At 51.8% G+C, this 142,881-nt stretch overlaps 2 protein-coding genes across 3 annotated transcripts; both read right to left on the reverse strand.

Moving 5' to 3' along the window:
• Positions 1–3,095: 3,095 nt before the first annotated feature.
• LOC128834350 (bifunctional epoxide hydrolase 2-like) lies at positions 3,096–105,213 on the reverse strand. 2 transcript variants are annotated; one of them, XM_054022982.1, is made up of 19 exons: positions 105,014–105,213; positions 83,607–83,691; positions 82,716–82,875; positions 78,107–78,297; positions 77,700–77,822; positions 75,511–75,585; positions 74,011–74,106; positions 70,495–70,573; positions 67,185–67,219; positions 66,378–66,404; positions 33,944–34,029; positions 32,151–32,262; positions 18,269–18,343; positions 15,869–15,914; positions 14,228–14,330; positions 13,744–13,813; positions 11,278–11,358; positions 10,703–10,761; positions 3,096–4,195 (listed from the first exon to the last, which is right to left on the reverse strand). In XM_054022982.1, exons 1-19 carry the CDS (start codon positions 105,193–105,195, stop codon positions 4,111–4,113), a joined length of 1,770 nt encoding a protein of 589 aa, XP_053878957.1. In that variant the 5' UTR covers positions 105,196–105,213; the 3' UTR covers positions 3,096–4,110. The 2 variants fall into 2 exon arrangements, with proteins under 2 accessions (XP_053878957.1, XP_053878958.1); XM_054022983.1 differs by lacking the exon at positions 105,014–105,213 and adding an exon at positions 94,268–94,406.
• A 2,363-nt stretch (positions 105,214–107,576) lies between these two features.
• Positions 107,577–132,367, reverse strand: LOC128834351 (L-gulonolactone oxidase). The gene is made up of 12 exons (XM_054022984.1): positions 132,133–132,367; positions 127,267–127,368; positions 126,270–126,395; positions 123,060–123,154; positions 121,018–121,108; positions 119,401–119,586; positions 115,285–115,392; positions 114,581–114,657; positions 111,928–112,077; positions 110,362–110,526; positions 109,182–109,272; positions 107,577–107,985 (listed from the first exon to the last, which is right to left on the reverse strand). Exons 1-12 carry the CDS (start codon positions 132,133–132,135, stop codon positions 107,857–107,859), a joined length of 1,323 nt encoding a protein of 440 aa, XP_053878959.1. The 5' UTR covers positions 132,136–132,367; the 3' UTR covers positions 107,577–107,856.
• Between the last annotated feature and the right edge of the window lie 10,514 nt (positions 132,368–142,881).

The raw sequence follows: 142,881 nt of genomic DNA on the forward strand, positions 1-142,881 counted from the left end.
TGGCACCATGGAATGGAAAAATGACTTCCCCTTGAGGAGAGGCCATCAGCAAACGCAGCCCCACAGCTCTGCGCCTCTGACTCCTTACATACCGGGTCACTTATCTCCACTGTCCTTTCGCCTCCTTAAGATCCCATTGCACCGAGGCTAGCGGACTGCAGGCTAAACGATCGCTGGGTTTGCCGTCGCTACCGAGCTGCAAGTGGAAGTGAAAAGCACAGTAATGAAGCTTGCAGATGACGCGAAACACAGCACAGTTAATACCGGCGCAGGCATTCACACAACAGAGACGCCGAGAGCACTTAGGAGCCTGGGCAGAAAAGAGAGAAATGTCTCTACCTGGTGGAACGTACCAGTCAATAGGGGACAGAGCTGGTGATCGGCAATGCTGACGGAGAACTACTGCAGAGGTGGACAGTGAATTTGTTTTGCTCTTGTATCCTACTGAAGACGGAGGTCTCTGGGTACGTCTACACTGCACTTAGCCATGTGCCTGCGAGAGCGGCGAGACAGACCTGCATTAGCTTTGCTCGAGCTAGCATGCTAAGAAATGGCAGAGTGGATGTAGCGGCTCTGGCAGAGGCTTGGGCTAGCCCAGGGGTAGGCAACCTTTCAGAAGCGGTGTGCCGAGTCTTCATTTATTCACTTTAATGTAAGGTTTCGCGTGCTGGTAATACATGTTAACATTTTTTTTAGAAGGGGTCTCTCTCTAAGTCTCTATTATATAACTAAACTATTGTTGTATGTAAAGTAAACAAGGTTTTCAACATGTTTAAGAAGCTTCTTTTAAAATTAAATTAAAATGCTGATCTTATGCCGCCAGCCTGCTCAGCCCGCTGGGTGGGGGGTTTCAGGGCAGAGGGCTGGGTGTTGGTGGGGGTTCAGGGCAGGGGGCTGGGTATTGGGGGGGGTTCAGGGCAGAGGGCTGGGGGGTATGTGGAGGTGCAGGGTAGAAGGCTGGGTGTTTGGGGGGACTCGAGGTCAGGGCAGAGGGCTGGGTGTGTGTGGAGGTGCAGGGCAGAGGGCTGCAGTGTGTGGGGGTGCAGGGCAGAGGGCTGGGAGTTGCGGGGACTCGAGGTCAGGGTAGAGGGCTGGGGTGTGTGTGGAGGTGCAAGGCAGAAGGCTGGGTGTGGGGGGGGTTCAGGGCAGAGGGCTGGGGGGTGTGTGGAGGTGAAGGGCAGAAGGCTGGGTGTTGGGGGGGGTGCAGGGCAGAGGGTTGGGGTGTGTGTGGAGCTGCAGGACAGAAGGCTGGGTGTTGGGGGCAACTCGAAGTCAGGGCAAAAGGCTAGGTGTGTGGGGGGGTGCAGGGCAGAGGGCCAGGAGGGATGTGGGGGGTGCAGGACAAAGGGATGGGTGTGTTTTGGGGTGGGGAGGTGCAGGGCAGAAGGCTGGGGTGTGTGTGGAGGTGCAGGGCAGAGGGCCGGGGGTGTGTGGGGGGTGCAGGGCAGAGGGCCAGGGGGGATGTGGGGGGTGCAGGACAAAGGGATGGGTGTGTGTTGGGGTGGGGAGGTGCAGGGCAGAGGACTGGGGTGCTCGGCTCATGCGGGTGCTCCCAGCCCCCTGCCCTGGGCGGCTCATGACAGGGGGCTGGGAGGGACATGCCCTGTTCCAGCCCCTTCCCCGAGGTCCGTCCCGCCCTCTCTCTGCCGGCTCTAGGGAGCTGTGTGCAGGCGGCCGCTTCCCCCCCCCCCCCCCCCCGCAAGGGCCATGTGGGCAGGGAGAGGGAGGAGGAGGGGCACAGGGGGCTGAAATGCACCAAGCTGTGGGAAGAAGCAGGGGAGGAGGGAAACTGGGCTGCCGCAGGACCAAGCTTCTGCCTCCTGCCCCTGCAGGGGAGAGCGGTGGGGGGGGGGGAGGCTGAGTGGGGCGTGGGGGCCGGAACCCCGCTCCCCACCGCTCTCCCCTGCAGGGGCAGGAGGCAGAACCTTGAGCCTGCGGCAGCCAAGCTTCCCCCCCTTCTTCCCCCAGCGTGGTGCATTCTGCCCCCTCCTCTCACCAGGCCGGCAGCGTGTCACTCAAAATTGGCTCACGTGCCGTGTTTGGCACACGTGCCGTAGGTTGCCAACCCCTGGGCTAGCCCCTGCCCCGAGTCCAAGCCCACCCCACCCAGCCCCGTTGGGCTGAGCTCGGCTGGCAAACCTGTCCCCACTGCTATCTTTAACACGCTAGTGCAAGTCTGTTTGCCAGGCTGGACGGCTCACTGGCAGCTGCAGTGTAGACACATCCGCCGCGACTATGCGGCGCCCACACGTGCAGGAATAGCAGGGGGCTGCAGTCAGGACTCAGGTGCGGCAGCACAGCGGTGAGTGTGGAGCAGGTGACCAGAGGTGTCGGGGTGTTTATGGGGCAGGTTGGAGATGGAAACAAACAAAAAGACAAATTTCTTCACACAGCGCACAGTCAGCTTGTGGAACTCCTTGCTAGAGGATGTTGTGAAGGCCAAGACTATAACAGGGTTCAAAAAGGAACTAGATAAATTCATGGAGGATGAGTCCATCAATGGTCTATTAGCCAGGATGGGCAGGGATGATGTCCCTAGCCTCTGTTTGCCAGAAGCTGCGAATGGGCGACAGGGGATGGATCACTTGATGATTCCCTGTTCTGTTCATTCCCTCTGGGGCACCTGGCATTGGCCACTGTCGGCAGACAGGATACTGGGCTAGATGGACCATTGGTCTGACCCAATATGGCCGTTCTTATGTTCTGGGAAGGAGAGCTGAGATCTAGATTCTAGTTGAAAGCTTTGTGTTATTAGTCCCTCCTTTTCAGAGCACACTTACTCACCTCAAGAGAACACCCCACCCCATTTTTGGTTCCTATTGTGGTATGTAAAGTAAACAAGGTTTTCAAAATGTTTAAGAAGCTTCTTTTAAAATTAAATTAAAATGCTGATCTTATGCCGCCAGCCTGCTCAGCCCGCTCCCTTCTAAAAAGGATGTCTCAGGATCTGTGGGGTTATCCATCTGGTTCCACTGCTAACCCCACTTCCAAAAGCACTCAGGGGTGACAATGCACCGCAAACATGCCTTACAAAGAATCTCCACCAGCATGAACATAACCAGGCGCCACCTGGAAGAACACTGGATGCCATGAGATCAATTCTGGGATTTATTTTGGTTGCTGGTTTACAAAAGATGCTTGAAATAACAAAAGCAGAAGCAAGTTTTCAAAGCAGCATAGAAGAGCTATTAGTATCCTGCAAACCCCGTATTAAACCCTCAATGTACAGCTTAAACTGACAACAAAAGCCTCAATCGCAATGAAAATAAACCCTGGTCACAAGCAAGGCAGTGCTTAGGGCTTGACTAGCTGCTGGCCAGGTTTAAGGTTTGGGCACGAGGCCAGGTCAGAACTGACATCACTGGTCTCCAATCTGAACAGTGGACAGCAGGGGGCACTAACTGCTTTCATGGGACAAAAACTCCTCCACTCACCTCTTATCGCAAAGTTATTGGCCGTGTCTGAACTAGAAAACAGGCCTTTCTGGTTTGGGGGCCGAGCCAAACCAAACCCAGAGCGGCGAGTTTGAATGCCAGAGGTGGACGCTTAACCCTACAAAATATTCACAGGGTTTCAGATGAGTGGCTCAGTATCATTAATAACGGAATCAGCTGTAGATGCAGGAGGCACTTGGGAAGTCACCCGTCCCCTCTAACCCCTGTATCCTAGCTTGAAATGTTCAGCCGCTTCCTAGCCAGGGAATTTTCCCCCCATTCTATTTTTCTGCAGTTTACATTATTTGCTAAGTAGACGACGACGCTCGGTTTACTGCTCCCTGCAGCTTTGAGACTTCGATTTGGCCTCCTCATTTCCTAGGAAACGTCGGTGTCTTGCATCACAACACATGCAGGAGAACTGCCCCAAATCAGAGCGTGATGCTACAATCCCTCGCTGAGACGCTTGCATTCCCACGCCAGTGCAAAGAAAGGCAGTTATCCGGCTTGATGTGGCTAGCTGAGCCCCGGCTACCCCCCCTTTCCCAGTGACTAGCTTGAAAACCAAAACCCAGAGGCAAAACCCAGCTTATCAGGTGTGTGATACTGGCAGGGCCCACACCGACACACAAGCAGCAAGCAGGAAGTTGGAGGCTGGAATCTTCCAAGGGCAAACTCAGAGTTTTGAAACCTTCTGCAGCAAAGAATTGTCATGAACATCCTCCAGCCAGTTGATGAGGATCTTATTCAGAGCAGCTGGCCTGAAACAAAACAAAACAACAACACACACACACTGCATTAAGCTCGGACTGCTCCTTACTGGGCTTTCTCCGGCCCAGCTTTCTCTGGCCCAAGGAATTAGGCTTCCATCCATTTCCTAGGGAGACTGCTCACAGCCTGTGCTGCTTTGCTGTTGGGCAATGTTATTTCCCACGAAAAGTTTAGAAGAAAATGATACATTTTATTATTAACTGGTGGTAACGAGGTGGCATTAACATGGGGAAAATGCAGGCTGCCAATTAGAAGAAGCTGAGAATTTGACCCCAAAATGCCTTTTTGACTAAATAGAATGTTAATTATTTTATTGTTCTAATTTTTCAATCAAAACATTGTCCCAAGTCCCATGCCCTATGAAGTCAATTACATCAACACTCCCACTTGTATCAACCAAACTTGTAATCTCGTCAAAAAATGAGTTGGACAAAATCATCCCGTTCACCCTTTTTAAATACCCGGGGAGTTATGACAACTTGTTAAAAAAAATCAACACTAATGGCCCAGACTGTAGGGACTCAGGCTAGAACCTAGAACTGCCGGGCTCTGGGTAACTGAAGCATCTATGTCACCACATGGCAGTCATGACAGAGCTGCAATCAATGCACTATAAACCCTGGGAGACTAAGGCCCACAGGAAGTGCCACCCACAGATGACCTGATTGGTAGCATCTCTCAACGACTTCTGATTGGTTCAGGTGCACTATTTAAGCATGGAGGGAGTTCCAGGAAGCTGTCTGTGCAAGTTGGTGGTACCCAGTCTTCTGCTACAACATAGTCCTCTCTTATTCCCTGCATTGGACCTGGCTCTAAACCTTGGCTTGATTCCTGATCCCCACCACCAGCTACGATCTCCAGCTAGACTCCTGATCCCTGACTCTGGTTCCAATCTTCAACTTGACTCTTGGTTTCTGATGCCAGCTCTGACCCCTGACTCCTGTTCCAACTATTAGGCCCTACTTCTGCTCCGACCACTAGCCCTGACCCCTGGTTCTAGCCGCTAGGCAGGCCACCCATATCCCAGTTGTGACACCAGATCACTCCTTGGCCAGCTCTTCTAAAACTCTTGGACGCAAGTTATCTGGAGCTGCTAATTTAAAATGTCTAATATTAGGGGCTGCTGTTTAACATCCTCCTGAGTTACTGCTGGCCTGGAAAGTATTTCCTCAGCCTGTGATATGAATCCATCAGCTGGCTTTTTCCCAGTAGAGAAATACAGGTCAGCATTAACTCACTGACCTTTGTTCCCACACATCCAAGTGGGAATGTTCCTGGGAGGGGGTCTGCATCAATCCACCAACAAATCCATAGCACGCCAATGGATCAGCCCACACAACCCTGCTAGACAGCTTCAAAGGGGAAGACCTACTTGTCAGCGCCTACTGTCGCCTTCTTGGTATGAGCCAATCTCGTTTTGTTCCCATCCACGCAGATACTTGATATTTTATCCAAGGGTGGGAAATGGACACATGCATTGACAGACACGAGGGTGGTGGGCTCGGCTCTGGCGATGCCTGGCAATGGGGCACAGTTACCTCAGCCGGTATGTGGGGGGAAGCTTGGGCTGTGATTTTTCTTCAAGGAGAAGAAAGGCCAGTAAGATGGTCACAGCCCCTGTGGTTGTCAAAAATAGGTCAGTGAACTGGGTGTTGAAGGCTCCTAGGTTCTGACCACCCCCTTTTGGAGACACCCATGATTCACGCAAAGAGAAGCAGAACATTTGCCTGAATGGGTTGGTGCCCAGATACCATGGTGAGAGGTGCTGCAGAAACACCCAAGACAGATCAAATCAGCCCACCTTGTCCAGCCGTGGCCAACATCAGAGGAAAGCAACAAATTCCAGTGTGGGTGATTCCCTTCTGCCTCCCTGAAATTCCCCTTGGATACAGGATTCTTCATTTCCCACCCTACAATGCTGCCTGGTATAGCAGCACTGCTGAGCAGCTACACCATCCCACTCCACCCCAGGGGGGCCTGATCAACAGAGGATGGCGAAGAAGGTGCCAGTGAGGGTTGACGAGCTAGTGTTGTAAAGCACATGGAGGTCTTTGGGTGAAAGGTGCCAAGTTCAGTAGCAGGACTGAGAAAGAGAGAAAGAAGGTGTCTAATTATCTGCTACATCCACAATTCAATAAGCAGCCCTCCCCCCCGGGACATGAACGAAGTTGAAACCGGCAGAAGCCACTAAACTGCAAACAGGTGGTAAGTTTGCCACATGAGGCACTTCTGCTAGAGCGAGAGAAAGAGACAAAATAAATCAGATGTAGTCACATTAAACAGCCATGGAACCATTTAAGTTTTGAAAACATCCATTCTGAGTTATTCGACCACTGAGGAAGAAGCGAGTTTTCACCCAAGGAGATGGTGCAGATGTTGGTTGGCCAGTGAATGACTCAAGCCCAGCTTTGTTTCAGAAGTTCATCAGGATCGGGGTGTCATCCTGAACGAGGAACTCAAACTTTGTCTTATGTGAGGAAACCTGGTTTTGCAATCAACCTGAACACTTGAAAAAAATCACGTTCCAGTGCAGCGCTTGGGCTTTGGTGAACTATACGAGCATACCGAGGTGTGATACTCCACATGGGTGCATGAGAGCCTATAGAACTGAAATCCATTGGTCTGAGCATAGGAGAAGGAGCCAGGAAACCTTGAGTTCTAACATGACTAGACCTCTGCCAGTGACCCGTGTGGGGCTCGACGCAAGCCAATTAATCTCTTTGCCTCCGCTGCCTTCTCTGTGGAATGAAGATGATAATGTCTATCACCCGGGGTGTTGGGAGCAGAGACTAATTAGTCTTTGAAAGAGAAAAACGCTGGGTGATGCTGTAACTCTTTAGCGATGCTCCATCACATAATACTTATGGGCCCAATTCTCTCCTGTATCCCAGTGGAACTGCCTTGACTTGAATGGAGTTACCCCAGCTTTCCACCAAACAGGGCTGAGAAGACAAATCAGGCCCAGTGAGACCAGCTGAGAAAATCAGATGGGATCCAAACTCTCCCCAAATGTAGGGAGTGTTTAGATCCCCTGGCACAATAATTCAAACCGCCGGGAGGGAGAGGGAAAGGGAAACGGAGGAAGTTCTTCAAGCCGTTCCAACAGCCATGCAGGCAGCTTACGAACCCTCTGCTGGTTCTTTTCAAGGTGATCTCTGCTTAACCTCCTTCCCCTGCACCATCAGTGCTCTCTGGGCCTGGCAATGGGAGGCGCTCCATTCGGCTTTGGATCAGGCCCTCTAACCTCACATACAAATGATTACACGGTTTAATACAAAATGCTACAGTGTAGTTCTGGCTGAGGAGCCGTTTCCATTACAAACCCGCTCCGCAGGCAGCCGGGGCCCGCCGAGAGAGATGTGAGTCTGTTCTGTTACTTTCTCTCAGCACCCGTAACATTATTCAGCACTGATCTCTCTCCAGCCTTTGGAGTGTAACGACTCCGTCCTTTACCGCACTCGGCACTCTTAACACTGGCATTCAGACCTGTAAAGCCAGGAGAATATTCCGCCTTGCAATGTAGTTGATGAGATTTTATATATCTTGTAAACCAGCAGAAATCGAGTCTGATTCAAGCAGCGCTGCAGAGATTCATCCATCAGCCGTTAGCATTGATCATATTACACATGCACTTTGCAGAGATCCAATTGCTCCTGCTGACTTAACTGCCTTTCCGTCTAGCTGCTGTTTTACACCTTCTCTGACATCCAGGCAGAGCCGTGAGTGAATTCCAGGAGTCATGGACGAGCCGTCCGTGGGGGGTTATTTCCCAAGAAGCCTCTCTGGAGATGATGAAGTGCTCTCTCTCTCTCTCAGGTGCAGAGGAGATTTGGGGGCATGAAGAAGGGGTATGTGGGTAATTTGGGAGGATGGATCCATTCTGTGGGGCTGAACTACAGGACCGAAATAGAACGGAGACTTGCAGAGACCTGGGGGGTGGTTTCACCCCCTGGCTGATGGGCAGGTGTAAAGGAATCTCAGCTGTGTCGTTTCCTTTCCAATGAGATGAAGAAGGTTTAATTTAAAGAAAGGGCGGAGCCTTCTTTCATTATCCCTCCCCCCACCCCATTGTGGGTCTCTATTTGCTTGGGCCAGGCCCTTTCAAATACCTGCATTGTCCTGCTAGAAGTCAGCGACAGCTAAGGGGAAGAAAGAACTCGCTGCTCTTGTGGAAGGGGAAGGGAGAGGTGGCGATAAGGTTGGCACTTCTTACAGTTCAGCTCAACTCTGACTGCCTGTGTGACCTTGGGCAAGTCACTTAGCCTTGCTGTGCCTCGGTTTCCCCATCTGTAAAATGGAGATACTAGTGACGCCCTCCCTCCCAGGGGTGTGTGAAGATAAACATGTGTGTGACAGAGTGAAGTGTCACATGGGGGGAGGGAGAGAAGAAAAAAAGCAGCTGACTCAAATTATCCAGACCTCTCAGAGACTGCTGGAACGGTGTGTTTGTGTGTGTGTGTGTGTGTGTATATATATATATATATATATATATATATCGGGGTGGGGGGTGTCTGGGCCTACATAAATCAGACCCAGTCCCTTGCCGGGGGGGAGAAGGATGCGGCTGGATGAGGAAGGATGCACTCTGAAGCAGAGCCTAGGGGAAAAGAGGGCCAGAAATGGGCAGGGGCAGAAGAAAAGACCAGCACCTGCTGGGGAAAATGTACTGGGTTTGGGGCGCAGGCTAGGACCTGCCTCCCCTGGAAACTGAGGCCTGGCCATAGAGGGAAGAGAACTAGAGACCCTGGGTGTAGATGAGGATACATTAAATAGTGACACAGCCCTTTTGATAAGCATTAGTACTTCAATGACTGTCTGAACTCCCTGGGGCCGGAGCATCCACCACTTCACAATGCTCCCGACTGGGGTGCTCAGACACTCCGGCAAAAGAGGCCCTATAAGGACCATATAGGTTGAACTTTGACTAACTTTGCCTTTTCCTAACTACCCCCCATGACTCCGGCTCAGGCCCGCTTGCCTCACCATCCACAGTTCCCTTCCCCCTCGAGTGCCCTGGAGATGCTGCCGGTAATGGCCTCTCAGCCGCGCACACTTAGCTGTTCTCCTCTGTTCTCGTGAGACGATCCCTCCCGGCCCAGCTCATCTTCGGCTCCTTTTCTCTGCTAATTCCTTGTGTTAAATAATGGCCAGCGGATGACATGGGCTAAGCGAATGAGGCTGGTTTAACAGAGCTCACACCCCCCAACGGGCTGGATCGCCCGGTTCTGTACACCATTGCCAGCTGCCGGAGGACAAGCTGGGAGGCTGCAGCGCAGTAACGCGGGGATGCTCGGACGGCACACGAGCTGCCGGGGATCCCGGGGATCTCCCCGTGCGGCACGACTGGGGCTGTAATTAACTCTCTCGTTAGCTGGTGGTGGGACAGGCGTTTGGGGTCGTATCCCAACAGTCCCCATGCAGACCGAATCTCCACTGACCCCACTGGGGGATTTTGCCTGAGCAAGCGCTGCAGCAGCTGGCTGGGAGGGGGTGGCCCAGGGGGTCTCAAACTGGGGGTCGGGACCCCTCAGGGGGGCGTGAGGTTATTACACGGGGGGGTCGCGAGCTGTCAGCCTCCACCCCAAACCCTGCTTTGCCTCCAGCATTTATACTGGTGCTAAATATATAAAAAAGTGGTTTTAATTTATAAAGGGGGGGTCGCACTCAGAGTCTTGCTGTGTGAAAGGGGGCACCAGTACAAACGTTTGAGAGCCACTGGGGTAGCCCCTCTGAATTCTTGGGCTGGGCTATGGGATGAAGACGAATCAGGAGCCGCGTCGTGGCCCCGGGCGGTAATGCTGCCATCCAGGTAGGCTGGGTTATGCGTATATGTATTGGCCCAATTCAGGGAGGTGCTGAGCCACCCTGGCTCCCTCTGAAGTCAATGGGAGCTGGGGGCGCTCGGCCCACTGAAAATCAGAGTCAAATGTGCAGTGATCTGCCATGAGCCATTCGGTCTGGTCCCTCCAGCACAGGCCAGTACTGGAGCTTCAGAGGAAGCGTTAAAAGTCACTAAGCCATTTAGACAGGTTCAGAGTAGCAGCCGTGTTAGTCTGTATCCGCAGAAAGAACAGGAGTACTTGTGGCACCTTAGAGACTAACACATTTATTTGAGCATAAGCTCTAAGGTGCCACAAGTACTCCTGTTCTTTAAGCCATGTAGCTAATTGCACAAGGCTTCAGCATCGGGCGGGGGCTGTGGGGGAGATAATCCGTGGTGATCCCTGTGGGCAAATCAGTTCCCGGCCCAGGCACAAGAGCTCCCTGCCCTTAGCAGCTTGGCTTGCAGTGCTGACCCAGCCGAGCCTTTAGCAAACGCCGGCCGCGGCGCCCCACTCCCTCGCCGCGCACATTTCGACTTGCTAAAAGCTCACTCCGTGCGGCCAGGGCACCGGAGCACGAGCTGGCTGCCAAGCAGCGCTTAGTCAGGTCCCCAGTGGCTGACGACGACAGGGCTTTCAACGCCAGCCAACCCGCCCCCGCGGTGCACGCGGTACCTTTCCATCTGAGTCCAGTGTCCGCACTCTTCAATGTGGCCCCGGCTCAGCTGGGGAATCTGGAGAGAGATGCACAAGAACAGTGAGACCCCGTTTCACTCCAAAGACGCTGCCGGGCCTCTCAAAGGTACAGAGGCCTTTAGAAAAGGTGGCTGCTTAGGACCTGCCATATGGGATCAGCCCCATCGAGCCTGGCACCATGAACCCGGCGCTGGACAATTCCTGACGCTTGAGAGGAAGGTCAGCTCCCCGGCCCGGGCGTGTGGTGCTATACCTGGCTAGAAGAGCATTTCACCCTGACCCCTGCACGTGGCCTAAAGCATGAGGTTTGATCGCCCTTCGGCAGGCACAGCTTGTGGGATTTACGTAGCTCGTTAGTCAAGGCGGCTGGTCCGAGACCCTCCTGCTACTGGGAACTCCCCACAGTTGCTTCACATGTGAAGCACGAGCCACTTACGAGGGATGCATTCAGTTGGGATGGAGTCCGAGGGAACCAACGTCAGCCCAATGACACTGGATATCCCTGGCCGCCGGGTAACCGGGACGCCATGGGGTGGATAATGCTGATCACTTACCCACTCCTCCATGCCTTTACTCAGATTAGGATGGAGAACAAAGTCCTTCCCAGCAGTAACCATCAAAGCCGGGACCAGGATCTGCAGGGGGATAAAGACAGGGCTAGGAAATGAGACCCCCCCCCAAGATCACATCCGCTCTGTAAACAGTCTCCTTGCCCAGCGGGGTAGCGATCACTAGCCGTTCCCATCGGTGCGGAGTGGAGCAGACTCATGTAGAATCCATGGGAGCGGGGTGGGCGGGGGCTGCGTAGACACCCCCACCAGGTGATGATGCGCTGCCCAAAGGCCACGCACAACAGTGCACATGACACCTCTGGAGACGGGGAGCCTCACGGCTTGTTGCAATTGCTCCTTGGCAGATAACCACACTTGAATTTCAACCCGTTTATCCAGTGTATGGACAGCATGGGCAGCACGAGATCCCCCCTTCGGGGAGGCTCGTCCCATAGCCCCACCCCTTCTGCCCGAGGCCCTGCCTCCTGCCTACCAGAGCCCCAACCGCCCGCACCCCTGTAGATGGAGGAGCCCCGGCCCACCTGCCCCGACCCCTTGGCCAGACCGAGCCCCGGCCTGACCCCAGCCCCGGCCCGACCCCCAGGCTACTGGCAGGTCGAAGCCCCGAGCTCTGGGCTGCCAGCTGGAGCTGAGCCCTCACTGGCTTCAGGGGAGAGAGGGAGCGTGGGTGGGGCCACAACCTGGGCTAGGGGAGGCTTAGACTCCCCTGACCTTCGATACCCACCGCCCACGATGGAGAGCTACAGGCTGAATCCCCTCGGCAGGCGTTTCTGCGTTTCTGTGCGGGAAATCACTCGGGGACGCTCGCCCATCCGGAGGTACAAGGGCACTCGAGAGGAGCCCTTTCGACCTGCCCCAGTTAGGACAACTTATGCCTGTCCGAGGACTGTGGCCGTCCCAGCCAGAGCACCAGCGAACAGACTGTAGAGAGCAATTCTGCACTGGCCCCAAACGATCATTCCTAGATCTGAGCCCAGGCTGACCAACCAGTCTGACCTCCTGCGTCAACCAGCCCTGAGAAAACAGCTGGACGGATGGAGTAGATGGGATCTAATGAGCCTTCTCTGTCCCTCTTCTCTGAATTCCCCAGGGTAGCCGCTGACCCAAAGAGAGCAGGGAGGGGACAGTGCAAGCGAGACCAGAGCCCCAGAGGGACGTGCCCTGGGGGCGAGAGAGAGCGGCTGCAACGTGACCGCTGTCTAATATCAATCAGGGCCCAGTCAATCAGTCCCCCAGCTCAGCTGCAGCGGAGGAAGTGCCCTAGGCTGGAGGCCACCCACTGGCCCAAGAGTTCTCGTTTATATTCGCCGAGACTGAAAGTGAAGCGAGGTCACAGAGCCAACGCACGTCTGAGCATCGCATTGATTGCTCCAGCCAGTTGGTTAACCGCTCAATGCCCTTTGGGGGGCGGTGCTGCCCTCTTGCGAAGGCAGCATGGTTCAGTGGTTAGAGCTCAGAACTGCTGTCCAGCCCACTGGCCTGCAGTGTGATCTTGGTCATGCCACCTCACTTCTCCGTGCCTCAGTTTCCCCAGCTCTGTAACGCAGTTTGAGATCTCCGGAGGCAGAGAACAGCGTGAGTGCCAATTCCTGTTCTTCTGAGCACAGCCGCACTGACCCCACGTTCCGGCATGGAGAATAAGGACAAGCAAGAAGGGGCAGGACAACACCAGGTACCATGGCAGGGCAGTTTGGCCACCGCTGAAAGCGAGTTGTGGGACTGTGTTCAAATCCTGCTGGGGTGGGCAGGCAGACTCTTAAAGGGATTTAGGCACCTAGAGCAGGCTGCACAATACCCGTACAAATCTGGCCCTAAGTCCGGAACCTTCCAAAGGTGCCGTTCTCCCACGGAAGACAGAGCTGAGGCAGACCTATTAGATCACCCCGCCCCGCCCCTGGCCAGCGGAGGGTGGTTGACTCCGGGTGACAGGGATTTCAGCCCTCCACAGCCCCATACTCCTGCCCTCCAGAAACTTTTCCTCTCTTGCGTGGAAAGGAGGCCCTGGGGGAATAGGCACAATGTTACTACAGGCTGAGAAGGGACCAGTTGCCAGTTCACTCCGTGGGATGTACTGAGTGGGTGTGTGTCAATCCCAACTGTGGGACAACCCACAGCCCCACAGGGTCCCCAGGCCAGGCTCCCACATGGGGGTACCACGAAGGACACCCTGCCCTTCGCCAACACGTTGCCTCTGGCAGAGAACAGACATTCCAGATGCCGGATCACGACGCGCCCGCGAGCCTAGGGGAGGACAGATGAGCCTAGTGCCTGTTCCCAAGCGACTGTTCCTTCTGCTCCAGGGAACGAAGGCACCGCGGGCTGCTCTCGGCACGTTCCCTCATCTGCGAGCGGCCCAGGGTTCGGGCTGGAGAACGCTAACCTAGCTCCTGCCCCTGCTCTGAGATCCGAGCCCAGAGACAGCTGCCGAGTGACAGGAGCCGCTCTCACCTTCCTGTCTTTTGCAGACAGGCTCCACAGCCAGTTGGCTCGCATGTTCCGGTACCAGTTCAATGGTCTCCTAAGGGCGAGACAGAGAGAGAAAGGGGGGAGGGGCTTAAATCGTCACTGGGATCCCCGAGAAGTTCTCGGGTGCTGCATTCCTTGGGGAGGTGCAGCTGAACCAGGGGCCGAGATTTTGGCTGAGTTGGTATTTCCTTGCGATCCCAGGGCAGACCCCCCCGCCCTCTTAGCTGGGCTTTCTATGGCTCATCTTAGGCTCCACATGGGCACCAGCACCGCACGCCTGCCTCCAAGCTGTGGGGAGAGTCTCAAGAGCCCCATGCCGGGGGGGGGGAGGGAAGGAGGGGGGAGTGGTTTGTTTGCAAATGAAACAGCCAAAGGCCTTGTAACAACATCTCTGGGAATATCCCAGGCAGAGCCGACGTTACCTCCAGCACCAGACTCTTGCTTCGTTCTTTAGCTTTGCTTTTACCTGAAGCCAGACTTTTTAAACTGCTGGATGAAGTACTGGAGATCCGCTCCCGCTAGGATCTGGCTTGGAGGTGGGTCTTCTGACATGCCAACCAGAAGCCCTCCTGCCGAGAGAGAGAGGGTGAGAACATCTGATAGGCAACATCGTGGGAAGGATCAGCTGCAAATGACCCCGAATCCATGGCCCCAACAAAGGACTAAGGGCTTGCAAAGGGCCTCTGCAGACTCCCTGCACCCACCCTCTCTCCCCGGGTGCTGCTCTGTGAATGGGATTTAGGCTGAGACGGGGGAGCCCGGTGATGATGGGTGGATGGCGTGTGAGTTTCATGCCGGCCCAGGAGTTCAGGCTCCTCATTTAAGCAGCTATGGGAGCGGCCTCCTCTCCAGAGGCGCTTGGCAGCGGCAGCTCCCACTGAGGGTGCTCAGTGCCCGTGACGGCAACACCGGTTATTTAGGCACTTAAATGTGGATTTAGGTGCCTCGACTTTATGCACCAGAGCTTGTGATGTTCAGTCCAACGGCTACAGGGGCAATGGGACAGAGGCCCAATGGTGCCGGCTGACAAAGGGTTCCCTGGGCTGTGACAGCAGCGCCTAACAGGCCTGACAAACTCACTCCACCCACCACCCCGCTTTCATAGAACGTATCCGTACCCAGGGTCACATGCAGCCCGGGCGTGTCTAGACGAGAACACGGCACTGGTAGAACTCACAGCGTGACGTTAAACCAATACAGTGAAACTGGTCCAGCTAAACCCAGATCAGCTGTTCACACTGAAATCCACACCAAGGTTCGCTCTAGGCTGGTTTCGAAGCCAACTTCAAGTCCTACCAGAGCATCTTTCTCCTTTGGACCGGCCCTCAGTGCCCGGAGTAGAACCCTGCAGCCCTGTGCATAGGCCACCCCTCCAGCTCTCCTGGAGGTTTTTGCAGGGTGCGTGCCTCCAGCTGGAGCTGCGCAACGAATGCTTATCGCTGCTGCTATTGACAGCGCCTTTCGGCAGCGTGCATCGGTGGGTGATTTGATTAGAACGCGCTGCGTAAGTGGATTTGCAAGAAAGGGAAGAAACCCAAGGAGGGAGACAGGAGTTTCAGGGGCTCTGGTTAACATGCAGCCGCTCCACGCCATCCCACTGGCCGAGGCGTCCCTCCTGCTGCCCAGCCTCTACTGAAAGGGACAGCATCAAGGATGTTTCTCAGAATGGCTCCTATTTCACTGCACCCACCCTCGCCTAGTGCATGATCTACCCAGAGCAGCTTGCAAAGAAAAGAGATTTCTTTCTTAATAGCAGCCTCTCTCCTCCCTGCAAGCACACGGACCAGTTTGTTATGGCAGGGTCTCTCCCAAGCCTTGGGCTGCACACGCTGGGGTGTTATTGTAGGGTTGCACTATTATGGGACAATTCAATGCTTCTTTCTATCCATCCCTTTTACACCCTTTCTCTCTCCTCCATCCCCTTCTGTCGTGGCCCGGGACTTCCTTTCGTCCAATGAACAACCCTACAATAACATACCTGTGTGCGCAGCCCAACCCTCGCGAGCAACCCGATCCTTTGTTATTGTAGGGTTGCTTGTGAAGTCGGGTCTGTTCACATTTGGAGAGCGACAAATCCCTTCCCATCTGGGCCATTTCGCACCCTTACCTCGCTCCCGGACGCTGGTGGCGTTGAGTGGAACAGGCAGCTGGTCCTGCAAGGGAAGCAGCTCTAATTAACGGGACGTGATTAACTCCCAGGGCAGCCGGCCAGAGGGGAACTCAGAGAAAAGCCATGGGAGCAATCACGTGGCACCGGGGACTGACGTAGGGGGTTGGATTAAAAACGCGACGCACATCTAGCTTGGCTGAGCAGTCATCAAGGTGCGAGGGAGAAGGGGGGGCACGAGAACAGGACAATAAATAGTTGAAGTGACCCAAGAGGCTACAGAGCAATGGGGTGAAATTCACGACAGTTGGGAAAAGCTCCGGGGACAGCGAGACGGATCTGCCTGTGGAATAGTCTCTCCGGGGAGGGGTGGGCGCCGCAGTGCTGGTATGCTCCATACTGGCCCTAGGGAACGTGGTGTAGGAACAATCCTGCCTCAGGACTCTGACCCCACATCTCTGGCTCCTGCAGTTCTACGGGCCAGACTGTGACTCATAGGTGAGCACGGGAGGCATGCTGGGAGTAGGCGGGGCCACAGGGAGGATGCAGGACTGCTCCGCCCCCCCCGACAGGCTGACATTAAATATGGGGCTCTGTTCAGCTTGTCTCGACATTTACTAGGGCAGAAAAATCCCAACAGCTCTTTTTCCAGCTCTTTTCCCCAGCGAAGGCACGATTCGATTCCATGACACATTCCACGCAGAGGCCAGAGTACGCAGCCTTGCTCCTCGTTAAAGCCGTTGGCTTCATCTCCTACCAGGACATGGACAGGAAGCTAACGAGCCTGGAAATGTACCGTTATTGGTTAACTGCCCAGCCGTTCAGGGAATGGCTCCCCTGGGCCGACTCGGCGTTGCGGGGTGGCTGCAGGGAAGGGGCAGGCCCGGCTGTGGAATGGTTCCCCAAAGCTCCATACGAAGGCGCTTTTGTGGCCCACAGCAGCACTGGGCCTCCTTTGTGCTCTGCTACCGAGCGCAGCCCCCAGAGCGCCCGGGGAAGGGGCTTGTTGGGGCCTTCCAAAGCCAGGAGCCGACAGACCAAAGCAGCGCAGGATTTGCACCGAGCACACGGGGGCTGGTGCTCTATGTAATGAGGCTGCTTGGATTTTAGGACCTGGCCCAGTCCTATCCAGACCATGCCCAGTCCTGCCCAGGGCTTTGCTCGCTCGCCCGGCTGGCTCAGAGCAGACACTGCAGAGAGCTCTAATCCAGCCAGCCCCAAGCAGCGTGAGACGCTGTGTCTGGGGCGAGGGAGAATCCCAGCCACTTGCGAGCAGGCCCCGAGTGCCCCACGCTGCTGCTGGAGCACTCGCTCTTCGCAGGGACAGCAAACATTCATTACTTGACGCCTGACCCCCGATGCCCCAGGGGCATGCAAGAGAGTTGGTTCAATTCCCAGGCTGATCTCACTCCCTGGACTCTCCCGGGACGGGACTAGTACTCCATTGGCTCTGCAAAGGCCTGGAAGCCAAGCCAAAGAACTGCAGCGATGGGCCAGACGTCCCTGCTTCCAGCATGTGGCTCCCCCTCGCCCCACCCCCCCCGGATTTACGCTAGATATTAGATCACTATCATTATTCCTGCGTTAATGATGGCAAAGGGCAAACTGCAGTCAGGTAACTCGCCTCAGGCTACACAGTGAGTTGTAGCTGGGCTGGGATTAAAAAAAGCCTAAACTATGAATCTTCTGCCTTCCAGACTTGGAGTTTGTTTAAATTACAACGCTCTCTTAAGGGTTTTTGCCCTGAAGCTGCTGATAAATATTTACTGCCTCTGTTCTAGGTTAATGACGCTATTTGTATTGTGCTCCGAGATAAAGAGACTCGATGTAACCCCTGGAGAGTGTTCAGGTTGTGCCGTATGCTTAAGGCCCCGTGCCCTCCACCGAGTCCACCCCAGCCACAACAGCCTGGGGCAGAATTGGAGCGAGTTTCCTTAAAGGACATCCCAAGCCCTTACTAGTGAGAACACGGTCCTCCGAATGTGAAATGGATGTAAGGCAGTGCCCTGGTTGAATCTGGAGACAGCCTAAATTATTGTCTCCAAGAAAGGTGTGAACTAACACCCTGTTCATCTCACCAGAGTGCGTTAACTCTGAAACCTACCGATGATCTAAATACCAACATTCTTCTCCAAGCATCCAGCGGGCCCATCACCGTTGGGTGGAGTGGCAGATAGCGGAGTCGGGGGTTGCAACAGTTGGCAAAACTTCCAGCTGAGTCTTGATGCCAAACCCTTCCCCCCGGAATTTCCGGCCTCCCCAGGTGAGAGAGATGGGAGCAGAGAGTTAATCCAGGCTGGGGCCGGATCATCAGCCTCTGCTTCTCCTCCTTCAGACCCCAGCTATGGGATAAAGATCACACAAAGCCCCGCCCTACCCAGCCGCATGCCCCGCCCCTACCTCCTTCCTGATGGATCGGATCATGATCCTAAACGTTCTGCTCAGGTCCTTCTCCAGCTCGAGCTCAGCAACACCCTGAAAGAGAAACAGCAGCAGCCGCTTTCAACAGCTCTCTCCAAAGAGGACCCAGAGTGCTGGCGGGCGGCTTGGCGGGAAGAGGCCTGTGGGGTAACACGGCACCGGTTTCCCGGGAATGGGGCGTTTCGTTCGTTATCAGCACAGCTAAGATGGTGACATTTCAAAAGGCAACAAAACGCTACGTTAGGAGAATCCCGATCTCCCATGTCAGGGGGCTGGAGAGCTCAGGGGCCTTTTATCTCTAGTCCCGCAGCTGGAACCCAGCCCAGACAGCTGTTCAGTGACCTATGTGAAATGGGTACATGGCACAGCGCAGCACAACAGTCCACAGTGTCGCTGGTCCAGGGACCTCCACCGCTCCCTACAAACGGTCTCACCCCCTCCTTCCCCCAGGGCAAAATAGGTGACGCGCCCACTTCACAGGGACTTCTCCTGAGAACGGATGGGGAGAGAAGTGAAGTCCCGCAGCAAATCAGAGGTCAAGTAGGAAACAGCACCCAGGAGTCCTGGCTCCGAGTCCTTTGCTTGGCCCACTGGAGGAGATCAGCGAGAATGCCAGCAACGGTGCCAGACATGACAGCAGTTTTGTAACATACACACCCAGCCGCTGGGGACTAGACTGAGACCCCCACCCCCCCGCCCCAACTCATTTAATGGGGGGGCTATTGAGCAGACGTCAGATGTGAAAACTTCTGGTGACCATCCAGGTGAGCTGCAACCCAGCTGGTGACCTAAAGAGTGAAAGGCTCCAATAACACATTAGCAATCCCCTTCCTGCCACCAACACAGGTGGGCTGTGAACTGGCACCCTAAAGATATGAGGCGCTGTGACATTTAAAGACACTTTATCTTAAGACCGTGCAGAAGCCAGTCAATAGTCCTGGTCACCGGCTTTCTGGGCTGGCTATTTGCTGACGAGCCCGAGCTGTCGGCCGGAACGAATTGAATGGCCCTGTTTGCATTTCAGTTCTGCTTTCACTCACTCCAGCTGTCAATTACAATGAAGCACCTATTAAAAGAAGAATTCATTTGGGGAAAAGCCAAATGCTCTTAGAAGAAGAGAGAAGGGGGAAGATTAATCAGCTTTGGGGCTGGGTGATTTTTTTTGCAGGTTCCCCACAGCTCCACCAGGGCTGATAATGCATCGGGCTGGCAGGCGTCTTGTCTACCAAGCCCAGTTTGGAGTCACATGTGCAGTGGCTTCACATCACTGAGAACAGGGGAGGAGAGGGTTAAACGCACCGAGGGGTTTGGTTCTGTCCTGCCCTGCAGGGACAAGCTGTGATGGGGGGAGGAGGAGACTGCAGTTGTGAGCGACTCCTGGGGAAAGACGAGAATGTTGCTTTTCATACCAAAAAACCCCCTAATTTTAAAGCCTCCCAGAGAGAGGGGGAAAGAGAGAAAGCTGCATGCGCAGGCCACACCCCACATTTCTCACCATATTTCGCAGAGCCGAGAGGCAGAGGTCCCGGAATGGGGGGGGCCAAGGGGCCATGGCCCTCCCACTTTTGAAAGTGTATAGGTGTGGCCCGTCCACTTTTCGCCAGGGGCCCCTCCTCTTCCCCCTGAGGCCCTGCCCCCCGGCCAGGCAGGAAGCTGGAGCCTAGCCCAGGTACGAGCGGCCCGGGGAGCCCGAGCAGCTGTGGGGAGTCGCAGACCCAGGGGCTGCTCTCGGGTCCCCCACCCTGGGCAGATGGAGGGGCCCGGGCTCCCCAGCCCAGCTCTGGCTTGGCCAAGGGGCAGGGCCTCAGGGAGGGGAAGCAACCGAAGTGTCGGATTCTTTCTGCTGTGCACTGAGCGGTGCTAAGCATGTCAGGGTTTTTTAGGCTGCAGGAGACACCGGCCAGGTTCAATTCTTGACGTTGTGGTCAGGGCCGGCTTTAGGCCGATTCCCCCAATTCCGGCCCTGGGACTAAGAGGGCCCCACGCCCAGTGGCCTTTTTAATTTTTACTCACCCGGCGGCGCACCGGATCTTCGGCGGCAGTTCGGCGGCGGGTCCGTCACTCGCTCCAGGTCTTCGGTGGTGGGTCCTTCAGTGCCATCGAAGACCCGGACCGAGTGAAGGACCCGCCGCCGAAGTGCTGCCAAAGACTCGGAGCGCCGCCCAGTGAATACAAGCCCCACGAATCGGGTCCCGCACTTGCTAAAGCCAGCCCTGGTTGTGGTACCCTGCAGCCTGGCGTTTCTGGATGTCATGTTCTTCTGACTCAATGTAACGGATGGACGGGGTCACGTTATTTCAGTGGGACTCAAGGTTTCATTATCTACCTCCCACAGGATGGACCATAGGGTAAAAAAATACAGTAACATCTACCTCACTGGGGGGATGGGGGTGGCGTGGATTGATGTTCATTCTGCGAGTCTAAGAGAGAGCCACTATCTAAGTGCTAACAACAAACGATAAATAGCAATACCAGCTCTTATAAAGGGGTTTTCATCAGTAGATCTCAAAGCACTTCACAATTTTACATCATGTGTCTCCAAACATGTATTACTCACCACTATGTACTTCTCTCTAGTGAGAGATTCGGGGGTGGCCTGGAGCATCCTCCACAGGCTGTCTACTACACTGAATTCCCACAAGAGGAACTTTACTGTTGTATAAGCCACTTGGATCGGAATCATTTCGCCCCGCACCGAAACGTAGCCAGCGCTGGGATGGAATGAGGCAGCACCAATGCACTGAATCGCGGTGGGACACGAAGAATCCGGAAATTCTGGGAGGCAGAACGCAATTACCCAGCGTGGAGTTTGCCCAGGGCAAACGGGTTAACTGCTTTGCTGTTGGGAAAAGCACTGTGAGATCTTTGATAACTACAAGTGCCTTGGGTTTACATCTAATCTGAGGGACGGTCCCTCCGCCAACAGGGCTTCATGGCGCCGTTTACACGCACGGAAACGCTCAGCTATCGGTTCCCATCTGCAAGAAAGCCATCCGCACCCTGGAACGGATTGGTTTTCTCAGAGCCAGTATCAGCTGTCGCCGATGGATCCCTCTTCCCATGTAACTCGGACATGCCCTGTCCACCGGGAGCCCAGCTACATCTGCCAACAGCCACATCTCCTATGAACCTCTGTGGCAGGCCTGGCACCACACCGGCCCTTTGTGGCAGGGGTGGGATGGGGTGTCGGAACCTCGCCACTCCCAAGTTCACGTGCCCACCCCTCTGTGGGTGGCCCAATCCCTCCATGAAATCACCCCTTGTTCGGGGTAGCGTGACCTAACGGCCAGAGTCCACATAAATTGCTCCCAGCATTGGAGGAGTGTGGCCCAATGGCCAGAGTCCATATAGCTCCCCACTCGCAGGTGGGGTAGTGCGGCCTAGCGGCCAGAGTCCATGTAACTCACCCCAAGTGTCAGGGCAGTACACAGGGATATGTGGCAGGTGTGTGGTGTATTTACAGATGTTGGTGCAGCAGTGCCCTCTACAGGGGACAATGTGCACAGCTAGCTTTGGGCAAAAGAGCCTTGGAGGAGAAGACAAAGGATTACAGGTTGGCTAAAACTTACTCTCTCTAGGGAGGGGGCTCTATTGTTTGAGGGAACAGACACCCGCTGGGGGGCTGCCTTCCAAGGCACACCTCAGCATGATAAGCCTCCAGGTGGTACAGACCATCAGTGCTTTACAATCCTTTTACACTTCCATTAGCTTTGCTCCTACTGTTAAGATTAAACGATTCTTTGGTTTAATCCCGGGTCTGGTCACTCTATTTGCTGTTGGTCACAGATGTCCTCAGGGAAGAAGTGCAGGGGCTGAACTTGCTGGCTAAGTACAGTGAACCACAGGGACTCTGTGCCCCAGGGCCTGGTCTGAGTGGAGAACTGCAGGATTCCATCCCAGGAGAGGTAAAGACCCAAGGCCTGGCAGCGGGGAGGTGCATTTGGAGAGACCAGAGAGGGGAGAGGGACAGCGAGCCCTGTAATTATGGCACCTGCATTCAGAAATCCTATTTACCCTGGATCTGGAGGGATTACCTCAATGGCCCTGAAGCCCTGGGCTGTTCTAGGGGTTTGTACTGCTACCCAGCCCCCTAGTATCTAGGTGCCTTTCACCTCCCAGAGACTGATACTAGTTGAACTGGGATATCGATAAAGCCCTGGCTGGGATGATTTAGTTGGGGTTGGTCCTGCTTTGAGCAGGGGTTGGACTAGATACCTCCGGAGGTCTCTTCTATGATTCTATGACATGCGCCACAGCCACCGGGCAGAAACGGCAGCACACACTGCCAGGCGATCCTGCACTTCCTTGAATATCCAGATGTTCAGCTCCTAGACCGCTGGGAGTTCTCTGGCCTGTGACAGCCAGGAGGGCAGACCAGACGGTCCCAACGGCCCCTTCTGGCCTTGCTACGAGTAAGAACGGAGCTAGAGAAAACCTCACTCTGCAATGACTTTGCCATGTGTCCTTCACTGCAAGCGTGGGGAGTCTAAATGAGCCTATCAGAGGGGAACAAGTAACATATGCGCATATTAATTTGAAGCGGAGAAGCTGACACTGCATTTCCTGAGGCTGCATCAGGCCCCTTTTGAGGTTTTGCTTTCTAGTTAAATGCCAGTTGCTCCCGCTCTCCCCCCTCAGCAGTCAGCCAAGCCCAGGGCGTGCAGCCACCCCGCAAAGCCCTGCTCAAGTTCCTGCCACCCACTGGGGCTGTGCTCCCCCACGTGTGTCGCTAGGACTTCTGGGGGCGCAGCCCATGTGTTTCTGTGCTGCAGCAAACTGCGCCGCTCTATGATTCTTCCCCACTGAACTGTGGGAGACCTCGCCTGGCCTGCTGGGCACACAGGGGGAATTGTGGGAAGGCCCTGGAGGACTATCAGCACCGAGTGGTTTAGCCTGCGCCCTGGGCTACCAGCCCAAGTGAAAGCGGGACATAGGTTCCACCCCACACCTCCAACGGGACCAGCTAGCCCGAGCAGAAAGAACCATAAAAAGAAGAACAGGAGTACTTGTGGCACCTTAGAGACTAACAAATTTATTAGAGCATAAGCTTTCGTGGACTACAGCCCACTTCTTCGGATGCATATAGAATGGAACATATAATGAGGAGATATATATACACACATACAGAGAGCATAAACAGGTGGGAGTTGTCTTACCAACTCTGAGAGGCCAATTAATTAAGAGAAAGAAAAAAAAAAGAAAAAAAAAAAAAAAACTTTTGAAGTGATAATCAAGCTAGCCGAGTACAGACAGTGTGATAAGAAGTGTGAGAGTACTTACAAGGGGAGATAGTCAACGTTTGTAATGGCTCAGCCATTCCCAGTCCTTATTCAAACCGGAGTTGATTGTGTCTAGTTTGCATATCAATTCTAGCTCTGTAGTCTCTCTTTGGAGTCTGTTTTTGAAGTTTTTCTGTTGTAATATAGCCACCCGCAGGTCTGTCACTGAATGACCAGACAGGTTAAAGTGTTCTCCCACTGGTTTTTGAGTATTTTGATTCCTGATGTCAGATTTGTGTCCATTAATTCTTTTGCGTAGAGACTGTCCGGTTTGGCCAATGTACATGGCAGAGGGGCATTGCTGGCACATGATGGCATAGATCACATTGGTAGATGTGCAGGTGAACGAGCCCCTGATGGTATGGCTGATGTGATTAGGTCCTATGATGATGTCACTTGAATAGATATGTGGACAGAGTTGGCATCGGGGTTTGTTACAAGGATAGGTTCCTGGGTTAGTGGTTTTGTTCAGTGATGTGTGGTTGCTGGTGAGTATTTGCTTTAGGTTGGGGGGTTGTCTGTAAGCGAGGACAGGTCTGTCTCCCAAGATCTGTGAGAGTAAAGGATCATCTTTCAGGATAGGTTGTAGATCTCTGATGATGCGCTGGAGAGGTTTTAGTTGGGGGCTGAAGGTGACAGCTAGTGGTGTTCTGTTATTTTCTTTGTTGGGCCTGTCTTGTAGGAGGTGACTTCTGGGTACTCGTCTGGCTCTGTCAATCTGTTTTTTCACTTCAGCAGGTGGGTATTGTAGTTTTAAGAATGCTTGATAGAGATCTTGTAGGTGCTTGTCTCTATCCGAGGGATTGGAGCAAATGCGGTTATATCTTAGAGCTTGGCTGTAGACAATGGATCGTGTGGTGTGTCCTGGATGGAAGCTGGAGGCATGTAGGTAAGTGTAGCGGTCAGTAGGTTTCCGGTATAGGGTGGTATTGATGTGACCATCGCTTATTAGCACAGTAGTGTCCAGGAAATGGACCGCTTGTGTGGATTGATCTAGGCTGAGGTTGATGGTGGGATGGAAATTATTGAAATCATGGTGAAATTCCTCAAGGGCTTCTTTTCCATGGGTCCAGATGATGAAGATGTCATCAATGTAGCGCAAGTAGAGTAGGGGCGTTAGGGGACGAGAGCTAAGGAAGCGTTGTTCTAAGTCAGCCATAAAAATGTTGGCATATTGTGGGGCCATGCGGGTACCCAAGCGATGGTCACATCAATACCACCCTATACCGGAAACCTACTGACCGCTACACTTACCTACATGCCTCCAGCTTCCATCCAGGACACACCACACGATCCATTGTCTACAGCCAAGCTCTAAGATATAACCGCATTTGCTCCAATCCCTCGGATAGAGACAAGCACCTACAAGATCTCTATCAAGCATTCTTAAAACTACAATACCCACCTGCTGAAGTGAAAAAACAGATTGACAGAGCCAGACGAGTACCCAGAAGTCACCTCCTACAAGACAGGCCCAACAAAGAAAATAACAGAACACCACTAGCTGTCACCTTCAGCCCCCAACTAAAACCTCTCCAGCGCATCATCAGAGATCTACAACCTATCCTGAAAGATGATCCTTTACTCTCACAGATCTTGGGAGACAGACCTGTCCTCGCTTACAGACAACCCCCCAACCTAAAGCAAATACTCACCAGCAACCACACATCACTGAACAAAACCACTAACCCAGGAACCTATCCTTGTAACAAACCCCGATGCCAACTCTGTCCACATATCTATTCAAGTGACATCATCATAGGACCTAATCACATCAGCCATACCATCAGGGGCTCGTTCACCTGCACATCTACCAATGTGATCTATGCCATCATGTGCCAGCAATGCCCCTCTGCCATGTACATTGGCCAAACCGGACAGTCTCTACGCAAAAGAATTAATGGACACAAATCTGACATCAGGAATCAAAATACTCAAAAACCAGTGGGAGAACACTTTAACCTGTCTGGTCATTCAGTGACAGACCTGCGGGTGGCTATATTACAACAGAAAAACTTCAAAAACAGACTCCAAAGAGAGACTACAGAGCTAGAATTGATATGCAAACTAGACACAATCAACTCCGGTTTGAATAAGGACTGGGAATGGCTGAGCCATTACAAACGTTGACTATCTCCCCTTGTAAGTACTCTCACACTTCTTATCACACTGTCTGTACTCGGCTAGCTTGATTATCACTTCAAAAGTTTTTTTTTTTTTTTTTTTTTTTTTTCTTTCTCTTAATTAATTGGCCTCTCAGAGTTGGTAAGACAACTCCCACCTGTTTATGCTCTCTGTATGTGTGTATATATATCTCCTCATTATATGTTCCATTCTATATGCATCCGAAGAAGTGGGCTGTAGTCCACGAAAGCTTATGCTCTAATAAATTTGTTAGTCTCTAAGGTGCCACAAGTACTCCTGTTCTTCTTTTTGCGGATACAGACTAACACGGCTGTTACTCAGAAAGAACCATGACACTCGCGGGAGAGGGATATGTGTGGGGAGGGGAAGGTGGTTAGGGGGCACCCCCGGGTAAGAGCCTGCACTCACTGCAGCGAAGACAGATCTCCCCGTCCTCACTTTTGTAACAAAGTTTTGCAGTGGGTGAGCCATGCTGAACACCCTCGAACCCCCAAACTTCCTTTCGTCCTCAGAACAGATCCCATACCAACCGCTTCCCACTCAACGTCTCCAGCTGCAATCGGGGCTTAACTCCCAGCAAATCAACATTTGGTGGAGCTCATTCCAGGCCCCAGCTACGCCCATTCAAACACACTGCAGTATGTAGCCTGACTGAATGCAGTGCTAGGCTCAGGACTGGAATGGAAAGGGGGGGGGGGGCGGGGGACAGGATTGGGGTGCACTAACCGAGCTGTGTAAAAGGTTTGTGCTACACCTGAGTCTGGCCAGCATCATCAATCTGTCTTTTTCATGAGCACTAATAAAACAAATTCACTCCCAACCATCTCAAAGGGAAAGCGCTGGTTCACCAGCCTCCTTGCATCGCTATTAATTCCGGTCACTGTCTGGCAGGAACAGACTTCAAAGTACGTTCTCTACCCATCCAGATTGGAAACTGCCTTCAAAAGAAATTGATGCTCTGACCCACCCACCCAGAAACCACATACAGAGGCTGAAGTGTAAATGCAATTCCCATTAGCTGGTGATCATCAACTCGCTCTCAGGACATGCCCTTCATGGTGTCCCTGCTCACCCCCTCCTAGGGTGACCAGATCCTAACAGTAAAATATCAGGACATGTAGTGGGGGATGGGGGGGGCATTGCACCACAGGATGCTGAACAGACTGCTCCCCCCCCCCATTTGAAAAAAAGCAGACGACAGAAATACTGCTGTGTCTGGATCCGCGGTGCCCTATCCAATTTGGCGTCACGCAGGTGAAAGGGCGGAGAAAGGAGCTGAGAAGATAAATGGGTTTCAGTGGGATATGGAGATTTAACTTCCAGATGAAGACAGCGTGTTGATGGAGTTTAATAAACTGGCGGTTAAGGCAAAGCTGTGATTTCCGCTCAAACCTGGGATTTGTCGGGCTAGAACAGCGCACGTTGAGAAAGATTACACCTTGCTAGCTGGCTCGGGGGGCTGTTCCCTGCCAGAGGGGTGAGCTTTAAAGATGAAGGTTTGTCTTGAATTATAAAGCCAGAGGATGCCTGACGCGGCTCCTAGAGCCAGGTACGGAACGCTTGTTTGGGCGTGTGGTTAAAGGCTGTTTCATTACACCACGCGTCCGTCCTGGGGTATTTACGACCATACCGTTCACTGCTGTTCCAAACTCCTGCCTGGGGAACGGCCTTCTATTTGTATGATCCGAAAAGCGCGCCTGTGTCCGTGCACGGAGTCAGGCCAGGTGCAAATGCGCATTCAGATGCTTCGTTACGCCTCTGCCTGTGCAGTTGTCCCGTTTGCTTGTGCAGAGGCAGCCGGGATGCAAGTTCCACACTCCGCTTGTGAATGTGGTCTCGGACATTTGGGCAAAGTGAAGAGAAGCTCCCAGACTCACCCGGAAGGAAACACCCACCATGTATAGCACACGGCTTCATTTGCCTAGCTCAGAAAGACGACTCAACCCCACAGCATTTAATAGGATTCGGGGGGGGGGGGGGGGTTGGGTTCAAACTGGGGGCCTACGCAGCCTGGCTGCTGCTTTGTGTAGATCTCACACTAGAAAGACCCAGTTTAAAACCCCTGGTCAGCAAAGCAGCTCCAAACTAATGACAGGTCAGTCACATCCCCGGACGGGAACTTCCAGGCCCAGCCATCACTCCGCTTCGGATTCAGAGCCTCCCCTTCTTCCCCCAACGTTTTCCCATAGCTCCTCACTCCTTATTTTCCTGGAGGTTGGACTATAATCTCCCCACCCAGCCACCGCGCTCTGCTGTGAGAATCAATACTATGCCTGCATCTAGCCCCTCTTAAAATCCATCCCTGGCTCCCTGGCCCCTTCAATTCCTTATTCTCCAAGGCCCTATGCAGCAGAGCTCAGAACATCCCCTTTCATTCCCTCTGCCAAGGCCTCTTTGCTCAAAGGGCAGGAGCGTCTTCCTATCTTGAAAGCACCAGAAAGTCCCTCTGTTCTTTCTTTATCTCCTCACCTGCCTGCCAAGCGTGACAAGCAAAGCCCAGCTCTGCCTCTTGGGCTGAAAACACATGGAGGGGCCATCTGCCTAATTATCATTTCAAAGACAAAGTGCGAAGGGAATATGCGAGGCCAGGGCGGAATTCACGCTGGAAAACTCGCCATGTACCACCAGTTCGAGTCAGCTAATCGGATTTCTAACGTGCTCTAAGGGACGCATGGCTCGGCCTTCTGCCTCCGACAGGCGGAAATACACTTCCCTTCGTCAGCGCAGCTCAGAGGCCCGGCCCCCAGCTACGCGATGAGCATGCTCATGGTTCATTAGCCACCTGCCCTCTGTCGAGAGAGGCTGTGTTCCACATTTAATTTTGCACAGAGAACAGGGACTAAGCAGGTGGAGTTCCCACCCTGCTCCAGACAGGGGGCGGGTCTACACGACCGCTTAAGTCGATCTAACTTACGTCGCTCAGGGGTGGGGGGGAAAGTGATGCAAGTTCCAGAGACCTAAGTGCTATCCACACTGGCGCTCTGTCGGCGGGGGACGCTCTCTCGGTGGCATACGGCGTCTTCGCCAGACGCGCTGCATCGGTGCAGCTGCGCCAATGTAGCGCTTCTAGTGTAGACATGCCCAGAGTAAAACCAAACCGCTTGTACTCCACCCTTTTCCCTCCCCGGGGCTTGTAACTCAAATCAAAGCCTCAACCTGAGTTCTCCCCCAAACGGATCTGTTCCTGGACTGTCCTTGCAGGACCTCTTCTGCCTCAGCCCTTCATTCCCACAGCCCCCAAGAGACACACCAATCCCTCTCGTACCTGGGGCTAGCTAACGGGATCCACCTGCCAGCATCAATCCGCTGCAATCACTCCACCCCCGCCTGTAATTACTCACATGCCTGGCTTTAACGCCAGAGACTTTCCCAGCAGGCTCTAGCACCCGACACTTATTAGGGCCCCCCCTCATCTCGATCCGCTCTAGACCTCTCTGGGAAGAGCCCATTTGGAACGGGTTTCGGTTCAGGCAGACATCTGCCAGCTGTGATGGGTTCTGCAGCCACGCGGCTGTGGGCGTCTCTCAGAGGGATACCGGGCTGCCCTGGAACTAACCCATTGCCCTTGAGGGCACCACACAAGAAACGTGAGTTCGAGTCTCCCCCCTTGATCCATAAGCTGTTGGGTCGGAGAGCCACACGGAAGCAGGATGTTCTGCCCCAGTGGGGAGACAGCGGAACATCCCTCGCCAGGAACGGGCCACGGTCCTGTCCGTTCTTCTCCTGACCAAAGGTTGGTGGGGACTGTGGAAAAATTGGGGGGATCCCAGGACACAAGGGGCACCCAGGGGACATAATAAGGGAGCAGACACAGGTTCCACAGCCGATGCCGAGCCAGGGGCTTTAATGTGGCCTCGGCAGCCTCCCTGCGAGTCGCTGCGGTGCGGACGTGTCACCTCAGCACTGCACAATAGCTCGGGGAGGAATGATCCCGCTGCCCCAGCCTGGCTCAGCAGCTGCTGATGGCACGTTGACCCAGCAGCCGGGGTTGCATCCCTAGCAGGGGGCAGGCAGCAAGGGAGAGTTCGGTTACATCTGATTGGAGCATGAGTCCCACTCACCCAGCCAGCCGTGCAGCAAAGACACTGGGACGCCCCCCGCTGCTGCATTAGTCCAGGTAGGTATGTGCTGGGATGCAATTCCCAGCGGGGGACTTGATGCGTGTGCGCCGGTTGTGATGCATAGTTCAAGCCGCAGGGTGCAGCTATCGGCCAGACCAGCCCGGCGCCACAGCGCGCATGGACGGGAGGCAGAGCTGTTTTGAGGAGACCTGCTGCACTCTGCTGACTCGGGGTCGCCTGTGCTAGCAGGGGGCTGGACTCAATGTCCCCTAGGACTTACCAGCTGGTCATGGCTGGAGAGCGTCAAGGTAGCTGTAGGTGGCAAGTGGCCAGATGAAGGCAATCCCGCCACGCCCTTTGCTGACCCATTTGCTGGGGGCAGCTTGTGAGATTTTCCATGCTTTGGCCGTGCTTGGAAAGCCCAATGGGAGCCTTGCCTAGTCCCGGCCAATGGCCTTTGCTCGTGAGCAGTTGTGATGTTATTGACATAAATTGGGACCGTATAGATCATTGTTGCAACCAAGGTCCTGTAGTGGCACCCAAACCTTGTGTAAAGGGGGTCAAATAGGGTGTCTAGGACAAGGTTATGGTTTACTGGTTATGATTATGCTGTCTATATGTGTGTATCAGTTTTGTAGTCGAAGTTATGAATATTGGCTCTATACTGTCTGTATGGCAAACTTATGCTATGCTTCTGGGTGACATCCCAGACAAGCTGAGATTAGCTCTGCCTAGCCTGCTTGATGGCCCATTAAGGACCATCAGCTATACAATGGACCCATTGAGAGAAGGCAGATACGCCTTGTACCTCAGCTAAGTATGCAGGGACTGGCCCATGTGACTCCAGACTCCATTTTGCTGTAATTTTCCACAGTAAGAACAAAGAGGTGATCTTACACCTGGAAAAGACTATATAAGGCTGATGCCTCATCTCCATCTTGTCTTCAATCCTGCTTCTTACCTCTGGAGGAACTTTGCTACAAACTGAAGCTTTGAACAAAGGACTGAGGACCCATCCCAGCTGGGGATGTATTCCAGAGACTTGATTTGAACCTGCAGTTTATTCCATCGCCGCTGCAAGCCTGAACCAAGAACTTTGCCATTACTGTATGTAATTGATTCCATTTAACCAATTCTAACTCTCATCTCTATCTTTTTCCCTTTTATGAATAAACCTTTAGATTTTAGATTCTAAAGGATTGGCAACAGCGTGATTTGTGGGCAAGATCTGATTTGTATATTGACCTGGGTCTGGGGCTTGGTCCTTTGGGATCAGGAGAACCTTTTTCTTTTACTGGGGTATTGGTTTTTATAACCATTTGTCCCCATAACGTGTGGCACTGGTGGTAATACTGGGAAACTGGAGTGTCTAAGGAGATTGCTTGTGAGACTTGCGGTTAGCCAGTGGGATGAGACCGAAGTCTTAGTCTGGCTGGTTTGGTTTGCCTTAGAGGTGGAAAAACCCCAGCCTTGGGCTGTAACTGCCCTGTTTTAGCAATTTGTCCTGAGTTGGCACTCTCAGTTGGGTTCCGCCAGAACCGCATTGTCACAGCAGTGCGCACGCCCATTAGCGTGGCATCGTCTACCATCCTTAAGCTGGCACTGCCCATGCCCAGCGCCTCTAACGCTCGGATAAGCCTCTTCAAACAAAGCTCTGAGGCGCCAAAGGCAAGAGCAGGAATTTGTTGCTCAGGGCTATTTAAAAAGGCGGGCAGGGGAGCTCATGAATCTTGCAGATCCTTGCGCAAACCCTGCAGCGGCTTCCTCGATTCCATGACCCTTTCTAGACACTTGGACGTTGGAACTGGTTTCCACAGTGGTTGAGATGTCCAAGGGTGGTAAGATGGGGAGAGCAGTGCCCAGGTGTCTGTCATTGTCTCTTAACACTTTTGGAATAGTGCGAGGGGGGATCTTTAACCCCCTGCCTGGACAGATACCAAATACAGGCAGAATCAGTCTCAGTTTAACATCTCATCTGATGGACAGAGCACCCCTGGTACACACTACATCATCAGTGAGGCATACGACCAAGGGCGGATGTCTTATCAGAAGGAGAGAGAGCGTTACCAATGGAACCATCTCTGTCAGGCAAACTTTCTCCGCTCCAACTGTTTTATTACCTTACGAGCTCTCCCTTTATGGCACTATGGGGCTAGATCTGGTGGAAGCCATCAGAGCTAGACTGAAGTCAATCCACTTATATGGATTTACAGCAGCTCTGAATCTGGCCCTCTAGCCAGAGCCATCCTTTATATTTCCTCAGGTAGAGTTCTCTGTTGATGCCTTACATCACGGGACTGGCAGGCAGGAGAACAGAACCCATGGAGCGCATGTACCCAGCACACTGGGAATAGAACATCTTTGGCTCGTACTCACCGGCTCCTGGAAATAAAGCTGATAGTCAAACACAGGACGGGCTTTGATCGTCTCCATGATATCCACTTTGGGGTCCGCTGGTCTGTAGGGCGTGTTCAGTGCAGCCACTGCCCTAAGACACCAGCAGCAGGAATCAGAGAGGGAGAAACCAAAAGACCCAGTTTATAACCAGGAGCGATACGCTCGGATTTAAACAGCAGACTCCGAATTCGCACACTGGCATTGGGCTGCGCGCACACACAGGGGCATTTACATGGGACAGGAAGTCACCCACGAGCAGGCTTCAGAGAGAAGTGAGATGTGGACCTTTTCAGGTGCTCCCTCGGAGCTTCAAGCACATGGAGCGCCTTCACTAGAACTCCACCGTGAAGGAGTCTGGGGGAAGCAGAGCCGTTGTTTCTGTGATGGGAGGGCAGTGAGAGCAGTAAATGGTGAACTGGGGCAGGGTAGATGGATAGCAGAGACCGTCACTCCTATTACACCCCAGGCCCCAGGAGTAACATCATGTGAAGGACCAGGTCCGCAGCAGGCATAATTCACCACAATCATATTGGCCTAAACAGATCACCAATTTACACCATCTAAGACTCTAGCCCCGAGTGCCCAGAGCCTTCTCCCGCGGTGAAGCATCACTTGTCAGTGGGGAAGGGCCCAACGAACGAGGTCACTGAATCCCAGATCCACTCGGTCCATATACTAAGGTTCTAGCCGCCGGCACCCCAGTTCTGCAGGCTGGTCTCAGATCCAGCTGAGTAATTCACCGGGAATTGGCTCAGGCTCCAGGACTCTTACCGTGGCAACACGTGTTACGGCCACACTGAGAGGTCAGAGTCTAAGACTAGAGAGGTTGGGGCAGCCTGGCAGGACGATGCGCAGAGAAAACTTACTGGGCTGCTACTCAGGCTGTACTTGTTCAGTGGCTAAACAGAGAAACTCTCGTCTCCCGGGCTGGGATCCTGGCAACTTTTCCCAGCACCAGCTTCAGCTAGTGAGGCTCTACTCTGAAAAGTGTCCCTACAAATGGTCTTGTGAGAGGTCACGTTTGTTACACCTCAGTGACTCCATCAAGCACGCTCAGTTTGAGTACAGAGGTTTTCCTCCACTAGCCAGCACTGGGAACTCAAGCTGGGCTCGGAGTCATGCTGGGATCTTTCCTTCTCACATGGGACCACATGTTCTAAAGGTCCTGTAGGGAAAATCAGGTGCTTGGTGACACCTGCGCAGCCCCAGTGCTCTCAGGTTATGACTTCAGTAACACCTGAGCAAGGCCAGCGGTTTGCACAGGTGTAACTGACCAGAACCTTGCTAATGGTGCAATTGACGATGCCCCCAGAGGAATAGAATCCAGCTCGCTTGCTCTCAGCTGTGTTGGCTCTCGAGGGCTAACAAGAGTCAAGAGCAGTAAAAAATCACCTTTTGCCTCTCAAATGAACAGTTCTGCCTCTGACACTCACAACAGGGAGTAGACCTGGTGAGTCGGCGGAGGCCTCTTTGTCCACGGTCACTTTTCAGAGTAGAACCTCGCTTCTAACAAAGCTCTGAGCAAATAAATATTTTCAAGAGTCAAGTTGGTGATTGTGGTGATATTTTATATGGTGAACAAAAAACCTTCTGGTCACATTAGTGGGAATCGGGAGCATTTTCTCAGCATTCTCTTTCCAAAATCATCTCATTTCAGGACAGATTGGAAAAAACAAAACAAAATCCACGACTAAGTCAGAAAGCTCATTGCGTGGTACCCCCCGCCCCCTTTGGAGATTGAACTATAGGGGAGACATCCGCCGGTGACTTACCTCACTCGCTCTGGGTAAAAGAGGGACATGTTCCACACCACAGCTCCGCCCCAGTCATGGCCGATGAACACTGCCTGGGAAATGCCCTAGGGGAGTACGGGAAACAAGGAAGGCGTCATTGCGAGTGTGTCAATGGGTTAGTGATTTTGGGGAGCAAATGGGGTTTCCAGGGCAGAAGGAACTCAAGTTACTCTGGCTGGGAACACAGGAGGGTGATCCAGCACTTACCAGTGGGCACGAAGGGGCTTTGGGACAAGGAGACATATGGAAGCTCTCCACCAGCCAGAGCGAGAGCGGAGTGCGGCTCAGTTTGCCAATGTGGCACCGTCTTTCTCCCCCCCACTGCTTCCCCCACGCATTCAGAGGGCTCTGCGCCAGTCCAGGGGTCTGTCCCCCGGGGAGGGGTGGGCCAGGGACTGCGGAACAGGCCAATGTTCATTGTTCCCCAGCCCTGGGAGGATGGGGAAAGAGACAGCCCGAGGAGGTGCCTTTCCACAGCCCCGCCTCTGGGGCGGGGACGGACTAGCTGCAGAAGCCCTGACAGCACGGCTCCAGTTGAGCCGCAAAGCTGCTTCGTCCCCTGGCCCCGCGGCAATCGTTGCTAGCAGAGAGTTCTTTGCTTGCACTTGGCTCCTAATCCAGCAGGCTGGGTAGCCCACCCCGAGTGAAAACCAGTCTACTAGCGACCTCGCAAACCCCTGGGCACGCGATCCAGCGTACCAGTCTGTTATCGCCCAGGACAAATTTCCATTCACAATGCCCCGCCGGGGCCGAGCACAGGAACCAAAGCCAACCTCCTGCCAACCTACAAGCGGGCTGTCAAGTGCAATTCAATGAGCTGCTGGCTGGAGTTTTGCTGGGCCTTTTACAGATGAATCAATTGCTCTCCTGCCTCCCGCTGGCTGGGAAGTTTAAGGCCAAAGGCTGGATGCAAAGGGGACATGGAATGTGGTGTCAGCTGGAGGCTGGGATGCTCTCACTCCCTTAGCCCTCCGGACACTGCTGTACCAGTGTGTAATGGAGCCTCTAGTGATGGAACGTGCAAAGGAGCTGGGAGGAGGGGTTTCTTCCAGTAGCGCAGGGGCTGCTTTAACTCAAGCCTTCTTCTGCCTCCTGCTCGTTGCGTTCCTTGGGTCTCTCGGCACGTGGCTTACAGGGATTAGCCTCCCTTACATTCACATCAGGCGGCCACGGTTGAAGCGGAGAGGTTAGCAGCAGGGTCAGTTACGTGTAGGCGAGTGGGTACAACTCCAAGGCAGGGCAAGAAAACGTGCAGCAGCCAAACGGATCAATTTAAGCAGGGCAAACCCTTAGCGTAACCACACTCGGACTCATTTAAACTGCTCTTAAGCTTCGTTCAGTCACGCCTGGTCTATACGCAGCGTTTCACAGTCTAACTAGGGCCTGGTCTACACTACGAGTTTAGGTCGACTTTAGCAGCGTTAAATCGAATTAAGCCTGGACACGTCCACACAACGAAGCCCTTTCTTTCGACTTAAAGGGCCCTTTAAACCGGTTTCTTTACACCACCTTCGACGAGGGGTTTAGCGATAAAATTGGCCTTTGCGGGTCGGAATTGGGGTAGTATGGACGGAATTCGACGTTATTGGCCTCCGGGAGCTATCCCACAGTGCTTCATTGTGACCGCTCTGGACAGCACTCTCAACTCAGATGCACTGACCAGGTAGACAGGAAAAGACCCGCGAACGTTTGAATTTCATTTCCTGTTTGCCCAGCGTGGAGAGCACAGGTGACCACGCAGAGCTCATCAGCACAGGTAACTGTGATGGAGTCCCAGGATCGCAAAAGAGCTCCAGCATGGACCGAACGGGAGGTACGGGATCTGCTCGCCATATGGGGAGATGAATCAGTGCTAGCTGAACTCCGTAGCAGTAAAAGAAATGGCAAAGTATTAGAAAAGGTCTCCAAGACCATGAAGGACCGGGGCCATAACAGGGACACACAGCAGTGCCGCGTGAAAGTTAAGGAGCTACGGCAAGCCTACCACAAAGCCAGAGAAGCAAATGGAAGGTCCGGGGCAGAGCCGCAAACTTGCCGCTTCTACGCGGAGCTGCATGCAATTCTAGGGGGTGCAGCCACCACTACCCCAACTGTGTGCTATGACTCTCTCAATGGAGAAACACACAGGGAAGAGGGTTCGGGGAACGAGGAAAATGAGGATGGAGGTACTGTAGGTAGCTCACAGCAGCAAGGAAGCGGAGAAACCGGTTTCCCCAACAGCCAGGATATGTTTGTGACCCTGGACCTGGAACCAGTAACCCCCGAACTCACCCAAGACCCTGAGGGCACACAGGAGACCTCTGGTGAGTGTAACTTTGTAAATATTTGTAAACATTACACATGGTTTAAAAGCAAGCGTGTTTAATGATTAATTTGCCCTGGCAATCGCGGCCAGTACATCTACTGGAAAAGTCTGTTAACGTGTATGGGGATGGAGCGGAAATCCTCCAGGGACATCTCCAGAAAGCTCTCCTTTATGTACTCCCCAAAGCGTTTGCAAAAGGTTTCTGGGGAGGGCTGCCTTATCCCGTCCGCCATGGTAGGACACTTTACCACGCCAGGCCAGTAGCACGTAGTCTGGAATCATTGCATAACAAAGCATGGCAGCGTATGGTCCCGGTGTTTGCTGGCATGCAGACAACATCCATTCCTTATCTCTCTTTGTTATCCTCAGGAGAGTGATATCATTCACGGTCACCTGGTTGAAATGGGGTGATTTTATTAAGGGGACATTCAGAGGTGCCCGTTCCTGCTCTTCTGAACAGAAATGTTCCCCGCTGTTAACCACGCGGTGGGGGGAGGGGTGAAGTGATCATCCCAGAGAATCGGGTGTGTGTGTGGGGGGGTGGTTTACTTGGGTTTGTGCCGCATGTTAACCCGGAAACCACAGCCCCTCCTTTTACATTGAAAACCCATTTTAAATGGCCAACCCAATTCATCCTTGATATGGGAAATGCGCTGCTGTTTGAAACCTTTCCCGCATGTTAAGAAGGTTAAAAAAGCCAAAAGACTGTGGCTTACCATGGCTGCCTGCAAGCCGAAATATGTTGCTTGGGGCACTGCGTGAGTGATCTCTCATACCAAACCGGCAGGCAGAGGAAAAATGCGACCTTGTAATGAAAGAGTGTACCCATTGTTCTCTAAAATGTGTCTTTTTTAACCACCTCTCCCTTCTCCTCCACCAGCTGCAAATGTTTCTCCTTCGCAGAGGCTAGTGAACATTAGAAAGAGAAAACGGAGGATGCGGGACGATATGTTCACGGAGCTGCAGATGTCCTCCCACGCTGATCGAGCACAGCAGAATGCGTGGAGGCAGTCAATGTCAGACATGAGAAAAGCACAATATGAACAAGAGGAGAGGTGGCGGGCTGAATGGCGGAATGAAAAGAGCAAGTGGCGGGCTGAAGATGATAGGTGGCATCAGCTTGCAGACAAACGGCAAGAGTCAATGCTCCGTCTGCTGGAGCATCAAACTGATATGCTCCAGCGTATGGTTGAGCTGCAGGAAAGGCAGCAGGAGCAGAGACCGCCGCTACAGCCCCTGTTTAACCAACAGCCCTCCTCCCCAAGTTCCATAGCCTCCTCACCCAGACGCCCAAGAACACGGTGGGGGGGCCTCCGGCCACCCAGTCACTCCACCCCAGATGATCGCCCAAGCATCAGAAGGCTGGCCTTCAATAAGAGTTAAAGTTTTAAAATGCAGTGTGTCCTTTTCCATCCCTCCTCCCCCACCCATCCCAGGCTACCTTGGCAATTATCCCCCTACTTCTGTGAGGAATTAATAAAGAATGCATGAATGTGAAAAAACAATGACTTTATTGCCTCTGCAAGCGGTGCTCGAATTGGGGAGGGGAGAGTGGGGTGGGGTGGTTGGTTTACAGGGAAGTAGAGTGAACCGGGTCGGGGGGGGGGGAGGGGGTTTGGAGGGTTCATCAAGGAGAAACAAACAGAAGTTTCACACAGTAGCCTGGCCAGTCACAAAACTCGTTTTCAAAGCTTCTCTGATGCGCACCACGCCCTGCTGTGCTCCTCTAACCACCCTGGTGTCTGGCTGCGCGTAATCAGCGGCCAGGCGAGTTGCCTCAACCTCCCACCCCGCCATAAATGTCTCCCCCTTACTCTCACAGATATTGTGGAGCGCACAGCAAGCAGCAATAACAATGGGGATATTCTTTTCGCTGAGGTCTGAGCGAGTCAGTAAGCTGCGCCAGCGCGCTTTTAAACGTCCAAATGCACATTCCACCACCATTCGGCACTTGCTCAACCTATAGTTGAACAGGTCCTGACTACTGTCCAGGCTGCCTGTGTACGGCTTCATGAGCCATGGCCTTAAGGGGTAGGCTGGGTCCCCAAGGATCACGATAGGCATTTCAACATCCCCAACGGTTACTTTCTGGTCCGGGAAGAAAGTCCCTTCCTCCAGCTTTCGAAACAGACCAGAGTTCCTGAAGACGCAAGCATCATGTACCTTTCCCGGCCATCCCACGTTGATGTTGGTGAAATGTCCCTTGTGATCCACCAGGGGTTGCAGCAGCATTGAAAAGTACCCCTTGCGGTTTATGTAGTCGGTGGCTTGGTGCTCCGGTGCCAAGATAGGGATATGGGTTCTGTCTATGGCCCCACCACAGTTTGGGAATCCCATTTCAGCAAAACCATCCACTATTGACTGCACGTTGCCCAGAGTCACTACCCTTGATATTACCAGGTCTTTCATTGCCCTGGCAACTTGGATCACAGCAGCCCCCACCGTAGATTTGCCCACTCCAAATTGATTCCCGACTGACTGGTAGCTGTCTGGCATTGCAAGCTTCCACAGGGCTATCGCCACTCGCTTCTCAACTGTGAGGGCTGCTCTCATCCTGGTATCCTGGCGTTTCAGGGCAGGGGAAAGCAAGTCACAAAGGTCCATGAAAGTGCCCTTACGCATGCGAAAGTTTCGCAGCCACTGGGAATCGTCCCACACCTGCAGCACGATGCGGTCCCACCAGTCTGTGCTTGTTTCCCGGGCCCAGAATCGGCGTTCCACACTGTTGCGGAGTGTGGGGGAGTCAGGGCCCTGCACCCCTCTTCCCGAGATTCACTGCGACTCTCAACCAGCCAGTAAAGCAGAAGGTTTATTTAAGGACAGGAACACAGTCTCAAGCAGAGCGTGTCGGTACGACCAGACCCCCTCAATTAGGTCCCTCTGGGAGGTTCAGGGAGCTTAGACCCCAGCTTGGGGTTCCCTGCGTTGCACCACCCAGCCCAAACCGACAACTAAACTCCCGGCCCCTCCCGCTGCTCCTCTCCTTTGTTCAGTCTCCCGGGCGGAAGGTGTTAATTCTCCCCACCCCCGTTCCTGGCTCAGGTTACAGCTCAGGTAGCTTCCTTCAAGGGAAGTCCCCCCCTCCTCACTGCAATCCCCCTGCAACATTCCCAGGTCAAATCTGCCCTGCTCCCTGCTCCGTCACACACGCCATGAACCTGCCCCAGTGACACCATGATTTCCACATTGCTGGGGCCTGTGCCTTGTGAGAGGTCTATGTCCATGTCAATTTCCTCATCACTCTCGTCGCCGCGCTGCAATCGCCTCCTCGCCTGGTCCGGGTTTCGCCTTGGCATGTCCTGGCTCTGCATATACTCCAGGACAATGCGCGTGGTGTTCATAGTGCTCATAATTGCCGCGGTGATCTGAGCGGGCTCCATGATCCCAGTGCTAGCTATGGCGCCTGGTCTGAAAAAAGGCGCAAAACTAGTATCTGACGGACTAGGGGAAGGAGGGAGGGCGGGCCGAGTGACGACATGGCGTACAGGTACAGGGAATTAAAATCAAGAACGGTGGCTGTGCATCAGGGAGAAACACAAACAACTGTCACACAGAATGGTCCCCCCAAAGATTAAACTGAAAACCCTGGGTTTATCAGGCCGTTGATTTGACGGAGGGAGGGGGAAGCAAATGAATACAGAGCAAATCTATTTTTTACATCTTAAGACGACGGTGCAGCGTGACTGATAGCCCTCGGCATCTTTCTGGGTGCTTGGCAGCAAACACTGGGCGCTTGGCAGTTAGTGTATTACGATGGCCTTCAGGCCTATTGCACAATCTGCTGCTCAGGGAAGATTCTGGTAATGTGCGATGATCCAACTTGTAATAGGACGGTTACCAGTCGTAATACACCATCTACTGCCAAAAGGCAAGGGGCTGGTGCAATGCAGCCCTATGGCTGCCATCCCCATGGCTGCCAGCCCCACAGCTGCCAGCACCCAGATCGCCGATGAAGGCTACCAGTCTACTGCACCGTCTACCGCCAAAAGGCAGTTAGCAGCTGCTGCTGTGTAGCAATGCAGTCCCACGTCTGCCGGCACCCAGATGACATATGGTGACGGTGAGCTGAGCGGGCTCCATGCTTGCCATGGTATGTTGTCTGCACAGGTAACCCAGGTAAAAAGGTGCGAATCTATTGTCTGCCGTTGCTGTGACGGAGGGGGAGGGGCCTGACGACATGTACCCAGAACCTCCCGCGACACTGTTTTGCATCATCCGGGCATTGGGATCTCAACCCAGAATTCCAATGGGCGGCGGAGACTGCGGGAACTGTGGGATAGCTGTGGGATAGCTACCCATAGTGCAATGCTCCGGAAGTCGACGCTAGCCTCGGTACTGTGGACGCGGTCCGCCGACTAGAGCACTTAGCATTTTATGTGGGGACACACACAATCGGCTGTATACAACCGATTTCTATAAAACCGGCTTCTATAAATTCGAACTAATTTCGTAGTGTAGACATACCCTAGAGGTGTGAATTTAAACCAGTTTAGTTAAAGCAGTTCACAAGGGCACAGGGGACACTCTTACTGGGGCCTGAGAGGGGCTTATTACAGGTTAGCCTGAACAGATCCCGAACAGACTTAGGACAGGGCACTGGAATAAGTCGGGATATTATGGGTTCTAGTCCCAGCGCTGCTACTGGTCTGGGCAACTCGCTTCATAGACTATCAGGGTTGGAAGGGACCTCAGGAGGTATCTAGTCCAACCCCCTGCTCAAAGCAGGACCAATCCCCAACTAAATCATCCTGCCCTGTGCCTCAGTTTCCCCCTGTATAATGGGGACAGCGATATTTGCCTTTCTTTGAAGAGCTGCAGGTGGACAGTGCTACGGGAGAGCTAAGCACTGCTGTTAGCCACCACCTCTTACAACAATGACTTTGCAGTGAGGGCTCAGCTGCTGTCACTGGTCATGGGAGGCATGGCCTTGCCAGGCAATGCCCTGGCAGAAGGTCAGAGGCAAAGGGGACTTGGCTCCCAGGAGATGCCACTAAACCAACTGCAAAACAGCAGCAAGACGGAGAGAAGAGGAAAGCAATTTGTTCCAGTTTTGATTGACCAGACCCTGCGTTACCTTGAAAGGACCACTGCCAGCTTTGAAGCAGCATCTGTTTCAACAAGATACAGCTCAATCCACGGCGTTCCCTGTTTAGATGTTATTTATTTGTGTGTCCTGATAGAGGCTGGGCCCAGCCAGAATCTCTCTCCTCCCTTGCACGTCCAGCCGTGCTGCAGTACCGAGCTTCTTCAGATGGCACAGAACCCCCCTGGGAGCTGAGCCCCCTTGCGGGGACAGGGTGGCACGTCTGGATTTCACAAATACGACTACTTTGCGTTTCACTGGCGCTCTCACAGCACTTACAAATGCAGGCACCATTATCCCCAGATGGGAAACTGAGGCGGGGGGGGAGTGACTCACCCAAGGTCACATAGTCAATCAGTGGCAGAGATGGGAAGAGAACCCTGTGCATTAGCCATTGGACAACACTGCCTCCTATTTCAAAGGGGACTGGATACCGAAATGAACCCAGGCCACTGTTCTGCCCACCTCATCTCTGCTAGTCTAAGGTACTTGCATGGCCCCGGCTTCCATCGTACCTGAGCGCCTCACGATCGTCTATGTGTTTATCCTCACAACACCCCCCCCCCCCGTGAGGCAGGGCAGAGCCATTAGTACAGAGGGGAAACTGAGGCACGGAGGGACTAAGGCAGATGACAGAACAAGGAGCAATGGTCTCAAGTTGCAGTGGGGGAGGTCTAGGTTGGATATTAGGAAACACTATTTCACTAGGAGGGTGGTGAAGCACTGGATGGGTTCCCTAGGGAGGTGGTGGAATCTCCTTCCTTAGAGGTTTTTAAGGCCCAGCTTGACAAAGCCCTGGCTGGGATGATTTAGTTGGTGCTGGTCCTGCTTTGAGCAGGGGGTTGCACTAGATGACCTCCTGAGGTCTCTTCCAACCCTAATATTCTAGGATTCTATGAACACTGCTGTGAGGCAGGGAAGTGCTAGTAACCCCAGTCTACAGAGACTAAATGACTGGCCTAAGGTTCCTTGGCAAAGCAAGGAACTGTACGCAGACCTCCTGAATCCCAGGCCAGCACCCTAACCGCTGGGCCATATTTCATCCCCTATCAACCCATCACTTTCACAAGCAGTCAATTCCATCGGTAGTCTGAAGGAGCCCTGTCCCAGGTAGGAGTCCAAAGTGAAACCTGGTATTTGCAAAAAATGCATCAAGACAGCTGACTGATGCCAAGTTAGCACATCTGCCAAGACTCAGCTAGAGAAAGGGCTCCATTTGTGACTCACCCGGAGGAGCCTGCACGAATCACAGCTTGAATCTTGGCTGAATGGATCCACACACAGCCACAGCCTATCTGGCCACCAGGTTACTCCTGGGGGAATTCTGAGCCACTGGGCACGTGCAGAATTCATCTCCCCCGGCAGATTTTTTTCTCTGCAGAAAATACATTCTGGTGGAGAGGCGCTGCAATTATGCCTTTCGCCCACCAGGGGATGCTGTGTCATCAGAACAGAGGGCAGTCGGCTCACCGGCCGTACCAGCCCAGCAGCCAATAGGGGGAGGAGAGGCTGCATTCCCCACAGCATCCTGACCATGGGGCCAGGTGAGGAGGCACAGGATATGGAGGGGAACAGACAGAGCAGGGCACATGGGGCTGCTGGGGGATAACAGACTTGGCTTCAGAATGGCTAGTGGGGGGGCAGACTGGGGCAGGGGCTGAATGGGAGAGGAGGGTGCAGGGACACATAGGGACAGGAGAAGAGGTGGCTGACTGGGGGGGTGCAGTGACACGTGGGGATGGGAGAGGAGGGTGCAGGGACACATGGGGACAGGGGCAGATGTGCCTGACTGAATGGGAGAGGCTAGGAGTCAGCCCGGGTGTGCATGGGGGAGGCTCCCCAACTCTAACAATCCCCCAGCCCCCAAAAGTTCCATACTTCTCCCACCCACACCCAACAACCCCCAGGTTGACTCCCAGGCCCCTTCCCAACAATTATGTTCCTCTCCCTCAGATCCTCCGTTACCCCTGACTCCCCAGCCTTTGCACTGCTTCTGAGGGATGCGGGAAATACTTTTCTGCATTGTAGTTTAAATAAATTATTACTCAAAGCTCTCTATTAATATGCCTAGTAAGGAATCTATTTGTCAAAAAACAGTTCCCAGATCTTTTTTGTTGTCTATATTATTACACACATACTTCCCAACAAGTGTTTTGAAATAAATGACCAATAAAATTGAAACTGGCGTGATTAGAATGTGTTATTTGGGGTAATAAAATATGAAGAATTTTGCAAAATTTTTATTTTTTTGGCACCGAATTCCCCCAGGAGTGACCAGGTGCACTGGGGAGAGTGCAGATTACTGGTGAACTTCAACAGTAATCCTGCAACACCAAGCCACCAGCGCGCATCGCCTCGCTCCCACATGCAACCCTACCATAACAAACCAACCGCATGTGCAGCCCAGTGCTCACATACAACCAGACTCTTTGTTGTTTTCACAAACTGCGAGCGAGCCCAAGAACCCGTCTGGGTACACACAGCAAAGAGACACATCCCAGTTACATCCCCAAGCTCTATGGGGCTAGAAAAGAGTAGAGCAAGACGCACTTTTAACAATTAGCAATACCTTGCTCAAGTCAAATGAGTTGAATCAGGGAGTGTTCTAGTCTGTAACGAACCTTGGATTCTCGCCAGCATTAGAATAATGAAGTGGACATGAACAATGGTCTTGGACTGAGACCAAGTTCCTCTGAAACCGGCTTGGCAGTGGATGGGGTTGTGAAATTAACAGCTGAGCAGTTATAACAGGAGACACGTGGACCGCGGTGTGAAAAGGCCATCCTAAGAACCCACTAACCCTTCCCAGCCTTTGAAGAGAAGAGCGCCCAATGGAAGAGGCTGGGGCATCTCTCACTGCAGTCCCCTGGGAACACTCTATAGCCTGCTAAGAGACCCTGAATTGAACTGGACAGGCTTGATTCTCCAGGGCCCTGCTCCATGCACAGTCCTGTACATGCCCGGCCAAAGCAGGAGTAGAACTACGTACAGGTGCCAATGACAATGCAACCTGCAACGCGGTGCAGGTTCATGGCTCAGCAATCCTAGCTCCGCTGCACTCCACAGCCCAGGGGCACACAATCAGCAGCCGGAAATATCTGCCACTCCAAATATGGAGAGCGTTCCATCATTTGGGGACTCGTCCCTTTCTTCCTGGAGTCAGCTGGGGACTAGCTGTCCCAAACTCCATCCCATACTCAACACAATCCCTTCTGTAAAGCGCCAGATGGATGATGTTGATCGGTCCAAGCCCAGGGCAGCCACCCACCAAGAGAAGACCACCCCACACTGAGAACACATCAACCCCGCAGACTGCGGCAGGGCCTGCCACAATGGGCTTATCAAGGCTAGGACAGGGAAGCTGGCTTCTTGTGATATTTCACTTTTAAAAGCCTTTCAGGATGGTTTTTCACAGCCGCTGCTGACAGGAAATGTTAATTGGATTTCTCGCAGACTGTGGCGGTGTCCGAGAAGGGCTGAAATGTAAGATCTGACTTATCAGCCCACTAACCTTTGTGCCACAGTTGAGTCTCCGCATCAATTATACGACAAACTCAATTCCTCCATCTTATCTTCCTAATTATTTTTCTTTCACCCTGGCCCTATTCCCTGCCCCGGACAAATGCACCAAATGGATCATCACAGATACTAACAAAGCTAGGGAACAGCAGGAACTGAATTTCCATATAGGAACTGAAGGTCATGCTAGATGAAAAAGTTTATGCTTAGGTCACAGAGTTGACCTACTACCTTGACGTTGAGAGATGATTCATGGTCTTGGGCTTAGCTAGGTCTCAAATCTTCTCCTACAAGCAATGTGGTCGCTCCGATGTCTTAGAGGTAAGCAGTCCCTTAGAGCAGTGGGCCAGCCGCCACGTAAGCGTTGCCCCCTGTCAGGGTTCCCTCTCCACTCTGAACTTCAGGGTACAGACATGGGGACCCGCATGAAGACCCCCTAAGCTTATTTCTACCAGTTTAGGTTAAAAACTCCCCACGGCACAAATCCTTCCTTGCACCTTGGATTAGGTAACGCTGCCACCACCAAGTGATTTAAACAAACAAGCCCTACCTTCCCCAAATATCCTCCCAAGCCCCTACACTCCTTTTCCTGGGCAGGCTTGAGAATAATATCCTCACCAATTGGTACAGGTGAACACAGACCCAAATCCTTGGATCTTAAAACAATGAAAAAATCAATCAGGTTCTTAAAAGAAGAATTTTAATTAAAGAAAAGGTAAAAGAATTACCTCTGTAAAATCGGGATGGTAAGTACTTTACAGAATAACAAAAGACTCAAGAACATAGAAGATCTCCCCTCTAGGCAAAACCTTAAAGTTACAAAACCAGGTATAAATCTCCCTCTTGACAAAGGAAATCACAAGCCAAAATAAAAGTAAGCTAACGCATTCCTTCGCTAGTACTTACTAATACTAATGGAGTTGGATTGCTTGCTTTCTTGATCTGTCTCCGCCAGCACACAGAACAGACAGACAAAGAACAGACAAAACAAAGCCTTTTCCCCCTCCCCAGATTTGAAAGTATTTTGTCCCCTTATTGGTCCTTTTGGTCAGGTGCCAGCTAGGTTACCTGAGCTTCTTAACCCTTTACAGGTAAAAGGATTTTGTGTCTCTGGCCAGGAGGGATTTTATAGTATTGTACACAGAAAGGTGGTTACTCTTCCCTTTATATTTATGACACCCCTAGATCTCATGAGTGGTAGGGCCCCTCTAGCAGTCCTGGAAGGTGCTACAGCTACAGAAGGTCCTACCCATAGAGAGGCGATCGCTTGGGGAGGCTGTATGGAACCCAGAGAGCTGTAAAGCTCAGACCATGATACCCTGAGCTTCCCTGGGGGAAAACCAACAGCGTGACTGGAGCACAGGGGAGACGAAGACCCACCCTATTCACCAGGCAGGCTGCCACACCCTGGACCAGTGGAAGCTTTCCTTGCAGGGCTCGCCTTCCCAGGCATAGCACATTGCAGCCAGCCAATCTGCAGGTCGCAGGAGCAAACGTGAACCCTCCTAACACCCTCGGCAGGAAGCCACAGTTTGGGGAAACTGAGGCAGCGTGGGTGAGTAACTTGCCGGGAGGTTGAGCGACAGTCCAGGGGCCACAGCAATTAGAACGCTGCATTCAGTCCAGGAAAGCCAGACCCCAGAAAGGAGCCAAAAAAACGGAGCTGGGCGAAGAGCCGCTGAGGCGAAGAGCAGGCCAGAGGGGCTGAGTTACGAAGGAAGACGGAGAGGTGGGTAGATATCACTGGGTCACGGGGGCACTCGTGGGAGGGGCAGGGCAACTCAGACACTCGGCGGGTAAATAGCAAGAACGGGAAGCAATCGTCGGCAGGTGAGTGACACATGCCCCTCCATTGTACCACCTGTCAAGAGACCCCAGCGATGAGGGTGGCATAAAAGATTGTATGTGGCAGATTCATGCAATGCCATTGGCCTTTTAGGTCAGTTCCCTTCTCTCCTCCAAAGATGGACCAGGGGAAGAGTCTTTAAAGGAAAGTCAGGGGCATCTGTCATTTAGGATATTTAAGAGAGGCAGCGTGGTCTAGTGGATAGGATACCGGTGACCTCAGTTTTATTCCTGGCCCTCTGTCACTGAGCAGCTGTGAAATCTTGGGCAAGTCTTATTTAGACTGTAAGCTCTTTGAGACGGGCTATCTATGTATATGTACAGCACCTAACACAATAGCCCCAAATGCGATCCAAGAGGTCTCTATATAGATAACAGACTGGCAAAAACCCTAGAAATTATACTATAGGGAACAACCTTTCATTTACTGTAGGAGATGGACCCAATCAGTCACCTCTGTTTCTTGAATCGTGCTGTTGTTATAGGGTTCCTGATCCCTTTACACACAAACACACACACACACACACACACACACACACACACACCCTGACTCAAAGCTGTGCTTTCACAAGCAATCACAGTCACGCAAAACATAGTTTAATAAAAGCACCAGCACTGCACCGAAGAGATCCCCAGACACACAATACACAATTAAACCTGCTAAATGCATTTCTAGCTACAGCTAATGTGGCAGAGAATCTCCAGGCCAGGCTGCTGGGATTTGGGCAGGCGACTGTAGGAGCTAAGCACACACACAGTATTCCCATCAGACTGATTAACAGAAAGAATAGATTCTCTTTTTCAGGGAGGATCAAACAATAAATATATTTGGTTTTTCAAAAAGCGAGTGTTATCTGGGGAGCAAGCAAAGTTTGTTTTGTCCCAATTAATTGCTTTAAGTACCTAAGGCCTCCCAAGAAAGGTAGATTGATATGATCTCCTGCAAACATTTTTTAGATTACTTACCTCCTGGGATCAGTAGCACGGCTCTTAAACTCCATCCCCATACAGTTATAGCTGGGCAGCAGATGGTGCAGAGAGCATTTCATCTGCAAGCGAATTAAGTGAAACACCCACAAATGGGTCAGCCCCACAGATTTAACAGTTAGCAGGTATATGGCACGCACATGTTTAATTACATTTCAGATGCTTGCCACTGCCATCTGGACCGTGACAAAGGGGCAGCTGAGAAAGGGCCTTTAGAGTGGGGATCTGGCAAGAAAAATAATGGAAGAACCATTCAAGTAAGGATGCTTTGAACAGTTCATCAAGTGTTGCCGGGCACTACAGAGCATTTGATACAATGTCTGCAGGGGGGATGGACTCTCAAAGGATTCATAGACTCAGACTCTAAGATCAGAAGGGACCATTATGATCATCTAGTCTGACCTCCCGCATGATGCGGGCCACAAAAGCTGACCCACCCACTCCTGGAAGAATTCTCTCCCTTGACTCATTCGAGATGAGATATGGAGCCTTTCATCTCTAGCTTGCATTTCAAACTCTGACCTGGGTTGGTAGTTAACTCAAGGGATCTCCTTTGACACCGAAGCAGCAAAGAGATGAAAGTATCTCTGGCTCTCAGCATCTGTAAACTGAATGGAGTGAGGTTGGGAAGAGATCGTCTCCTGGCATGGGGACAGCCGTAGGAGCTGGGAATATTCATCCAGAAGGACTCCAAGGAACATTACAAGGCACACAAGGGACCACTTTGCCCCTCACCTAAATGCAGCAACATATGGGGTAAAACACGGCAGCCACTTAACACCACACATCAATGCTAAACAATTATAGAACGAAGTGATAAACAGCCTCGTTCCCTCTACAAGGGGGACGTTTTAGGGTTGGCAGAATGCAGCGGTATGCCCCAAACAATGGCTTTTTAGCCAAAGCCCAGCTCTTAGAGAGGCTGCCCTGGGGCCCTGAAAAACCACCAGTAGCCAGGACAACAAACACGTTTCCGTCTCATCCAACAGATAGCACCCCCAACAACAGTGCCCCCTAGCACCAAGCTGGGGCACTGCTTCCATACCAATGAAAGGAAAAAGTGCTCAATATCAACACCACTTCCTGCCGCATGTGGGGGTTCCTTAATAACTGCCCATCCCCACACTGACCCAGCCTAGCTACAGAGTCCTTGGTAGGTAAAGAGTTAACTACGTAACCTTTCTGCCACTGGGAAGAGGGGGAAGCTGTAGCGGGGTTGATTCCACTAAAGATGCAGATGAATTTCCCATCTCTTTACCAAGCGATTCAGGCATTGTTTAAAAATTATGTAGCAGAAGGTTCCCAATTAGCCAACTGGTATTTAAGATGCAATTAAACTTCCCCTGCAAGCAGCAAAGTGAAAAAGTCGTCACGTTCCTTGGAAGAGGCTGCAGATGGCGAAGCAGTTTTAATCCTGTCCCTGTTGCTTTACATTGGATTCTCTTTCAGCAGCACACGTGTCCTCGGAGGGAAAGCTGGCAACCTACATAGCAGGAGGATGGGCCTCCCAAGGAATGCATCAGAGCAAGGAGCTAGCAGAGAGTTGGCCAACTGTTTGCTACTCTCCTTTGGGGCATTGTGAAATCCCAGACAGCTAATTCCTTCAGCAGTAAAGACCACAGAGGACCATAGCAATTAGAAATGAGGAGCATCTGTCAGGTTGTCTCCATGTGGAATACAGAACAGTACATACATGCAGCCACATACGGAGAGAGGAAGAGGACTAGAGTGGAACCTCAACCAAGCAGAGCCGATAGAGCTTGTTCCCACCAGGTCTATAGGGGTCCATCTACAGACCCATGGGCTTTTGAGTGTAGGGAAGAGCACCACGCGATGCAGCATACTTCAAAGCATGGGCGTGTAGCAGTGTATGAGAAAATGCTGCTTCCCTCCCGTGCCTTCTCCAGACGGCTTGCACTGGGCGGGATGAAATTCAAGCCACTCTACCTGTAAATGGGATGCAAAATGCCCAAATTACTGATACCAGGTTTGATCTCTTAGGGGGCTTGTGTGGCTGGGCCAAAAAGGGTTAAACAACTTGCAGGCTAATTGATCCAGATTCAACCTTTAGAGACGCAGACGTCGTTAATGTTGGTGGGTTTTGTGTGTTAATGTAACACAATAGTTCCTGTCTATGGCTGTATTTTGTTAATTCAGAGATCAAAAGAAGATCTTCACATTTAAAAGATATCACTGTCTTAATTTCTCTTTGAAGTCTGTGGTAAATCACCTGTAAAATGATGAAGATAGGCAATTGCCTTGTGTTAATCCAGGTAGCTAATTACCAGTGATGCTTGAGAAATAGGTTTACTTCCAACCCACAACAATTGCCTATTGTTCACCAAGGACTGCATGCTGCTACAGAACTATAAAGGGGACTTTTGCGTCCTGCTTATGCTTTATTAGGGAAGCATTGACCTACAAGATTGAGATCTCCAATTTCATTTTGTGTCGCCCTGATATGGAAAATTGAACTAAGCCTATGAACTAATTCCGAAAGAACTTTGCAACTCTCAAGTTCACTGTCTCTACTATGAAACTGGCCTACATACTTGAATCATATCTGTATGTATAATGATCTTTTAACCAATACTCTCTCTCTTCTTTTTGAATAAATTTTAGTTTTGTTAATAAGAATGGGCTGTAAGCCTGTATTTGGGTAAGCTCTGAAATATTCATTGACCTGTGGTGTAATGTGTCTGAACCTTTAGGACTGGTAGAACTTTTTATATGATGAATAAAATTTCCAATAATCTTCATCATATTTGACTGCTATCTGGGTGGAAGCCTGTTAGGATATAGATATTCAGGCCTGTCTGTAAAGGCCTATACTTTAAGAATTTAGGTGTATTCTTATCACTTAGCTAGTTATAGAGGTATAAAAGAAAGACAGTGATTTTGATTCTATCTGGTAAGGGTCTTCTCTTACTGTGACAGTCTGAGGCCTGGTTCTTAAGCTAAGGCCTTCGGCTAAGTAGCAGAGGCAGCCATCAACTGGGAAGTGAACGGTCACATCCTCACATTCCAAACTAGTCACATTGAAATAAGGTGCTATTGGGCTGTTAGGAATATCAGGACAGGATTGTATTCCTATCACCTCCAGAGAAAGGGAAGAGCCTAGAAGATGTAAAAGGAAACTTAGTTTGATAGCATCCTGTCTGGCAAGAACTCACTTATCAGTAGCTGGGATGTGAAATCCTCATTTCTGTATTGTTCTATCACTGTGGTCTCCACTTCCCTATTGTTTGTCTGTATAATCTCTGTCTGGTTCTGTGATTGTTCCTGTCTGCTGTATAATTAATTTTGTTGGGTGTAAACCAATAAAGGTGATGGGATATAATTGGTTAAATAACCATGTTACAGTATGTTAGGATTGGTTAGTTAAATTTCAGTAAAATAATAGGTTAAGGTATAGCTAAGCAGAACTCAAGTTTTACTATATAGTCTGCAGTCAATCAGGAAGTAAGGGGGGGCGAATGGGAACAGGGAATGGGGGTGGGGAAATTGGAATCATGTTTTGCTAAGGGGGGGATAGGAACAGTGAATGGGAACAGGGATGGCTCTGTGGTGTCAGAGCTGGGAAGGGGGACACTGAGGAAGAAACTGGAATCATGCTTGCTGGAAGTTCACCCCAATAAACATCGAATTGTTTGCACCTTTGGACTTCGGGTATTGTTGCTCTCTGTTCACGCGAGAAGGACCAGGGAAGTGAGAGGGTGAAGGAATAAGCCCCCTAACATCTTGGTGCCGGGACTCGGATGCATCGCATCGGATAGGTGAGTGGCAGCCTGTAAGTCCCCCACCCCCCCACCCAACAGTCCGTGCAGCTACTTGGAGGGGGTATAGCGAACTCTCGTGATGGTAGTTGTGGGTTCTGGCAAGCCAGGGAAAAGGAGTTTTTGGATAAATGGATAAGGAAGAACCAGGGCCCATACCAGGAGCAGCGGTCAGCCTGGGATGAGATTAAAAAGGAAATGGATGCAGTGTTAGGGGACCCAGAGGGATGGGGGTGGCTGCGGAGCCCTCCCTCCTTTGGTATCTGGGTAGTGGAAGAAGGTCCCTGCCCATGGGGACTGGATGCCCTCCAGGGAAAGGAGGCACTTCAGTCCACTTGTGAGAGGTTTGAAGGAAGGGCAGCATTATGGGAACCTGCCAGTAAACTTTCAAGGTTGGTGCTGTTTCAGCAAGGGCTGCTGAAGGGGTGTAGAGTAGTTCGGGTGGATAAAGATGATTTGGCACAACAGGGTTTAGAGTCAGAAGCAGAGTTAACAGACCACCTTTAGAGCCTACTCTTGGTTCAGCGCTAATTATATCCTTTTCTTCTTTTCCTTCTTCTTTCTCTCAGTTTACTTAATTTGCTGCTGGGAGCCTGTACTTTAAAGTGACCTGACCGGCTTCATTGGTTTCTTTCCACCTCTTCCCCCTCCACTCCCCTGGCCTGTCCACACTTTTGTTTTTCTGAAGTTTTAATGGAGGGGACTTTGGATACTTATGTAAAATGTTTTGTGTTTTGTTTTGTTTGGGACAAAGTACGACGGAGGTCTGCTGTAGTCCACTGGAATTTTTGGAGTAACAGATCCATGGGCAACCATGGAGACAAATGTTTTACTGCCTTTTGAACAGTCTCAAGGTAAAGACAGCACAGGTTAAGGCGGCCGTGTGGCAATAATTGTACTTGGTGGCTGAGTTGTTAAAAACAAAGTGCGCTACCTTAAAAAACTAAATGTAGGAGTAAGTGATTTAAAGAAGTAAGTGAAAAGTTACAAATACCTTTTGCAAAAATTGATAATTTAGGGTTTGGAGGAAAGTAAACATTTGGGAGTTGTGAAAATGGTACAGGTAACAGTTGTGGTGTTACAAGAAGCAAGTTTTTGGTTTAATAATAAAACCCAGTTCTATAAATGTAACTGTATGTGCAACTCTGTGCAGTCACATTGGATGGAAACTTGGTAATTAAATTATACCAGAGGGTAGGGTGGCTACTACCACCACGATGCTTCTGTCCCCAGAAGCCTTTACAGCTATTCGGAGGGAAAATGGGCCCTTTTCCCACAGAAATGGTCTATAGGGGACTGCTGCAGGCAGCAGGAGGAGAAATAATCTAATCAAATTATTTAACAATTGGGTAATGTGATCAAAATCACTAAAGGAATGTCAGGGGTTTCTATTGGAACTTAACTTGACTGCCCCTGGCTGTCTCTGGTTGTACAAGATGGGAGTGTAATCGGGGTACAGTTGTGTAGAAAAGAATAATCACAGTGCAAGGGATGTTAGGCAAAAAATAGTTGTGTGTGCGCGCACAGGAAAAAGAAAAGGAAAAAGGGAGCAATGATAGGAACACGGAGCCTTGAGGTGGCTCTGGGGGATTGGACTGTCGTTTTGGTGGGGGTTCATGAAAACTCTGTGGGCATGGGAAGGCAGTTACACCTTGTGTAAAATTAATATGGCTAATATAATGTTATGGAGGTTAAACTATTTCCCAGGAGATGTGCAGTGTATATTGGAAAAGAGGTAAAAGAAACACAAACAAAACATGGTACTTAATTTAGGGTTACCATACGTCCGGATTTTCCCGGACATGTCCGGCTTTTTGGGCTCCAAATCCCCGTCCGGGGGGAAAGCCCAAAAAGCCGGACATGTCCGGGAAAATCGGGACATGCCGGCCGGCGGTGCGGGTGCTCGGGGATCGGGCCGGGGGCTCGGGCCGGGCCCGCGGTGCGGTGCCTGGCCGGGGGCTCCGGGGCTGGGAGCTCGGGGGCTCCGGCGGGGCCGGGTCGGGTCGGCCGGGCCGGGGGCTCCGGCGGGGCCGGGTCGGGTCGGCCGGGCCGGGGGCTCCGGCGGGGCCGGGTCGGGTCGGCCGGGCCGGGGCCTCCGGCGGGGCCGGGTCCGGTCGGGCTGGGTCGGCTGGGCCGGGGCCTCCGGCGGGGCCAGGTCGGGTCGGCCGGGCCGGAGCCTCCGGCGGGGCCGGGTCGGGTCGGGTCGGCCGGGCTGGGGCCTCCGGCGGGGCCGGTCGGGTCGGCCGGGCCGGGGCCTCCGGCGGGGCCGGGTCGGGTCGGCCGGGCCGGGGCCTCCGGCGGGGCCGGGTCGGGTCGGCCGGGCCGGGGCCTCCGGTGGGGCCGGGTCGGGTCGGGTTGGCCGGGGCGGGGCCGGGCCGGGTCGGGTTGGCCGGGCCGGGGCCTCCGGCGGGGCCGGTCGGGTCGGGTCGGCCGGGGCCTCCGGTGGGGCCGGGTCGGGTCGGCCGGGGCGGGGCCTCCGGCGGGGTCGGGTCGGGTTGGCCGGGCCGGGGCCTCCGGCGGGGCCGGTCGGGTCGGGTCGGTCGGGCCGGGGCCTCCGGCGGGGCCGGTCGGGTCGGCCGGGCCGGGGCCTCCGGCGGGGCCGGGACCGGTCGGGTCGGGTCGGCCGGGCCGGAGCCTCCGGCGGGGCCGGGACCGGTCGGGTCGGGTCGGCGGGGCCGGGGCCGGTCGGGTCGGCAGGGCCGGGGGCTCCGGCGGGGGGATCGGGGGCGCCAGCCGGGCCGGGGACTCGGGGGCCGGGCCGGCGGTGCCAGGCCGGGCCGGGGGTGGTGGGCCGGGGCCGGCACCCCAGGGCCGGGGACAGCCTGGACCGCGCCTCCTCCCCCCACACTCCCCCTTACCTGCTTCAGGCTTCCCGCGACTCAAATGTTCGCGGGAAGCAGGGGAGGGGGCGGAGACTTTGGGGAGGGGGCGGAGTTGGGGCGGGGCTGGGGGCGGGGGCGGGCCCCCGTGGAGTGTCCTCCTTTGGGAGGCACAAAATATGGTAACCCTAACTTAATTAAAATCCTATTGGGGCTCCAAAAGGAGCCACAATAAATTGTGCTTTCTTTTTCAAATCTCTGTGTGTTTTAAAGCAGCAGATGAAAGTGAAAAGTAATGAGAACTCTGGTGGAAGTGAAATGTGTCCCTTTTAAGACAGTCTCTGAGCTGCTGATCGCTTTGGATCCAGAGGCAAGCCAAGAAAGCCTCTGTGTGAATGCAAATTATCTAGCTGATGGGGGAAGGAGGAAACTGCCGATAAGTAGCAGCACAAAGAACCTGCAAATAATGAATAAATCTGGTCAGCAAACAAGCTACTAGAAGACTCAGATTATGGCCCTCCAGAAAAGGGAGGTGAAAAACAAGTCAAGCCTGAAAATAAGGGTGACGGGGGGGGGGGGAAGAGGTTTGTGTGTGTGTACAAAGCTGAAATCTGAAGCTGTCTCTCAGCTATCACCTGAAAATAAACTTAAAGCTTGGTACATCAAAGAAACTATTGCAAACCTGGTCTGTTGTACAAGAGGGGAAACTGAGGCACACCACCTCATGAATTTTATAAATGACCAGTGAGTCAGGTAATTCACTAGCCTGACTATAGAACAAAATAAGGACAGCCTGGAGGTAATTCTTCTGTTTTTCCTGCCATTAGCAAGGACATTTGTAAAAGGAATTGGTATTATTCTTAAACAGTAATCTGTCCCCACCAGGGGGGGTGGAAATTGTTTTTTTGTTTTTCAGACACTCTACAAGCAAGTTGGCGCCAGCGGAAGAATAACCCAGAATACCATGGATCTATGTTCTGTGTTGTTTGTCTGTGGTGCTTGTCTCGTTGCTAGCATGACATGGGTGGGGGATGGCTTCAAAAGGCTGACCTGGGGGGGTGGGGGGGGGGGGGGGGAGATGTATGGGTATGGGAATGCAAAATCTCAGCTAGGAGTCCAGCACCTGTGTAATAGCTACCATGGTGCCTGGAAATGAAACGGCAACTAAGGTGGGCCCCACAAGCCCTATGGGAATAATGAGAAGGGGAGGAGCTCACTGGGAATCATTGGAGGGGTGTGTAAAATGGTGTAAATCCAGAGATGTTTGGATGTGCCCCTCTCCTATGACGATGGAGGAGCAGGATCAATGGCCTATGGCAAAGGGCAAACAATTGGGTGTACTGCGTATAAGGTGTTTTGCTGGAAATGTACAGATTACTGGGGGCACAATTACATCAGCCCCTAACCAAACTACACACATCTACACGCTGCTCTCTGGACTTTAGTGCACAAATGGATCTGTAAATCTTATTGCTGGGAATAATCAAACCAGGACATACGGCCTGATTCCTTACCAAGTGGTTAAGTTGGTTTGGACAATAACCCATTTCTCTGTGGACATTCAGTGGACTTATGATGTGGACAAAAGCACGTCAAACCTGCAGGGGCAGCTTGTTGCAACTGGACACATTAAGATCTTGCCCCTGTCGAAGGAGGAGAGGCCGTGTTTTGGTGGTAGCTTGAATGTTGGACCATACTGCAGTGGTCAGGACTCGGTGTTGCTGTGGATTGTTAATTGTACTTGTGTTGCGTTGCATAAGGAGATAACCTATAAGTAATGTAGTAAGCCCTCCCCACCCCCCAGTGTACTAGACAACCCAGACCCAACCTCCTCGGGCCCACTCTAATGGGAAGTCTGGAACACTGATTGGAATAGGTGTGGTATGCCCGTATGAGAGAAGGTGCAAGGCACTATACTACACAAGGGGCAGCGGGACAAATGGAATATCGACACCTTCCACCTTGATGCCTGGCCCGATCATGAAATGTGTCGCCATGTGTCCTATGCTTTTCCAGGGATACCTGGGCAGGAGGATCGCAAAAGAAAAAAAAAAAAAGGGGTGTGTGTGGAGTGTTAGGATATAGATATTCAGGCCTGTCTGCAAAGGCCTATACTTTAAGAATTTAGGTGTATTCTTATCACTTAGCTAGTTATCGAGGTATAAAAGAAAGAATCAAAATCACTGTCTGTCTGTGTAAGGGCCTTCTCTTACTGTAACAGTCTGAGGCCTGGTTCTTAGGCTAAGGCCTTCGGCTAAGTAGCGGAGGCAGCCGTAAACTGGGAAGTGTCTGGTCACATCCTCACATTCCAAACTATTCCCATGGAAATAAGGTGCTATTGGCTGTTAGGAATCCAATCCTGTCCTGATATTCCTGTCACCTCCAGAGAAAGGGAAGAGCCCAGAAAATGTAAAAGGAAACTTAGTTTGATAGCATCCTGTCTGGCAAGAACTCACTTATCAATAGCTGGGATGTGAAATCCTCATTTCTGTATTGTTCTATCACTGTAGTCTCCACTTCCCTATTGTTTGTCTGTATAATCTCTGTCTGGTTCTGTGATTGTTTCTGTCTGCTGTATAATTAATTTTGTTGGGTGTAAACTAATTAAGGTGGTGGAATATAATTGGTTAAATAACCAACCATGTTGCAGTATGTTAAGATTGGTTAGTTAAATCTCAGTGAAATGATTGGTTACGGTATAAGTAAGCAGAACTCAAGTTTTACTATATAGTCCGCAGTAAATCAGGAAGTAAGGGGGGAATGGGAACAGGGACTGGGGGTGGGGGAATTGGGATCATGTTTTGTTAAGGGGAGGGAATGGGAACAGAAAGACAGGCAAGGCTCTGTGGTGTCAGAGCTGGGAAGGGGGACACTGAGGAAGGAAACTGGAATCATGCTTGCTGGAAGTTCACCCCAATAAACATCGAATTGTTTGCACCTTTGGACTTTGGGTATTGTTGCTCTCTGTTCATGCGAGAAGGATCAGGGAAGTGAGAGGGTGAAGGAATAAGCCCCCTAACAAAGCCCAAGGCTGGCCTCTCAGAGTTAGTAAGACAACTCCCACCTGTTTATGCTCTCTGTATGTGTGTATATATATCTCCTCATTATATGTTCCATTCTATATGCATCCGAAGAAGTGGGCTGTAGTCCACGAAAGCTTATGCTCTAATAAATTTGTTAGTCTCTAAGGTGCCACAAGTACTCCTGTTCTTCTTTTTGCAGATACAGACTAACACGGCTGTTACTCTGAAATTTAACGAAACTGTGTTTTGGCTTCTGTAACCAGTAGGGTATTGTAGAAGCTGTTTGGTTGCTAGCTGGATGAATCTAAGTATTGGAATAATCACCAGCTTTGGGGATTGTCTGCCCCATTCTTTGCCGTTTGCTCTAACTGAACAACCTCAGTTTGTCCCCCCACTCCTGGACCCCGGTCACAGTGGCGTAGTCTGGCTAGGATCCACCTCACCACAGGTTAATTGGGTTTTTTGGATCAGAACCACACATGTGTCAATGTTGATACTGGAGAGTTTAAAGGTTAAAAATCAGCTACAGTGAGTGACCCACAATCATATGAAGATCTTGACAGAAAAAGCCTTGAAGAATTGTGCTCACAGAGGGGGTTGTCTTTTAAGAAAAAGGCCCCAGAACAAGAACTGAAAAATCTGTTAATGGCCAGTGATCAGGAAGCAGAAGCAGTGAGAAACAAGCAGCAACTTGAACATGAACAAAAACGGGTGGATCTTCGAATGCAGGAAAAGCAAAAGAGAGCTGATATGGACTTAAAGAAGAGCTTCGGAGATTTGAGATTGGTGAGGCATATGCAGAGAGAGCAAGATTTGTATTAAAGCCCAGATCAGTAGAAGCATAATCACAACACTACTAAGGCATGAAAAGTATAACAGAACAACCCACATTACACGTACTGACGCATCTTATGGGGAACACATGATGGAAGAGGGAACCCCTCTTCCTTGAGTCTGGTGTTAAGGTTCCCACTATCCAACTATCCCAACTAAAGGCTGGGCGTACACCTCTTTTCTATCCCTTTCCCTTTCCTCCACATGGCTGGGACCATATCTGCTTAAGTTTCAGCCCCCTGCCCATGTCTGGTATTCTGTGGGGACCAATTTTAGGGATCCAGCTGCTTGTATGGCCATGCCAGGCCAATGCATTTCACAGTGGCTTTGACATGTCAATACAGTCTCAAAGGTGCTCAGAAAGTACCTAAAATAAGCTCTTAAGACCAGACTATGAGCAATATAAACATATTAACCGCAATAAATCTTATGACCCTTGGGTGAATCACTCATGCTAATTCTTGAGGCCTTATGCTAACTGCTAACTTATTGCCCAGTCTGTTTAAGACAAACCGTCACTTTGTATACTCTTACATTACAGCTTTAATTATTGATTTCTTAAACATCTTAACATGTCCTAGAGGTACACAGGCCTGAACCCAGATTATGAATTACCCAATCTTAGGACAGATCATACTTTGAAGATCAGGTCAACATACCCACCTTCCACAACTCAACTCACATGACTCCTTGTTTCATGACGGCCATGAATAAAGACCTGAATCTACGAGCTGCAGCTGACCCCTCACTCACAATGATCACAAACAGTAGCAGCAGGCGCTCAGCACCTCACAGGATCAAACCCACCCCGGACAGGAAGAGAGGACTCTTCCAGCTCCTTGAAAGGAAAAAGAACAAAGTTGTTCCCAAAAGGCACAAGGTGTTTGCAAATATACACATGGCCAGCAAACCTCCTGACACGATGGAGTTTTAAAATGGGCATACCCTGATCAAATAACCCTAGCTCCAGTCAGAACTCTAGCAGCAGCATTCCTTAGAGAGTGCAATTGCTCACAACAGGCCCGAAGTCCGGAGAAGAGAAAATTGCGATGAGCAGGTGAAGAGAGCGTCTGTTTCCTCTGTGCCTTTTCTCAATAGAGCAGAGCCTTATTCTAGCAAAATTACAGACACATTTTGGGACAGGGGAAAGCCCACTCATGTCGGCCATGGCTGTGTTCAGGTCTGTGGCAACGGCTGCCTTCTGCTTAGAAACATACTGAGGACGGCAAACATTTTTTCTATTTGGAGTGAGTGGCTGTAACTGCTGGAGGGCGAGTGGCATTTCCTTAGAGTCTTTGCTGTCAGGGGCACGAACATGCCCTGCAGTCACATTTCACTATGCACTGCCGGATGGGGATTGCCATCCGGGGGACATGTTTACAATATATGGCAACACTCTTCTTATAGTCTTATCAATAATGTAACATAGGAACAGCCATACTGGGTCAGACCAACGGTCCATGTAGCCCAGTATCCTGTCTTCTGACAGCAGCCAATGCCAGGTGCTTCAGAGGGAATGAACAGAACAGGGCAATTATTGAGAGATCCATCCCCTGTCGTCCAGTCCCAGTTTCTGGCAAACAGAGGCTAGGGATGCTCAGACCATGGGGTTGCATCCCTGACCATCTTGGCTAACTGATGGACCTATCCTTCATGAGCTTATCTAATTATTTTTTGAACCCAGTTATGTCTTGGCCTTCACAACATCCTCTGGCAAGGAGTTCCATAGGTTGACTGTGCATTGTGTGAAGAAATACTTCCTTTTGCTTGTTTTAAACCTGCTGCATATTAATTTCATTGGGTGATCCCTGGCTCTTGTGTTATTTGAAGAAGTAAATAACACTTCCTTATTAATTTTCTCCACATCAGTCATGATTTTATAGACCTCTGCATATCCCCTCTTAGATGTCTCTTTTCCAGGCTGAGAAGTCCCAGTCTTTTGAATCTCTCCTCATATGGAAGCTGTTCCATACCCCTAATAATTTTTGTTGCCCTTCTTTGTATCTTTTCCAATTCTAATATATCTTTTTAGAGATGGGGCAACCAAAACTGCACACACTATTCAAGGTGCAGGGGGTACTATGGATTGATATAGTGGCATTATTACATTTTCTGTCTTATTATCTATCCCTTTCCTAATGGTTCCTAATACTGTTCGCTTTTTTGACTGCTGCTGCACTGAACAGATGTTTTCAAAGAACTATCCACAACGACTCCATGAACTCTTTCTTAAGAGGTGATAGCTAATTTAGACCCCATCATCTTGTATATATAATTGGGATTATGTTTTCCAATCTGCATTATTTTGCATTTTATCAATCTCAAATTTCATCCACCATTTTGTTGCCCAGTCACCCAGTTTTGTGAGATCCCTTTCTAAAACCTCACAGTCTGCTTTGGACTTAATTGTCTTTAGTAATTTTGTATGATCTGCAAACTTGGCCACCCCACTGCTCACCCTTTTCCAGATCATATGTGAATATGCTGAAGAGCACTGGTCCCAGTAAAATATATTGGGTATACAGTACCCTGTAGTACTGCTTAGGGGCCCCAAGTCATAATTCAGGACCCCATTGTGCCAGGCGCTGTACAAAGAGAACAGAAAGACAGCCCCTGCCCCCAAAGATTTTACAATCTAAGTAAACTGGCATCCCTTGCAGGTACCACTGTCCTGTTTGTACAGAGGGATAATGATGTAATGCACGCCTGTGTGAAATGAGTTTGGCGGATCTCAGCCCAAACCCACCAAGCAGGCAGGTGTCTGCATCACAAAAACGATCGCTGCTGTTGGTCCCTTTTGTTGGCAGACTCAGCGAGATGGTCAGGGATTGAAAAGGCCAGGGCGAGCGCGTTCACCTCTCAGCCAGAGAAGCGGTCCTTCCAGGTGAGGGTTGAAGCTCATTGGTGTGCTGTGTTTATGCAGATTAAGCATACCCCCAGCACGCAGAGGGCTGTTCCTATCGAGTAAGAATCCCTGCCCCCAGGATGCATTTGGGAAACAAGCAAAGGCAAGGGACTTGTCAAGGTTTCCCAGCAGCTCAGTGGCAGACCTGGCATTAGAGCCTTGGTCTCCCGAGTCACAGTCCAGTGCCCCAGCCACTGGGCCACACCATCTTCCCCAAACCTGCCTAGCTCTGCCTATGCTGTCCCTGTGCTAGGGACCTCCACCTCCAGGGCCATCTTCCTGGCATGGGATCCTTCACCCACCCTGCATTCACCAAGGGAAGCCACAAAGCACCTGGTATTTCAACAGGACAAAGTTCAGCAGCCCAGAATTCACACACACAGATGCAGGTTTGCTCCCCAGCCCCACCCTCCTCTCCACCTCCCCTGCCCTGGAACAAGCTGCATTGTATTGGATCTTCCTTCTCCTTCCCCCACACCAAGTCAAATCCCTGGGTCGCATTGCAGCTTCCTTTCATTTGTACACCACAGATCTTTGTTCAGTGACCTTTGGGCTCTTGACTCATGTGTAAATATCAGCAACAACAATCAGAACCCAGCAGAGGCCCCCTGAGAGGTCTCTCCCCAGCTACAATCTCCTCTTCGTCCTCGCCAACTTTTGGCATTCTGCGCGAGAACGCAAGCTTGAGGGCTGAAGACAGACTGACAATGGGTTTCCCCTCCCCCTTACATTTTTGGAGCTCTAGAGTGAAGACGTTTAGTCCCATTCCTTATCCCTTAGTGGTAATGGCACCGCTGTCCCCTTGCTGTTTAAATCAGGCCAAGGGCAACTTACACAGGACACTGCAGCAGCCAAGCAGAATGCATTATACCTAAGGACCTTTGTTTTCAGTTTTTATTTTATTTAATTTTTCCCAGGAATTTATCAGTGTTTCTTACCCCAACAAGAAAAACAGGTGAAAATCAGTGCAAAAAAACGATTAATTTTTCTGGGTAAATATCAGGGTTTATTTTGGTGGAGGGAAAGACAAGGTGCGACGTTATGAGTATAATATAATAGCTCATTGAAAGGTGACAGGGCCAGAAAGAGTTAATTAACTCACAGACTGACCTCACCCATGGCTGAACTGTAGAGATTGGTTAGGAAGATAGGTAAATAAATAGAGCTTTAAAATGTAAGTCTGTATTGTTAGAGGTAAAAGGGTAAATGTTTGCTCAGGGCTTGTAATGCAAGCGAACAAGTCTTGTCTATTGCTACAGCTTTAATTCAAAGATCAAAGAAGGAATATTAACATTTATAACAACACTTGAGTAAAACAGTATTATTGTCTATATGTCTCTTTGAAGGTTCTGGTAACCTGTATCTAAACTGTTTAATGGATAAATTATCCTGTGCTAATTGCCATGAAGTTTAGAAGAAGGAAAGTTAAGCCTATTGTTTTCTCAGGCCAAAAGGCTGCTGGAAATGTATAAAAACCTTGGGACACGATCCTTCTGCATCTCAGATCTGCTTTGGGTTTCAAGAGGGGGAAACCTTAAGCCACAAGATTAAAATCCCCAGTCATTGACTGGAGCCACCCTGAATATGGACATTGGACTATAACCTATGGACTATTTCTAAAAACTTTTGGCAACTACAAACTCACCTCTACTATGCATCGGAACCTCAAATTAAATTCAAGTCTGTATGTATATTAATCTTTTAACCAACACTCACTCTTTTTTTTTTTTAATACATTTTAGTTTAGTTAATAAAAATTGATTGTAGTGTGTATTTTGAGTAAGATCTAAGTTATAATTGGACCTGGGTATGTGGCTAATCCTTTGGGATTGGAAGAACCTTTTCTTTTATATGATGAGATAAGATTTTCAGTAATCATCATCATATCTGGATGTGTGTCTGGATGAAGGCCTGAGGCTGGGCACTTTAAGGGAACTGCGTTGGTTGGACTTCTAAGTAACCAGTGAGGTACTACAGGGGCTGTTTTGTGCTGGTTGGTAAATCAAAGTATTAAAATATCCACCAGCGTTTGGGGTTTGTTTGCCCCGTTCTGTTTGCAGTTCACCCAAATTGAGTGACCTCAGCTGGCTCCCACGGGCAGCCCCGTCACACAAGGGAAAAAAGTATTCAGTGGATTAATGCTTTGAATTCCGTTCATCAATTGTGGTTTGCTGCAGAACTAAAACAGCATTCAAAACACAATGCCACCTCTGAGTTTAAGAAAACAATACCTCACTAGTCCCCCAATAAAACTTTTCATTTGAATAAACAGTTTATTGTTGTAGACTTAGAACTATTAGCCTGTAAATATTTACATTAAATAATTGGGCCACACCATTTGCAGAGCAAACACTCAACATCCTTTTTTCCTTTTTTTTTAAACTTTCGACTACTTCCTTGTGTTCTGAAACGTATTCCAATACAGATTTTCATTGACTTCCCATTTTAGCGTGTCAAATCTTTAAACCGATATCTGCTAACAGCTTGAAATGTGTACGTGGTGGGCAGGAGATTCATCAGTACATTCAGATGCACACACACATCAGAGCTTGCGTGTGTCCCTGTTTGTTTATTGTGTGCATCTTCTAGACCAGTGGGTCTCAAACTTTTTTACTGGAGACCCCTTTCACATCAGAAGCCTCTGAGTGTGACCCCCCTAAATATATTAAAAAGGGGGGTTAATTTATTAACACCATTATAAATGCTGGCGGTAAGCAGGGTTTGGGGTGGAGGGCAACAGCTCGCCAGACCCCCCCATGTAATGACCTCGCGATCCCCAGTTTGAGAACCCCTGATCTAGACCAATACATAGCTTTACTTCAACAGGCAGCTTTGCATATACACAGAGACTAATGTATTATCGAAATACATATCTCATGTAATGTATTGTATTTTCCTAATAAAACAAGTTATTTTTATCTATTTGAATGATACAAAAGTCAGATGAAAAATTAGAAAAAACTGAATAATACTTTTTGTAAAACCTGCGAATTTTTCGGTAACAGTTGGTTTAAACTGAAAACGAAGGGGATGAATTGTAACGCAGTGACAGGACAAACAAACCACCGGAATGAGGGGTACAAAGGCCAGTCCAGAACTTATGTTCAGTGTAGGAAATTCTGATCAATTTGCCCAACAGAAGACATGACAGCTCAGCCCTAGAAGTATACATGCAGGGTCAACAAACTCTCCAAGTTAAGACTGCCAAGAAACAAAGTAATCAGACACCAAGCGTGTAAAGTGTCAGCATTAAACAGACACGAGCAGTCAAGGTAGCTTAGATAAATCCCTGGCAGTTCAGACATAAGCTTAAAAAGTCTAGACAGAAAAAACCAAACATTCACAGACGGAAGTACAGTCCAATGGTTAGGACACTAGCCTAGGAGTTAGGAGGACCAGAGTTCAATTTCTTGCTCTGCCACAGACTTCCTTTGTGACCTTGGTCAAGTCTCTCTGTGCCTTAGGGTACATGTACACAGCAACTAGAAACCCACAGTTGGCCAATGCCAGCCAACTGGAGCTGGCGGGGCTGTTTCATTGCTGCGTAGACTTCTGGGCTCCAGCTGGAGTCCGAGCTCTGGGACCCTCTCACCTTGCAGGGTCCTAGAGCCCAGGCTCCAGCCCATGCCCAGAAGTCTACGCAGCAATGAAATAGCCCTGCGGCATGAGCCCGAGTCGGCTGGCGCTGGCCAGCCAGTGGTGTCAAGTTGCTGTGTAGATGTACGCTTAGTTTCCTACCTGTGCTATGGGGAGAACAGCCTCCCCTACCTCCCAGGGGTGCTGTGAGAATGAGTACTTTAAAGATTGTGAGGCACTCGATACTATGGTAATAGGAAGGAATACAAGGAAGTTAAATACTTTACAAAGCCTTAACTCTGACCCCCCACGGCACAATTGTTATCCCAGCACTTTGCTTTTTGAACTATCCCAGAACTGCCTGAAAACTCCCACAAAAACTTAAGACTTTCACCAAGAGAAGACCCAGGAAGAAGAATTTGAATCTAGATCTGCTCAAAGAGCTGGTGGAGCCAGTTCATTTCCAGCTATAAGTTCCGTAAGATTCATAGACTGGATGGCCAAGAGGGACCATGCGCTCATCTAGTCTGTCCCCCTGTGCAGCACAGGCGATTACATTTCACCCAGTCACCCCTGTACTGGGCCCAATAACCCGTCGAGTGCGGATAACGACACCTCCTTGGTAAAGCGCCTGGCGAGCCACTGCTGAAAATAACGCTATACAAGGATTAGGTTTTATATTCTTGTGTTTGGCTAAAGCAAATCTTCCAGAAAGAAGATCTGCGGAGTTCAAGAGATGGGGAATCCACCACGTCCCTCGGTAGTTTGTACCGATCATTAATCACCCGCGGTGATAAAAATCTGCCCTATTTCCAATTGGAAATAGTCTGGTTTCAGTTTCCAGCCATTGGTTCTTGTTCTGCCTTTCTCCACTCCTCCTGGAAAGAGAAGCGCAGCTGGGCATAGCACGGGCAGCAGTCCAGGCTAACTTCCCGGAGTACAAGCCCGGAAGCCCCGGGTACATACCCGGCTGGCTAGCCCAACCGCCAGCCACGCTATCCCCAGCTGTGCTGCCACGTTTAGTGCCTTTACTTGGACAGAGCTAGCGCATCTGCCTACTCGAGCTGGGACCCGTGTTCCCAGCACAGACAGACCCACAGTGACCCGAGGGGAACGTACCACAAGTCTGCAATGCTTTGCATGTCCTCTAAGATCGTAACATCCTTCCCCTCAGCCATGCACACACCCTCCTCTCTTCTCCATCACCCCAGGGAACCATATACTTCTGTGGTTAGAAAAAAACAAAGCCCAAGAACTTATGCTGAGCTAGTCGAACGCAACAATTATACGGGTTAATTGCTGTAAGAAGAGAGACGAGCCGGCAATCGCTGCCTTCATCTCTTACGCAAGCCCATCTCCCAGCAGAGGATGTATCAGATATTAAACTAATACTGGATTTGATCTCAGCCAAGAGGCAGAATTAATTAAACCATTCACTCGAGCTGCTCAGCGAGTCACCAGGGATCTGCCTTTCGTCTTCTCTCCACCCTTTAATTCAAGATTACACGAGGTAAAGTTTTACAGGCATTTCCAGCTCATTTCTCATCTCTCCCTGGCAACTTCTGTTCCCAGCCAGTCTGGGGTAACGCTGCACAAGGAGGAGGGGGGGGTACAAGTTACACAGCTGATCATGCTTTTCCCCAGGATCTCTGGTTGTGGCCCAAAGCAATCCCACCACTTGGATTTGTACATCTCTGTACACGTAGCAAAGGGAAAACGTAAATCACAGGGGGATTCTCACCAGTTTGTCCAGGAAAACCACAAGATCCTGTGAGGGGGAAAAAGAAACAGATAATCAGATTTCTTAGCCATGAACATGCCACTGTCTTAAGTGCCAACAGGATTCTGAAGGCTGTTTGCCTTCACTAAGAGGTCTCCAAAGTCACCTGAGATCCAATACACCTCCCCATCCCTACAAGGTCAGGGCACTGTACTCCAAGCCCTCTCTCTAAGATTAGACAGGAAGGACGGTCTGGGAGGGAGGCACCGGGCTGGATTCAAATTGCCAGCTCAGACAGAGCCCCCGTGTGCCTACGGGAGGTCACAATTGTGCTGAAGTTCCCATCTAACGTTTTGTCTTTTTAGACCATGAACTCTTTGGGGCAGGGACTGTCTCACTATGTCTGTGCGGTGCTTTGCCCGACGGGCCCTGGAGGATCTTTGCCCCTCAGTGTTACTGTTACTACTAATGAAGATCATGCAACAAGGAGACCTCATCCTGGCATCAGGGAGTCTTTCCTTGCGGGATCTGCGGTGTTGCATGCAGCCTCGCAGACGAAGAGCAAGCTTCGCAGTGCTGTACTGCAAACCACTCACCAGAGAGTCGGATTTATACCGCACTCCTTGCCCAACTAAGTTCAGTCACTCAGTTTCCCCCAGTTGGGAACAGCCGCCCTGGGACTGCCTTTGTTCTCCCACCCCGTCCTGGACCCTTTTCTACCGTCCATAGAGATACGCGGGTTAGAACCTTAACTAGGGAGCTCGGAGCGTGGTTCCATGGTACAGACAGACCTAGGTCACAAACAGAAATCAGGACACCGTCGCCTACCTTGCATATCTCTTCCTGGGAATATTCTTCTATGTCTGCAAACAACAACCAACATTAATTATTGAGCTCACTTAAGCGTCCTTCCATTTAATTTTTTAACATTCTAACTCTGCCATGTACCAGGCTGCGGCCCCCTGGCTCCCACCAGCGCTACAACAGTTCAGTACACACCGGGATTCATCTCATCAGCCACGGCACCACCTTTAAGGGGGGGAGAAATAGGATTTTCCCAGGCTTTCCATAGGCCTGCTCTGGGACGTTGATGAAGTATGGCTGCCGGGTTCAACCCCAGAGGTGGGTGCATTTTAGCGGTGGTGGCAGCAGGTCGGGGGGGAAATGATCCTTCTACGGCAGGTTGACAAGTGCTTTGGGGTTCAGGATGAAAGGCCCAGTGCAGCAGGAGGCTGTGCTGATCGGATTTCAGATTCAAGGGCAGGAGGCGGTATCATGAAAAAGGGGTCTCTGCCTGCAAGGGAAAACAAGAAGCCCTCCTGAAACGAGCTCTGAAGTCTCCTCCTATAAGCCCTGCTGTGGAGGAGTGAGGAGTAACGACGGGGGGATTTAAGGAGAGAGCAGGTACGGTCACTTCCCAAGCTGGAATAGGACCAGGACACCAGCAGCCAGAGCCGCCCAGTGACTGGAGCGATGAACGGTGCTATCAGGACTAGGTAGATGAAAACAAAGATTAGAAAGTCTTGCGTCAAGGGGCTCTAATGACAAGTGGGTCTGGGCTAATCTAGACCAACAGGAGCAGAGGTCACATGTTGGCACCAGACCCTCCAGAAACCAACACGTATCAAGAGTGTACTATGGCCCCCAGCCCCTGCTGACTGGGATCCTAGGAAAACCAAGGCCTTTGTACCCACCACAGGAAGGAAATTAACTGCAGTGGCCTTACAGGAGCTGCTCCCCATGCACCAGCAGGGGTTGGCTCCCTCACAGCCACTCTCTGTCCAGACATAAAAGCCCTCTGGAAAAATGCCCCTGCTGGGCTCAACCAGTTCCTAGGCAAGCAGCTCAGATGGGCTGCCTGGTTTAAATAATGTTGTGAGTGACGGGACACTTTACCACAGGAAGCACAGGAGTATTTTCAACCATACTAAACAGGAACACGTCAGTTCAACCACTGGTGACTGGGCTTGAGGGGGAAACCAGCCAGCCGGCGAGAGTCTACAGCTGGCGTAGGGGAGAGGCTAGAGGACCGGCATTGTCCCTTCTGGCCTTAGATAAACACAGCAGTGGGTGTAACTCAGTGAGCAGAGGTGAGGGGGCTGGGAAACGGGGCATGTTGGAAGGGAATGGGCTCGGGGTAGCCGTTAAAGAGGACAACGGGCACTGGCAGTACCTAGGTGGAGGCAGCTGCAGAAAAGGGAATGGACATGGCACACGCCGATCACCCTCCTGATCACTTGTATGTAGTATCCCTCTTCCCCCACACCCATGTCTCTTTAGACTGAAAACTCCTTGGGCTGATGTTCTTCTGTGCTTCGCTAGGTCTGGAAAGCGCCCAGGGCCAGATTTAGATGCCTGAAGATATAAAGACGCATCAAGCAGGACTTACAAAAGTGTCTAAGTGAGTTAGGTCCCTCTCCGCATCTTTAGGTGCCTAAATACCTGTGTCAATCTGGCCTCTGGTCCATTGTGGGCACTACAGCAACATTCATAGTGAAATGATATTAAATGAACAGCGTGCAAAGCAGTGAGGGCTGCTGCTTTGATCAGCCCTCAAGATTAGCAACGGCATTTCACAGGGCCTTGTACCCCCAGCTCCCCAGCCCTTCCCTTCCCAGCCCCCCTGGAGGTTCACTCTCAGTCGTGCGCAAATGCCCTGGAGCGAAAAGGAAGATGCACTGTACAAGAGAAAGCTATTTGGCTTGACACAGATATTGCATAACAATGTGGTTACAGCCTCGATCCAAACCCGGTTAGAACCAGCCGGTTCGGAGGGCTCTGGGGATCCCAGCCAGACTCCCAACCTCTGAATTAGAGCCATGCAGGGGAAGACTCAGGCAAGCGGGGTAGGGCAGGTGTCAATAACAAACCGCCTCAACCAGTTAGCGACACCACTCAGCTCCTGCTGCTCGGGATAGAGGAGTGCGTGCTGCACTGTTATTGCTAGTCATCAGGCATGGATGGCTGCAATGACCCCTCATCCCCCAGGCTTCCAGATGGCTCAGGGGATCGTTAACGGGTGACAGAGCCTCTCGCTCCTAGTTTGTTGGTTCAAATCCAGCCCAGGCTGGTAGTGACTGAAAGTCACTGAGATCCGGCAGCTGTTGGGTAGTTCATGCAAAGCACCTTATAAGGAAAGAGGGTGTTCGCTGCCGGTAGCCAGGGCGTTCTCCCTGTCCAATGCCACCACTTCTTGGCAGCTGCAGCCAAGGCCAAGGATGGAATGGGTCAAAGAAGAGCACCACCAGTTGGATCACCACCTTGAGTTTTCTTGGAAGGTCTCCCATTCAAGTACCAACCAAGCCTGACCCTGCTCAGCTTAGAAGCTAAAGAGACAACTTGGGTATCGACAGCCAAGTCACCTCTTCTTGAGCTATTCTCCCACGGCATCCTGTGGGCAAGTTCACATCAAGGTTGTGCCAGGGGTGGAAAGAGACAGGAAATTAAAATAAGACGGCCTGAAACAATCCAGCATCACGAGCAGCAGTTTTATAACTGACACGCCAGGTGGTTTCCTCCTTGATACCATGTAAACATTGGGAGGCTTTTGTATTTACTTTCCCTGCTTCAGGAGCATTTCAAATCCAAGCCACTCCTCAGACAAACACTAGAAGGAATAGATTCCCAGCCTGAGCTCACATCACACCAGGAGATTCTAGGAACCCGTGGGAGGTTATGGGGGAGGACAAGGGTGGGGGGGTCGGCAGACATACAGATACCAAGCGCATGTCAAGATGGTTTTGGCTGCTGTTCAGTTTGTGCCACACCACAGACTTAGACGTTAGGGCAATGGAAGAGATGTGTCAGATTATCCAGTTCATCTCCCTGCAAGGGTGCAATTCTTCCCTACAGTCCCTATATTCCCAGGAACTTTAGCAAAGGACGGGACATTCTCCCAAGAATCAGGGCTTTCCCCACTTCCCTTGGGAGACTCCTGCAGCCTAAATAGTTCTCGCCAAGAGTGAATTCTACCCAATATTCAGCCTCAACTTCTCCTGGCTCATCTCCACCACAACAGTCCTAGCCAGGACCCAGCAGACACACAGACATGGCAGAAGAAGGCTGAGCAATTTCTCTCTGCCCTCGTTGCTTGCCCCTCTAAGGCAGGAAGGAGGAGAGGATGGGAAACCCGACTGACCTGGGGGAGCAGTGGAATCTCCGTAGCCTTTCATATCCAAAGCCAGGACCCGGAAGCCAGCCTCAGCCAAAGCAGGGATCTAGAGCAGAAATAGAAAGAAACATGTGACCTTGGGAAACAGACTTGTGTCTGCTGTAGCTCGCCCACAGCTGGGAAGTGGACTTCCATTTATTTGAACTGTCCCCTTTTAGCATCCGGCACTATAGCGACGATGACACGTCAGTCACGAAAGCGAAGCTACCATGTGAATTCCACACGCTGGAAGGGGTGTAAGAATGACAACAGACACTGCTCTAGCAAATGACTGTAGCCAGCCAAACACCGGGTAAGACAATCCACGCCAGCTAGCACCACACTCAGAACGAGAGAGTCAGCCACTAAAGAGTAAAGGTGCCTTACATGGTGCATTGGCATTCAGATTGAGGCCGAGGCAAATTCCAGAGGCAGAGACCAAAAGAATAAACCCTGGATCAGTGCAGAGATTCCTCGGGGGTTAGAGGTGGGACGTGAACTTCATACTAGACATTCAATCAGCGAGAGGGAAAGAGGGCTGGGGAGCAGAGTTCATTTGTGCGCAATCACTTCTTGGCTGTGGGTTCAAAAACGTGCTTTGGGTCATAGAATCACAGAAGTGTAGGACTGGAAGGGACCTCGAGAGGTCATCGCGTCCAGTCCCCTACACTCAACGCAGGCTAAGTAATAACTAGACCATTCCCGACAGGTGTTTGTCCAACCTGCTCTTTAAAACCTCCAATGATGGAGATTCCACAACCTCCCTAGGCAAATTTATTTCTGTGCTTAATCACCCTGACAGTTAGGAAGTTTTTCCTAATGTCCAACCTAAACCGCCCTTGTTGCAATTTAAGCCCATTGCTTCTTGTCCTATCCTGAGAGGTTAGAGAACAATTTTTCTTCCTCCTCTTTGAAACAACTTTTTATGTACTTGAAAACTGTTATGTCTCCTTTCAGTCTTCTCTTCTCCGGTCTAAACAAACCCATTTTTTTCAATCCTCTCCCATAAGTCATGTTTTTAGACCTTTAATAATTTTTGTTGCTCTTTTCTGGACTTTCTGCGATTTGTCCACATCTTTCCTGAAATGTGGTGCCCAGAACTGGACACAATACCCCAGTTGAGGCCTAATCAATGTGGAATAGAGCGGAAGAATTACTTTTCGTGTCTTGCTTACAACACTCCCGTTAATACATCCCAGAATGATCTTTTTTGCAACAGCGTTACACTGTTGACTCATATTTAGCTTGTGATCCACTATGAACCCGAGATCTCTTTCCACAGTAGTCCTTCTTAGGTAGTCATTTCCCATTTTGTATGTGTGAAACTGATTGTTCCTTCCTAAGTGGAGTACTTTGCATTTGTCCTTATTGAATTTCATCCTATTCACTTCAGACCATTTCTCCAATTTGTTCAGATCATTTTGAATTTTAATCCTAAACTCCTAAGCACTTGAAACCCCTCCCAGCTTGGTATCATTCGCAAAGTTTATAAGTGTACTCTCTCTGCCATTATCTAATCATTGATGAAGATATTGAACAGAGCTGGACCCGGAACGGATTCCTGTGGGACCCCACTCGTTATGCCCTTCCAGCTCGATTGTGAACCACTGATAACTACTCTCTGGGATCGGTTTTCCAACCAGTTATGCACCCATCTTATAGTAGCTCCATCTAGGCTGTATTTCCCAAGTTTATGAGACGGTCATGCCAGATAGTATCAAAAGCCTTACTAAAGTCAAGTTATACCACATCTACCGCTTCCCCCCTATCCATAAGGCCTGTCAAAGAAAACTATTAGGTTGGTTTGACATATTTGTTCTTGACAAATTCATAGTGACTGTTATTTATCACCTTATTATCTTCTAGGTGTTTGCAAATTGATTGCTTAATTATTTGCTCTATTAGCTTTCAGGGTACTAAAGTTAAGCTGACTGATCTGCAGTTCCCCGGGTTGTCCTTATTTCCCTGTTTATAGATGGACACTATATTTGCCCTTTTCCAGTCTTCTGGAATCTCTCCCGTCTTCCAGGACTTTTCAAAGATAATTGCTAATGGCTCAGATACCTCCTCAGTCAGCTCCTTCAGTATTCTAAGATGTATTTCATCAGACCCTGGTGACTTGAAGACATCTAACTTGTCTAAGTAATTTTTAACTTCCTCTTTTCCCTACCAGGGAGAGGTGCGGAGCCCAGCCAGGCTACAGCAGAGCAGGACTGCGGTGCTGCAACAGGGTGGCTTGGCCCTTCTGGGCCGGAGGGCCTGGGGCTAGCCAACCCTGCCCACTGAAGTGGCCCTGCTGGGTCGGACCGGGTAATTCCCTATCAAAGGCAGCAGGTGGCTGCAGTGAAGGGGGAAGCTCAGGAAAGCTGCAAAATGTAAGAGGCTCCTGCAGGGAAGACCCCAGTACCAGGCGGGTTGGAGGTCAGAGCCAGAAACCTGAGACTCCCGCCAGTTAGGGTCCGGGACCGGCCTGTCAAAGCAGGAAGGGCCCCAGGCAGGAAGGCATGGGAGTAGGGTGTGGCTGACAGGAGAAGGAAGCCATGCCAGAGTCTGGGACTGGCGGCTTCGGGTCCTGGGACAGAGGGAGAGCTCCCTGTGTGGCAGATCAACCAGGGCCAGGTCTGAACTCTTGGGTTACCATGGTGGCCTTGGGCCCCCGAGGACTGTGTGACTCACTTGGGTTAAGACAGCTCCAAGTGGGGAACTGTCAGCCACAAGAGAGACTGTGTGGAGTTTAAGGGGCTCAACATGAGGGCTCAGAGGCAGCAGGGTGCCTGCAAAGTGACCGCTGGCCACGAGGGGCTGCTACAGGTGTCCCAGCAGAACTGTGTGCAGGCCCCAGGCTGGAATAGCAGTGCGGGGAGGCAGGGCAGAAGCAAGGAGCCAAGCGGAGAGGACAAGGTGGTGCCCCGCAGCACCTAACGCTTTGCCTTCGCTTGCTGCTCCCAGTCCCTCACGGGAAGCAGGCACATCACTGAACACCTAGAGCTGCATGCCAAGACTGTCGCTCGAGAGATCTCATCGGGGCTTCAGCCCAAACCATGCGCTCAGGGGACCTCCCACCAACACCCGGCAACTACCACCTGCCAGAGCATTGCTGGGCCAGGACAGTCTGTTACTGCTCTGAGTCTGCCAGGGCAAGTTCCCCACTCCTCCAAACTGACTGGAGGGGGGCGGGGGGGAGGACACTGCCATCACGGCCCGGCCGATCAGTCATTTCAGCAGAGCAGAAGGGGCTGGGAAAGAAGGAAGGAAGAGGTGACAAAGATGGAGGGAGGAGCTCTAGATTGCAGATGAAAAAGGGCGATGGGAGACACACCAGGAATGAGGTAGAGTCAGAAGTGGCCTCCATCCCTCGCCATACAGTCACACAAATGAGAACCCCCTGCCCTTTCTTCTCATGAAGGCCACACCGCTGTGTAACAAATGGCCACAACACGCTACACAGAGGTGGAGGATACACAGACAGCACCGCTGCCAGCCATTGGCCCGGCTTGGCATTACCTGGTACCTCCAGGAGAACCAGGATTCAGGGAAGCCATGGCAGAGGCACACCACTGGGCCATTCCCCATCTCGACAAAATGCAGCTGGACTCCAGGCTAGAGGAAAGAACAGGCAAATAGCACAAGTTTATTCCTCGCCCCACAGTCCTTCCCCCTCCATTTTACACCCAGCAGTTACGCCCCACACCCTTGCTGCGCGCTGGCATACGGAAGCCGACCCCAGCGCCTGGCACTCGAGTCATTGGCCATCCAGAACCTTAGCCCCGGCTGTAAACATTCCCCACCTTCCTGTAGCCCGGCCTACGCTGCAGCAGAGACCAGACCAGTGCTCTCTACCATCCAGTTTTAGAGGATTTGGCTTCCAGCCTGGCCCTCAGGAAACAGTCTTACATGGTCAGAAAACATCCCCCCCGTGTAAAGTCTCTATCCGCCTTGCTTGAATTTCAGCTCATTGCTGTTAAACACCACACTGTGTGCTCCCAGTCTTCATATACTGATATAGCCACCTCTCTCCCTCCACGGCGTTAACACCCTTCACATGCATGGAGAGGCCCCATTGTTAGGATACAGATATTCAAGCCTGTCTGGCCTATAAGATATTCAAGCCTGTCTGGCCTATACTTTAAGAATTTAGATGTATTCTTATCACTTAGCTAGTTATAGAGGTAGAAAATCATTGTCTATCTATGTCTCTCACTGTGACAGTCTGAGGCCTTGTTTAGTCAAATTGAAATAAGGCAATCTGGGGCTTTTAGGAAGGTGATCTGATCTCGCACCTCCAGATAAAGGGAAGAGCCTAGAACATGTAACAGGAAATTTAATGTGATAGTTTTCTGTCTGGTAAGAACTCACTTATCAATAGACAGCTGGAAAACCCTTATGTCTGTATAGATGTAGTTGTGAAATCCTCACTTCTGTATTGTTTTGTATGTTTATTTGCATGGTTTCTGTCTGGTTCTGTAATTGTTTCTGTCTCCTGTATAATTAATTTTGTTGGGTGTAAACTAATTAAGGTGGTGGAATATAATTGGTTAAATATGGTTAGTTAAATCTCAGTAAAATGATTGGTTAAGGTATAGCTAAGCAGAATACAAGTTTTACTATATAGTCTGCAGTCAATCAGGAAGTAAGGGGGGGAAATGCGAACAGGGACTGGGGGTGGGAGAATTGGGATCATGTTTAGTTAATGGGGGGGAATGGGAAATGGAACAGGGACATAGGTAAGGGTCTGTGGAGTCAGAGCTGGGAAGGGGGACACTGAGGAAGGAAACTGGAATCATGCTTGCTGGAAGTTCACCCCTATAAACATCGAATTGTTTGGACCTTTGGACTTCGGATGTTGTTGCTCTCTGTTCATGTGAGAAGGACCAGGGAAATGAGAGGATGAAGGAATAAGCCCCCTAACATCCATCACTGGATACTAATGGCCCTCAACACCATAGTACTGGGACACTTAGCTATCAAGATGGCTTTCCTAACACACCGTTCGTTACAGCCTACCTTGATTGGCACATAACCATGGGTCAGGTTCCCTGGGTCACACGCAATTGGCAGAGTCTCTTCATGGCCAAGAAGCTACACGGTGAATAAAGAAAGTTCTCAGTTCTACACCAGACCCGCCCCCGCTGCCAATGTTGGTGCCCAGCAACACAGCGGCCACAGGCTGTTTGCCCCTTTCTACTGCTCAGCCAGCCTTCTAAACCAGCCCCACCCTCTTTGGGAAGCTTCCGTCATTCAAAATGGTCGTAGCTCATTAGGCCTCTAACTCAGGGGTTCTCAAACTACCTTGCACCACCACTGCCTTCCGACCACAACAATTACTACACAACCCCAGGAGGGAGGACCGAAGTCTGAGCCCACCTGAGCGCCGCCAACCCAAGTAGGGGGCTAAAACCCTAGCCTGAGCCCCACCGCCCTGAGTGAGGGGGCCGAAGCCTGAGCCCCGCTGCCCCAGGCCCCAGCAAGCCAGCCCTGGCGATCCACTTTGGGGTCCCACCCCATTCTAGTACACCCAGGATACTGCTCGGCCTCTTGGGGAGACCATCAATGAGGAGGGCCAAACGTGCACTAACTTTGGTGGTGGTTTGCATGACATGGGCACCTGCCACGTAGGAGACAGAATGAAACACTTGGTTTGTTCTTTCTGGTAACCTAAGCTACCAATCACCTACCCAATGGTGGTAGCTGCCGATCAGGCCTGGATTGGAGCTTGTGACCTTCAGGCAAAAGGCTTCGTGCTCAACCACCAATCCTCTGAACTATCCATTTCCACTCAAGCGCGTAGGCTAAAGCTAGGCACCCAAATGGGAAGACATTGGGCACCTAGAGTCATATTTAGGCAGCCAGGATGGGATTTTCTTTAGAAGTCCCATGACTGTCAGTGGGATACTTTTGAGCTCAAAAGCTTGTCTCTTTCACCCACAGAAGTTGACCCAATAAAATATACCTCACCCACTTGTGTGTCTGATAAAATAAAGGTCAAAGTCACAGTGCACTTCTGCACAGCAAAGTCCAGCCTCTGCTAACATAGCTCGGTGAACCATTAACCACGCCAGACAACTCTCCCAAGGGTGAGAGAAACGGTAGAAGTTATAAGGAACCCTCTGTAGGGAGATGGGAGAGGAGCCGACTTTACAAAGTGTCAGGAAGAAGGAGCCTTGGCAGACGGCACTGCAACGTATTAACCTATGAGCAAGGGAAGCATGGAAAGCTTCACTCAGGCTCTGCAGGTGGTAACATGATCTGCTTGTGATTCAATAAGCCAACATTAGTCAAACACTGCAAAAGGTGAGAAAGGCTGAGTGGAATTACAATCACTAGCACCTTAGCCAAGGAGAAGCCACCACTTAGTACTGATCCTCAGGGCACCACACTATTAACCTCCTTCCGTGCTCATTAAAGTCTTACTTTGGTTCCTACCTGACAGTTCTTAATCCATCACAGGGCTTTACCTCCTTATCAGATCCACGTGTGGGACTTTTGAAATGAATTGTATCCGCCAGATCTTTTAACATCCTCCTCTATTTTGCTACCTCTTCTACAGAATTCTAACAGATTAGAGCGGCAGGATTAACCCTTCCAAGAGCCGGACTACTTTGCTCCTGTTTTATTACATTCACCCAGGTACTTCGTAACTGAACCAAGTTCTTTTCTCACTCTGGATTGACAGCAGTGTTAGTAATGCCATCGCTACAACCGAGTTACTCAGGATTGACAGTGGCATAACTGACAGCACAATTTGACCCTCTGTCTTTAATGGAGATGGGCGAAATTAGGGCATTTTTAGTGTTGGGCAGCCTCATCTTATCTGAGTTTCATTTTGCAAAGCCAGGAGTGATCTGGACCTGGGCTGAATTTGACCTGAACTCTTAAAGGACAAGCACACAGCATTTTAGCCTACATTTTGCGAGGGATTCTGAGTCCGCTAACAAAAACAATAAATTGGAATAAAATTACCATCACAACCACATTCAAAAAAACACCGTACAGTACAGGGTCAAGAGAGCCACTCCATGGAAATTTCGCTCTAAACGATAGTAGGCTAGACAAGAGCAGGAGTCTATCTACCATAGGTTAGGATATTTCTACAGCCCCCAGCTTTGCGGTATCTAAACTCTGAACTATGTGCTCTGTCCAGAGGGAGGAGACAGTAAATGCACAGATTCAGAAAGCACTTAGCCACTAGATACCTGAATTCCACACAGGTCCTGCAGTTCCTTCAGGGCAGCATCGTTGTCCTTGACCAGGATGGTGGCTATTCCCATTTCCCGGGCTGGCTTTAAGTTCGCTCCGATGTCATCCAGGAAAATAACCTGGATTCAGGAGAGATTCAGAACCTGGGGTCAGTCAAGGGAGAGGAGAGTTTTGGGGAGTACAAGGAGAAGGGGACGTTGCTGTGATTCCCCAGTGATTTGGGCCAACAGATTTTCACGTCAGTGTCTACGGATTTTGGGTTCCCAGCTTGAGAAGCCCTGGTTCACAGCCGACAGGTGTGCCCAGCACTTTCGGAAAGCTAAGCCCCTTTTGTATGTCTAGTTGGGTCGCTTTGGGCAGTCTTTGCCATTGTCCCGTAACTAGAAGTAAGTTGTGCCTGCACCTCCTGCGGTTTCGCCTTCAGCGCGCCCAGCGCGTACTCGTAAATTCGAGGGTCCGGCTTCTTCAGACCGACGCGGCACGATTCGATCACCAGATCAAAATGCCTCCTCAGCAGGGAGAGCACAAGAGCCGTGATGGGTCTCTGAGGGCCGTCATCTATCCAGTTATTTGTGAGCACACACGTCCTGAACCCTGTAACAAACAGACGGCTAAATGGGTCGCGGGGCTATTCAGACTGGGAACGGTTAAGGAGAATCCTCCTTTCCGCCACCCAGCTGTCTATCAGCAATTACACATCTCATCTCTCTATGTCCACTTCAACCACAGAGGATCTCAAAGAGCTTTACAAACAAAGGGCCCATCTTTGCGAGGCTCTACTTATGCAAGGTGTGAGACTTTATAAGTGTAATATAATATTTCACTGGAAGGTGACAGGGCCAGAAAGAGTTAATTAACTCACAGACTAACCTGACCCATGGGTGAACTAAGACTGGTTAGGAAGATAGGTAAATGAATAGAGCTTTGAAATGCAAGTCTGCATTGTTAGAGATCGAAAGGTAGATGTTTGCTCAGGTACATTTATAATGGTACTTGAGTAAAACAGTATTATTGTCTATATGTCTCTCTGAAGGTTCTGGTAACCTGTATCTAAACTGTTTAATGGATAAATTACCCTGTGCTAATTGCCGGGATGTTTGGGAGAAGGAGAATTAAGCCTATTGTTTTCTCAGGCCAAAAGGCTGCTGGAAATGTATAAGAACCTTGGGACACGATCCTGCTTCATCTCAGATCTGCTTTGGGTTTCAAGAGAGGGAAACCTTAAGCCACAAGGATTGAGATCCCCAGTCATTGACTGGAGCCACCCTGAATATGGACATTGGACTATAACCTATGGACTATTTCTAAAGGGACTTTTGGCAACTACAAGCTCACCTCTGCTATGTATCTGAACCTCAAGAGTTGAATTCAAGTCTGTCTGTATATTGATCTTTTAACCAACTCTTCTCTTTTTAAATAAATTTTAGCTTAGTTAATAAGAATTGTCTCTAAGCGTGTATTTTTGGTAAGATCTAAGTTATAATTGAACCTGGGTATGTGGCTGACCCTTTGGGGTTGGAAAAACCTTTTTTTATATGATAAAATAAGATTTTCAGTAATCATCATCATATCTGACGTGTGTCTGGACGGAGGCCTGAGGCTGGGCACTTTAAGGAAACTGCGTTGTTTGGACTTCTGAGTAACCAGTGAGGTACTATAGAAGCTGTTTTGTGCTGGCTTGGTAAATTTAAGTATTGGAATATCCACCAGTGTTTGGGGTTTGTCTGCCCCGTTCTGTTTGCAGTTGACCCTAATTGAGTGACCTCAGCTGGCTCCCACGGGCAGCACCGTCACAAGGTGTCTTTACTCCTGAAGTCAGTAGAGACCACTCGAGTGAGGACTCCCTGTTGGGCAAGGGGTGCACGATCAAGACCTTTTACCACCACCCAGTCACGTAATCCTGTTCAGAAATTTACCAAGCTCCATCTTAAGGTCAGGTAGGTTGTTAGATGAAGAGCACACCGCTTCTGTTATACAACAGTTTGGGACAGGAAGTTAAGAAGAATCCCACGTCCCATTGAGACTGTTGGTGGAATTTAGGTAGGCAGAATGGAATCCGGCCACCAGCAGAGGTTTCTGCTTCTGGCCACTGGGTTGAAGAAATTGGCAGGACTTCATTTTGGGAGATTGAACAGTCCCTCTAAGGCAGCCACTCCATGCGGATTTGGATGCCGTCTCTTTCTAAGGCGGTGGTTCGGTTGCTCGGGTCTGTTTGGCCTAGTCCCAACTGAGGATTGGGGTTCTTTTTAGTTTATTTCCAATAAATCTAGCTGTTCCCAGGATTAATGCAAACCAGGTTTGATCCAAAGCCTATTTGAGCTTCAGGGGAAAGAGTCCCACTGACTTATAGTGACTATAATTCCCTCAAGTATCAGAGGGGTAGCCGTGTTAGTCTGTATCCACAAAAACAATGAGGAGTCTGGTGGCACCTTGAAGACTGACAGATTTATTCGGGCATAAGCTTTCGTGGGTAAAAACCTCACTTCTTCAGATGCATGGAGTGAAAATTACAGATACAGGCATAAATATACTGACACAAGAAGAGACGGGAGTTACCTTACAAGTGGAGAACCAGTGTTGACAAGGCCAATTCAGTCAGGGTGGATGTGGTTCACTCCCAATAATTGAGGAGGAGGTGTCAATACCAAGAGAAGGAAAATTGCTTTTGTAGTGAGCCAGCCACTCCCAGTCTCTATTCAAGCCCAAATTGATAGTGTTAAAGTGCAGAGCTACAATTCATTTGCAAATGTCTCTTTGCAGTCTGTTTTTGAAGTGTTTTTGTTGAAGGATGGCTACTTTTAAATCTGTTATTATTGAATGTCCAGGGAGACTGAAGTGTTCTCCTACTGGCTTTTATGTGTTACTATTCCCGACGTCTGATTTGTGTCCATTTATTCTTTTGCGTAGAGACTGTCCGGTTTGGCCAATGTACATGGCAGAGGGGCATTGCTGGCACATCATGGCATATATCACATTAGTAGATGTGCAGGTGAATGAGCCCCTGATGGCGTAGCTCATGTGGTTGGGTCCTATGATGGTGTCGCTAGAGTAGACAACAGGGTTTGTTACAGGGATTGGTTCCTGGGTTAATGTTTCTGTGGTGCAGTGTGTAGTGGACTGTGGAGTGGCTGGCTCATTACAAAAGCAATTTTCCCTCTCTTGGTATTGAGGCCTCCTCGATTATTGGGAGTGGACCACATCCACCCTGATTGAATTGGCCTTCGACATTGGTTCTCCACTTGTAAGGTAACTCCCTTCTCTTCATGTGCCAATATATATTTATGTCTGTATCTGTAATTTTCACTCCATGCCTATGAAGAAGTGGGTTTTTTTACCCACGAAAGCTTATGTCCGAATACATTTGTTAGTCTTTAAGGTGCCACCGGACTCCTCGTTATTTTAATAATTTCCCCCTCCTCTGGAGTTCTCTTAGTGCCTCCAAAGCGGCACAGTGTTACGGAGATTGCTAGACTGTTTAGTTAATTGTTAAGTATCAAAGGGGTAGCCGTGTTAGTCTGGATCTGTAAAAGCAGCAAAGAGTTCTGTGGCACCTTGTAGACTAACAGACGTATAGGAGCGTGAGCTTTCGTGGGTGAATACCCACTTCTTCGGATGCAGTCTATAAGGTGCACAGGACGCTTTGCTGCTTTTAGTTAATTGTTGTTGGCCTGGTGACAGCATGTCTAATTTATTTGGTATTAAACACACAGAGAGAATATCTAATTAGTCAAGTAATAGTAAGTAAATCTCAGGGAAATATTTTGAAGATAAAAAGCCCCATCTAAGCCCCACGATTTCATTGGTTAGAGGATCTGGAATGGTTTGCTGATGAGTGATGGCTATCTGCTGCTGCCAGAGACCAACAGCAACCAGTGCTTTGGGAAAGGTGCGCTGTGGGAATTCATGATAACGTTCCATCCCCGGCCCAAATGTATCATCAACAGCCACAGTCAGTAAGGGATCATAAAATCATCGAATCTCAGGGTTGGAAGGGACCTCAGGAGGTATCTAGTCCAACCCCCTGCTCAAAGCAGGGTATTTCCTAGCATCAGGCACTCCATTTATAGGGAGCAGAGCTCTCCTGAGAGACACGTTGCCTGCGAAGGGATGGCAATCCAAGCAAGACAAGACAAACATAGACGAGACACAGGATATTGGTACAGGGGAGGCAGGGTGCAGGGTTACTAGTGATGAGAAAGAGGATGGATTGCTGGAAGCAGCAAGTGTTCAAGAGGGATCTGGAATAGAACCACTTGGTTGATGGCAGAGGAGGGCAGCATGGCAGGAAGGAAATGAAAGTCAGGGAGGTGAATGGGTAGAGCACAAGGAACAGGATGGGGTTCAGGGTGATGCGGGGGAATGAGATCAGAGATCCAGATGGGAACAACATTGCTAAGACCATTTTCCAACATGGCTATTCTCCATTGTGGTTAAGCAACACCCAACATGGGAGGGACTCTGCTGGTCCAAACCCTCCTATGGAGTGACCACCAGTTAGCCTGCAGCACGGTTTCTGTACCTGGCTGTACCACTGTCGGGGACAAACATTAGGGTGGAGTAAAAATCCATGTGACAGCCACTTAAACTCTAGCATGGACAAGCCAGAGATTTTGCCTGCATTGCCTTCAAGCTGCAAGTCAAAGTCTAACTGCACTAAGAAGAGTCCTTGGAGAAATATTGGCAATCAAATACAGTGGGTCTACGAAAGGAAGAAAACCAGATCTAGTCTTCACTGCAAACATTAGCCATGTTTAAACATGGTTTTAGTCCAAGCAATTTCTGTCCACAGTGGCAAGCAGTAAGCCCATTTCCTAACCATGTTTTAACCTGGGGACATTCCAGGGTTGAGACATGGCCCTTCAGTGTATCTATAAACCTATTTTTTCTGTCCACATAGGCAAAGAGAAACTCTATTGTAACAAGAATGGACCAGGGTATCATGCCTGAATGTGGTCACTGGTGTAGCATAGCTGGGTGGGAAGGAATGCTAACAGCAAGCAGCCATCACTTACCATTGTTCCTGAGAGTTACAGCAGCTTGAAGAACAGCAGTATTGAGCTTTCCTTGTGTCGTAAAATCCTCAAAGACCTGTGCTACGGAGAACGTCTCCGGGAGAGAAGCCCCCGAGGAGGCAGCAAACTTCTTGCAATCCTCTTCCAGCTCCGAAACCATCTTAAAAACCACAGAGTTCCCATCACCCAAAGGAGATCAAGTTACATCTCAACACACGAGAAAAAGTCACTCAAAATTCCGAGTCCCATCAATACACATGCGCCACACTAACTATTTCCTAATGAACTTTAAGGGTTACCAATAAGCTACTACACCTCTACCCTGATATAACGCAACCCGATATAACACAAATTCGGATACAACGCAATAAAGCAATGCTCTGGGGGGGGGAAAGGGGGGCCTGCGCACTCCGGTAGATCAAAGCAAGTTTGATATAACGCTGTTTCACCTATAACACGGTAAGATTTTTTGGCTCCCCGGGAGAGTGTTATATCAGGGTAGTGGTGTATTAAAGACCCCTCTCCCCCAGAAAGCAGGAATGAAAGGATTTAGCCAGAAGGGATAAAGGAACCAAGTACATTTTGTTTTAGATCTAATGAAATAGAGTTGGACATAAGCCAAGTAATTAATCTACCACTGGTGGAGGCTATTTCTCATGGTGAAACTGCCAAGCTATAGCAGACCTAAGCCCATCCTGAGGCCAGACTAGCTAAGCGTGAACGCCGCAAAGTTACCGTTGTCAAGATTCAAACCTAGCCCCTTCTTGGCCCAAAGGCAATAGCTTCACCAGGTAAGCCAAGAAGAAACCTTGTCTTGGCAGGACATCTGCACAGCTTGTGTCCAACACAAGTCGTGCCCTGCCCATCTGCTCAGCTGAGATGATCTCTTACCTGAGATAAGGCGATCTCCCCTCTCATCGCTCTGGCATAGGGACCATCGGGGCCTGCTCCAACGATGACATTTTGCAAAAAGTTCCTAAAAAAATCAACGAATACATTACGGTAAAGGAACGAACAAGCAGCAACTGGCTCCAGGATGCTGCTGTCAAGTTACAACTTCCTGCAAGGCAAGGACCGAGCATTGTCAATGCACTGGCGGGAACCCATTCAGCAGTTCAGTTCTACTCCGAAGAGGGACTCCCAAGAGAGCTTCTCACTCCCCAGGGATCTTTGATTCATCGAGTGGGGAAAATGTTTATTCCTTTGTCTCCTGTTGACACTGCAGAATGCTGAGCGAGAACGCTGGATATTATTCTCCTTACGCATCATCTACCCATTGGTCCTGCAAGCCTCAGAATAAAAACCAGTAGCATGGGAGGGAAAGTCACTTACGGAAAAGACGTCATCTTACTTGAGAGCAGAAGGCCTCCAAGTCAAACATGAGAGATGAAAATGACCTATTAAGCTAGTGGGCTAAATTAATCCCTGGTGCAACTCCAGTCAAGTTAAGTCGTAGAATAAGCTTGGTTCATCCCTTGCCACTGCAGTGTGGATCCCAAGACTCTCCGATGCTTTGTACAGTCCAGAACTGGAGTTCAAGTGCTGAAGCTTCTATCACTTCCGCTAAATGAATACTGGTGGCCTAGTAGATTTTACCTCAGGAAAGCTTTTGTGATGTTCATCTCAGATTTTCCCTTTGCTTCGTTTCATCCCATCACTGATTTGTACTGGGAGGCAGCGCGTGGCCTAGAGGACTGGGACTCCTGGGCAACCTTGGGAAATTCACTTCACCTCCCTGTGCCTCAGTTTCCCCCATCTGCTTAACTGGGATGATAGTGACCTCCTTTGTAAAGTGCTTTGAGATCTGGTATTAATTGAAGTTGTTTCAGGATTGGGGCCTCAATGTTCGAGCCCTGTGCGGATACAAAATTTGCATTTGCATCTGATCCGCAAACACGGTCCGCGGAATCCGCAGATTTGCAGGACTCTGCTCATTGTGACTATCTTAGGTACTACTATGGCCCCATTACCCTAGTATCTCAGCACCTCACTGAGTGCTATTACCCCATTGTACAGATGGGGAATGGAGAGAGATGAAGTGACCTGGCCAAGGTCACACAGCGGGTGTCTGTGGCAGAGCAGGAATCAATTCCTGGTCTCCCACAGCCCAGGCTGGTGCTCTAACCTCTAGACCAGGGGTGGGCAAACTTTTTGGCCTGAGGGCCACATCTGGGTATGGAAATTGTATGGTGGGCCATGAATGCTCACAAAATTGGGGGCTGGAGACTCTGGGCTGGGGCAGGTGGTTGAGGTGCCGGGGGGGGGGGGTGTTGAGGGCTCCATCTAGTGATGCAGGCTCTGGGGTGAGGCTGAGAGGTTTGGGGTGCAGGAAGGGTGTTCCAGGTTGGGACCGAGGGGTTCGGAGAGCGGGAGGGGTATCAGGGCTAGGGCAGGGGGTTGGGGTGTGGGGAAAGGCTCTGGGTTGCAGGCTCCAGGCGGCGCTTACCTCAAGCAGTCCTGGAAGCAGCGGCATGTCCCCCACTCCTACGTGAAGGTGCAACGCCAGCCATGCGGCTCTGTTCACTGCCCCTGCAGCTCCCACTGGCCGTGGTTCCTGGCCGATGGGAGCTGCAGAGCCGGCGTTTGGGGCGGGGGCAGCGGGCGGAGCCCCCTGGCTGCCCCTACACTTAGGAGCTTCCAAGCCCCCAACTCTGCTCTCCGGCTGGAGTTCGAGGGCCAGATTGAAAGGTCTGATGGGCCGGATGCGGCCCACAGGCTGTATTTTGCCCACTCCTGCTCTAGACCATCCTCTCTCCTCCAATTCTATGCACCTCTCACAGCAGCACACAGGGTGGCACTTTCACCCTCTAGAACAGAGGAGAGCAAACTATGGCACATGGGACCCTCCTGCCCAGCCCTTGAGCTCCCAGCCGGGGAGGCTAGCCCCCAGCCCGGGAGGCTAGCCCCCAGCCCCTCCCCCCGCAGCCTCAGTTTGCCGTGCCGCCAGCGCTCTGGGCAGTGGGGCTGCGAGCTCCTGCCGGGCAGCGCGGCGGCATGGCTGGCTCCAGCTGAGCGGCACGGTTGCCAATCCTGCTGCTCTGAGCAGCATGGTAAGAAGGCAGGGAGGTTGGATAAGGGGCAGAGGGTTCCAGGGGGCAGACAGGGAGCAGGGGGCGATTGGATAGGCGTAGGAATCCCAGGGGGCCTGTCGGGGACAGGGGTGTGGCTAAGGGGCGGTCAGGGGATAAGGAGCAGGGGGGTTGGATAGGGGGTGGGGTCCCAGGGGGCGGTTAGGGGTGGGGGGTCCCAGGAGGGGGCGGTCAGGGGACAAGGAGCAGGAGGGGTTGGATGGGTCGGGGGTTCTGAGGAGGGCAGTCAGGGGGCAGGAAGTGGGAGGGGGGGATATGGGGTGGATGGGGGCGGGGGCCCAGGCTGTTTGGGGAGGCACAACCTTCCCTACCCAGCCCTCCATACAGTTTTGGAACCCCAATGTGGCCCTCAGGCCAAAAAGTTTGCCCACCCCTGCACTAGAGGAAGGAACCTTGCAATGCCGCTGCTCCAAAGCGCTTTCCCCTAGGGGGCGCCCCGGCAGCAGGACCGCAGAGAGGGCACCCATCCACATCAATGACTAACCCAGCCCCCACAACGAAGGGCCGAGAGGGAACTTTAAAAAAATAAAATAAAAGCCCTTATTTAAGGCTCGATCCTGTGAGACGCTGGATGCCCTCGCCTCCCACTGGCTGCCCACCAGCATCAACGTCTTGCTGGTCAGACTACAGAGCAGACGTGGAACTAGAGGGCTCTGCTACCCCACCTCAATAGTTTTGTGCCACCCAAACTAATGCCTCTCCCTCCCCATTCCCCCCCCCGATTACGCCCTGCAAAGTGCCACGATCCCGTCTGCGTTAGCAGCTAAATGTACAGCTTAAAACTACATTAGTTCGTTTAATCTTCCCGGATTAGCTTAATCCTTCCGGCCCCTCCAGTCATTTTGGAGAACTTTGTTCTATCAAAGGTTTGAGCAACAATTTCTCAGATACCTGGCTCCCGTCTCACCAGGATCCAGCAGGTAATGGAAAGTCTGACACATCAAAAGAAACATCAGAAGCGACAGGAGGAGCTAAAAGGCTCCTTTTGAACGGCAAGTCGCATCACAGATCAAGTGGGGCCGCTCCAGTTTGTTGCTGACATTAAGATGGTTTAAATAATCAGATCACAGCCAGTCCAGCTCCCTGCCAATCCAGGTGTCAAGGTTGATTCCCCACTCTGGCACTTCAAGTGCAGAAGGTGGAAGCCCACAAGGATTCTAAAAATTAATACTGGCCACTCCAGGCTTGTATTAAACTCCCAAGGTTACAGCTTTTCTCTGACCTTGGATGGGATGGTGGCAGCATCTACCAAGTGCAGAACCCCTTTGAGAGGCTGGGAATGTGCACGTGGGAATTCCTCCTTGTGGGGCGCCCTCATGCCCTCTCCCCCCCCCTTCGGGGGAAGAGCTGAGGAAAAAAAGGGAAATCAGCTGTCGCCACCAGCTAATTAAACCTCATGTGCACAAACCTCTTAAGACACAGAAATCCAATCCTGTTCTTAGAAAAGGTAAATTGTATTTAAAAAAAAACATCTGGAAACTCAGGCTATTGCTAGATTTTAAAAGAGTAACTACAAGAATTAAGCACCAAGAATAGCTTTCTTGAGGTCCCGCTTAAAGGTTACTAGCAAAACAAAAGCACCTGGGGTTAGCACAGAAAAATCCACAAGTCATAAAGAAACAAAGAGAGAGAAACCTAATCGTGTTTCTTCCTAGCCATTCCTGATCTACTTACATAGCTGGGGTTTCAACGGAGTAGTTTCTAGGTATGATACTGAGGATTTTTCATACCTGGCCCAAGCTTTTTACAGCTTAGTTCTGCCCTGTCCACCTCTCCCCGGGAGAACAACAGACAGACAAAAGGGGAGTCTTTTCTCAATTTAAAAAAGTTATAGCCTTCCCACTGGCCCTTTTGGCCAGTGCCCACTCATTTCCTTTTACCTATGCAGAGCAGTGAGACTTTTTAACCCTTTACAGGTAGAGCAATTAGAGAACAGCTACTAATAGGGATTTTATAGCTACTGGCTGGCTGGGTGTTCATAAAAGGAAGCTCCCCCCCCCCCCCCCCCCCCCCCCCCCACACACACACCCATTTATCACAGCAGGCTAAACCCCTCCAGCACATTTTCTAGTGTATTGGCCACTCTGGTTGCCAGCAACCCAAACATAGGTTCCAACGCTCCCCTAGTCACCGCTCTCTTGACAGGTTTCCTTCCCCGGTCCCTGCTTCATTTCATCTTCTTTCTCTACGTGCCACACTTCGTTGTTAGACATCCTTGAAGATGGCTATGCTTGGAAAGATTTAATTACCGATTTAAAAAAAAAAGGTAAGTGTCAATTTCACCGAACACGCACAAACCGAGGAAAAGTATTTCCATCACGTGTAGTACAAAAAGTGCTGGTGGAGACCTGAGAGTTTGATTTAAGGATATTTACTTTATATATTTTGACTTGTGATGTTGACACTTGGTGTTTTAACTATGATAAAGCTTTAACAGTTTGAATCTCTCGGTCTACTCTTGTTAAATGAATGTCTGATCCCCCTCTAGGGTTGCCAACTTTCTAATCGCACAAAACCAAACACCCTATCCCCGCCCCTTCCCCGAGGGCCCCACCCCCCACTCACTACATTCCCCCTCCCTCAGTGGCTCGCTCTCCCCCACTCTCACTCACTTTCACTGAGCTGGTGTAGCGGGCTGGGGTGCCGGAGTGGGTGTAGTTCCAGGCCAATAGGAGTGCAGAGCTGATGTTCGGAGCGGGGGGGGGAAGCGCACAGAGCCCCATGGGCCCCCCCCTCGCAGGAGCTGGACCTGCTGGCCAGGGCACAGCGCAATGCCAGGACAGGTAGGGACGAGCCTGTCTTAGCCCCAACCAGCACCGCTGACCAGACTTAATGGCCTGGTCAAAAACCGGACACCTGGTCACACTTTTCCCTATCTGCAGAAAAGGACCTGTGGATTACAGAGGACAAGAAGCTGGATATGAGTCAGCAGTGTGCCCTTGTTGCCAAGAAGACTAACGGCATATTGGGCTGCATTAGTAGGGGCATTGCCAGCAGATTGGGGGAAGTGATTATTCCCCTCTATTCGGCACTGGTGAGGACACATCTGGAATATTGCTTCCCGTTTTGGGCCCCCCACTACAGAAAGGATGTGGAAAAATTGAAGAGAGTTCAGTGGAGGGCAACGAAAACGATTAGAGGGCTGGAGCACATGACTTACAAGGAGAGGCTGAGGGAACTGGGCTTATTTAGTCTGCAGAAAAGAAGAGTGATGGGGGATTTGATAGCTGCTTTCAACTACCTGTGCTGAAAGAGTGAAGGGGGGTTCCAAAGAGGATGGAGCTCGGCTGTTCTCAGTGGTACCAGAAGACAGAACAAGGAGCAGTGGTCTCAAGTTGCAGTGGGGGAGGTTTAGGTTGGATATTAGGAAACACTATTTCACTAGGAGGGTGGTGAAGCACTGGAATGGGTTCCCTAGGGAGATGGTGGAATCTCCAGCCTTAGAGGTTTTTAAGGCCCGGCTTGACAAAGCCCTGGCTGGGATGATTTAGTTGGGGTTGGTCCTGCTTTGAGCAGGGGGTTGGACTAGATACCTCCTGAGGTCTCTTCCAACCCTGATATTCTAGGATTCTATGATCCCCCTTCCCCGACTGTCTGAGCCGCCCTCAGTTCCTTGCAATTGTGAACATTAAAATTGAAAAAAAATGCTTAAAAATACACATCAGTGTTATCGAAGTGATATAAAGGTTAAAGCTGAATTCTGCCAAGCATCTACCAATGGCTCCAACACTGCAACGCAGCAGCACCGGAGCACCCGGACGCATTGTGCCTACAGAGAACAAAACGCCTCCCGGTGGGCAGAGGCTGCACAGCTGCTGCAACGCCCTTTGAAAGGGCGAGTTCACGGGATCCACCCTGCTGCCCAGTGCAAGGTACCGAGCCACGAGCAAGCCCCCTGCTGCCCACCAGCGTTAGGAGACTCCAGCCCGGCGCTGAGGGGTTTCCATGGACAGCGGCTGCACGCACAACCTGTGTGGGGACGCATGGCTTAGCACAGCCTTAGCCCGGCGCTTGTGTAACCCACACACCCCCTGGGTGTGATGTTCTGTTGTTTGTGGTTGTTTAACCAATTATATATCCACCTAATGGTAGTTCCAGCAAGCCTGCATTTCTCCAGTTTATCAGAATAGGGTTGCGAACTTTCTACTGGCACTAATCCGAACACCCTTGCCTCACCCCCTGCAAGGCCCCGCGCCCCACTCACTCCATTCCCCCTCCCTCTGTCGCTCACTCTCCCCACCCTGACTTGCTCATTTTCACCGCACTGGCTCAGGGGGTTGGGGGTGCGGGAGGGGATGAGGGCTTCAGCTGGGGGTGCGGGCTCTGGGGTTGGGCCAGGGATGAGGGGTTTGGGGTGTAGGAGGGGGATCTGGGGCATGGGGTCTCATCCCAAAATTCTGGGGTTAGAGAACAATGTGGGACCCAGTTCCCAGCAAAGCATTCCATATTCCAACCTGTAGTAGAGAGAGAGCCTGGAGCGCGAGGCCAGACTCAAGGCCTGAGGCCTGAACTAAAATCAGCAAAAGCCAGGTTATGAGCAAAACTCAGGCCCTGTCATAAAGCAGACGCTTGCCTACAGGTTCACTATCCGGTACATGAACTTGACAAAGGCACGGCTAGTGGTGCAGAAACACAGGCACCCTTAAGTAGTACTAGGCACCAGGTATTCAAAGAAACGCAGTCCAGAAGGTTGGCACAGACAAGGACAGGAGGACAAGATGATGGATGGAGAGGTTCTGTTTGAACAAGCAGGTACAAGGTGCAGGCAAGGCCGCCTTTAGGCCGATTCGCGCCTAACAGGGCCCCGCGCACTCACCCCGGCGGCGGTCGTCTTCGGGGGCCCGCTCTCCCGGCCGGGAGTGCGGCCAGCCCCGTGAGCCCCCCCGGCCCCGGCCAGCAATCGAAGTGCCGCCCCGGGAATCGGGCCCCGCACCTGCTAAAGCCGGCCCTGGGTGCAGGGTTGGTAACTAACCACCTCAGAGGTGTAATACATAACTTGGTTGTGTCAATCTATAATAGGATTGCCAACCCTGCAGGATTCTCCTGAAATCTCCAGGAATCAAAGATTAATCTTTAATTACAGATTATGTCATGTGAATACATCCAACCAAAACTGGCCACCCGAACGTATAAGAGAAATAATAGCAGGGGCACCTTTGTTCAGCTCAGGGGGCAGCCGAAACGCCCGCTGCTCACTGAGCGGGTACCACTGTCGTGAGCGCACATGTTAGTGTACCTGTAACCACAGGGCCAGGGCACTAGCACTGTGCTTCGTCAACAGTGAACCTGGCCGAGCGCCTTTGTCACCGAACCAAGTTTGTCTTTCTGGGTAGTACTAATACCAGTCACTTTTTTTTTTAAAAAACATCATCTTAATAAAATTTTTAAATCTGCTACGAGGTGCAGATGGACACACTGATCGTTGGAGCCCTGCGCGCCTGGGACCCCTGCAACAAGCGTGTGCTGCGGACCTGCAGGATCGGTCGTCGCTACTCATGGGTCATGCGGCGCCTCATGGTCTCAGACACCAACCGATGGTCCAGGGACATCTACATCGAGCACATCACCGGCCACCGACAGTACCAGGAGGCGTGAGCCAGAGTGACATCGTTCTCCCGCTACGAGAAAGGGACCAAGCGACCTTCTCCGTTGGATCATGAACTGGAACCGTAAACTCCCTGAATATTAAATCTCACCAAATGAGGGTCAATCCATCCTCATCATCATATCCACTCATTACACTCCACACCCGAACATAGCCACTCCATGAACTTCCTACCCTCATATCTCAATGCCTGTACTTTGACCCATCAACCTTTTACCCCCAATCGGGGATATTGCAGATTATGTATTGCTTATGCCCCCCGATCTTAAACCAAAATTTTGCACCCTCAATAATCTGCACGTTATGCCCTGATAACCAGAAACTTCTATGCTCAAACTCTGTACTGTTCACTTTTTTTTTTAAAAACATCTTAATAAAATTTTTAAATCTGTTCTTATCAGGGTCTGCTGGAACATCTATCTGCGCAGGGCTGGGACAGCATATGAAGAGAACACGCCCCCCAACAGACAATGAAACCTAGTCATTTTGATCTGTAACCTTGAGCCGGTAACAACTCTAATGTGTCTAGGACTGTCTGTGCTGTGAAATGAGGCAGCTCTGAGGTAAGAGGTTGATTGACTTCTCTGTGCTTTATGCTTTAACAAAAGCCAAATTAGTTTAAAATGGGTATTAAGCTCCTGGAGTCACGTGACTACTTGAGACCCTCAGCTTTCATTTTATTCGAAAGTTTCTAGCCCTCATGATTACACTGAAAAGCTTGAAAATATGACCACCAATAGCGACACCAGAATATAAACAAGTCCCACAATATTTATTCTATTTTTCAATACGCATGATTTTTAAGCCAAACTTTCATTTTTGGAAAGCATGGGGGTAGAAAGGGATTCGCAATCCAGCCCACTGTTCACTCTAGAAAGACACACATCACCTCTTTGTAGTGTGTTGCAAAAGGTTGATACCACATGCCTTCCCATGTGTCCAGTTGCTCCTCCCACAGAGATAAATTCCCATAGGTATGTTCTGGGTAGAAGCTTGCATAGATTCCTGGCTCACAGCTGGCCAGATTTCGCTCTTAAGTGCGCCCAAATTGCCTCACTGAATGTAAAGGTTGGATCATGGTGGAACAGAAGAACCTGGCCCACTCCAGGGTAGACATTGGGCCAAACTCTCCCCAAATATACAAACCACACAACCACAACAATGCTGACGTGATCTCACAGGTGGAAAGCAGTTTGGGATGACGTTTAGGAGTGAGACGGGGGTAACGTGCCCAAATCTCTTGTTCTGTCACTTTCTTGTGCGCTACAAAGTGTCAAAGACACCAGCCATTTCATTCCACCTTGTGCTCTGCATCAGTACGAGAACCGTCCATGAGAGAACCCAAGCCAAACCCAAGGCCAGATTCTCAGCTCCTGGAAGTCAGTGCAGTCAATGGCGTGGTAACCATTTATGCCAGCTGAGGATCTGGCCCCAGCGTACAGTGAGAAAAATATTCAGGAGAAGATGGAGACGTGGAAGGTGAGTTTACTGGCACATGAACCCACGGGTCAGCTTCGTTAGCCCCATTCACTGACATGCAATTTCCATATAAACTCCAATTTTGGCTCATTATATTGGAAAGCTGTTTCCCTTATTATGGTCACCCCCGCAATATCTAACCTAATCTCCCTTGCTGCATATTAAGCCCATTCCTTTTTGTCCTACCTTCAGCAGAAAAGAAATCACTTCTCCTCTTTATCACAGCTCTTAACATATTTGAAGACTTATCACCCCCACCCCCACCACCACCAGTTTTCTTTTCTTCCAGATTAAGCATGCCCAGTTGCTTTGAGGTTTCCTCACAGGTCAAGTATTTGCTCTCCTCTAGACTCTCTCCCATGTGTCCACATCTCTCCCAAAGGGTGGTGCCCAGAACTGGACACCCCAGCTGAGGCCTCACCCATGCTAAACTGAGCAGGACCGTTACCTCCTGTATCTTACCTACGGTATTCCTGTTAATACGCCCTCTAGAATGATATTGGCCTTTTTTACAACTGCATCATGTTCATAATTCTCATGGAACTTGTGACCCACTAAAACCCCAGATCTTGTTCAGCAGTATGACCTGTCTAGCCAGTTAACCCCCACCCCCATTTGGTAGCTCCACATTGGATTTTTCCTTCTTAAGTGTAGTTCTTGTCTCTATTGAATTTCATCTTGTTTACTTCAGACCAACTCTCCAATTTCTCAAGGTCATTCTGAACCTCCCCACACAGCCCAGGGTACACAGGTGACCTGAACCTCCTTCCACACGTCCTGCAACCCCCCCATACGCCAAAGTACACAGGTACCCTGAACCTCCCACCACACGCACTGCAACCCCCCACAGCCCAGGGTATACGGGTGCCCTGAACCTCCGCACACCTGCCCTGCAACCCCTCACAGCCCAAAGTACACAGGTGCCCTGAACCTCCCCACACACACCCTGCAACCCCCCACACCCCAGGGTAGCCTGTATCCCCCACCTTACGGTACAAAGTCGCCTTGAACCATCCCAAATGCATGACCCCACGATGCTCCGAACCTTCCCCCCAAATGCCCATCACCCCCCACCCTAGGTACAAGGGGGCCTTGAATGCCCCCCACATACCCTACACCCCCCCACCCCAACGTACAAGCTGCCCTGCACCCCCCCATGCCTTGCCCACACCCGCCACCACAGTGCCCGAACCCCCCTGCGCCCTGCACCCCCGCAACCACACGCCGCCCCCGAGCCGTGCAGGTGGAGTAAAGGCTGGGGCTCTGAGAACGCAGTGCGGGCGGCCCCGAGACACACAAAATTAACCCATTATGTCTATGGGCTTCACTGCCCCGGCAACCCGAGAAACACGCTCGGGCGGGCGCGGACTAGCGCCTACCTGGGCAGGTGCAGCGACGCCTCGTAGCGGCCGAAGGCGCCCAGCGGGCTGGGGGTGAAGAGCACCCCGCCCAGGTCGAACAGCACCAGCCGCCTCGCCATGACCGCCGCCGGAGCCGCTCTGGGGAGCCGCGGCCCCTCTATGGGGGGGGTATAGAGCGCCGGGCCCCGCCCCTCGCCCAAGCCCACCCTCTCGCCCGGCCACGCCCATCCGCGCCGCCGGGCCACGCCCCCTCCCGGGCCACGCCCCTTCTGGCACTCCAGCCCTGCCTCGAGAGCCAGGCTCCTCTGGGTCCTAGAGCCCGTTGCAGGCGCCCTGGTCTCGGGAGCTGAGACCCTGCCCCGTGGGTGGTTTGGTGCAGTGACATCACAGCAGTATAAGCCCTGGCAGGGGGCGGGGCTCCTTAGCAGGGCACGTGCGTGGGGGCCAGACTGGGTCAGACCAAAGGTCCATCTAGCCCAGTGTCCTGTCTGCTGACAGTGGCCAATGCCAGGTGCCCCAGAGAGAATGAATAAAATGTGCAATGGCCAAGTGATCATAGAATCATGGAATATCAGTGTTGGAAGTGACCTCAGGAGATATCTAGTCCAACCCCCTGCTCAAAGCAGGACCAACCCCCAACTAAATCATCCCAGCCAGGGCTTTGTCAAGTGTGACCTTAAAAACCTCCAAGGAAGGAGATTCCACTACCTCCTTAGGGAACCCATTCCAGTGCTTCACCACCCTCCTAGTGAAAAAGTTTTTCCTAATATCCAACCTAGACCTCCCCCATTGCAACTTGAGACCATTACTCCTCGTTCTGTCATCTGCCACCACTGAGAACAGCCGAGCTCCATCCTCTTTGGAACCCCCTTTCAGGTAGTTGAAAGCAGCTATCAAATCCCCCCTCACTCTTCTCTTCTGCAGACTAAACAATCCCAGTTCCCTCAGCCTCTCCTCATAAGTCATGTGCTCCAGCCCCCTAATCATTTTTGTTGCCCTCTGCTGGCCTTTTCCAGTTTTTCCACATCCTTCTTGTAGTGTGGGGCCCAAAACTGGACACAGTACTCCAGATGAGGCCTCACCAATGTTGAATAGAGGGGAACGATCACGTCCCTCGATCTGCTGGCAATGCCCCTACTTATACAGCCCAAAATGCCGTTAGCCTTCTTGGAAACAAGAGCACACTGTCGACTCATATCCAGCTTCTCGTCCACTGTAACCCCTAGGTCCTTTTCTGCAGAACTGCTGCCTAGCCATTCAGTCCCTAGTCTGTAGCAGTGCATGGGATTCTTCTGTCCTAAGTGTAGGACTCTGCACTTGTCCTTATTGAACCTCATCAGATCCCTTTTGGCCCAATCCTCTAATTTGTCTAGGTCCCTCTGTATCCTATCCCTACCCTCCAGCGTATCTACCACTCCTCCCAGTTTAGTGTCATTTGCAAACTTGCTGAGGGTGCAGTCAACGCCATCCTCCAGATCATTAATGAAGCTATTGAACAAAACCGGCCCCAGGACCGACCCTTGGGGCACTCTGCTTGATACCGGCTGCCAACTAGACATGGAGCCATTGATTACTACCCGTTGAGCCTGACGATCTAGCCAGCTTTCTATCCACCTTATAGCCCATTCATCCAGCCCATACTTCTTTAACTTGCTGGTAAGAATACTGTGGGAGACCGTATCAAAAGCTTTGCTAAAGTCAAGGAATAACACATCCACTGCTTTCCCTTCGTCCCCTGATCCATCCCCTGTTGTCCAGTCCCAGCTTCTGGCAGCCAGAGGTTTGGGGACACCCAGAGCAGGGGCTGCATCCTTAACCATCTTGGCTAATAGCCACCGATGGACCTATCCTCGATGGACGTATCTACTTCTTTTTTTGACCCCATTATAGTTTTGGCCATCACAACATCCCCTGGCAAGGACTTCCACAGGTTGCCTGTGCGTTGTGTGAAGAAATACTTCCTTTTGTTTGTTATCAACCTGCTGCCCATCAATTCGGCCTAAGAAGAGAAGCCTCATCAGATACCCCAAGGCCTTGTGGGAGTGGTTTGATAACCACACAGGTCCAGTGTACCCCAGAGTTCTGCAAGAAGGGAACTGTGGGAGCTTTGGCAGTTTGGTTGCTATGCAGCACCTAAGCAGCTGGACCCCATTTATGGATAGGAATTATTAAAAAATAATGTAAATCGTGAATATTAATGCTTAATTATGGACACTCTCAAGGCCACATATGGATAGAGGCAGCTATTGACCTCATTATAATCAAGGTAAACGATCAGATCTGTTGTATAACCATACTATTGCCATAAGGAAGGGTATAAAATGTCACACCCAGTTCCCGGGTTCGTCAGCCTCCTTTTGGTAGTCAGACCTGTTCATGATGACAACACCACCTCCTTTATCAGCCTCTTGGATTATAATGTCAGGGTTGTTTCAGAGGCTGTGGATGGCATTGCATTCTGCATGACTTGGGTTATGAGGCAAGTGATGTTGTTTTTCCACAATTTCTGCCTGTGCACGTCGGCAGAAGCATTCTACGTATAGGTCCAGACTGTCATTTCGACCCTCAGGAGGAGTCCATGTGGAGTTCTTCTTGTGCTATTGGTGGGGGGATATCTGTGTATCAGTGCGCTGTTCAGTGTTATCTTGAAAGTATTCTGCGGTGATCTGGAAGCCTACTTTTGCCGTCTCCGACTCAAAGAATACTTTCAAGATGAGACGGCGAAAGTAGGCTTCCAGATCACCGCAGAATACTTTCAAGATAACACTGAACAGCGCACTGATACACAGATATCCCCCCACCAATAGCACAAGAAGCAACCCTGACATCATCATCAAAGAGGCTGATAAGGGAGGTGTTGTTTTCATCATGAACAGGTCTGACTACCAAAAGGAGGCTGCCAGACAACTCTCTAATACCAAATTCTACAGGCCACTTTCCTCAGATCCCACTGAGGAATACACTAAGAAACTGCACCATCTACTCAGGACACTCCCTACACTAACACAGGAACAAATCAACACACCCTTAGAGCCCCAACCGGGTTTATTCTATCTACTACCCAAGATCCACAAACCTGGAAATCGTGGATGCCCCATCATCTCTGGAATTGGCACACTCACTGAAGGACTGTCTGGATATGTGTCAAGTATCAGAGGGGTAGCCGTGTTAGTCTGGACCTGTAAAAAGCAACAGAGAGTCCTGTGGCACCTTTAAGACTAACAGATGTATTGGAGCATAAGCTTTCGTGGATGCATGCATCCGACGAAGTGGGCATTCACCCACGAAAGCTTATGCTCCAATACATCTGTTAGTCTTAAAGGTGCCACGGGACTCGGTTGCTTTGTCCGGATATGTGGACTCTCTACTCAGACCCTACGCCACCAGCACTCCCAGCTATCTCCGTGACACCACTGATTTCTTAAGAAAACAACAATGCATTGGTGACCTCCCAGAAAACACCATCCTAGCCACCATGGATGTGGAGGTTCTCTACACAAACATCCCACACACAGATGGCATATAAGCTGTCAGGAACAGTATCCCTGATGATGCCACAACACAACTGGTTGTTGAGCTCTGTGACTTTATCCTCACGCACAATTATTTCAAATTTGGTGACAATATATACCTCCAGACCAGTGGCACCGCTATGGGCATCCACATGGCCCCACAATATGCCAACATTTTTATGGCTGACCTGGAACAACGCTTCCTCAGCTCTCGTCCACTCACGCCCCTTCTCTACCTACGCTACATTGATGACATCTTCATCATCTGGACCCATGGGAAGGAGACTCTGGAAGAAGTCCACCATGATTTAAACAGCTTCCACCCCACCATCAACCTTAGCCTGGACCAATCTACATGGGAGGTCCACTTCCTAGACACCACGGTACAAATAAGTGACGCTCACGTTAACACCACCCTATACCGAAAACCCACCAACCATTATGCCTACCTTCATGCCTCCAGCTTCCAACCCTGACACACCACACGATCCATCGTCTACAGACAAGCACTGAGGTACAACTGCATTTGGCTCCAACCCCTCAGACAGACACCAACACCTACAAGATCTTCACCAAGCATTCTCAAAACTACGATACCCACGCGAGGAAATGAGGAAACAAATCAACAGAGCCAGACGTGTACCCAGAAGCCTCTTGCTACCAGACAAGCCCAAGAAAGAAACCAACAGAACTCCACTGGCCATCACCTACTGTTCCCAGCTAAAACCTCTCCAACGCATCATCAGTGATCTACAACCCATCGTGGACAACGATCCCTTGCTTTCACAGACCTTGGGAGGCAGGCCAGTCCTCGCCCACAGACAACCTGGCAACCTTAAGCATATTCTCACCAGCAACCACACACCGCATCATAGTAACTCTAGCTCAGGAACCAATCCATGCAACAAACCTCGATGCCAACTCTGCCCACATATCTACACCAGTGACACCATCACAGGACCTAACCAGATCAGCTACAACATCACTGGCTCATTCACCTGCACGTCCACCAATGTTATATATGCCATCATGTGCCAGCAATGCCCCTCTGCTATGTACATCGACCAAACTGGACAATCCCTACGTAAAAGGATAAATGGACACAAGCCAGATATTAGCAATGGCAATATACAAAAATCTGTAGGTAGGAGAACACTTCAACCTCCCTGGCCACACAATAGCAGATATAAAGGTAGCCATCTTACAGCAAAAAAACTTCAGGACCAGACTCCAAAGAGAAACTGCTGAGCTCCAGTTCATTTGCAAATTTGACACCATCAGCTCAGGATTAAACAAAGACTGTGAATGGCTATCCACCTACAGAAGCAGTTTCTCCTCCCTTGGTGTTCACACCTCAACTGCTAGATGAGGGCCTCACCCTCCCTGATTGAACTAACCTCGTTATCTCTACACTGATTCTTGCCTGCACATTTATACCTGCCTCTGGAAATTTCCATTACATGCGTCTGACGAAGTGGGCATTCACCCACGAAAGCGTATGCTCCAATACGTCTGTTAGTCTATAAGGTGCCACAGGACTATTTGTTGCATTTTACAGATCCAGACTAACACGGCTACCCCTCCGATACAAGATCTGCAGTGTCCTGCTTTCCCCCTGAGCCTTTCCTAACCGTCTGGCTCCTCCCCTCTCTGGGTTTGCCAGGGAGTAACCATAGAGTCCCTGTCTCTATAGCCCCAACCACCCCTCCCGTCTCCCAGGCAGTGACTGCAGCCCCCGTCTGCGCTCAGCTCCTGGGCTTTATCCGGCCCCTCCTGTTCCTGTCCAGCCGAGTCTCATCTGATTAATCCCGGCTCCCTGGCTTCTCCTCCAGGTGCAGCCTGGGCAGTTCATTGGCCTGCCCCCAGCCAGCCTTGTGTGGGGTGGGCACCCCATCACCTGCCCCACATTGCAGCAGCCTGGGGGAGCCAGAGCAGCTCTGTAGCCTGCCAGCATTGCCAGCCCTATGGAAGAGCTGAGCCATTGAATGGGCAGGGCAAGCTACGGTGCGTCTACACTGCCCAGAAACACCCGCAGCAGCGAGCCTCAGCACCCAGGTCGGCAGCCGGGGACTCCCGCTACCGGCGCTTGGGCTGGAGCCAGGGCTGTGAAACCCGACGAGGGGCAGGTCTCAGAGCCCCAGCTCCACTCCCGGCTGGTTTGAGCCCCACAACACAAGCCCGAGTCTGCAGCCCTGGACTCTGAGACTTGCCGCTGTGGGTGGTTCGGTTTTTGCAGTGTAAACATGCCCCAAGAGGCAGTGGGCTGGGGGCCAGGCAAGCAGGAGAAGGCTGATGACAGCCCCAGCGGGAGGTGCCAGGGCTCTGTGAGGGTACAAGGCTCTGCCTGCATGGATCTGATCTCAGGATCGGAGCCGGCGATCTGAGCTTCATTGAGATAATGGGCCGCATCCGGAGGTGCTCTGGAGAACAGTGTGGAGCAGGCGTACGTGAGTCCACAGCCATACCAGCTACACACCAAGGGGCCCAGAAGGGCCCCCCCATCTCCTGCAGTGGTGATTAACCCCCTGACTGCTGCCCTCCTGCAGCCAAACTTCATCGCACCACAAGCAACACCGCACACGCAGCAGAGGATGGGCCGGTGGTGATAGCACCCAGCTGGGCCTGCCCGACCTCCCCGGGGAGGTGTCGCGGGTAAATCAGTTATTGTTAGCAACCTGCTCAGGTCCTGCGAGTGCGGGACCATCTGAGGGCATAGCTAAGTCAGTTCCCATCAGGTCACCTTCACCCCAGGCAGAGGGCCGGCAGGGAAGCCCCCAGGGCAGCTCTTGCTGAGTTGTATGTGCTAGGTGCTGTACAAACCACAGAACACAGAGACAGTCTCTGCCCCAAAGTGCTGCCAGGCTACGTATAAGATGGAGAGCGAGAGAGTGTGTATGTCCCCAGGGACAGATTGTATTTGTGTGTGTGTGTGTGTCAGTTTGTGTCCCCACAGGGAGAGATTGTATCTGTGCGTGTGTCAGTGCGTGTGTCCGGGGGAGAGATTGTGTGTGTGTGTGTGTGTGTGTGTGTGTGTACCTGTATTGTAGCCCCTTCCCCTTTATTTTAAGTCCCCAGGACATTTGCTTCCCTTCCCCCTCTCCGCCCAGGCTCTCTCAGACACAATCTGCTCCTGCTCGGGACGAGCTGTGCACTGGAAAGGCTGGTGAATAAATCACGACGCTCCGGTGCTTTACAATCTGGGGCAGTGGCGCCGTTAGCCCTCCACAGAAGAGGAGCCCGACTGAAGCGGAGTTAGCGGATCTAGTTGTAAAATGAACCCTCCGTCCCCAGGCCCCGAGCCCCCCACTGCAGCCAGCGCTAACTGGATGATTCCGCCGGTGCCGCCTCCCCCTACTCCCTTCATGGCGTCAGGGTCTAGTGTGAGCGCTGGGGAGATCTTCATCACTCTTGCCAGCGCTGGCTGAGATGCAGCATCCCTGAGCAAGGCGGCCACTCAGCCAAGGCGTGAAACCGCCTGGACTGGAGAGATCCCAGCTAGGACCACTTCGTTCCTGGAGCACTGGTCAGTGAAGCTGGAGAGAGGAGGAGAAGGGGAGAATAGATCAGTTTGCTCCGGAGCCTGTGATTCTGCTCACCGGGGTGTTGATCAACCCCTGCTGCGCGGTGGGGGAGCGGTGGGGCTGTGGACAGAGCGGGAGGCTTTCAGTTCTGATTGCACGAAGGAACTTTGGTTGGACAACACTGAGCAGGGCTCCAGCTGGCATCTTCCTTAGCCATCCCAACCCTTCCTCCTCCCCGCGCTTCGTCCGACAGGGAAGGGGTCTCTTTCTGCTCTTGGCAGGTTCGCTAGGAGAAAGCTGCTTTCACAAGAGCACGCCCAGGGCGGTGATATGCATGTGCTTAACAGCAAAAGGGCAGCAGAGCAAAGCTTCGCCCGCAAACTCAGTGATGAGGAGAGCAAAGGGACTGGAAGTTTTCTTGCTGGTGCGTGAAGTTCCTTTTAAAACCCTCCTACAGCCGCCTTTGAAATCCAGACACGAAAGACATGGATATATCCAATGAAGCAAACTATCTGCTTCACTGTGCAGCCTACCTGTTCTTTTGTACTGTGGTGGCCTTTGAGCTCATCCTTAGCTGCAAGGAACCACGCACGATCGTACCATTTTCATTCAGAAGATTTACACTGGAGCACTTGAAATACACATCTGCTCACAGCCCTTCATGGTACATATTTCTGTGCAGACACACACACACACACATGCACACACGCTCTGAAACCTGTCTGAAGTAGAGACGGGCGCACTATTCAAACTGAACAATTGATGTTGTTGAATGTTATTAAAGTCATCAAAGAAATTATCCAACAACTAACCAGCTCCATGATTAGCCTGTCCCTCCTAGGATAAAACACCCGGTAGACGAACAGGTAAGTGACTAAAGAAATGTGGCTCTTAATTTATAGGTGAAGCAGAATGGCCCCAGACTGTGAGTGTTTGGGAAGCTTTAAGGTGGCTGCGTAAGACAAGGAGTTGTTGCCTGGAAAGGAGACAAGTGTCCAGAGAAAGAATCCTCAAATGTTCCTGCTCACAAGGGACACAAGAGAAATGGAACCTGGCTGTTAAAGGCGAGCCGTGAAGAAAAGGATCTCTGCAGGGCGTGCGGCTAAATGGTACGTACTGATTTATTACGCACAGTTCAGCTGGAATTCCTAGACGATAAAGGGAATGACGCGATGTGCAGAATTACTCAGTTCGGTAAATGTACCGGTGTCCTTAGGGAACGTTTCCATATGTATAGCTAGATGTGTGTACGTCAAATCTCTGCCTCTCGCACGTGAATATGGTACGCATCACAAAGTCACACATCCCTCATTCACACACACATGTCATGTCACACAACACACATGACACATGGCAGGCGCAAAACACTCAGCCCCACACATTACTCAAAACAGTCACACAACACCCATATGACACATACCAGCTACACAATGCCCATCCATGCACACATTACACATCCCAGTCACACAACACATATGACAGACACACACACATACAAAAGTCACACACACACACTCTCTCACAGTCTTAGTTTCATAGATTTTACCTTGCCTGGACCTATGTATTTCTCCCTCTGCTATTATTTATCTATTTATCTCTGCAAAGTCTTCAGCTATTGTGTGTATAAAATACTCAACTTTCTTTTGCATCACATTGTATAATTATGCCCATAGAGATGGAGTAAATGCAGACAAAGTCCATTGTCTGGGCCTGGCTGGCGACTCGTGGCGTGGCACAACTTAGGTTCTGTCTGCACTGCAGTCGGGGCAGCAGGGGGCGGCGTACCGAGCTAGCTTGCTAAAAACAGCGGGGTAGCCGCTGTGGCCCAGGCGAGCAGCCCACGTACGTCCCCGGGGCCCTGAGCACGACTGTACTGGAGCGCTAGCCGGTGCTGCCACCCGCGTCGCCGCCGTTACACGGCTCCAGCCGAACTCGCTCAGGTGTGGCTGCGTGTGCGGCAGGGCGGAGGGACCCCCAGAGAGTTAGACCCTGTTTAAAAAGCAAGTACCTGCCTCTCTCCGGTGCTTCTCCAGCCCCTGCATGACCGCAGTACTCGAGCACCTCAGAGTCTTTACTGTATTTATCCTCACGGGGCCCCCCGAGGCAGGGCAGTGCTGTGATCCCCACGGCACAGACTGGGAACTAAGGCACCGAGACAGCCTGAGAGTGACTGTCCCCAGGTCACCCGTGGCAGAGCAGGTCGCCCGAATCCAGGCTAACACCCTAACCTCGGGCCAGCCAGAAGGCAGGGACAAAGACCCACATCGCAGGACCCTGCATTGTTCCTGCAAGGGAGAACGTTCCTGCTCTTCCTCACAAGATCCAGTGTCTCCCAGCTGGGAGTCACTGGCAAGTCAGGCTTCGGCTCTGGCAGCCCCGGTGATCCACCCCCCGGATGGCCAGTTCTCCTCCCACTTCTATACCCAGCAACTGCAACCAACTTTGGTTCTGTCTGCCAGGAGAGAGGCTTTAGCACATGAGAAGTGATTCTACCCTGCACCAGAAGGGGAGGCCAGGGTAAAGGAAGCAGCCCCCTGCTTTATTCCCAGGGTCCATGTGTTTGATCTTAGGTGGCCTGTGTGAAGAACCTGGGTATCCAGGAGTCCCCCCAGGGATGTCCCAGAAAAAAAACTGTCCAACAAATCCGCCAGTTCTGCCTTAGCCTTGAGAGGCTCCATTTGAACCTTCAGTGTCTCATGATACTTATGGCCAAGGCAGATATTGTACATGGCAGATAACTACCCACGTTGCCCCTGTCCTATCCCTAAGAGCATGGTGCGTATGTGGCACGCTGCACAGGCATTGCTAAGGAACGCAGCACGGTGCTGGCCAAGAGCCAGGCAGCCCCACGTCAGGGAGTAAATACACGTGACAAGGAATCTTCCCTCTGCCTATGCAACGCCCTGACTAGGGAATGGAAAACTAACAGGGAAAGAAAAGGATGAAGCTGACGGCGCCTCCGGCTGTGCCGGCATCTGGACTGATCAGAGGGGGTGGGTCTGACTGATACACAACCACCCCTTTTTCCTAGAAGCCGGGAGCGTGGGTGTAATGCCTGGCATTTCGGTCGTGCCTAGAGCGTGAACCAAGACTCGGCAGCTCCAAGAGCATGACCCTCACTGCTGGAGCTAAAGGAATCCCATCCCTTGCTAGGAGCGGGAGCCGTCAGACGTGTCCTGACACATGGGCTGTAACACGGAACAGCTGGCTACACCGCTGCAGAGACCGGCTGGCTCCTCGCAGGAAGGATGGTGCAGTGGGAAGAGCACTAGCAGAGGGTGTGGGGGAGACCTGGGTTCGAGTCCCTCCTCTACCACAGGCGCCGTGTGTGCTTGGACAGGTCACTAAGTGTCTGGGCCTCAGTTCCTGTCTGCACCATGGAGATCCCAGCCACCCTGGGGTGGTGAGAGGATAAACACAGTGCAGATTGCCAGGCGTGCTGATCCCGTGGGAACAGAAGGGCTATGGAAGAATCTTACACAGAAGCAGCCGGAGTTGGATCCAGATGGGACGGTTCACAGCGTTTAGACCCAAACTCTGAGGGAGCAGGAGAGGGTTCAATCTTAACGATCCACCAGGATCTGGCCCGTCTCTGGTGCAAAGGAATAGCTGCTGCCGCTACTCAGCGTCCACCCTAGAGCTTTAAAACCCACCTGCACGGGAGGGTAAATGTTAGTCTGTAACCCTGAGCCTCCTGCAGGAGGAAAATCATTGCGATGCCGCATTCTGACCTTGTTCTCGTCCCTGGTGTATTTCCCGAGAAAGCCTCCTCAGCCAGCAGGCGTATTGCAGCTCCTGCTCTGTGCACGGCCGCTCCCGCTCTATTCTTTGCTGCGTGACGGTAAAGAAATAGCCCGGCATGAAATCCATGAGATTCTCTCTTCCCTCTGATCCGGGCCAGCTGCCACTTCATGTCAATGCTAACCGCATCGTCCTTTCCGACACCTCTCCGGGGAGGTGCTTTGACCGTACCCACGTGCCGCAGCAGAGTTTGCCTTGGCAGCAGCGCCTGGTTTAGCTCGATACAGAGCGTTACTCTCAATTCGCAGCAGGAGAGCGGAGGGATAGAATTGTGCGATCCGGTCAGATAATGCTCACTAAATGCACAGAAGGCAGAGAAAGGAGGAGAAAGGCTGAGCCTTAAAGATCAATCACAGGGAATGGATTATGCGTGAGGATGAAATGATGGAAGATCTAGACGTCAGAGAGGTACGAAGGGAATAAAAATTGACAGCGGGAAGTGAGGCAATTCAGAAAAGAGCAATAAATCAAAAGCTAGCAGCATTCAGAGCCCCCATTGTGAGCCTTCTCCCGGGTACCTCCGTCCCCCCCACCCACGTTTTTCTCATGGCGTGTCCAGCTGAGCCGCTCTCATGTCAAGGGTCACTGCCGGGTCAGAGGTCAGTGAGTGGCACTGCACCCCTGTGTGCCACATTGCAATGCCACTTAGGTTTGGGGAGCCTCTCAGCCAGGGGGCCTGGAACAACCTGCCCCTTTTGCCCCCGCTCCGGGGTACACCCTGTGTTGAACATGCATCTGGCTGTGGGCAGCAATGCTTTCTCCTGCCTATAAATGGAACCCACTGGCTCAGTTGGGTCTTCCTCTAGTGGCTGGTCCACAAAAGAGGATAACAGCCTGATAGATCTACCAGCGAAAGGAGCGACTCCTTTAGCTCACACAGTAACGCTTGTGCCGGGGAAGCGGATTATTCACTGTTATAGTTGAGCAAACAAAGACTTTGATTACAACAGAGGAACTCGGATCCCCTGACACTGGTCGCTGCGCTGCACTAGCACCTCTGAGGACAATGAAGAGGGACCCCAAAAAATGAGATATTTAAAATCCCACCTCCAGTTCCTCCCACCCTCTTGTGAGACGTTAGGCTCTGCACATTCTCCCTCCCATCCAGGCCAGTGACAGGTGATGGTCCCTCTGGCAAAGCAAGGCTGAATGTTCGTTCCTCTACAGAAGCAGTGTGGTCTAGTGGAAAGGGCACTGGGCTGGCACTCTGGAGACATGGGGTCTGTTCCCAGCTCTGCTGCTGAGTCACTGTGTAACCTGGGGCAAGTCACCTCATCTTTCCGTGCCTCAGTTTCCCTCCCTAGTCTGAGGACAGTGGCACTCAGCCACTGTGGTAAAGTGCCTGCAGCTCTCTGGATGAGCAGGTACCTAGCAAATCACTGCAGTACCTAGGCAGATTCTGCATGAACCCTGATCCTGAACAGAAATTCCTTGTGTTGTTACTGAAGAAGCCTGGAACATGAGACTCAGCGGTGAGATTCTGACTGCAAAGAAACGGTGCCACCCACTCTCTGGATGGGATGTGCCTTCGCTGGCTTCTCCTGCTGTTTCTCTGAGATTCCTCTTGCAAAGTGCTGCCACCCCACAGAGTCTCTGAGAAGCCGCCCGATCGCCGAGCAGGCTAATTGCCCGACTATACAGCAGCGGCCCCTTCATTGCTGCTAACTTGCTTGGGCTCTCATCTTGTTTTCATGCACAGCACCTTCCCAATTAGCTTTTACATCTGGGAGGGGAAAATAGCTCTTGTAACAAATCCACTGCTAGCCTGGACAATATCAATGAGTTATCTTACCGTTTGTGGTTTAAATTGCGATGTACCAGCCTCTGCCAGCTTTGGGTGCCCCTTGCCAGTGTACTGTTAGAAAGCTGCATTCAGAGACTGGTGAGAGGCTCACAGATCGGTGGCAGAGCCTTAGGGGGTACAGGAATCCCTGCCATATGATGCAGAGAAAAAATGTGCACCCACCACTTTTCCCCTCAATGCTTAAGACTCTGCATCTCCCAACACCTCGGCTTTGTAATTGCTACCCAGCCAGTAGTGATCTGAGCCTCCCAGATCCTTGGGCAGGTGGGGAAGGAATTTTGCAGCTCGGGAACACATAGATGAAGCCACTTGCCCAAAGCCACACAGACGGTCTGTGCCAAAGCTGGGAATAGAACCTAGATCTCCGGGTCCTGTGCTTCAACACACTCACTATCACACTCACTCTCCCCCACGCTGGCCATTTTCTCCTGACACTTGAACCTGTGACCTTGTCCTTAGAGATGGGTCTGGATCCGAACACCCTGGACTCTGGGGAAGCCAGGCTCTGAGATACCAGAACCAGCCACCTGTATAATAGAGCTAAAGCTGTCTCCTTTCAAACCCAGGCCAGAATCCACAGAACTCCTGGCATGCAGATAACGCCCTGACCAGCACTTTCTCCAGGAGTGGCACCTGGCCAAGCCCCCCTGAATCAGCACATGATCCGACAGCACAGAGCCTACAGACTGTTTCCATTCACTGTTGGTTCTTTATTGATGTGTTCTCTCTGACAATGCGTTCGGAGCTGTACAGGACACTAAATGAGGACAGTCCCTGACTCAAGAGCTTCCAACCTCAGAGATGGAGACGGGACATGCTGGAAGCCGAGAGAGATAATGGTTGGGTTCTAATCTGGGGGACATCATGGAAGGAGCAAGTCTCACAAGGAGCATTGTCCATCTCTAAAGGACAGAGCACGGGAGATGGGCTGGCGAGCTTCATTTCTCTTCTCCAGCGTCCCGTCCTCCCTCAATAAAACACCTTCTCCAGGTACACGTTCAGGAACATGCCGGTGGGATCCAGCTCCTCCCGCATGGTGCAGAACTTCCGGAAGCCGGGATACATCTTCTCAAAGTCCTTCCGGGTACAGGTGTGAGCCTACAAGAGAGCGACTGTGTCAGCGAACCCTCCGCCCACGAACACTGAGCAACAACGACAGACGTGAGCTCTCTGTGTGTTCGTCTGGAGAGATCTACAGGCGCGTTCACTGCCTGGGGACAAACACAGCAACAGAGTCCTGACCCCAGAGGCTTTACAATCAGGCTGGCTCCATCTGGACAGGAGCAGCACAGGGTGGTGTGGTTCTTACAGGTGGAAGGTCTGTGACGTCCAGGGGCGGCCAGAACTAATACATACAGTGAAACCTGCCCTGAAACCGCCCTGCCTCAGGGGACATCTCCCGTTTTGTAAACCCAGGTCTGCAGCTCATTTCCAAGCCCAGCCCTGAGAGTCCACACTGCATGGTAAACCCGGGCTTACAATTGCTGGGTCTGGGTCTTCCAGTCGTGCTAATGTGTCCACACTGCACAACATAGACCTTCTGACTCCGGGCCACAGCTTGTCCTGGGTCCCCACTGCACAACGGCAGGGGTTGGACCCGACTCACAGCAGGACCTGGGCTCTGACCCACCCCCTAGCAGGGTCCTAGGGCCCAAGCTCTGAGTGTTTGGTGTGTGGACGGAAGAGGGACTTGGTCTCAAACCTGAACCAGAGCCTGGGCTCCGTGTGCAGTGTAGACAGACCCTCTATGTCTGAAGGGGCCACTTTGCTCATCCATGAGGTTCTAAAGGCCACGTTTGCCCTCACGGGTCTAGACTGAAAGCTGAGCCATACCACCCCTTCCCCCATCTCTCCTCAGCCCCATTGCCCTAGGACGATCCTCACCTACCGCCCCTCCTTGAATCTAATGAGGCCTTTCCCTGCCCCCAGAGGGACAATGACTGATTCATGCCACCCCACCCCTGCCCGGCCCCTAGCCCCACTGTCCTGTATATGGCCTCCTGTGCTCCTCACAGTGAGTGAGGGGGCTGGGAGCCCGCAGCAGTGGAGATAGGGCATGGCAGAGAGGACAGGCCAGAAGGTTCCCAGATGAGCCGGATCAGGACTCTGCCTCAGCGAGCATCTAGGCCGGCCCTACTCCACCCTCCCACCCCCCGCAGCCACCCTCCTTGTTACCCTCAGAACCTGGAGTGTGAGTCCCAGTGTCTAGTTCACAGGGTTAAAGAGCAAGGGCTGGGCTCAGAGACCTGCGCTCTGATTCCTCCCTGAGCCCACGGGCCAGGCTGCAACGGTACCTTTGCCCAGTGCGGTCGCCCCCCAGCCTTCTTCATGACGCTCTCGTAGGCCAGCCAATAGTCCAGCCGGGGCACGTCCTTCCCATAGGGCCTGAGGGCACAGGGCAGAGTCAGTGGCTAGCAGCTGCCTCCGTCCCCCTTCCCAGGGGGTTTCTTTGGCATTAAGACCACAAAGGGGGCACATGACACAAACTCATTCACCTCTGACATGGACTGGTCACTGGGGGGAGACAGAGCTACCCTCGCCTTCACAGAGGTTATGGATTTCCCCACTGGGGGATGCTCATGGGACCTACTGGAGTTTGAGTTCTGCAGCCAGCCCTACTCGGGCCAGCAGTGGGGTGTGACCCCGGCACTGTCGGCGCTAGAAGCAGCAGCCGCGGCCACGTGAGCTCAAGGACTAACCCCAGCTGGGTAGGGCCTGCGGTAGACTCTTCTCCAGCTCAGACTAGATGCGCTCTGTCTCCTAAGCCTGGGTTAAAACGGAGCCACGGGCCCCTGGGGTGAATGTCAGGAAAAGCTTCTTGGGAGGGAGATGGTGGAGCTCTGCTGTGCAGTGTCCCCCGGGAAAGGGCTGGAGACTCATCGCTTGGGACATTTAACATCAGACCGGACAGGGCCCTGGGGAACAGGCTGAGGAACATTTTTGGGTCTGTGTTTGTCCAGCACAACGGGGTCCTGGTCCATGATGGGGCCCCTAGACATCCCCACAATACGAACAATTAACAACAAGTAACAATAAGAATTCCCAGTGGGACAGGACCCGACAGCGCTTTTAATCTCATGTTCATGATCAAACCAACCAGCTGGGAGTAAATAATCAACTCAACCGTTAAAATCCCCATGAACCAGCCCTTGTTGTAATCCCCACGTGACATGTGGGGAAACTGAGGCACGGGGCGGGGACTTGACTGGCCCAAGGTCCCATAGCTGGGAACATAAGTCAGGACTCTCAAGACACTGGACAGTTTTTCTGCCCGCGTGCAGCAGGGAAAGAGAACTCTGGGGTCGCCGCCCACCAACTCTGAGCGGAGCACGAGCAGTGAGATCCGGATCGGCCGAGCCATCGACGTCTGGTAACACCAGCTTCCAATGTGCAGGTTTAACTCTGGCTTGTGCTGCAGCCCCCGGCCCTGCCAGAGCCAGAGCCCCATTCCTCCCGGCCCCGCCCCCGCTTTACCTGTACATGATGATGTTCATGTAGCAGCTGTCTCTCTGGAAACAGGGACTCAGCAAGATGTCGTCCCCCCGAGCAAAGCGCACCTCCACTGGGTAGTGTGCCACCACTTTGGGGTTGTTCTCCAGCACGGCCTTCAGCTCCAGCAGGGCCTCCTTCGTCTTCTCACTGCCCAGGTGCAAACCGCCCCCAGATCGCATGTTAGCATTGAAGCCACCATCTCGCTGCTGGGCCTCAAACCGCCCTTCCCCACAGTGGGGCGAGCTCAGAGCCTGACCACATCTCCCCCTAGCGCTGGAAGGGCAGGGGCTGGGGGTCCAGATTGAGGGGCACCAGCAGAGCTGTGTGGGGGTGCCCAGTGCTGGGATAGTAGGGGGCTGCCGGTTGGGTTGTGGGGGTCAACAGAGCTGGGGTGGGAGGGCCAGGGCTGGGATAGCAGGGGGCTGCGGATCAGGATTGAGGGGCACCAGCAGAGCTGAGGGAGGGTGCCCAAGGCTGGAATAGCTGAGGTGGGGAAGCTTTCACAGCTGCCCGCACCACACTTGGCTCTAGCTGGCATTAAAATCCCTCCCTTTTGTGAGCGATTTATGTACGGAGTCGTTATCAAAGAGAAGATACTGCGAGCTAAGCCGGGACCAGAACCACCTTCTCGCCACCAGCAGAGCTGGTCCCTGCAGGACAGCCCCTCAGGCTAACAGGGAAGCGATGCTGCTCTGAGTTTTCTGTGTGTGTGTTTGGGGAGACTCCCCCCCCACACACACACACTGAGGCTTAACCCCAGTGGCCGGACCCTGCGTTTCAGCACCTCATGCCCGGTGTGCTCTGAAGAGGTGACGAATTCACCCTTCTGTGTCTGTTTGAGAGGAACCTGCAAATGGAGGAACCGGATTGGGTCCCAGTGTGCCGGCGGCTTGGTTACCCACACGAGGTGGGAATCTGCTGATTGGTCCCAAAGTGGAACAAAACCAGAGTGTGAACGCAATAACCCGCTTCGAGGAGTAACCCAGGCCCACGCCCTCCAAGGGTATTAGGCACCTAACTCCCATTGGCCTCTGTGGGAGTTAAGCCACAGGGAGTTAGGCTCTGGGCCTAAATTCTGTGGGTCTCTGCATCCCAGCCCTGCCCCCACATACCCCCAAGCCGTGCTGGGCGAACACCTTGCTCAGTCATGGGGGGGGCGGTCTCTGCTGCCAGCATCACAGCACAGTGGTGCCCCGTAAGTCCTGGCCTGGGCCCAGCTATCCTGGAAGGGATTGCTGACTACCCCAGAGCCTGGCTGTCTCACAGACCCCCAGCCTGGACATCCAGGTGCTCTGGGGACATCCAGCGGTCGCTGAGCAGATGAGTCAGTCCCTAGCACTGGAAGCAGCTTTCCCGAGCCTGGCTCTTGCCTGAGGGGGACTGGGAAGCAGGAAGGAAAGAGGCACCCTGCAATCTCTCCCCTCCCGCTAGCATACACACCCAGGACTGGGCCATGAACGGGTGCAGAGCTGCATTGTACGGCCAGCAGTCCCCGTACAGCCCCTTGCACGGTCTGGGTGTGGTGGGGGGTTCCGCAGAGCCGCTTACATGGGGATAGCCCAGTCCTGGACGTGCTGTCTGAAGCGGCACTCGTAGTTGAAGATCTTGTAGCTGAGGTCGACGTGCTCCACCTTGCCCTTGAAGAGGAGCCAGAAGAAGAAGCGATTGATCCAGCACACCAGGCCGGGCAGGAACGTGCTGCAGGGGAGACAGAGAGAGATCAGGGCCGGGGCAGAACCACGGAGAGCACGTGTCAGGTCTGCAGCTGACGAGGGGCCAGGGCTCCCCGAAGAGGTGGGTGGATCTGACAGCCAAGCCAGCCCCTCAGTAGTTCCCAATGGGAGGCACCACTCGACCAGCTGCCCCCTGAGGTCATTAGGAGGGGAAGGGGTTATCACGGGCCACTAGGTCCCCTCTAGGAGACAAAGGGAGGCAGGGCTGTCTCAGGGTCTGCGAGGCCAAGGGGACCTCAGGCCAATTGGGGTGGCAGGAAGGAGGGTGCTTGGGTTGAGCTGCCTCCAGTGCATTGTTCAATCATTGCCGTCACACCCCAAGCCTGAGGCCCTGCACCCCCTTTTCTGGCCTTGCACCCCAGCAGAGACGGCAGCCTCAGAGCACTGCTGGGAGCCAGAGAAGCCAAAGCTTGCTCGGACACACCGCGTCCCTTAGAATCAGAGCAATGCCACCGCATGCCCCCTTACTGGCCAAGACCCCACAAGTCACGTCACTGCATCACGGAGCACAGTCAGACAGCGCCGGGGCTTGGAAGGGGATTTACATCGTCGGAGATCATGCTGAAAATGCTGTCCCATGCCCTTCGCATCATTTACATAATCATTTTTTAAAGTATTGCAGGAGAGAAGTTATTTCTTTACACAGTGGGGCTTTTTGAACGTCTTCTTTTCAGTCCCCTCAAACTCTGGTTCTTATATTAACAATCCCCCAATACTGGGGTTTGAACTTGGGACCTTTAGATCCCAATTACCGACCTGCTACCAGTTGTGCTAAAGGAGCAACTCCCTGAGCTCTCTCTTTTGCAACGTGTTGGCCTCAGCTTTTTTGCAGGTCTTCGGGGGTTGGACTAGATACCTCCTGAGATCCCTTCCAACCCCGATATTCTAGGAGTCTATGATTCCATACAGTCTGCAGTGACAGTGCCCTAGACGGTTCCTAAACCTCCTAGTACCTACAGAGGAGGAGATTTCACGGAGTACGGCTCTTTTAATCTAGCCAAAGGTAGCTCAAGGCAGAACGGCTGGGAGTTGAAGCGAGATAAATAGGATGCACAGGATTAACTGCGAGGGTAATTCATCACTGGGGCAGCTCTCCTGGGGCCATGGCAGATTCTCCATCACACAGAGTCTTTAACGCAGGCCTGGGTGTCTCTTTCTAACAGATCTGCTCTAACTCAGCCAGAACAGAGCAAAAACTCACTTCTGGGCAGCCTTTGAACCCTCCTTTGCCATACACCAGTTCCCTCCACCTCCAGTATCTACCACTTACATCTGATCGGTTTAGATCTCAAGCTCCTTGCAACAGGGACTGCCTGAAGCTGCAGCCACCTGGGGAGTTTGTGGCTGTTGCCATGTGATGTTCTCTGGCTACTGGGCACTTCGTGGTAACAGCAGGGCTAGAACTCAGCTCCTCCTGCTCCTAAAGCACAACCCCTCTTGCCCAGCTAAGCTGAGGGAGAATCACCCTCCGCAGTAGAGAGCTACTGACACACACAGCTGAGTGTTTTTGTTTTTAACAACAGTCCCAGGGCTTTGTGCACCTCTGGAAATGGCTGCGTAGGGATGTAGCAAGGAAGTAAGGGAAGGTTCCCCCTTGCTCTGACAATGGGTATCTGGAGAGTTTATTATCGCCTGGTGGTGATTTTATATCATGTTACACTTTCCATCCTAGCCAGGCCAGTCCCAGCCATCCTCCCTCCCCTGAATTCAACCATCATCTTCCTGGCTCTCACGTTCTCCGCTCCTCACAGGGTGGGGACTGGCTCCAGCCAGTGGGGCTCCAACCTCCTCATAGCAGGGGTAGGACGCGTCCTGATCCCATTCGCCCACCCCATGGCCCCACCCCAATCCTGGAACAGCCCAACAGCAAAAGAGTCACATTAAGAAGTGACTGAGCGGCTGGAAAGGAGGAGGAGGAGCCAGCCCCATGCCGCCAGCCAGCAAGCGTCCTATGGGCGACCGTTTGGAATCTTACACAGAACGTTGTTGATGCCTGGCTATTTAAAGGGGCAGTGCCACCAGTTTCTAGCAATACCGAGCATGTATAGGACACTTTAGATCTTCAAAACGCATGATAAACTAATCCTCACAACCCTCTGTGTCCCAAACCCAGCCATTATCCTCATTGCAAAGATGGGGAAACTGAGGCACAGAAAGGGTATGTGTGTGTGGGGAGGGGAGGGTGACTTCTGAGGTCAGCAGCAGAGCCAGGACTAAAACCCAGGCAGTTCCAGACTACAAGTCAAGTTTCTTCTACCCCAGATCAGGTGCCCTGACCTAATTCAGGTGGAACGGCTGGTTGCCTCTTCTCCTAGTACTAGATTTATTCTGTAGACGCAGGGAACAAACAATAAAACGTAAATCCTCAGCAGCCTGGTGTGCTGCGTCAGCATATCCCCAAGTGGACTCCTTAACAGCCATACCCGCAACAGGGCCCACACCAAAACGCTACAAGAATCCATCCTTACCTGATCCAGAGCAGAAACTCCAGCAGATAGTATCCGGCAGCGTAGTCCCAAAACCAGTTGGCGGAGGACGAAGGAGGCTGAAAGGTATCACATGAAAGCTCTGATCAGAGATTTCCCCTGGCAGGAGGAGACTGGCAGCCCATGCCACCTTTGTCTCTCTCTCCAGGACATTTACAGGGAGCGTAAAACGGTCGCAAGGGAATGAAGGTGGCAAAACGGAACTGCCCTCACTCAAATCTGGCCAGGAGTTTGGGGTCATACTCTTGTGCAAGACATCATGGGGTCTTGGGTACAAGTGACATGGGGCTCAGTCACCCCTTTCGGCCATAGGAGGGCACCCCCGGTACCACAGCACCCCTGATGGGAGCGGCTTGGAATGCCACTGACTCATCACCAGCATTTCTTCAAGGACACTGGGAGACTCCAACCCAAGCATTGGCCAGGCAGGGCCCTCTTCAGTCTGTCAAAGAGGAGGAGATCCCAGCCCCGGGAGAGGAGACTAGCAGAAGGCCCTGAGCCTGGCTGTCCCTGAGGCATGACTGATGCCCGCTGGCATGGTGGTTTCCTCAAGGCTGGGGTCTGGCATTATATCTCAAATGGTGCCTGATCTGGTTTTTCATTGCTGCCAGTGCGTGTGTCTTTCCTCGCCCCACCCTGGGGCACAGTGGCAGGTAGGATCAGGGCTGCAGTGGCCTGGGCCGTACCTTGTTGGTATGATCCTGATAGATGACGCTGACGTTCTCGCTGTGGGGGAACCACAGGAAGCGGAAATATTCCGATCGCCGCAGGTGGCTGTCGAGGTTGTCGAGCACCTGCGTGGGGCAGAGAAATAATGCAGTGAATGGACAGGAGGCAGTGATGGGATCCCCCTCCACCTGCGCGAAGGACGTGGGTTTCATCCCCATTGCACAAATCTGGAAGCGGTGGGATTAGGGTCACACAGGGAGTTTGGCAGAATGGGGGCTTGAGGCCAGGTCTTGGACTTGGACGCTGAACTCCTTTCTCTGCCCCGGCTGGGTAACAATAGGAGCATCCCAGTCCCCAAGGCCTTTTGATGTGTTCCTCTGTCACGTCCAACCCCTTCTCCACTGAAAACCCACAGCAATACCAGTTGTGCTGTCCCCAAAGGAACAGTGCACCCCAGCCTGCCTGATTCAACTCAGGACCAGCTCCCCGAGAGCATCACAGCACTGAGATAGACTGATAGTGAAAAGAATCACAAGTTTATTATCAAAGGCTAAGAATTAAGGGACAGTGAATAAGGAACATGGGAACAGAAGAGTTACATGATCCTTTCCCCTCTCACATTCTGGAGATCAGCTCTCAAGCACCAAGGAGTTTGGAGAGTGGCCTGGCAGGTGTTTCCAGGAACTGCATGGAGCCCGTCCACTACTGTTTGGACGCTCTTTGAGGGCAGAGACAGTTTTGTGTCCCTGATCCTCTGGTGCGACTGCAACACTAGTAAGTGCACTGCCTGTAATTCACTCTCACTCTGATTTTCCCCTTTGTGTTATCTAACCAGACTCATAGCACGTCTAGACAAACTGGTGGTAAAAATGCCCAAGCCCCAACTGCACTGGCGCCTAGATTATAAGCCACTAGGGAATTCGTGATAACAGCATCCATTGAATTCAGACACTCGGCTCCAAAAATCCCAGGTCTCTTCAACGTACACTAAAGGAGAATCTCCAGTTGTTGGTTACAGTCTGGTGTCTATGGTACACAGGCGAGCAGTTCCGATTGCATCCCATAGAGGGCAGCGGCACATTAGCCCATACGTCAGAGACAGCAGACAGCCAAGAGCTGCTTCACTGGCCCTGGGGAACCACTCCCTGATGGTGGGTATCTTGTCCTGGTGCTCAGAGCTCAGCACTTGAGACAGATCAGGGGCCTGGCAGTTGGGGGGAGAGGGGGAAGCCAGATGCGAGGGCACTTTGTGATGGAGATAATAACTATATTAAATAGCAGCCCTGCCCCGCCCACCAGACACACACCCTGGGGAGCTCAGAACCCCCAACGGGGTGCCTGTGATCAGTGCGAAGGCTCGTGTGGTCTGCAGCCGCCTGGCCACGGGGCACTAGACCAGCCTGTGCAGCCAGGATGGACCAGACCATTGTTACAAGGGTCATTGTGCAAAGGAACTTCCAGTCCCCCTTCTGTGGGAGCTGCGTGGGGGCGCTGTCGGGGGGCCTCGTGCTGTCTACACAGTGGGTCGGGTTGCTTTAGTTGCATTGCTCAGGGGGGTGTTTTTTTCACCCTTCTGAGTGACATGGTTACACTGTCCTAATTTCCTCATGTAGACATAAGAACCTAAGAATGGCCATACTGAGTCAGACCAATGGTTCCAGGTAGCCCAGTATCCTGCCTACCAACAGTGGCCAATGCCAGGTGCCCCAGAGGGAGTGAACCTAACAGGTAATGATCAAGTGATCTCTCTCCTGCCATCCATCTCCACCCTCTGACAAACAGAGGCTAGGGACACCATTCCTTACCCATCCTGGCTAATAGCCATTAATGGACTTAACCTCCATGAATTTATCTAGTTCTCTTTTAAACCCTGTTATAGTCCTAGCCTTCACAACCTCCTCAGGTAAGGAGTTCCACAGGTTGACTGTGCGCTGTGTGAAGAAGAACTTCCTTTTATTTTTTTTAAATCTGCTGCCCATTAATTTCAATTGGTAGCCCCTAGTTCTTATATTGTGGGACCAAGTAAATAACTTTCCCTTATTCACTTTCTCCACACCACTCATGATTTTATATACCTCTATCTTATCCCCCATTAGTCTCCCCTTTTCCAAGCTGAAAAGTCCTAGCCTCTTTAATCTCTCCTCATATGGGACCCGTTCCCAACCCCTAATCATTTGAGTTGTCCTTCTCTGAACCTTTTCTAATGCCAGTATATCTTTTTTGAGATGAGGAGACCACATCTGTATGCAGTATTCGAGATGTGGACGTACCATGGATTTATATAAGGGTAATAAGATATTCTCCGTCTTATTCTCTATCCCCTTTTTAATGACTCCTAATATCCTGTTTGCTTTTTTGAACGCCGCTGCACACTGCGTGGACGTCTTCAGAGAACTATCCACGATGACTCCAAGATCTCTTTCCTGATGAGTTGTAGCTACATTAGCCCTCATTATATTGTATGTATAGACCAGGCCTGAGTTCTCTGGTGTCTGATCAAGAAGAGAATTGAGCCCATTGGTATCAACAGGTTATTCAGGTCACACACAAAGGGTGCATCTACACTGCGTGGCAAACCGGGCTTGGAGACTGGGTGTTTCCAAGCCTGCACTTCAGCATCAAACTACATAGTAAACTTGGGTTAACAGCTGCTGGACCCAGGTCTCCGCCCTGCTAATGGGTCCCACACTGTGCTACACAGACCTTCCAGTCAGAGTCTGCTCTTGAGCTGCGTCCACATTTCCAGCACTCAAGATGTTTCCATGAAATCTTTAAAAGCATGAATTCCATGAGAATGCTTCAAACATCTGAGCCGCGCCCTGCAGCCTTAAAGACTGCTGCATTTGGCTAGTCCCTGGACACCAAGACATGAAACTGACCAGAAACAAAGAATGAAACTGACTAATCCACTCTCACTCTCCAGGATGGGATAAATGCAAAAAGCAAACAAACACCATCAGTGGGAAACAGATGTTTTAAATATTTTCAGTTGTGAAAACTAGCTGGGCAGTGAACACATTATAAATGTTTGGGGACAGATTTACCACCAGGCTCTGACAGCACAAAGCAGCTGCAGATCCAGTGGGCCTGGCTGGTTGAACTGGATTTATGGTGCATCCTTCAAACAAATCAAGAAAGCAAATGTCGCTTCTCCAGCCACAGCCTGTGACTCAACCCAGCGCCTTCCAAACTGAAAATAACCAGTGTCCTCCCAGGCTGCACCGCAGATCCCCTCTCCTCAGTGTCCCAAACTCAGAGCCCAGCTGCCCTTGTCTCCAGGGTTAAAGCAAATTAAGGCCCCTGGTTCCCCTTTCTCCACGGGACACAAACAGTCTGAAAGCCCCTTTCCTGACAGTTAAAGTAAAATTAACTCACAGGCTCCCGTCACCATGCAGCCTGTACTCCCACAGCGATTACCCTCTGCCCCCATCACTTCAGCAAACAGCTGCCCCTGCCTTCACTTCCTCCTCTGGTAGGCCCCACCTGCCTCTCTGGGAGGCTGACAGACACGCTTCACCCATGAGCCTTTGCCTACCAATCCAGAGTCCTAGAGCCCTGGGCTTCCTGCCCCAGCCTCCTCCTGGACTCTCTCAGCACCCCAAAGGGGTAGCAGGGCCAGTCACAGGCTGCCGTGCAGTGCTGGAGCAGTGGAAAGCAGCCAGAGCAAATGAGTGGGTCCAGCCCATCAGTTTAATCTTGTCAATGTCCCTCTTAAGAAATAAACCCATTCATCCCTGTGATACTAAGGCAGCCAACTTGCCTCAGTTCCCCCTCTCCCGCAAACACCGGCTGCTGCAGACCTGCCGGACTTTGCCTTACCCCCGTGCACCCATTTGGGAAATTAAAACTCCATTTCCAAAGAAACGAGATTCCCCATCGGTCACTCAATTGTCGGCGTGAAAGTCTCCCATTTTTAAAGATAAATCTGTTCCCATGCTGGGTTGCATCATAAATGCATGTGGGGGACGTATGGCAAGTGGGGGATATTCCTTAACTGACTGCAGTCGCTCCCCGTCCAACCTGGGCCAGAACACCTTGTCTCGCCACGCACGGCATTTCACCTACCACGGAGGCTGCTTAAGAGAGGGGCCTATCGTTTTGTCCTCCCGCTTCTATTGTGGACATTACGGTACCTCCTGGAGGGTGGAGGGGAAGGTGGTCTCCAGCAGGTAGAACTCCGGGACGCACTGGAAGGTGATGGTCAGGACCACGCCCAGGCAGCCGAGATGCAGCCGAGCGGCCTGGAAGATTTCGACGTTGATGGACTCAGAGCATTCCAGGATCTCCCCCGAAGCCGTCAGCAACGTTAGCGCCACCACCTGTCAGGGGGAGACAATGACGTGGCATTTCCAGCCACAGAGGCTGAGCGAGGATCGCCCTGTGGGGAATGGCTGGCAGGGCTATGGAGCCACCCCCAGCCTTTGTTATAGCCACCACGCCTACCCTACCCTTGACAGCCACCAGGCTGCCCAAGCGTCTCTGAGTTCCCTTACGGTCCCCCCTCTGTCTACACCCGTCGGCTGTCTCTTGTCTTATACTGTGATCGGAAGCTCTTTGGGGCAGGGATATTCCCTTTGATCGGTGCTTGCAAGGTGTCTGGCGCCAGTGGAGGGGGGAGGTAGTTCATGACTGAGGCTCCTGGGCCCAAATCCTCAAATCCCATCACTGCAGTCAATGGGAGTTGGGAGCCCTTTGAGGATCACATCGGGGTCACCAATGTTGTCAGACGCTACCGGTGTGGTGCTCTGCTCTGTTCAATGTTGATATCAGTTGGCTGCATGCGTGTGTTCCCTCTGTGTGCTGCCCCGGCTCTGCAGATCGCTGGCACAGCAAACCCGAGAGAACCCCCAATGACCACAAACTATTACTTTAGTTCAGGTCTTAGGCATCATACCAGGCCTCTGATACAAGGGTTTATGTTTCAGGGCCTCCTCTTACTACAGGCAGCAGAGGTGACACGTAACCGGCTGCTGCCTGGCGCCTGCCTGCACACCCCAGCCTCCACAGCGCGCAGCGCGCAGCCAGCGCTGGCCGGAAACGGGACAGGGGTGGGGCCCTGCTGGCCAAGAGCTGGCACACAGCGGGGGCTGTGCTGACGGACCAGCAGAGGGAGCGGCCAGACCCATGCGCTGCATCTTTGCCCCACCACCAGACTCTCCTCTCTCCGAGGGGTGTGAGGAGGAGTCGTTAACTGAGAGGTGAAGGGCATGAAAGGACCAAGCGTTTGTTATTAACCCCTCCCACTTCTCCCTGTTCAGGAACTGAAAGCAGAGGCAGGGGGTTGCGATATTCCAGCCATGGGGAGGAAGGAGCCGCTCACTTTACAACGGGGAAAATCCGCTGTCTTCCGGGCACCGTGAGCAGAGACCCCCTTTGCGGGCAGCGCCCCGGCAGCTCAGCCTCAGGGAGGTTCCTCCCTCGGAGGCTGGGGCCTGGGCAGATGAACTGGACACCGAGCAGTGAATTCTGAGCTGGGTTATAGTGGGGGATAAACAGCACCTGTGTCTGACTTGAAACGGGTCAGGCAAACCGTTCCCGGCCCAGTTACGGGTTCAAGGCCCTGCCCTGCCGGATTCAGCGCCGGCACTCGACTCGGGGTCTGTCACAGCCCAGCTGAGCGCGTCCTACCCCCCGGGGGTCTCCCTCTCTTCCCACACGGCTCGTTTTCAACCAAACCTATTCTGAAGCTTCTCACCCAACAGAGTTCTGGTTCCCCGGCCAGCCCGCGTTCCGCCAGGTCCGGGCCTTACCTGGGTGGGCAGGATGCCGTGTTTGATGCCCGTGTTGTGTGTCCCCGTTCCAATAACCCCAGCGGCCGCCACTTCCGAAACGGCCCCTAAGCTGCACGCGGACAAAGAAACGGCATCGGGCAGTTAGTTGTGGTTGTTGTTCCCGGATGCGTCTCTCAAGACGATATTAATTAATGTGACACCCAGAACGAGGGTCGTTAATTGCCAGCTGCCCCAGATCAGGACGTGCCAGGACGTGCTTCGCATCGAACCGTGCTGAGATCACAGGCTGGCGGGCAGGGGATCCAGACATGGGCCTGATGCTCTGATTCAAGACAGTCCCTTTGATGCTCTCCCAGGGCCTGAGGCTGATCTCAGGGAACGCCACCCGTCCCCCAAATCCACGGCACGGACTCAGTGCCAGGCATGTGGGACTTGTGCACGGGGCAGGTTGAGCCCTGACTACGTCTGGGCACTGAGAGGGCATGTTCACATGACACTGGCTGAAACGGAACCCGTGCCCCTGGGCCACCTTCCCCACCAGCATCCGAGAGCCCCTGCTACAGGGGTAACCTGCAGGGCAGCCCCGCTAATGGGGAGCCGCCTCCCCGGCTGAGCCCAGCTGGAATGCAACAGGCTGGGACAGCGCAGGGGGTAACAGGCCCGCAGCCCCCGCACACCGACTGCCTGGCCTGCTGGCTGCTACCGGGCAGGACGCAGGAAATCCAGGCAATGGGTAGACGTGAACCTGGGATGTAATTCTGAGCGAGGAAAGTAGCTGGAATTGGTTTGCAATGGATCACTAAACCCTCGTGCGTTTTTCCCCCGCGCTCTATGAGGAAATACGGGGTGAAAATTCAGTCATAGGACAAATCTCTAATGCTAGAAGTAGGACCTCGATAGGTCACCTAGTCCAGTCCCCTGCTCTCAGACAAGACTAAGTAATAACTAGACTGTTCCTGGCATGCCTCAGGAACGACACCATTACAGAGTGTGAGGTCTTTGGGACAGGGACTGTCTCTACAGCGCCTCTACAACAGTGCCCTGATCTCGCTTGGGGCCGGCACAAGAGTACAAATAAATAATAAACTTGTGACTCTTTTGCTCTTCCAAGCCCAAGCAAGTGCAGGCTGTGAATACGACAGGCTGCACGACGGGGACAGAAACGGGCACCCCAGACGTGCGCCCAACACAGTGCACGGTGACCACACAAAACGGATCGTTTACTTCTGCAATTACCCACTTCGCTCACGCCCCTGAGGCATGTCTTTTTGAAACCCTATCCACGGCCCGGCTAGCGTCCTGTTCAATCAGGCCCCAGGAGCCCAGAATTAGTCCAGCATAAACTCTGATTGACCAAGGAATCAATCGATTCAGTTACCCAGTGATTAAAGAGTACGCTCTCCCCTAGTGTCAGTGAAATTCACACATGAGGCATGACCCATTTTCAAAATCTATGTGTCTTTCTAGCAGGGACTGTTTTAAAAAGGCTTTGAGGAGGGGTTCGCTAAACTTCTACTTCAAGTCCATAACTTCTGGTTGAGTTATAGCTCGTCTTTTAGAAACAGACTTCCGCTCTTGAGTTAAAGACTTCCGCTATAGAAGCTGTCCCTAGGGAAGTTGTTCCAATGGCTATTTTACCCTCTGGCCCCTGATTTCTACTCTGAATTTGTCTGGCTTCAACTTCCAACCTTCGGCTCATGTTAGGACTTCATCTCCCAGACTGAAGAGCCATCTATCGGGAATCTCTTCCCCGTGTCCTGCATTCCCAGCAGGGAAATCTATTGCCTATTTGGAGCCAAGGAAGATAAATCATTGGTCTGGGGCATGCTGCTGAACCGTACAATGTATAAGTAAAGTCTTGTCTATACAGGGAAGTTTAATTACCATGTGGACTCTCTTACTCCGGAATAAGAGAGCCTTTTTCCAGTTTCGCTTATCCCGGTAAATTTCCCTGTGTAGACAAGCTCTAGATCCTGGCTTGGGGCAATGAAGGAGTCCCAGGATCAGAAAAGCATTAAGGTTGTCCCGAATAACACTGACACAGCAAACAGCTCACTTACTTGGGCAGGGCCAACCCGTACTTGCTCAGCTCGACGTTTAGATCAGACAGGAGGATTCCCGCTTCCACCATCACTTGCTTCTTCTCCTCATCCACCTGCAAGAGATAAGCTCGGAGGACTTGTATTCGGAGCCCTAGAGAGAAACCCCCCACTGCTTGTCACCACCCCGGGCACAGTTCGCACTGCGAATCAACCCCCTTGCCGGGCAGCTGCATAGAACCAGAAGGCAAAAGCCAAACCAAGGTGGTTGGTTGGGTTTTGTCTGGTGAGAGGAATGAGAGGTGATACATAGCGTTCCATGCCTGGGCTGCGAGTCAGAACCTGGCCCAGCTGGGCAGCGATTGAAATTGGCTCCTTGGTGGCCTATGAGCGGATGGGTCTCATTCCAGGTCCTAGAGAACAAGTGTCCCCAGCACAAATCCCACCAGCACAGCTGGCCCCAGTGGGCCTCCTTGAGAGTCTCAAATGTGCCATGGAGTGTGGACCCACCTTCCCGTGTCTACAGAGAGGTCCTTGTTGTTGAAGCACACTGTGTCTGGGGAAGGATGGGTGTGTCGGGAGGGGCAGCTTGCTCTAACGCTCTGCCAGCTCCATGAATAGAGGGGACTCCAGTCTTGGAACTGCTTCACAGGACAAGAACCCACCTAAACTTTTAGACAAAGACTTGAGCCAAACTCTCAAGATGACCAGAAGTTGAGATACAATGTCTTGTCTCCCCCCGATGTTTTATTCTCAGGTGCCCCTGCATTTCTGCTTCCAGCCAGATGCCCCAGGAGAAAAAGCATCTCTCCTGATATTTCCAGAAATAGGAATTAGAGACCTTATACACCACTCTCACCTCCCGAAGCAGGTCTCTGGAGCACCTCCAGAGGACAATGCCTGGAGGGAAGTCTCCTCACGCCTTTCACTTTATCTCCCAACAAGACAAGCTCTTGGCCAAGGTCACAAATGGGCCAAGAGCCAAATGGGACACCTTTCCTGAAGATAATAATAAATAAATGGAGATATACCTATCTCATAGAACTGGAAGGGACCTTGAAAGGTCATCAAGTCCAGTCCCCTGCCTTTACAGCAGGACAATTTTTGCCCCACATCCCTAAATGGCCCCCTCAAGGATAGGGCTCAGAACCCTGGGTTTAGCAGGCCAATGCTCAAACCACTGAGCTATCCCTCTCTGCTAGTCAAAGGTGAATGTGGGCAACATGCCTTCGCAGAAGTCACCAGTGTGACTATGCAATGAGTCCAGGCTCCTCGCAGAGCACCTCCACCGGGATTACTGTGGTTTGAACCCAACCTCTGAGCTACACATCCTGAAGCTTCTCTAGTAAAACACCTCAGGGGATGAATCCAGGAGATTTAGCATGGACCAATAGGCAAAGGGGAGATGGTGCAGAGAGCAGTGTTGCTGGAACCGATGCTATTCCAGCCCAGATCTTCCTCCCTTAGCTCTGCCAATGCACCTCAGCACTGACCGGCAGCCTCCCTGCAGCTCCAGTCCTTTCCCTCTCCAACCCTGCTCAGAATCAGACCACTTTGCAGTGCAGAGAAAAATCCAGCCGCCTGGGACGAGCCTGACCCACCCAAACCATTCCAGCTTGTGCTCTGCAGGACTCAACGCCTCTGCCCCCACCCGGTGCATTGACCCCCTTGTGCCCCCCAACCCCTTGCTCTGCTTGGGGACACCATCTATTCTGGATCATGCCCGTGGTCTGTAAGCCCTGCTGTCACTGCTCAGCCAGGCTAACAGAGATGCTTCTACCCCTGTTGTTCCACAGCCGGTTCATTAACACTGCGAGCTATTTATTTCAGTCCCTAAGAGCAAAAGCCATCAGGGAACAGGCCTTGCCTGTAATTAAAAGCTGCTGCTGATTATCGGTAATGACTGAGCTCTGGTGATTTATTAGCTTGGAATTAGCAGTGTTCCCCGTGGGGCCACCCGCCCCCAGCTATCCCAATCTGTCAGTGCCAGGCCCCAGATGGGTTCAACCTGCCCCCTGCCCTACCATAGAGGAGAGCTGGAGGGAAGGGGAGCAGAAATCAATGTGCAGTGGCAGTCAAAAAAGCAAACAAAATGTTGGGAATCATTAAGAAAAGGTTCGATAATAAGACAGAAAATATCATGTTGCCTCTATATAAATCCATGGTACGCTCACATCTTGGATACTGTGTGCAGAACGGGTCGCTCCATCTCAAAAAAGATATATTGGAACTGGACAAGGTACAGAAAAGGGCAACAAAAATGTTGAGGTGTATGGAACAGCTTCCGTCTGAGGAGCGATGAATAAGACTGGGATTTGTCAGCTTGGAAAAGAGATGACTGGGGGGGGGTATGATAGAGGTCTATAAAATCATGACAGGTGTGAAGAAAGTGAATAAGGAAGTGTTATTTACTCCTTCTCATAGCACTGGAACTAGGGGTCACCTAATGAAATTAATAGGCAGCAGGTTTAAAGCAAACAAAAGGAAGTATTTCTTCACACAATGCATAGTCAACCTGTGGAACTCCTTGCCGGAGCATGTTGTGAAGGCCAAGACTTGAACAGGGTTCAAAAAAGAGCTAGATATATTCATGGAGGATAGGTCCATCAATGGCTATTAGCCAGAATGGACAGGGATGTTGTCCCTAACCTTCTGTTGGCCAGAAGCTGGGAATGGGCGACAGATCACTTGATGATTCCCTGTTCTGTTCATTCCCTCTAGGGCACCTGGCATTGGCCACTGTCGGTAGACAGGATACTGGGCTAGATGGACCTTTGGTCTGACCCAGTGTGGCCATTTTTATGTTGATTGTGAAGTGTGTGTGAGAGCAAAGCACAGATTAAAGCAACACTACTTTATTATTATATACAGCTGGTCACAATGTTTTGAATTTAGGGTTTAAAATGAGGCATAATTTTGAGGTGACTTTTGCTAATTTCCTCCTGCAACCCTGTTTTTTTGACCAGCTGGAAAGTTGCCTGAAAGTTCTTTATTTTGGAACATTTCAAAATTTGAGCTCCCCCCCCCCCCCCAAATTCGGGATAAAATGTTGGGGTTTTTTTGTGTGATTCCCCCCCTTCCCCTTTTTTGGATCAGCTCTCACTGTTATTGTTACTACTATGACGCATAATAATTACTGAATTGCATTGATAGGAATGTTACACCAATGTGTCCCTACCCGTAATGCTTTGGGGAGGTCCCACAGCCTGGCAAAGCAGGGACCTACAATACCTTGAGGATCTTGTTCATCTTCCCCATCTGAACCATGAAGTCATCCGTGCAGGCGATGTCCGAAGGGGAATGTCCACCACCGACCACTTTCACCCTCTTACTCCGCTGCCTGGCTAGATCCAAAACCTGTGAAGACATCACACTGTGGATGCTGTCTGCGCTCTGAGCCCCGAACACATGGAGAACCAGTTGCCCGTAGGGCTCGAACCCAGGACGCTTGTGTACAAGAGTAGCAGTGAGACCATCTGAGCTGGGTAAGACTAGAACACAGCAAGCACTTGTGGTAACACTGCTGTCCTCTCTAGGCCTCCAGCCACTAGAGGGAGCAAAGCTTTACTACAGCACAAGTGAATAAACAGGGCAAAGTTGCTAACGCATAGGCAATGAGCAAAATAAAATCTTGCCAGTTATCCTCAAAGGGGCAGCAGCTGGTGTATTTACCCGGACCATCCCCAAGGGGTGAAATCCACTGCATGCAGATGCCAGCCTGAGGTTTAGGCACCCCTTAAATGGACTAAAGTGTTGCCTGGACCTCGTGTTGCGTCCCCCAGAATTTCACCTTGAGTCTAAAAAGGCCGTTTTGCTTGGGAGTGCAGATTCTCCTTCCCCTCCTCCTGCTACTTTTAGTTCAAGACATGGCTCTGATCAGGGAGAGGGACGGTTCTAAGAACCTGCAGGCGGATTCTCCATCACTGACAATGTTTAAATCAAGACTGGCTGTTTTTCTAAAGGCTCTGCTCCGGGAATTATTGTGGAGCAGGTCTCTGGCCTGTGCTATACGGGAGGCAAGACTAGATGATCCCTTCTGGCCTTGGGATCTCTGAGAGGAGCCCATGCTCTGTACTTTGGAGGCTTTGGTGGTTATTCTGCATTCCTGGTGAGGGCTGGGTTGATACTCAGAAGGAAGGGAGGATACCTCAGCCCTGAGTCTTCCACCTACCAATTCTGCCTTGGCTTTTTATTCCAATGGACCGTACGATTGAAACCTCTTTCTTACCTCTTTGATCTCCTCTACTGATGTTGGCTGGAAGTACAGTTCTGGAGAGGAGCCATAGGTCCTAGCCCAGTTTTGGAACTTGAACCCTCCCTGCCCATGAACCTAGGACAAAAACAAATCAAATCTGACAAAGGGAATGATTTTTTCCACACAACATGTGATTGAACTGTGGAACTCCCTGCCGCAGGAAGTTATTGAGGTAAAGAACTGAACAACATTGCAAAAGGATCTGAATATTTATATGGATATCAGGCATATCCAGAGCGATCATAATTAATGACAATGGAATTCTGGAAGGCATATTAATTATTGGACCTCACGCTTCAGGGCTTATGCCAGTCTCTAATTATGAGAGACCAGGATGTGACCTATGTGGGAGCAGATTATCCGATAAGCACTTACTGTGGGATTTCTTACTCCTTCCTCTGAAGCCTCTGCTGCTGGCCACTGTCAGAGAGAGGACACTGGGCTAGGTGAACCTTGGGTCTGATGCAGTCTGGCTGTTCCTATGTTCCCTTGACAGCAACAGTCAAAACCAGAGGACAGGGGACAATGGGATAAGGATAACTAGGTACCCAGCCTGCCTCTGCAGGTCAGATCTGGAGCGACGAACGGCCCCTGGTAATCACCATCTGAGGTCTGTGCAGAGGCCAGGCCATGTGCAGGGCATGGCTGGCCTGCACCTAATGCCTAGAGCCCAGCACTGACGATGGGGACTAGCACCGGGCTTTGGACAGGAGAGTGAACCAACGTCTCCTCGCCGAGTCGGCCACTCCAAATGGTGGAGATCACTCAGCTACCTCTGCTCAACAGCTTCCAGGGGAATAATGAACTTCAGGGGCTGTCAATCCAGCGCCTCTCGCCAGCCCTGTGTCCACACAGGGTCAAAGGGAGGGACTTCAACACACCAGTAGCAGCAGCACGATGGGGTCCCATGTCTAGCACGGCTGTGGGAGCAGGGAAAACTCCAGAGAAATGCTGGCAAACGCTCCCCATGCAGAGCACCCACCCTGCTCCCCTCCTACCCCAAACACTGCCCCACTCCCTACACAGAGCATCCACCCCACTCCCCTCCTATCCCTGACACCCTGACTGCCCCCCGCTCCGCTCCTATCCCTGACACCCTGACTGCTGCCAGATCCCCATGCAGAACCCCCACCCTACTCCCCTCCTATCCCTGACACCCTGACTGCTGCCAGATCCCCATGCAGAGCCCCCACCCCGCTCCCCTCCTATCCCTGACACCCCCATTGCCCCCTGCTCCCCATGCAGAGCCCCCACCCTGCTCCCCTCCTACTCCTGACACCCCCATTGCCCCCCGTTCCCCATGCAGAGCCCCCACCCTGCTCCCCTCCTATTCCTGACACCCTGACTGCCCCCTGCTCCGCTCCTATCCCTGACACCCTGACTGCCCCCCCGTTCCCCATACAGAGCCCCCACCCTACTCCCCTCCTACTCCTGACACCCCCATTGCCCCCCGTTCCCCATGCAGAGCCCCCACCCTGCTCCCCTCCTATTCCTGACACCCTGACTGCCCCCCGCTCCGCTCCTATCCCTGACACCCTGACTGCTGCCAGATCCCCATGCAGAGCCCCCTCCCTGCTCCCCTCTTACCCCTGACACCCCCATTGCCCCCCGTTCCCCATGCAGAGCCCCCTCCCTGCTCCCCTCCTACTCCTGACACCCCCATTGCCCCCCGTTCCCCATGCAGAGCCCCCTCCCTGCTCCCCTCCTACCTCTGACACCCCGACTGCTCCCTGTGCAAAGCCCCCACCTAACACCCTGGCTTGCCCTTTTCTGCCCCTGGTTTGGAGGGTGCAGGTTGAGGAGTGGACAGTCTGATGTGGCGTGTGTCGGCCACAGAAGGAAATGGGCTTTGAGGGGTGTACAGGCAGGGTGCTTTGTATGTTTAGGTGTCAGAGTGCCCCGCCACCACCCCATTTACAGCGAGCAGCTGCTGCCATTGCAGAAGAGTAGAGCTGGTTGAAAGTTTTTCCATGGAACCGTTTTCCATAGAAAGATGCTGACCCGAAGCAACTGAAATGTTCCCCAGGAACGTGTCAATTCCTTATCGCTTTCACTGGAGGCCAGTCTGCACGGCGTCCTGCCAGCCAGTCCACCCACCTGCCAGCCAGAGCCAGAGCTGGCAGGTGGGGCTGGCAGGAAAGCAGGCAGGCCTGCTGGTTGGCTCCCTGGCACGTCTGCTGGCTGGCTGCCCGGCAGGCAGGCACTGAAATGGATCGGCCCATTTTGCCGGAAATTCTGCCATGCTAATGTTCATTCTGATGCAAAATGGAACAAAAATGTCGACCCGCCGGAATTGACCGGGCAATGGAAATTCCCTTCTCTGGCCAGCTCTAGTGATGGCGCTTGGATTAAGAGAGACAGGGGAGGAGAGGAAGGAAGGTGCTGTTCCTGCTGTTACCAGTTTGGAATGGGGCGTGTGACACTTAAAACACCCTCTGCTGTTTCCCACCGTGACAGCGGGGATGTGTGCACTGGAGCTGGAGGTATAGGTAACTGCTTGTGTAGACGTCCCTGCACTAGCTGGATCAGAGCTAACGACAGCGTGGGAGGGGCTTGCTGCCCAAGCCCATGCCTAGGGGCTCGGATGGGATCAGACTCGGACCACGTGTGTGGAGCTGTCTCCTCAGGCTTTGGAGAATGGTCACTTTCACCCCCGAAACTCGTTACAAAGTGGGCACCAACACAAAGACTCAGGAAGCTGTAGTTACTGCTCCGGGGTGCCCAGAAGGCTCCTTTCCTATCAGTGGGGCTGACCACAGCTCGCTCAAGACAGGAACGCCCGATTCCCCCCCGCGGCACTCCACTGCCCAGCATCAGGCAATCCCTGGCCTGCTAGAAGCTGCTTTTGTAAACGGCTCTCTAACTGCAGCTGCAAACCCCTGTATGGCCACCCAGCTCCCTGGGGTGCATCCACACTGTATGTAAACCCGGGGCTGCCCGATCAGGGCTTGTGGACTCGGCGTTTTGCCTGCACTCAAGCATCCACGCTGCATTGTGAGCCTGGGTTTCCAATCGCTGGAGCCGGGTCTCCCAGCTGGGTTAGCGCGTCCCTCTGCGCTACGCCGACCTTCTGAGTCGGGCCTGCGTCCACACTGCACAACGACAGGGCGTGGACGCAAGTTGCAGCAGGGCTCAGCTCTGACCCATGCCACAGCCAGGACCTAGGAGCCAGGTCCTGGGTGCTCGCTGACCCGAGTCAGCCTGATCTGTGTGTGGACGGAAAGGGGCTTGGGCGTAGCCTGGGAGGCTGGGCCACGCAGGGTCCTTAACAAGGAAATCCCTCTGCAAATGGGCCCCATGAAAAGCCAGTGTGGCCCAGTCCAGCCGGATCTGTAATCCCAACTCTTGGATTTGCAAGACATGGTCATCTCCCTCTCCCCTGCCCCTCTCCTATACATCCCCACTACATATAACTGAGGGGGATCCTTTACCCTCCCTCTGAGAACCTGCTACTGCCTCAACACCAGCTAGGAGGAGACCCTCTGCCCCAAATCGCCAAGCTATAAAGTCGTCCCTATCCCAGCATTACAAGGGAGGAAAGCCAGGGTCTGTCTTCACTGCAGGTGGGCGGAGCCCCCCCGCCCAGGTAGACAGACTCTTGCTAGCAATCAAGCCCACCCAACACCACACCAGCTCTGACGTCCGCACGACTATTGCTTGCGCACTGGCTTGTGGCTGTGTAGCCGGGCTGGGCGGCTCGCTCCCAGCTGCAGTGTAGACACCCCCTTTGGCACACGCAGCAGATCTGGATCAGAACCCCAAGGCTGCTTCCTCACTTCTCTTTCAGCTCCCCTCCCCAGATCTCTCCTGGAACCTGCCCTCTTCCCCAACAACCCCCCCCCCCCCCAAGTCTCAGTACTGTTGGTGCAAGAGCAGCCGTGCCATATTGACTCCCCATCTGCTGCACTCCTGACACACTCCCACACCCCCTTCACCCCCTTTGCTATTGCACAGGGAGTTTAGCTTTGTGTTTGCACTCTGGGGACCCAGTTTGTCTTTAAGAGGCTGTACAAATAAGGCCCATTGTCATTGCATTGTCATTGCATTGTCTGTTCTCCACCTCCTATCTCAAATTCTTTCCCTGGAGACAGATTCCTTGGGTGGGGGTGGGGAGGTTCCTCCAGGGCCAGGGGCTTGGGGAGCGGCCAGCAGCAGTCTCCCCCCCTGCCCCCCCCTCCTTTCTCAGCACTAAATCCACTGACCAAACCCAGCCCCCAACAGCCTCTGAATTACAGCTGCTGGGCCAGACCAATTCAGTTCTGGTGGGACATTTTGCAAAGGTTTTCATTGGTTTTAACATTTCCCATGACTTTTTTTCCCTATGAAAAACCTAAACGAAAAACTGAACCAAAAACTCGGTGTTTGGTTAAACAAGACTGTTCCGTTTTCAAAACACGCGCTTGTTACATCTAATCAGTCATCACAAAACAATGCTGCGTAGCCGTGTTAGTCTGTATCCACCAAAGCAACGAGGAGGCCGGTGGCACCTTAAAGACTAACAGATTTATGTGGGCATAAGCTTTTGTGGGTAGGCTTTTCGTGAGGGTTTTTAACCCACAAAAGCTTATGCCCAAAATAATGCTGCTTTCCCGAGCCCCAGTCCTGACCATTGGGTACCAAAAGCGAAGCGGTTTCGGATGTGGGGCCTGTTTGTTTCACAACAAGTTGGGGGTTGGTCAAAGAGGCATTTTTCGTCGTCCCCCCCCCCGCCAAAGTTACAATTTAAACTCTCCCCCACGTGTGCTCTGCACCCCCGGCCGCCCCTGGATTATCCCTGAGCCGCACCCGGGGGTTTCACCCTCACCCCTGCTCCCAGAGAGGCCAGAGGCAGATCCTTACCATCACGTTGGTTTCACTGGGGTCCGGTCTCTGACCAAAGCAGGGCCCTGGGCTGTGGCTCCAGGCAAAGGGGGGTCTGTGGGGTGCAGGGAGCTGTGCCCAGATGGGGCAGTAGAAGACGAGCAGGAGCGGGGCGTGGGGAGACCGTTGTCCTGACCTGCAAGGGCAGCGGAGAGCAGCTGCTGAGTCAGCCTGGCTGGGTGCAGAACCTGTTTGGGGAAGTGTCTGGCCAGCAAAGCACCTCCCTCCTCCAGGCTAAGAAGGGCTAATGAGTAACTGCACTCGCCTTGTCTCTGCCACCTGCCCCCTGCCCTCCTCTGAGCAAGCCAGGCCCCAGGACACAGGGGGAACCATGGCAGAGCTGATCTCTCAGACCTGGTGCCTCCATTGGGCCAGCCACGCGTGGGGCCTACAGAGGGGGTACGCATGTTAGGTGCAGGTCTGGCAGGAAGCAGATTGGCCCCGGGCTCACGCCTCCTGCTGCCTCCAGGAGCCACCTAGAAAAGATACAGGGCACGAACAGCTTGGGCCCAGCCCCCTGCCTGGCCCAGTCGGGACGCGGCTGGGGTGGAGGGCACTGGGCCAGTTTTAAACCGGGCACTCCTTTTTCGGGCTGGTCTGTCCCCCATCCGTTACAAACACAAAACTAGGCGTGGTTTTGTCCAGCTTGGACAGGGGCCACCCTTTCGAAGAGCGCTCCGCACGTGAGGTACCAGCATCTCTGGTGTTCGGGGAACGTGGAGTGGCCACCCTGTCCTCTGGACTGGCTTTGGCAGAAGGACAGTTCAACGGTTCGAGTACAAGGCTGGGGCTCCGCCACAGGCACTCTGCATGACCCTTGGCATGTCACTTAGAGTGTGTCTACACAGCAGCCGGGAGGTGTCACGCCCAGCCCCGGTGGACACACACCCGCTAGCTCTGCTTGACTGAGCGCCTATAAAGAGCAGTGCAGGGTAGCTGCTGGAGTACAATCCCACCCGCCCCCTGGGCTCCGGGCAGCCATGCTGCAGTTTTTAGACACAGGCTCAAGCACTGTGAATCACACCTCTGAGCTTCTGTGTAGACGTACCCACCGCATCCAATTTTTAACGGGATGCAGGAGGGAACCTGGTTGGGTTTCAACAGTGCCTAAGCCCCAGTTCCCCCATGGTAATTAGGCGTGTAACCAGGCTGGCCGCTTACAGTCTCTACAGCGCCTCCTCGTGGCCAGGGGTGCCACTGCAGCGCCCCACCCTTGTTTTCTCCTTCACAGGGCTCATCAAACAGACTCCACACAGTCTGTCCCCCAAGTTACTACCCGGCCTCCCCCTCAGCTACTTCTCCCCATCACCCGCCCCCGGGCAGCTCCCTGCTGCCTTGTGCATAGAGACAGGAACTCGCTGTCTGCTCTCCGCTGGGGCTCATCTGGTCCTCAGGGCTGGCTTAGCCCCAGGCTCTCCAGCCCATGGGCAACCACCCTGTTACAAAGTGCCTAACTCCCACTGTAACCAAGGGGAGTTAGGCACCTAACTACATTTGAGGATCTGGGCGCCTAACTCCCATTGATTGGAAAATCCCACACGAAATTTGCATCTTAAGGCACCTAAACACCTTAACAAACCTGGCCCTGGCCCAGGGGTGAACCAGGTGTGGTGAGAATAAATCCATCCGGAGGATGATAACAACTGTCCCCAGCTCCCAGGAGACCTGCACTAATAACAGTGACTGATACCCCAGTGCATGGTCAGCACTGCAAGAGGGAGAAAAATAAATGCCCCCAATTGTCCCATGCTACACACAGAAAAGCTGGGCTGAGGTGTCCCGGGACCCCCTTCTCCCAGACCCCCGGCTGCCAGAGCTGGACCCAGCAAACAGAGGAGGTTGTAGGTTAATAGCCACGAGCATTCCAGGCCTGGGGTTTCCATCTCGTCTAAAAGTGCTGGCTCTCAGGAGTGTTCTCTGGGGGCAGACGGCTGCTGTGGGGCAGTGATAAGGGACCCCCCCCACACACACACACACACGCACGCAGCTCATGAAAGGAAAAGCTATAACTATTCATCACATCCCCCGGGACAATGAGCGCTGACCGCAGGGGGATGATAAATCTGGGCCAGGCGATCTTTAGGAAGCGTGTGGGGGCCTCTGATAAATGATCTATGGCAAAATAAATGGCAGGTGGCGAAAGGGGACTGGCTGTTAGCAGCTCTATGATTAACTTCATAATGAGCCGCAGCCGCTCGCCGGCTGGCTGCAGAGGTGCCCGGCTGGTAGCCTGTGAGAAGAGCTGGCCGGTCACAGGCAAGGCTGGGGAGCGCGTGCCGGGCTCTTTGGGTGGAGTTGTGAAGCAGTGGGTCAGGAGACAAGGAAATGGCTTCTTAACTCCAGGCCAGGAGGTATTTATGTCATAGAGTTTAAGGGCAGAAGGGACCAGCGGATGGTCTAGTATGTCACAGGCCACCAGCACTGCCCAGCACCCGCCCAATAAACCACTGAGCTCCGGCTCAGAAACCTCCTGCTGGCGGAGAGGAGCTGCCTTATAAAGCTTCAGAAACTGCTCAGAAGTTGCAGATTCCCAGGAGCTGCAGCTAGTGCTGCAATTAAAACCTGCGGCTGGCTTGGGCCCGCTGATGAGCTCACTGGGCTTGGGCTGCGAGACTGTTTAATTACAGTGTAGACTTCCCGGCTCAGGCTGGATCCCAGCCAATGGGCCCTGCGAGGTGGTCAGCATCACAGCACCTATGTCCTTTTGTGAATCTAGCTCTTAGTCCCTCTGTGCCTCAGTTTCCCCATCTCTACAATGGGTATCATGGTACCGCCTGGCCACCCAAGGGTGTTGTAAAGAGAAATATATTAAAAGTTGTGAGGGGCTGAAATACTTTGCTGTGATGGGGGCCCTTGGAATAATGGCGTCTGCATCATCTTCTCCCTGGGCCTTCAAATCCCCCTCGGAAACTCCTTGAACTGATGCCATCTAACATTGCCCCTCAATCCAATTCCTCACAGATGTTTTCTTAGCCGCGTTTGGTGCAACGAAGTGAATCGTTCTGGGTACAGCACCTGTCCAAGTGACACATTCACACCGAGTTCCTGCGGCTCCGTTAATTCCTCTCCCATTATCAGACCCCATTGGAACAGCAGGCTTTGGTCCAGCACCGTAAAACACAGTCGTGTCTGTGACCCTGGAATGAAAGGCTGGGGTGACCATTGGAACATCGGCCTCTGCAACAGCTCAGCAACTTTGATTCAACGCACCAGCTGGGCAGTACCAAAGGTCATTAAAAGCTGCACAACGTGCCCACGGCCTATTCCACAGCTTCCTCACCAGGCCGAGGGCAAAGTGCGACCTAGTGAATTAGCCAGTTAACAGAGGCTGGTTGGTACATTCCAATGTATTGGCGAGTTAACTATTGCATCGTTTGTCATCTTCCCACATTGCCAAAGACTTTCCGGGCGGACTCAGCTGCTGCAGATTCTCAGCCCTGCAGCGGGTCCTTTGGGATTCTTAGACGTGAACTTACTGTTGCTAAACAAGGTGAAGGCTGGTGACCAATATGCTCTGCTCACAGAGCGCAGGTATCAGCAGTGAGATATTTCCATACGTACCATCATCCCTTATCAACGTCCTTCAGCCATTACCTGGAGGGGCCACCTCCTGGAGACAGATGGTGGTTTGGCGTTCTATGCTCACTCAGTCCTAGGTAGCTGAGATAAGACTATTCATGAGGTTTGCCAGATTGAAACAGGACTGAGACCATCCAGTCATTTCACACAGATCCAGTATCCTGTCTTCTGACAGTGGCCAGTGCCAGATGCTTCAGAGGGAATGAACGGAACAGGGCAATTTGTTGAGTGATCCATCCCCTTGTCATCCAGTTCCTGGTGTTAGTTTTAAACTTGCTGCCTATTAATTTCCTTGTGTGACCCCTGGTTCTTGTGTTCTGTGAAGGGGTAAATAACACATTGTGGAACTATCCGCCATGACTCCAAGAGCTGTGTTTAGCTGGGCCTGGTTTCCGTGGGTGGCTTTTCCAGGGAGTTTTAAAGGCCCATTCCCAGTGCTGCTGGAAGTGCCGGCAGCTCAGAGCTGAGTGCGTCTGTGCCTGGACTGTCTTTTCCTTCACTCTCAGTGAGAGCAGAGTGAGGGGTTCAGGTTTAGTGACTCCGAGGGCAGCTGGGCCGGGCTGCCCCCTCCCCTTTCACAGTTCAGCCCTGTTGATTAAATGCGGACATTTGCCACCCGGAGATTCTTCTGCTGTGGGGTTTTCGCTGTGGAAAGGAAGGGCAGGAGTTTGAGGTTTTCGAAGTGCTGGTGAAAGCAGCCCTGGAGACTGAAGCCCTGGGGATAAGTTCGACACAGCTGGTGACAGTGCTGGCTTCCCCCACCCCAGTCCCTGCCCATGTGCCCACGCCCTGCCCCAGAGGGACCAGCCCCTAGTAGTGAAAAAGGAACTCAGCCTCCAGCCCTGGGAGGGGAGGGTCCTCAGCTGGTGTCAGTCAGCACAACTCCATTGACATCCATGGGCTCTGTGCCCACCCCTCGGCTGAACGTAACAAAAACAACGTTTGTTAGATGGGTGGCTTTTTCAGAACGTGGGCACCCATCCGCTGGGATCTGTGGGTGCTGAACACCGGAAAATCTGTCCCTTAAAACAACAACAACAACAACAAAACCCTTCCCATGCCTCAGTTTCCCCAGCTAGGAAATGAGGAAATGTACATCATAGGGCTCGCGAGCTGGTATGGTGATGGGGTCCGAATAAAGGTGAGAATGTGCCACTTTCTCTCAAACATCAGTGGGGACATGTAATAACGGGGCCTACAAATGTAAACTAATGAGCTCAGCTGGGAGGAGTCAGTGAAATATTGAATGGGCCAGGGAAAATGCAAGAGGTGGTAGATCCCGGCCTGAATCCCTTCTCCTCCTCAGGGTTGGGGAGACCTAAGTCACGTCCCTGGTGAGGACCCTAGGCTCTGCATTATGAAGGAGAGCCTTCTTCTCCTAGCTGGTTTGTGTAGTTCCAGGCAGCCTACCGGTTTGGGCCAAACAGGCGAATCAGGCAGAAAGCTCCTGTCTTTCCCTGCTTCGTGAACCACAGGCATATCTCTGAGAGCGGGGCAGGGCCGGCCACCCCCTCTCCTATCAGAACCTCGCCTGCTGGCTTTGTGGATCACATTCTTAGTCGCCTTTCTCTCCCCATGCCTTTTATAGGGCACCTAGGTTCCTAGCTCAGGCTTCAGGGATCACGGTGTGCCTGTGATTTTCTAGGCACCTAAAAGTTAGGCAGTGCAATGCTCATTCCTTTTGTGACTCTAGTGCTTAGTTGCTCTGTGCCTCAGTTTCCCCATCTGTACAATGGGTTTATCCCCCCACCCTGCCTCACAGGGGTGTAGTGAGGAGAAATACATTCAAGGTCATGAGGGTTTTGCTCTGATGGGGGCCCTATAAAGACCAGGGAGAGGTTGCCAGAACCCACTGATTTAGGGGAAAACCGGAAAACAAAGGGGAAACCCATGTTGTGCTCGGTTTGACCATGTCTGAATAATTACACAAGGTGCCGGGATTTCAGAGACTCCAGCCTAGAGATGCCATCGCTCTCGCAGTAATTGTCCGCATCTCTCGGTGAAGCTCCCGTGACCTCGTCAGCCACCGCCCAGCATAACGACCTTTCCTTCTCGCCACCCTTCCCCATTCCCCTGCGGATCTCAGCATCTCCTTCCGCTGCGCGTTCGACACACACAGCTCGCAGAGAAGGAGAACAAGAGGGTAGAGAAAAATCAGACAAAGGAGACGTCCTCCCAGCCCAAGGGCCGGGCAGACGAGACAGGCCTCAGCTGGAAACGCGGCCTGTTCCAATCGTCACACCTGCGGATCAGCGTCCATCCCGAGCGCTGCCCTCCAGCGCTGCCTTTTCTCTTGCATGATGGGGAAGCTGCTTCATTAGCTCCAGGGTGGCCAGAGGCTTCCTGTTATGTTACAGAACAGCAGCTCCTCGGAGGAGCTCACTTTACACGGTGACACTCACCTCTCCGGGCCCTTTGCAATAGGTTCTTAGGCATGACTGAGCAGCACGGGACCCCGCTAGGAAAAGAGGCGGTGGGGCAGCGTGGTTGGGTGTATGGAGCCAGACCCTCCGTTGGTATAAAGCAGGAGAACTTCATTGGTGTCACTGGCGCTGGGTTGATTTACACCAGCTGAGGATCTGGCCCGTCGTTACCAGGCTGGGCCGTCGCCGGTTCTGATCCACGTTAGGCTGGCAGTGAAGAGAGTTTGGGCCCAAATCGTCCGAAGTGGCCACTGGTTTGAGGAGCTCTTCTCTGAGATTCCTGCAGGCAGCTTTTCAGAGGTGCTGAGCGCCAGCGGCTGCTGTAGGAGCCAAGTGGTGTTGTGAGGGCCCAGCACCTCTGCAGCGAGCTCCAAGGTGTAGCAGGTTGGATACCCAGAAACTGGGACGCCCACAAAGCAGGGGCCCTTGGGGGACATACAGGGCTGAGGGATTATCAGCTTGCTTCTGAGCACCCAGAATTCCTATTGGTTTCCCCTTTGAAGAAGAGGCCAGAGGATGGAGGATGACCTATTTCTTTGAGTTCAGGCCACGGGGCTGTTTAGGAGCAGTCAGAGGTGACCAGGGACACTGGGCGCCTGACTTGAGACCCTGATTCTCACCCCCCCTCCACAAATTAGACCCCTTTAAGGAGAGCCAAGCTGGGCCTCAGAAAATGGAGGCATCTGAAATCACTGGGCCTGGCTGAAGATCTTGGCTAGGAGGATGAGGGGTGTCATCTCGTGAAGGCCCCAGCGGTCCTGGCATGCAGCACAGTGCAGGCCAAGAACGGGGGGGATCTGTTGTGGTGTTTATCGGCCACATTGCAGCCTATGCTCACGCTGTGCTAACTAACCCGTATCTCCAAGTTGTGGTGATTTACTCCGCAAAGTGGGTTCTCGTTCCCTCTGAAATATCCTTCTCTCGGTCACATGTGACTGGAGCAGATTTGGTTTTGCTGAAGTGTTTCTGCCTAATTCCATTCATCCAATTTCCCCTGGTCTGTTTTCCCCTCGGAGTGAATAATTAGCCCGCTCCTTTGCTCACTACCCTGCCTTTCCCAGGGCGGCTGAAATACCAGCTTCCCAAACGCTGGCCTTTGGTCCTGCCTGCTCCATGCCTGAGCGCATCCCCGGCCTCCTACAAGCCCGTGCTCAGCACACGCCAACGCCGGCTGCTTTTGGCTACAGGGTCCCTGTGCGATCGGCACAGAGCGACTTCTGGCCATGAGCAGAGCCGTTCTGGCTCCTCACAGCTCCCACGGGAGGCTCACCTGGCAGAGTCGCTACCAACAGGCTACGAGGATCCCAGCGTGAGTCCCCGCTGCAGCACCAGGCAGACAGCACCCTCAGAGCACGGCATGGGACGGGGGACTCCTCCAGGAGCTGGCTGAGGGCCCCCTGGTACCTGGCCCCCAGCTGCTGTAACAAACGCTAGCCGGGGCTCTCAGCAGAACTTGAGCCTGCTACTTTCAGATCCATAGCGCAGACCTCTACTGCCTGAGCCGAGGAGTAACTCCATTCGCTGGTAGTAGGTTGTTATCCTCCGGGTGGACCAGCCACTAGCGGGGGGGCGGGGAGTGACACTGCACAGGGGTGTGTCCCACTGGCAGGCCTGGGAGCAGACCATTTGCCAGGGGCAGGGAAACGGCAAGTCAGGGCAATTCTCCTCACCGGCCTGGCCCAGGGGTCCATCCCTGTAACCTCTGGGTCTCAGGAGGCAGTGCCCATTGACACAGAGACCCTGTCCCCCAGCCCTGCCGCCCTTCCCCCGTCTCTGCTCAGCCTTCCTCAGGAGCGTCGTGATTATTTGTGTTACATGAGAACCCGTAGCCGAATGGAGAGCAGGACCCCGTTGTATGAGGCACCACGTCCGCAGCCCGAGAGCCAGCCCTTGCCTCAAAGAGCTGATAGTCCACGTAGACGAGACAGCGACAGGATGGGAGATGGGAAGGATCATCACCCCCATTTTACAGCTGGGAAACTGAGGCATGGAGAGACTCATTGATCCATCTAAGGGCACCCAGGGAGGCTGTAACAGAGCCAGAAATGAACCCAGATCTTAGGTTACCGCCACATCCACCTGTGACAATGCGGTTCTGGCGGAACCCAACTGAGAGTGCCAACGCAGGACAAATTGCTCAAACAGGGCAGTTACAGCCCAAGGCTGGGGTTTCTCCACCTCTAAGGCAAACCAAACCAGCCAGACTAGGACGACTTCGGTCTCACCCCACTGGCTAACCGCAAGTCTCACAAGCCATTTCCTTAGACACTCCAGTTTCCCAGTATCACCACCAGTACCACTCGTTATGGGGACAAATGGTTATGAAAACCAACACCCAAATAAAAGAAAAAAGGTTCTCCTGATCCCAAAGGACCAAGCCCCAGACCCAGGTCAATATACAAATCAGCTCTTACCCACAAATCACGCTGTTGCCAATCCTTTAGAATCTAAAATCTAAAGGTTTATTCATAAAAGGAAAAAGATAGAGATGAGAGCTAGAATTGGTTAAATGGAATCAATTACATACAGTAATGGCAAAGTTCTTGGTTCAGGCTTGTAGCAGTGATGGAATAAACTGCAGGTTCAAATCAAGTCTCTGGAATACATCCCCCGCTGGGATGGGTCCTCAGTCCTTTGTTCAGAGCTTCAGTTTGTAGCAAAGTTCCTCCAGAGATAAGAAACAGGATTGAAGACAAGATGGAGATGAGGCATCAGCCTTATATAGTCTTTTCCAGGTGTAAGAACACCTTTGTTCTTACTGTGGAAAATTACAGCAAAATGGAGCCTGGAGTCACATGGGCCAGTTCCTGCATACTTTGCTGAGTCTGAAGGCATATTTGCCTTCTCTCAATGGGTCCATTGTACATGGGCCATCAAGCAGGCTAGGCAGAGCTAATCCCAGCTTGTCTGGGATGTCACCCAGAAGCATAGCATAATTTTGCCATACAGACAGTATAGAGCCAATATTCATAACTTCGACTACAAAACTGATACACACATATAGACAGCATAATCATAACCAGTAAACCATAACCTTGTCCTAGACACCCCATTTGACCCCCTTTATACAAGATTTGGGTGCCACTACAGGACCTTGCTTGCAACAATGATCTATATGGTCCCAGTTTATGTCAATAACGTCACACCCCCAATGCAAAATTGATGCAGGAAGGGATGACACAAACATCTCTGACTGCATCCCAAGAGCTCCCCATCCTGGGTTCTGTCTCACTACAGCTAGTATTGGGTTAGAAGCCGTACCAGTGTATAACAGAAATGGTTTATCAAAATCATGTTCAACCACATGAGTGAACCTCTTTACAAACTCAAGGTAAAACTTAGTTAGAACAATAGTGGATTGGATCTGCTCTGGCAGCATGGTTCCTGTATGTGCCATGTGATCTTGCCAAGAGCTAAAGAAAACCGTTACTTTATCCATACAAGCTCGGGCAAATGTTTGGAACCCCATTAACATCGAATAAATGCAGATATTAATGTTCTTCATAGTACAGAAATCTTGGCATTTAGCCATGAAAGCAATATGGTAGTGTGCCTCAGTCTTCCTTTTCATACAGCACATTAGGTCTGGAATGTCTTTTCCCCTGTGAAAAGTTCCCATATTGTTTATAGGCATGAACTGTGAAACACCAGTGTAACAAGGCCTTTTAACATAACGTGTGTTCTCATGTATTCCTTGTAACATGTTCAAGGGATTCTCCAAAAGATTAGGCACATTGTACATTTTTACAGTTTGTGGCAATAGCAACACATTCATTACAAAATTTAGCAATAACAACAAGTTCATTGCAAGTGTCCATCTACAATCATGTTTGTCATGCCACACCTTTGGCTCAATACCATTGGAGTTTGGGCATTTTAGGGTTAACCTGTGGCTTCTCTTTGGAAAATTCAGTTTTCTCTTTCCTCCTTGTCCTGCAGGATCAAACCCTATTTCTCTTGCTTAACAGAATTCACTGGCTGATGGGGTGGGCCCTCTGTGCTAACAGCTATTAGCAAGTCCTTCCTTTCCCAGCCAGGCAAGTAATTTGCACTACCCCAGACCAGAGCCAGTCCACCAGTTTTCATATTCGTAACTGCTATCATTTCCAAGGCTGGACTCTGTCTTAAAGCGATACCACACAAATCCAAAGAGTCTGCGGGTGAGAGTTTGCTTGCTCTCCCCCGCATCCTCAAGCATTTAGCCATAAAACTGCTCTGCTCTGACACACCAGTAACCAAATCTGTCCTCAAACCCTGAAGCACAAACTGCTCATTTAAAGAATCAGAATGGAGACATTCCTGTTCCAACACCATTGTCTCCCCAACAAGTTGGCCCCACACAGCCACTTGTTTATAGGGATGCCTCAATTCCTTAACAACTTTTACTTCCTCTGAGACCTTCTCAAAGCTACCCACACTGGATCTTTTAAAAGGAAAGTCAGTGGATTCATTCATAACAGACAATTTTTTGCTGCTAGCAACTGAAACTTCCTTGATTAAATCACTCTCACACCCTTCAGTTGCAGGGAACTGCTTGCACCGATTACCATGAGGATTCCTTTCCCCAGGAGCTTTTCTAAGCAGCAATTCACCCCTCACAGAAATTCTGCCCTTACCCTCTTCAGCTAGGGCTTGCTCTAAAGGAACACTTTCCTGAGCAACAACAGACTCTGTCTGGGTCTTACTTACATTCAGGATCACCTTTGGCCCATCAGGCAGATCTCTA

Source organism: Malaclemys terrapin, chromosome 3 (assembly GCF_027887155.1).
Source record: "Malaclemys terrapin pileata isolate rMalTer1 chromosome 3, rMalTer1.hap1, whole genome shotgun sequence".
Classification (NCBI taxonomy): domain Eukaryota; kingdom Metazoa; phylum Chordata; order Testudines; family Emydidae; genus Malaclemys; species Malaclemys terrapin.

What these genes read in the sequence shown, in the direction of transcription:
- LOC128834350 (XM_054022982.1), bottom strand. Translation starts at nt 105,195, where the DNA reads ATGAAGTGGCAGCTGGCCCGGATCAGAGGGAAGAGAGAATCTCATGGA. An exon ending in AGGACCTGTGTGGAATTCAG is followed by an intron (nt 75,586 to 77,699) that starts GTATCTAGTGGC and finishes TTCACCGTGTAG; the next exon opens with CTTCTTGGCCATGAAGAGAC. An exon ending in AGCTTTATTTCCAGGAGCCG is followed by an intron (nt 18,344 to 32,150) that starts GTGAGTACGAGC and finishes TTTCTCTTTCAG; the next exon opens with GGTGTTGCTGAGCTCGAGCT.
- LOC128834351 (XM_054022984.1), bottom strand. An exon ending in CAGTAGAGGAGATCAAAGAG is followed by an intron (nt 126,396 to 127,266) that starts GTAAGAAAGAGG and finishes ATGTCTTCACAG; the next exon opens with GTTTTGGATCTAGCCAGGCA. An exon ending in TACGGGTTGGCCCTGCCCAA is followed by an intron (nt 121,109 to 123,059) that starts GTAAGTGAGCTG and finishes GTCCGCGTGCAG; the next exon opens with CTTAGGGGCCGTTTCGGAAG.